Below are 144,179 nucleotides of genomic sequence, written 5' to 3' on the forward strand. Positions count from 1 at the left end.
CATAATGAGATCATATATGGGGACTCTCTCCAAATGGCCCCACCAATGCTGGGTGGTGATGCTCATCTGTCCTCCCAAAGGTGGAGTCACTGCTGCTTACCAGGATGGACAAGATGGCAGAGAACTCAGCGCTGTACAAATGGGGTGATATGATAGCCATGTTCAAATATATAAAAGGATGTCACATAGAGGAGGGAGAAAGCTTGTTTTCTGCTGCTCCAGAGAAGTGGACACGGAGCAATGGATCCAAACTACAAGAAAGGAGATTCCACCTAAACATTAGGAAGAACTTCCTGACAATAAGAGCTGTTTGACAGTGGAATTTGCTGCCAAGGAGTGTGGTGGAGTCTCCTTCTTTGGAGGTCTTTAAGCAGAGGCTTGACAACCATTTGTCAGGAGTGCTCTGATGGTGTTTCCTGCTTGGCAGGGGGTTGGACTCGATGGCCCTTGTGGTCTCTTCCAACTCTATGATTCTATGATACACTAGCAGAAGTGAAGGAATGGGTTTCCCAAACCCAAAACTGACTGTGAAGGCAGTTTGAAACTGCACCAAAATCCCTATTTTTCCTTAGCTAAAATCCATTAACTTGAGCTCTGAGTCAATGTATAAACAAAAACCCGGCTGTGCTCAGAGCCCTCTCCATTATCAGTTTGTGATGGCAGGGATGACCCTGACTGCACCAGCAGAACAGAGAAGACACATCTGTGCCTTATCTTATGTGCTGGCCACAAAAGACACACAGACCTAAGTCCGGAACAACGCCAAAAGCGTGTTCTTGGAGATGGAGATGACGATCTCTTCCTCCAAGGTAAGAGTAGGAAGAGGAAGATGCTTTTTTGGTCAGAAGTACAGGAAGGGTATTGAAATATACCTTCCTGAAGAAACCAGAGGCCTTTCTCCTGGGCATGGTCAGCCAATTGGTGTTAAAGAAGGATAGAGCTTTTTTTATGTATGCCACAACAGCAGCAAGAATACTCATCGCAAAGTATTGGAAGACACAAGATCTACCCACCCTGGAAGAATGGCAGATGAAAGTTATGGACTAAATGGAACTGGCGGAAATGACTGGCAGAATCCGAGACCAGGGAGAAGAGTTGGTGGAAGAAGATTGGAAGAAATTTAAAGACTACTTAGATAAATATTGCAAAATTAAGGAATGTTAGAATGATGTCGGAATGAAGTTAAGTGATTTTGGCAGTAATGTTATAAAGGAGTATGTAAAAATGGATTGTTATTAGGTGAGAAGGTAAAGTTATAATACATTAAGGTAAAGGATTAAGATAAAAACAAGAAGGGAAAGGATTTGCTGAATTAACTAACTGAACTGGAATACAAAAAAGGGAGGTGTGAGGAGGTCAGGGAAACAAGCAAATGAAATATAAGACATGAAAAGATTGATTTGTTTTTAACTGTTTTTTATTTCTTTGTATTTTGTATTTTTTCTTTGTATTTTTGCACTTTTCTCTTTTTTCTTTTTTCCTCTTCCCTACTTTGTAACCTTTTTTTGGGGGGGGGGACTTTAATAAATATCTTTAAAAAAAAAAACAGAACTACAGGAAGGAATTCCCTTTTATGTTTAAGAATACCAGAGCAAGAACATATGTGATGTCAACCTGCGTACATAGGCTGACGTGGTTGGATTTATATGGAAGGAGGGAGAGGGTGCCTGGAGGATATATATACCGCATGAAACTTGTCATTTCTTTGGATTTGCTGTGGACTTGATCACGCAAGTGCCTTCTGCTATCCGGAGAGCAGAATAAGCTCTTTCTTGGAATCAACCTCGGTGTCATTTGACTTCCTTCCTCCTGTCCCGGAGCAACGCAGACCCAATCGGTGAACTCCAATAAGGTTACAGAAGGACTGGCTCTGCCAGTGCACTTGCACAGCGCTGACCTCTCTGCTGTCCTGCTCCTCCCACTCAGCTTGGTTACTGGGAAGCTTCTTGTGTACACAGAATGTCTCTCCCCGTTCTCAAATCCGTAAAGAGCAATACACAACACTGTCTATCGGCATGGAGGGAGAATGGATATAATTTGGATTAAATCGGCAGGAAAGGGCAAACAACCGTCTTCTGAGCATGGAAGCTGTGCAGCAGCTCTTCAGTTAATTGAGGAGAGCTTTGAGTCATTTTATTCTCTCACTAAAACAATTGATTTTCCAGCAAGATCCCCCCCGCCAAGGACTCCCAAATTTGTTCTAATCATATTTTCAAAATGTGATGTATAGCCAAATGCCTGTTATTGTGGTATAGGAGTGCTTTAACAGAGGCAGGAACATTAAATCAATGCTCCTAAAGAAAAGGATTACAAGCTCAAAAATATTAGACCACAGACACTACATACAGAATATTTCAAATCTTTACTGTCACTGACCTTTAAGAGAACTGGCAGTGTCAATCTAAACAACACAGTACTCCTTTTTAAAATGCTACATTTCTTTTTAAAAAATAAAATGAACTTGAGAGATTCCTTTTCATGTTGCTACCTTTATAAAACAGATATTGACTTTTTGGGTGTAAGGAAAAATTCAAGCATCACCAGTTTCAGCTTTGCTGTCACATATTCTAAGGCACAGTTTTGACCCATTTAGACATACTATAGCAAAAGTTCTATCCAAATACTTCTGGGAGTTCCTGAGTAGAGCAGATCCCAGTAGGCAGGTTTGAGGGAATCTCAGGTTTAGCAGAAGCACAATAAATATTTGAGGGCAACACCTGAGTGAGCCCCCCCTCCATAAAAAAACCCCAGTGAGGGCATAGAGTAGATAGACGCTTGGGTGGGGAGGAATTAAATGAAGTGGCTGAACAGAGAGAGAGCTCCATACTGCAACATTTTGTTGGTGTTCTCATTTGTTCCTCACTAATTATCAAAACCTGCATTATTGAATTGTTCAGGGAAGCTAACACTTCTTTCACCCGCTTAATCTTGTTTCACTGCCACTCCTTACCATGTCTTTTCAGAAATAGGCAATTTAATTCTGCCAGATAGCTGCCAGTTAGGTTCCGGGCTAAATTCAAGGTACTGGTTTGGGCGCATAAAGCCCTATACATCTCAGGAGCAGGATGCCTGAAAGATAGTCTCATCTCCTATATACCAAATGAATCACTGAAGGTCTTCTGCAGGTACCATCTTATCAGGAAGCCCAATCCACATAATGAAGGACTCTTCCTTCCTTCCCTTGCCTTGAATATTATTACTGTATATTGAATATTATTGGACAGGCTACATCTCTGTTGTCTTTTTGGCATCTGCTGAAGGCCTTCCTCCATCAACAGGATTTTTAAGCTGAGATCTTTCCCAATCTGCATCTACATTAAAGGTAAAGGGACCCCTGACCATTAGGTCCAGTCGTGACCGACTCTGGGGTTGTGGCGCTCATCTCACTTTATTGGCCGAGGGAGCCGGCGTACAGCTTCCGGGTCATGTGGCCAGCATGACTAAGCCACTTCTGGCGAACCAGAGCAGCGCACGGAAACACCGTTTAGCTTCCCGCCAGAGCGGTACCTATTTATCTACTTGCACTTTGACATACTTTCGAACAGCTAGGTTGGCAGGAGCTGGGACTGAGCTCATCCCATCATGGGGATTCGAACCACCAGCTTTCTGATTGGCAAGTCCTAGGCTCTGTGGCTTAACCCACAGCGCCACCTGCGTCCCACGCATCTACATTGGATTTGTTTTAAAGAAGTTTGTATTGTGTTATCACTTGCTGTTTGCCATCCTTTGCTCCTCCAGGAGGAAGGGCATGATAAATGGAATTAATTAATTCAGTGGGGTTTACTCCCAAGTAAATGGGGTCAGGATTGCAGACTCAATCTATTAGGGAAACGTAACATTTCCAGTTGCCTCCAAGCATGCAAGAACTGAAATGCACTGCAGTGATCTGTGAAGGTACTATACTTAAATAATAAATCTCATTTGAATGCAGAGCAACTAGTGCTTATTCCTCACCTAATAGAAAAACCATCGCTCATGAGGAATGATCTATATAAAAAAAGGTTGCATTTGACATGGAGCCAACAGAAAGGAGGAACTAGTCTGTATCTTTCATTCTGCCCTATTGATCGATCAAGCCTAAATGCTTCCTGGGACTGAGAGACGTCCAACACAGTATAAATAATAAATGGTCCAGAGATTTATACAAAGATTATATTTTTAACGAAAATATTCATGCTGCAGGTGCCGTTGGGAGTAGGAAACTTTCTAAAGGTAGTACAAGAAAAGAACCACTACCCCGTTGTTAAAAAATAAAATTAATTCAAGGGAATTAGTTTTCATTGTTCAAATGAGTAACAGTAATTACCTGATTTAACATATCCACCCATGAGCCCTTTGTCTGTGTCAGAAAGAAAAGCAGCTAACTTAAGCACAAAACTTAGCAACTGCCATAGTCTTTCTATAGAGAGAGAGAGACAGACAGACAGACAGACAGACTTCATTGTATGTTCATTAAGAATTATTCCCCTTCCACATCTGCAAGGCCTTTAGTCTCAAAGAAAAGAAGCATAGAAATCAGATCTGGCCTTGAACAAATATGCTCTAGACATCTCCAGGTTGGTTTAATGCATCGCACTTTGGGTAGAATTTTCCCCCAGAAGACGGACTGCAAACTCCACCTGGTTCAGAATTCTGCCTCTAGAGTTCTCTCAGAGGTCAGCAGGGTAGACCACGTTATGGCAATTTTCTACCAGCTTTGTTGGCTCCTAATCTGCTTCTGCTCAAGTCAATGTGCTGACTATAGCCTTTAAACCCCTAAAATCTGTCCTGAACAGCAAAATAACACGACAAGAGATTGAACAAGCCATTCAGAACATGAAATTGGGCAAATCTCCAGGGCCAGACAGCTTGACCTCCAAGTATTATAAGACATTAAAAGATTATCTGATACAACCATTGATGGAGGTCAGCAACGAAATTATGGAGGGAAAGAAGGCGCCGGAATCGTGGAAGGAAGCTTTCATCACATTGATACCAAAATCGGAAACTGAGAAGACACAACTTAAGAACTACCGTCCCATCTCCCTTTTAAATGTGGATTATAAAATATTTGCAGATATTTTGGCAAGCAGACTTAAAAGAGTCTTAAACGAAGTAATTCACAAAGATCAGGCAGGCTTTCTCCCAGGTAGACATATGTTTGCCAACACAAGGAACATCATTGACATTTTGGAACTTTTGCAAACAAACATAAATACAAAAGCAGTGTTAATTTTTATAGACGCGGAGAAGGCCTTTGACAATATCTCTTGGAAATTTATGAAGGGGAATTTAAAAGAAATGGGAGTGGGACGGGGTTTTGAAAATGGGATTGATGCAATATATTCAGAACAAAAGGCTAAATTGATAGTTAACAATGTGGTTACAGAAGAGTTTAAAATTGAAAAAGGTACACGACAAGGCTGCCCGATTTCCCCTCTGTTATTCATTTCGGTCCTGGAGGTGCTCTTGAATAGGATTAGAGGGGACCAGTTGGTGCAAGGGATTCAGGTCGGAGCAAAACAATATAAACTTAAAGCTTTTGCAGATGACCTAGTCTTGACCTTGCAGGAGCCAGAATCTAGTACAAAAAGAGTATTACAACTGATTCAAGACTTTGGTCGGGTGGCGGGATTTAAACTAAATAAACAGAAAACCAAGGTGTTGGGGAAAAACTTGACAGATACAGAGTCGGAACGGTTTCAGAGAGAAACAGAACTAACTGTGGTTAAAAAAGTAAAGTACCTAGGGGTAAACATAACAGCAAAAAATCTGAGTCTATTTAAGGATAATTATGAAAAATGTTGGTCTGAAATTAAGAGAGACTTGGACAGTTGGTCAAAATTGAAGCTTTCTTTGTTAGGCCGAATTGCTGCCATTAAGATGAATGTATTGCCAAAGATGTTGTTTTTGTTTCAAACATTGCAAATTGTGGACAAGACGGAGTGTTTCCGGAAGTGGCAGAGAGATATTTCTAAATTTGTCTGGCAGGGCAAAAAGCCCAGAATTAAGTTTAAGATATTAACTGATGCGAAAGAAAGAGGGGGCTTCACCCTGCCAGACTTAAAACTGTACTATGAAGCCGCAGCTTTCTGCTGGCTAAAAGACTGGCTACTTCTTGAAGACACTGATGTGTTGGATTTGGAAGGTTTTAACAATGCTTTTGGCTGGCATGCATACTTATGGTATGACAAAGTTAAGATCAATAAGGCCTTTAAGAACCATATTGTCAGGAAAGCAGTATTTAATGTCTGGACAAAATACTGAAAGCAGTATTTAATGTCTGGACTTATTGGAAAACAAAACTCCGAGGTGGCTGTCCCCTCTGGAAGCCAAGGCCCGAAAAAGACCCAATATGGAGGCCAAATGGCCAAAATATTGGGAAATATTAGAAAAAGACGGTGACAATTGGAAATTGCAGAGTTTGGAGAAAATGGAGGGTAAAGTGCGAGACTGGTTACATTACGCCCAGATTAAAGAAGTTTTTAAAAATGACAAAAAACTAGGGTTCCAGGTGGAGAAATCGAAGTTGGAGACAGAACTGTTAGAACCAAAGACTAAGGTATTATCAAGAATGTATAACCTGCTGTTAAAATGGAATACACAAGACGAACTGGTTAAATCTGCTATGATAAAGTGGGCACAGGATATTGGGCATAACATTATGTTTGAGGACTGGGAAAGGTTGTGGACCACTGGGCTGAACTTCACTGCATGTAATGCTTTGAAGGAAAATGTAATGAAAATGATATATAGATGGTACATGACCCCAGTTAAACTTGCCAAAATATACCATTCGTCTGATAATAAATGTTGGAAATGTAAAGAAAATGAAGGAACATTCTTTCACCTCTGGTGGACCTGCCCTAAAGTGAAGGCCTTCTGGGAAATGATATATAATGAGCTGAAAAATGTATTTAAGTATACCTTCACCAAGAAACCAGAGGCCTTCCTCTTGGGTATTGTCGGCCAGGGGGTGTTAAAGAAGGACCGAACATTTTTTATGTATGCAACAACAGCAGCAAGGATACTTATTGCCAAGAACTGGAAGACTCAAGATCTACCCACACTGGAAGAATGGCAGATGCAGCTGATAGACTATATGCAACTGGCAGAGATGACTGGCAGAATCTGAGACCTGGGAGAAGAAAGGATGGAAGAAGATTGGAAGAAATTTAAAACTTATTTATAAAAATATTGTAATTTGATTGAATGTTAAGAAGGATGCTTGATCATAAATAATTGGCCACCACTAAACTAGATTGAAATTAGATGATAAGTGAGATTAAGGAAAAGACAAATCCTTTGGGAGAACTATTAGATCATATTTAAATGAGTGGATATAAGATTGAAAACAAGATGATAATTTGCTTGGAAAAAATTTTTAACAATGTAAGTGGGAGCGGGAGACGTGAGGAAGTCCAAATGAGTTATGGAAATTGGTGTATGACATAAGCATTGTTGTTTGTTATTTATGCTTTTTTCTTATAAAAATCTTTAATAAATATTTATTAAAAAAAAATAAACCCCTAAAATCTGGGATCAGGGTACATCAGGAACGTCTTCCTCCCATATGAAAACTCTGTGGAAACTCTGCTCAGCAAGTGCAACCATTGCAAAAATGCCACAGTTGACAAAAAACGGACCTAGCTAACTCTCTGAGCCACCAGATTCTGGTGAGAGGCAGCTGAGGGTGTCTGCTGGGTTGAGAAACCATGATTTCAACCATGGACCAGAAATCAAGACACAAAGGAACTAGGGACACAATTTTATGTAAACTACAGTGGTACCTCGGGTTAAGTACTTAATTCGTTCCGGAGGTCCATTCTTAACCTGAAACTGTTCTTATCCTGTCTTAACCTGAAGCACCACATTAGGTAATGGGGCCTCCTGCTGCTGATGTGCTGCCGGAGCACGATTTCTGTTCTCACCCTGAAGCAAAGTTCTTAACCCAAGGTACTATTTCTGGGTTAGCGGAGTCTGTAACCTGAAGCGTATGTAACCTGAAGCATATGTAACCTGAGGTACCACTGTATATCCGAAGGGGGAACAAGAAGACCCAGAACCTCACTTAGCATCTCCCTTGGGTGAGCCAAACCTTGCCCTTTCCAAGGGCCATGACAAGACATGTCCCCAAAGCCTGGGCCCCACCTTATGATCTATAAAATCATAGAGAGGCTATCCTGCTCCACCCTCACCAGTGCTTCCCAACTCTGGGCAGATGCCACAGGTGAGCCTCAGGAACGCTCCTTATCCTATCTATTTATATATATATATATAATATTTATTAAAGTTTCAAAAAAGTTACAAAAATGAGAAAGAGAAAATGATAAAAAAATGAAAAGAAAAAGAAATAAAGGATACAAAATACAGAAAAATAAAAGCAGTTAAAAACATTTCCCTCTTTCCATGTCTTATCTTTCATTACCTTATTTCCCTGACCTCCTCACACCTCCCTTTTTTGTATTCTAGTTCAATTAAATATTCCAGCAAATCCTTTCCAACTTGGTTTTTATCCTAATAGTTTATCCTGATATAATATAATATTACATTCTGGTCTTTCAACAGTTAAAAAATCAATTTTCACCTAATCTTTTGTATCATTTCTGCTAATACCACATTACTTCATTCCAACATCCTTCTAACATTCCTGAATTTTACAATGTTTCTGTAGATAAACTTTGAATTTTCTCCAATCTTCTTCTACCAACTCTTCACCTTGGTCTCAGATTCTGCCAATCATCTCCGCCAGTTCCATCACTTTCATCTGCCATTCTTCCCGGGTGGGTAAATCTTGTGTCTTCCAATACTTTGTGATGAGTATTCTTGCTGCTGTTGTTGCATACATAAAAAAAGTTCTATACTTCTTTGGCACCAGTTAGCCGACCATGCCCAGGAGAAAGGCCTCTGGTTTCTTCTGAAAGGTATATTTAAATACCTTTTTCATTTCATTGTAGATCATCTCCCAGAAAGTCTTAATCCTTGGGCATGTCCACCAAAGGTGAAAGAATGCACCTTCAGTCTCCCCACATTTCCAACATTTGTTATCGGGTAAATGATAGATTTTTGCAAGCTTGACTGGTCGCTCCTTATCCTATCTAAGCCCTACAACCCAGAGCAGCTGGTCTCTGGAAATGCTCTTCACTTTCAAATGTGCCTAAGGCTGTTCACCTAGCCTCAGGGCCGGCCCACCCATGAGGCAGACTGAAGCAGTCACCTTAGGCAGCAGAAGTCCGTGGGACTGTGTCCCTGTGGGTGCCACCCAGCTGCAGAGGCTGCAGCTTCTAGCAAGATCTCGTGAGAGTGCCACAAGTTCTTGTGGGATCTCACCAGAAGATCCAGCAAGATCTCGTGAGAGTGCCACAAGTTCTAGTGGGATCTCACCAGAAGATCCAGCAAGATCTCGTGAGAGTGCCACAAGTTCTTGTGGGATCTCACCAGAAGCCACCTTTGTGTGACCCCAGTAAGTGAGGCTTCGTGGGGGGGGGGGGGCTCAGGCAGCGAAACAGGACCAGCCTTAACCTTTCCTGCACTACCTTGACCCTGCAACCAAACTGGCAAGATTAACAGCATCATCTCCTAAACGCAACTCCCCCTGAATCCAGAACATAGTAAGTGTAAAAACCAGCTTGCCAGAATTCCTATTCTGTTCCAAAGCGATGAGCAAACCCAAACTAGAGGGTGTGATTGGTGGGTGTAAGAAATGGCCCCAAGAGGCCCCGAGAGTTTAGCCAAGGCTTATCCCAGCCGGCCACAGCAACACTCCCAGACACAGCAGGAGCCGACTTCTACTCCTGCGTCCTCAGCTCTCTAGAAGCCTATTAGAACACCATTAAAAAGCCAATAGCTTTATAGGTCAGCCAGTGAAAGCTCCTGCTTTCAGCCTGAGAGGTCACTAGTTCATCTCCTAGCATAACCATGGGATTTACCCGCGGATATGAGCTCATTGATTTTCCCAATGGAGCAGCTGTAGAATTACTGGCCATACATGAGTTCTTATTGCAGCCGAAATGACCCAGCTGAAATTTATTAGAATTTGACCACACATACACACCCTGTTAAAAAATATCACTTAGAATGCCTAACACTGAGGGAAGCATGTTTGTGGGAACAGGCCCACACTGGAAATGCCAGTAGGATGGGGGGGGGGAACCAAGTGGTAAATCACCAAGGTGACTAATTAGCTTTAAAGCACTCAAGCTGATTTCCTGCTCTGCGGATGGCTCAATTTCAAGGACGTTCATGAGTCGGCGAAACAAGGACGTGGGCTTTAAGCTTACCCAATTTGCCCTAGATTGTGAGCGGAACATTTTATATGGGACAGCTTCCTTTTTTTTTTTCATCACAAAGTGTTTGCTAAAAACAGGAATTGTCCCCACTGAACAGGGATGGCTGACATCGCTGCATGAAATTGCTTCAGCACTGAAATTTTAAAATAGTAACAGGTTTGTGTGTCGGGCTTTTCCCTAATGCGTAGACATCCATACAAATGAAAACAGCAACCTGCTCTTAGTGCCATTTTGACAATGCTGGCTCGGTTTAGAATCATCGCTCCAAATCGAGAATTGTAGATCTCTTTGGCGATCACTTGTAGCCGAGTAAGATTGTCTTCCATTAACACGGTCTTTATAGATCATCTAGGTCACATCCGCACCATAGATTTAAAGTACCTTTGTTGTTGTTTAGTCGTTTAGTCGTGTCCGACTCTTCGTGACCCCATGGATCAGAGAACGCCAGGCACCTCTGTCTTCCACTGCCTCCCGCAGTTTGGTCAAAGTACCCTTATACCAGTTTAATTGCCATGGTTACCCACCACCACCCAAAAAGAAGAAGAAGAGAGAATCCTGGGAACTGCGGTTTATACTTGTTAGGAGCTACAGTTCCCAGCACCCTTAAGTAAACTATGTTTCTCAGGATCCTTTGACTGTTAAAGAGTGCTTAAAATGTATGGCATGGCTGTGAGTTAGGCCAAGTGATTTTAAGGCACCTTCCCCCCCCCCCCCAGTGATGTTGGTTCACCTTGTGTCCTGACCTAACCATTCGCTTACTGGTACAGCAGCAGTCGAGATCTGGGCCTCAAATATTATTTTGAAACAGGTGAGATATACTGTATATACAGACAGGATGGGAATGAGGGGAGGGAGGAAATGTTGGACACCCCGTGAATAATTATAACCGGGAGTTCAGTTTATCCCATGAAATATTCAGGAGTTACTTTGAGGGAGAAGAAAGAATGGTTATTTATTTAAGGGCTGGTATTAATATTTCAGTATTATCTCTTTTAAAACGCTATGCTGAATTAGTTGTTTAGCGTTAACTCTAAAAGGTGGCAGGCAAAACTTGGACAGTACACCGTTCTGTTCTGATATATTTAAAAAAACATCTAGAGGGTGGGGGTTGCCTCTCCCTTGTCCAAGTTGCACCCCAACACTCCAATTAAGGATGTGAATATCATTGTGGTCACTAACCAAAGGCTTTTACCAAAAAGCATCATGGGCTTTGAAGACGATCGAACTCAGGACAAAAGGGGAAAACGTGCTAAGGGCATATCCTCACTATGATCAACTCCCGCCTGGAAACCTATGTCCCCACTGTGGAAGAACGTGTGGCTCCAGAATTGGCCTCCACAGTCACTTACAGACTCCCTGTTAAAATGGTGATCGCCAAAGGAGGAGGAGGAGGTCACTAACTGTGGTCACTAAAAGCTTTCACATAAAAAAGACACTTCGGATGCAGCCTTACGCCCCCCAGGCAGCCAGTGTGATGCCTTCCATTTGTGGTTGGACCACAATTCCCATCATCCCTGAGTATAGACCATTCTGCTGAGGATGATGGGAGTTTGAATCCGACAAGATATGGCAGGTGCATATAGGATCCCCCTTCTATATCCACTTACATGGAAGCCCCAATACTTCTGAGTGGTCATGTATTTTAACATCAGACTATGCCTGCACCATCCCACACCTGTGTAATGTTTTGCACTTCGCTGATGCACGGCCCACGTGGCAGCCATGCAGCTGTCTCTGTATTGGTCAGAGTGTGGGCTCTGAGCCTTTTAAGCAATCCACAAACTCCATGGAGTGCTTCTGCAAGCGAGTGGCACGTATTATATTTCATTTATCAGAGCAAGTAGGATGCGGGTGATTCCAATGAATCTGTTAGCGCTACAGTTTAAGGCAAGCCCCACCCCATGCAAGACCCTAATAAAAGGGTCATCGGGTGGCGCTGTGGGTTAAACCACAGAGCCTAGGACTTGCCGATCAGAAGGTCGCTGGTTCGAATCCCTACGACAGGGTGAGCTCCTGTTGCTCGGTCCCTGCTCCTGCCAACCTAGCAGTTCGAAAGCATGTCAAAGTGCAAGCAGATAAATAGGTACCGCTCCGGCGGGAAGGTAAATGGCGTTTCTGTGCACTGCTCTGGTTCGCCAGAAGCGGCTTAGTCATGCTGGCCACATGACCCGGAAGCTGTACACCAGCTCCCTCGGCCAATAAAGCGAGATGAGTGCCCCAACCCCAGAGTCGGCCACAACTGGACCTAATGGTAAGGGGTCCCTTTACCTTTACCTAGTCATCCAGTCCAACCCCTGGCAATGCAAGAATCTTTTGCCCAATGTAGGGCTCAAACCCACAGCTCTGAGATTCAAGGTCTCATGCTCTACCAACTGAGCTATCATCCTTCATATAATTTAATGACCTTGCCCAGGGCCGAGCAATCCCATTTTGCCACCTGAGGCGAAACAGGAATTGTCTCCTCCTCTACTTCCCACTCCACCACCACTTCTGACACCGCTGCAGCCCAGCTCTGACCTTCTTATCTTCTTTGGCGATCACTCCTCGTCGAGTAAGATTGTCTTCCATAAACACAGTTTTAACAATGAGTCCGTAAATGACTGTGGAGGCCAATTCTGGATCCACAAGTCCTTCCACAGTGGGGACATTGGTTTCTGGGCGGGAGTTGGTCACGGTGTGGATTTGCCAAGTGTGCCTTCCTCTTAGCACGTTTCTCCCTTGCGTCCTGATATTCCGAACTTAAAAATGGAAAGCGTAATGTTGGTGGTCAACAAAAGAGGTTTAAAGACTGTCTCAAGGTAAATCTAAAAAAAAAATCTAGTATACACACTGACAACTGGGAAGCTCTCACCAAACTCAGCAGCAGCCAGGGCGCTCCTCAGAGTATTGCAACTTGGCTTCTTCGCCCCAGAGGGTGAGGAGTCAAGCAGCAACCTGGCACACAGGAATTCCCTGGCTCTTTCCAAACTCAGTGGGAGCCCAGTGGTGGAGAAGACAAGCAGCAAGGCTGGGTACCAGAATGCCACCAGGATGGCAGCACCGTTGGGGGAGGGCAGAGATCCCCTTGCCTCATGGACAAACTGGTTCTGACCTTCCCTAGGGATCATCTGAACTTAGACCTGGAATCTCCTTTCAGTGCCATGGTTTGGCATTGGAACATACAAGTAGTAATAAAAGAGGGAGCCTCTGAGCATGCACAAAGTGTCTTCCTCTCACCATTCCCCTTCACACATGAGATGAGGCACCTGGGCTTCTGATTCAGACAATGTGAGCTGAAGGCAGGCTTCAACCTTTCCTGTTTGGTCTCTTCCTCTTTTTAAAAACAAAATAAATGCTGACCTTCCTATCTTTATATCTGACTATAGCTTTAAAAATATCAAAAGTAAAGGCAAAGTCATAAGGTATCTGTGAAACTAATACAGGCATGTGTGTTCCACTCACTGCCCGTTGCATTATGAATGTGCTCAAAATCCTATTTCAGATTCTAATTTTAGTTGCAACCAGATACCACTCGAGCTTAATTTGCTATGGCTTTTACTAAGAAATGTTCCGTTTCACTTTAGGCCTCGAAACCTTGTTTTGTGGGTAGCCATAAAACATTTATGTATTCCTAGATTGTTCCTGTTCTCCTCCCTAATGCTCAAAGCACTTTTTGCTCCTAATAAGCCCTGTCTGAACATTTTCTCCGCTCCTTCCCTTCCTTCACTCTTAAGTGAGATGTTCCCTCATTGTAAGTGACCTTCCATGTCTCTCATGGTGACTTACTGCTCACCTTCATCAGAGAGAGGGGGGACTTGCAGGTGATGGGGAGCTTTTAGTTTACCCACCATTAAATGTTGGCCCAAGGTGTTGTATGCAACACTCTGGGCCAAAAGGGAAAAGGGCAGAGTTGAATGGGGTCCTCCTTACAGGTAGGATGGGACCCCTAGAGAGACAACCTTAGGGCTACCATCTTGTAACCATGACTGCACCGCAGATAGCCATGGCACCAGAAGAAAGGACTCAGCTGAAGATCTCAGAGCATCTGCAGGCACAAGCATTTGGGTACCTGCGACCTCTTGCATGCATAGCATGTGGTCTGCCATTTATTTCATATTATGTGTAAACCAACATTTCAAACAAGATCTCAAATAGAGCTTACTCATGAGAATTGGGGTCTCCTAGCCAACAAAGGTCCGTATATTTAAAGCTATGGTTTTTCTAGTAGTGATGTATGGTCCAGTGAGAGCTGGACCATAAAGAAGGCCGATTGCCAAAGAACTGATGCTTTTGAATTATGGTGCTGGAGGAGAGTCCCATGGACTGCAAGAAGATCAAACCTCTCCATTCTGAAGGAAATCAGCCCTGAGTGCTCACTGGAAGGACAGATCCTGAAGCTGAGGCTCCAATACTTTGGCCACCTCGTGAGAAGAGAAGACTCCCTGGAAAAGACCCTGATGTTGGGAAAGATGGAGGGCACAAGGAGAAGGGGACGACAGAGGACGAGATGGTTGGACAGCGTTCTCAAAGCTACCAGCATGAGTTTAACTAAACTGCGGGAGGCAGTGGAAGACAGGAGTGCCTGGCGTGCTCTGGTCCATGGGGTCATGAAGAGTCAGATATGACTAAACGACTAAACAACAACAAACCCAATTCTTTTCCTCCCAGATTCCTTAAGCCAGGGTTTATCACCAGCGGCTCCGCCGTTGTCATCAGACCACAACTCTCACCATCCCTCCGTGTTGCCAATCTTAGCTGGGGCTGGTGGAGTTCCAGTCCAACCACATCAAGAGGGACACAGGTTCCTAACCCTTGCTTTAACCCTTGCATTGTCCCTTCACAGTTTAAACCACGGCACAGTATTATTATTATTATTATTATTATTATTATTATTATTATTATTATCCCACCCATCTGACTAGGTTGCCCCAGCCATTCTGGGCGCCATCCAACAAATTAAAACATCAAGCACGGTAAAACATCCAACACTAAAAAAAATACCTATACAGGCAGCAAGAGTCTTGATAGCACAAGGATGGAAGAATGAGGAAATCCCAACAAAAGAACAGTGGCAAGAAAAAATGATGAGCAATGCAGAACTGGCTAAATTGACATACAAACTGAGGGACAAGGACAACTGTGACTTTAAGGGGAAATGGGAACTTTTTACAAATTATCTAAAAAGACAACAAAATGAACTGGACTCCTTGGCAGGTTTTGAATAAACATACACAAATTTATTGGTTGATAACATGATAGATATACAACGCAAGGATATGTATAATTTTATAACATGCAGAGAAAAATATGTGCAGAGAAATCAGAGACAGGAGCTGAGGGAAGGGCTGGAGGAGGGGGAGGGATGGATGGAAGGGAGAAAATAATGTATGTGATTATATGATTTGTTATGTTGAAATTGCTAATAAAAATATTTTTTTAAAAAAATTCCCTATACAGGGCTGCCTTCAGATGTCTTCTAAAAGGAAATAGTTGTTTATTCCTTAACATCTGATGGGAGGGCGTTCCACAGGGTGGATGCAGGTTAAAACCATGGCTTGCAAATGTTAAAGGATCGTGAAGTGCCAGGAATTGGCTTAGATGGAGGAGCATGTGCTCTAAAACCAATTTCCTTCCTCACCGCAAGGTCTCTTTAAATGACACAAATAATGTCCCTTGCAGTTTAAGGAGCAGTGGTGTGAATCAGTTGCATATCTGCACGCTGGTGCACTTTACCTGCATTACTTTCAGTCAAATGCATGCTTGCAGATGTGCATCTTGGCCCCACGGCTATTCTCCGCATTCTGTTTCCCTTCCTTGTGATTTGGATGACAAGCCGAAGTTGTTTAAGAATGAAAGCATGAACAGTACATTGCATTTTTCCAATCTGAGCATGGGGTCTTATTATGCCCCCACACCCACCCTTCTTTACCGCATTACTATCAAATAAGAGTGGCGGCGGGCAGGAGGGGAAAGAGACATTTTGCGACTTAATGTTTTTAGTCATCTTTTCCGGGATAGCTGTCAAGGAACTGACAATTCAGTCAAAGCTGTCAGATGAGTAATTGGATGAGCAGGGAGAGTGCAGGTGTCAGTACTAATTTGGTGATTTATTTACTTTTCATGAAGCCAGAGAATGGCATGACATAGTCCTTAACACATGCATGACGTGCTTTATTTTCAAGAAAGGAAATTAGGTTGATTTCATAATGTTAAAGCCGTTAACTGTTGAGCAGCCTCTGTGAATGAGTTCAGGGAAGGAACACATTTCTTTTTTTTTTTTTACAAGGAATGCATCCACTCAGAGTTCGAATCACTGTGTTTATCTCTTTGACTGAGTAGATTTCAAAGACTCCTAATAAAACACATTCTCTAAGAGAAAGTAAGCTTAACGATAACACAATGGTGCCATATAAATCCACAGTGAGATTAAAGATCCAGCCAGCATTCATATCATAACCCAGAGGCAAGGAACCTGTGGCTCTACAAGTCTTGTCGTACTCAAAGTCACTGTTAGAATTCCTGCTCCATGATTGCAGTCATGGGATTGTTGTCTATCACATGACTGTGTATGTTTTGACTCCACAGAGTGGGAAATCATGGAGACAGGATGTTTGTGTTATTGTGTTCCGTGAAGTGGGACTATTGTCCTTTGTTGTTTTTTTTCTTTGCTGTCTGATGCTAGAGAGAGAGGGAGCCATATTGCAGTGCTCCATGTATGTTTATATGTAAATAAAGTAGATTAGCCAAAATGCTGAGTTGCTGAGGTCTGTTACACAAGCTGCGAAGACTCTGCTGATCCCTAAGTGTGCCGGTGTCTGTTGGCATCGGTTGCTGTTTTGTTCGGGCTGAAGAAAGCTTTTGAAGCTCCCAAACGATTGACCAGGAGGGAGAGAACATGCCAGTCAGGCATGTGTCTCTGCCAGGGTCCTACTCAAGTATAGGCTGAACTCCTGACAGTCACATCATCCCCAGTCAGCATGACCTCTGGCCAGAGATGATGGGCAGTGTAGTCTAACAATGACAACTAATCTGGAGGATACCACAACCACTGAGCCTCCATCCTGTTTGGCAGAGAAGAAGAGTTTGGCAGTTGTGAAGTAGCCAGAAAGGAGCACATCTGAGTTTTTACTGTCGGTCACAAATGTGCCTTGTGAGTGCCGCTTGCTTTGAAGGAAACCGATGCTATTTTGAACAGTCACTCTGTGCCAGCTCAACTTCTACGTTTTATAAATATGTAGCAATCACACAACACCGTCACACTCTGGGACACAGTTGTGTTGTGTTGCCTGCAGCTGATGGGAGCTGTAGTCCCGGTTAGCAAAGACTGCTGTATCAGCAGTTGTGGTGCTGAGGACTTCGGCGCTGCCACCAGTGGGGAAATCTGGACAGAATTGCTTAAACGAATAGCCGTTATGTGTGACTCTTGTGGGAAAGGCAAATGTTATGTGAGGGATCATTAGGAAAGGAACTGAGAACAAAACTGTCAATATCATCATGCCACTATACAAATTCAGGCTTAGAATACCGCCAGGTACAATTCTGATCACCTCCCTCAAAAAGGGGTGTTGCAGAGCCAAAAGAAGTTCAGAAAAGGACAGGTAAAAATGATCCGAAGGGGTGGGGCAACTCCCCTGTGAGGAAACATTTGGAGCTGTTGGGTTTAGAGAAAATGAGGATAGGAGAGGACTTGATAGAGTTGTGCAAGAGATAGCTTGGTGTGGAGAAAGTGGATAGAGAATAGTTATTCTCCCTCTCTCCTAACACTTGAACTCATGCACTTTTGATTATGACCCCAAGGGTCATCTAGTCCAACCCCCTGCAATGCAGTAATCTCAGCTAAAGTACCTATGACAGATGGCCATTCAACCTCTGCTTCAAAACCTTGAAGGATGGAGAAGAGTTTGGAAGAACAGTTTGGATTTGATATCCCACTTTATCACTACCCTAAAGGTAAAGGTAAAGAGAGCCCTGACCATTAAATCCAGTCGCGGACGACTCTGGGGTTGCGGCGCTCATCTCGCTTTATTGGCCAAGGGAGCCAGCGTATAGCTTCTGGGTCATGTGGCCAGCATGACTAAGCTGCTTCTGGCGAACCAGAGCAGCACACGGAAACGCCGTTTACCTTCCCGCCAGAGCGGTACCTATTTATCTACTTGCACTTTGTGCTTTTGAACTGCTAGGTTGGCAGGAGCAGGGATCGAGCTACAGTAGCTCACCCTGTCACAGGGATTCGAACCGCCGACCTTCTGATTGGCAAGCCCTAGGCTCTGTGGTTTAACCCACAGCACCACCTGCGTCCCTAGGGAGTCTCAAAGCAGCTAACAATCTCCTTTCCCTTCCTCCCCCACAACAAACATTCTGTGAGGTGAGTGAAAAGTGAGAGACTTCAGAGAAGTGTGACTGGCCCAAGGTCACCCAGCAGCTGCATGTGGAGGAGCAGGGAAGCAAACCTAGTTCACCAGATTACAAGTCTACTGCTCTTAACCACTACACCAATTCTGGGATAGTCCACAACCACCCAAAGGAATCCAGTCCACTGTCAAACAGCTCTTACCGTCTGAAAGTTTTTTCCGTATATTTACGGGTAGTTGGGATCTCCTTTCTTTTCACTTGAAGGCATTGGTTCAAATCCTACCCTCCAGAGCAGGAGAAAACAAGCATGTTCCCTCCTCTGTGTGACGGCCCTTGAGATAGTTGAAGGTGACTATTATATCTCCTCTCAGTCTCTACTTTTCCAGGCTAAACATACCCAGCATACAATGTTGGAAGATTAAGGACAGATGGAAGAAACTGCTTCACACAGCAGCACATTGAGTGGTGGGATTTCCTCCCACAAGAGATGGCCACCCATTTGGATGGCTTTAGAAAAGGGTTAGACAAATTCGCAAAAGGATAAATCAGTGCCACTAGTAACTGTGGTTACTCTACCTCCACTTTCAGAGCCTGTATGTCTCCAAATGCCCTTTGCTGGAAATAGCAAATACAAGAGGGCTGTTGCAAATATGAAAGTGTCATTTCTGCTTGCAGGTTTCGCACAGGTGTCAGGTTGGCCACTGGGCAAGATGGACCTTTGGCCTGATCCAGAAGGCTCTTCTGCTCCTATGTAAGGCTATGGCAGCTTGCTGTTTTGCAGTTCTGCCCTACATTTATTGACTGTTAACAGATCTGTTGGGTGCCATATGTATTGTGAATTCTTTCTGCAGCTCTTTGCTTAACAGTGAAAAAGCTTTTTATTTAATTGCCAGATCTGACAATCCAAACAAGAGTTTCAATGTCATGCTGATCCTTTTCCTGCCTTCTGCTTCATATAAATCATCAGTATTATGCAGTTCAGTTTGTGGATGCTTTTTAAACAATGTACATGGCTAAACAAGCTGCATTAATAATGAAGCTGCTGTAGATTAAAAAAAATATGTCAGGATTGGGGAAAAGAATCTCCGTTGTTTGAACTGAGTTTGCAAACCATGGCTTGGAGGTTTGCACTAACTTCAGAAACCTGATTTTGAAGTCACAGGAAACTATGGTCGCAGCAAACAGGAAGTAGAGGGTGGAATTTGAGTGAGAGGAGGGAGGTAAAGGATGAATGCAATTCTCCAAACAATGGTCTGTAAAAGAGCCTCTGAAGTGAACCAGAGAGGGAGAGACAAGAACAGAATAAAGAATGTGTATTAATGCCAGAAGCCTGCATAACAGAGGTCATATGCTTTAGTAAGTCTCCGGAGTGCTAGCATTGTGCATCTTCATCCCCAACCAGGGACAGCAGTAACTGATGATACCTTTTTGCATGCAGTTACTGTTGCCTGCTTCACGCTAAACAGCATCCCTCAGTGCTCATGCACCGTGACATGTGAGGAAATAAGCATCATCCTTTGTCACAGGCTTTGTCTCATCAGTGCTTATTTGTCCCTAGATCCTGCAGCTAGAATAGCACAGCTCACATAAATCATAAATCATTGTAGAGTTGGAAGAGACCCAGAGGGTCATCTAGTCCAAACCCCTACAATGCAGGAATCTCAGCTAAAGCATCCATGACAGATGGCCATCCAATCTTTGCTTAAAAACCTCCAAGGAAGGAGAGTTTGCAACCTCCTGTAGCAGACCGTTCCACTGTCGAACGGTCAGAAAGTACTCCCTGATGTTCAGTCGGAATCTCCTTTCTTGTAACTTGAAGCCAACAAATTCACCTAAACCCTGCTCACACAGCTTTTGTGGCTAGGAAAGTGATGTGAAAATGCACCAAAAAGTGTGTCGTTGAGCTAACGGTTAACAGGAAGACATATAACCACCTAGCAGAACAAAAGTTCAACAGACATTGTCTAACCTCCGCAGAAGCATTGCGCAAGTAAGTCAGGCCGAATGCTTCAAAAGCAGGTCATCTGAGGGAGCCCAGAGTGAAGTTAATAAAGGCTATTGGCCTTCCTCATCCTCATCCGCCTTGCCTTTTTGTCTAGAATGGGTAACTTCATGATTAGCTTTTGCCTACAAATGACAAGACCTGAGTTCAAATCCTTTTTCAGCCATGAAGCTCACAGGGCTGGTGTTGTGTGAATAAAAGGAATGTGAGTCACATTTACATCAGTCTGAGCTCCTTGAAGGGGAAGGATGAGCTATCAGAGCAATAAATGTATTATTTTAAATCATCCCTATTGCACACTTGCTGTTGCCTGATTCTAAACTAATGTACTTTGAAGGAAGTTTAGCTGGCTTAATGGGATGTGCTCCTTGCAGCACATGGCAAGAAGCACAACTGACATGAGTGGGATTTATTTTCTAGTAAACATGAAGAGAACCAGGCTGCACATCCCATAAGTGGTACCTGAGCCTGCCCTTCCGTGGGTTGGACTAGATGACCCTCACAGTCCTATGACCCTAGGCTGAATCAACAGAAGTCAAGGGAAATAACAGACCATTGGTCAGGCCACAACTGGAGTACTGTGTCCAGTTCTGTGCGCCACAATTTAAAAAGGATATTGACAAGCTGGAACGTGTGCAGAGCAGGGCGACCAGGATAATCAAGGGTGTGGAAACCAAGCCTTATGAGGAATGGTTGAGGGAGCTGGGCATGTTTAGCCTGGGAAAAAAGGAGATCCAGAATTGATATGATAGCCATGTCAAATACAGTGGTACCTCGGGTTAAGTACTTAATTCGTTCCGGAGGTCCGTTCTTAACCTGAAACTGTTCTTAACCTGAGGTACCACTTTAGCTAATGGGGCCTCCTGGAACACAATTTCTGTTCCCATCCTGAAGCAAAGTTCTTAACCTGAGGTACTATTTCTGGGTTAGCTGAGTCTGTAACCTGAAGCTTCTGTAACCTGAGGTACCACTGTAGCTAAACAGGGAAGATGGGAGCAAGTTTGTTTTCTCCTGCTCCGGAGGCCAGGACCCCAACCAAGGGATTCAAGTTACAAGTGGGAAGAATTATATATAAATTTAATAAACAACAACAAGAGGGAAGACTCCAAGTCAATCTCGGGAAGAACTTTCTGACAGTAAAGCTCTGAAGGTGATGGATTCTCCTCCGTTGGGGATGTCTAAGCAGAAGTCGGATGGCCACCTGTCGTGTACAATCTGGCTGAGATGCCAGCCTCGCAGGGGGTTGGACTAGATGACCCTCGGGACCCCTCTACAAGTCTGTGACAGCAAGAAAAGCGTGATGCAAACTGGAGAAAGACAAGCGTAATCCAGAATGCAGAAAGACAAGCGTGATCCAGAATGCAGAAAGACGAGCTTGATCCAGAATGTGATCCACAGCGGCGGAGGCCGCAGCAGCCGTGGGCTCCAGTGGCGTAGGTGGGGGGTGCAGGGGTGCCGGCCGCACCGGGCGCAACATCTGGGGGTTAGGGTTAGGGGGCGCAAATCCACGGGCTAGGGGGTGCAAATTACTTGCCTTGCCCCGGGCAGTGGCGTAGCGTGGGTTGTCAGCACCCAGGGCAAGGCAAGTAATTTGCACCCCCTAACCCGTGGATTTGCGCCCCGTAACCCTAACCCCCAGATGTTGCGCCAGGTGCGGCGGGCCCCCCCTGCACCCCCCACGCTACGCCACTGGCCCCGGGTGCTGACAACCCACGCTACGCCACTGGTGGGCTCGTGCTCCCGCCCTCCGCTTTGGCGGGGGCTCCTCCGGCAGCGCGGCGTGGCCATTTCCACTACTACGGCGGCACATGCTTCTTCCGCGCCAGGCGCCCGGGCTCCTCCTCCTCCCCCCCGCTCCTTCGGCGGCTCCACGCGTTACGCGCCGGCTCACTCTCCGCTCGGCACGCCTCGCCCGGCGGACGCGGGGCAGTTTCCCCGCCCGTAGAGAGAGCTATCCCTAACTTGCAGCGGGGCGTGTGTGTGTGTGTGTGTGTGTGTGGAGGAGAAGACGAGGAGGAGGGCAGAGGAGGAGGAGGAGGAAGGCGCGGGAGGCGGGCAGCCTTTTGGGGGGAGGCGGCGAGGAGCTCCCCCACTTGCGAATAAGATCCGCACCGCGCCGCCGGAGGAGACTTCCTTCGCCGGGCAGGAATGGCCAAGCCGGAGCACGTGAAATAAACAAGCGGCTCCCGGAGCTCTCGCCGCCTCCCCAGACGGAGGCTTTTCCGTCCGAGAGGCCAACATGATTCCGCCCAGCGACGCGACACAAGTCAGCCCGGAGGACGTGGAGAAGGACCGCGACCCGGAGAGCCCCGAGCAGCCGCCTTCGCCCGCCGCCTCCACCACCAGCCAGGAATCCAAGGTCGGTCCCGCTCGCTCCATCCGTGGATCCCTATTCCGAGAGGGGATCGATCTCTCTCCCTGGCCAGGCGCGCTTACGTGCCCGTCCTCCTTTTGCGGCTGCAAAAATGTCTTTGAGGTGGGATCTCGCCATTCACCTGGCGGAGCTGGGAAAGAACGGGGGGCGGGGGGGGGACACCTGGCTGGGTTTAGGAATTAGTTTGTTTATTGCATTTCTTTTCTGGAGGGGGAGGTTTCAAAGCACTCTGGCAGACCATTCCTCTGTTTGGCACTCCGGTTGCTCTGGCATCACGTGTTGATCCTCATGAAATAGACTGTGACAGATTTATTATAGGAAAGTTGCTTGTGTGTGTGTATGTTAAAAAATGTCTTTCCAGGAACTTTGCCATTCAGCTGATAAATAGGTCAGGAGCTGAAGTCTAGCTGAAGAGCTGCTATTGTAGGGGAAGAACTGCCATCCATAATAATAATAATTTTATTATCTGGTACCCAGCCCATCTTGAGTGGGTTGCCCCAGCCACTCTGGGTGGCTTCCAACATATATAAAGAGCATGATAAACAGGATCACCCCCTTCTTGTCTCCCCCAAAATCATATTTTATTGGCCTGGTTTGGCTTACCTGATTCAGGAAAATGATGCTTCTGTTCGGCATTCCGTCCCTCAAAATTAAGTGATATAATAGGTGAGAAGTTTCTGAGTGGATTACCTGAATTAGAAACAAAGATTTGTAAGTGACCAGAAGGAAGAGCAGATGAGCAGAACAACGGTGCTCTTCTGTTTAACGGGAGCATGACGTAAGGGGCAGGAGTTACCTAAAACAACTTGTTAGCTATTAGTGTAGCTGCTGATAAACTCAATTTCTCATACACCTTGTGCCCTGGTATTCAACTGAAGACCGACCCACACATTTGCCACAGCGGATTTTAGTGATGTGACATGCCACAATTCTCTGGCACGCCCTTTGAAAAGGATTGCAGCATCTTCCGAAATGAGCACCTTGCCATTTTACAGTCATCCCCTCCTGTTGAAAGTGGAAGAGATTTGGAACGCTCCTCCAGAATAGTATTACTATTAGTAGGGTAAAATGGATAATAGTCACTGTAGCTGCCTTGACATGCCTTGGGCATCCTCGTGGAAGTTGATATGATCCTAACTGGCACTTCAAAGGTGGTACTCAGCAGGATGGAAGTTTGTGCTTTGAATGAGGAGGTCATGTGGACAAATGGACTTGCCACCATGCTGTCAAAGAGGAATTGTGCATTGCTGTGGCTACAGCACCATACAGTCTTGATTATAGCTATTGATGTGTTACTTCCTTCCAAATCTATGGGAGATATATATGAGTCAGTGGCAATTGATGACGGGATTGCAGCCTAAACTCAGGAAATATAAATAGGGTTTAATTTTCTCCTTACCTTTTATAGTAACTAACTATGACAGGCATGTCCAAAGTCCGTTTCAGGGACCTAATTCAGCTCGCTGGTCAGTTTAATCTGGCCCCTGTGGCAGTTTTTTTCCCTGGGGTAAAATCCTTAAAAAACCTCAACAACTTCAATCCTAAAAGAAGCTCAACAGCTTTGGGTAAAATAATTAAAAAGCTCAAGAACTTCAAGAACTTCAATCCTAAAAAAAGGTCAGCAACTTGATCCACCTTGATCGGCCCCCACGGCCCTTCACTTCATCAAATCTGGCCCTCTTTGAAAAAAGTTTGGACACCACTGAACTATGATTTGATGTGGAGGGGTGTTCTGGAGTTTGTTTCTTATCAGGTGGGAAACCATGGCCTTTCTGAAATATCCATACTAGTTTTGCTTTTGGTAATTGCTCAAGCAAGCACACGTTGGGGTTGTACTATTAGTACACATCTGCAGCCATTGATGGCGAAGTTTTATATATGTTCATTTTATTAGAAATATTAAAGGGTGGCAGCCAGTATATCAATCAATCAATTTATTACGGTCATAGACCAGGTAGCTGGTACGCATGCCCCTTTTCGCAGGAGAAGGCAAGCATGTTGCAAACGCTTGCACTCCACTCTGGCTCCCTGCGCCTTCGGGCGGCCCCCTTGCTCCTCACCTGCAGACCCTAGCACAGTAGGGGAAGGTTTCAGGAGAAGAGGAAAGGGAAAATGTGTCCTTTTTCTTCATCCATCCTGAAACTTTATCCACTCCATTGTGAACCCCAGAATGCTCTCCAAAGGCCCCTGTTCTTCTATCTTGGCCAGGGGCATTTGTGTTAGAGGGTTGGAGAACAGAAACATGCCCCCCCCAAAAAAAAAAACTGTTTCAGATCCCTGCTGGTTACTGCTTAATCTGAAATTGCTTTATACTCCCGCTTTGTAGATAAATAATTAGGGGAGGGAAGAACAGTACACTGCTTTCCCTCTTCCCTACCCACAAATGTAACAGGCAGATATCATAACTGGATGTTTTGTTTCCATGGGTGCAACACTCAAGTGGCAGCTTTCGTTTCTGGAGTACAGATCCCAGGTTTAAGGGCAAAGTCAGGCAGTTTTTATAGTGGTACACTTTGTAAACACAGCACTAAGGGGGCGGCTTTTGCAATTCCGTGGCTGCCTTTTGGCCTTAACTCTGAGACCTGTGCTCCAGGGTGGCTGCTCTACAGGTCCTTTACATGTGTGGTCCTAGCACTGTTTCATGGAAACAAGCGAAAGCAACTGTTCTTGCAGATCTTCTTACTTCCTTCTGGCCTTAGAAAGAAGGCCAGGAGAGAGCCAAGAACACAGTGGGCACTTTTTCACTTTCTGAGAAAAGTTCTTTGAAATAAATGAGGCTTATTGCCAAGTACCTGTCATTTGAGAAGGGATTGCAAGTGATCCTTGGTGCAATTATTTTCAAATTACTGTTTAATGGATAGTTGCAATCGGACACTTTTTCATAACTCTTCCCTCACTCCTGCCCCATTCAGCCTACATCATTTATAATTAGATTTTCTGGATGTCTCTTGCGGGATCTAATCCCTTGCGAAGTCTGTGGGCTTTCACTGTTGCAGAGATTTGAACCTGGCCTAGTCAAGTATTCTAACCACTATACCATGCATAGCTAATGTGTGGCCCTCCAGAAACGGTAGGACTACAACTATCAAACCTGACCATTGGTCACGCTGACTGGGGCTGATGGGAATTGAAGACCAACACATCTGCACGGCTTCAGGTTTCCCATCCCTCCACTAAAAGGTAAAGGGTAAAGGACCCCTGGACAGTTAAGTCCAGCCAAAGGCAACTACGGGGTACAGCGGTCATCTCGCTTTCAGGCCAAGGGAGCCAGCGTTTGTCCATAGACAGCTTTCTGGGTCATGTGGCCAGCATGATTAAACCGCTTCTGGCGCAACAGAACACCATGACGGAAACCAAAGCATACGGAAACGCCGTTTACCTTCCCGCCGCAGTGGTACCTATTTATCTACTTGCACTTGCGTGCTTTCAAACTGCTAGGTTGGCAGAAGCTGGGACAGAGCAACAGGAGCTCATCCCATCACGCAGATTAGAACCACCGCCCTTTCAATCGGCAAGCCCAAAAGACTCAGTGGTTTAGACCTCTATCCCTGCACTAAACCATAACAGAATGCCAATCAGCAGAATCACTGTATCGTAGAATTGTAGAGTTGGAAGGGACCGCGCGGGTCATTTAGTCCAACCCTCTGCAATGCAGGAATCTTTTGCCCAACATGGGGTTTGAACCCATGAGCCTGAGATTAAGACTCTCAGGCTCTACCAACTTAGCTACCAAGTTTTTCACCAGTTGAATCACGTCTAGCTGCAGGTAGATGGTTTTAAGGTGGGTTAATACATCGATGCATTCAAACTCAAAGAGCATGCTGGCAAGAAACGTAAACTGGCCTCTCCTTTGCATTCCAGTTTTATTTTGTATAGTAAGATTTCCCCACCCCCTTCCGAACATGCCCTCTCCAACTGTCAGGCTGCAGTCGAGATGAAGTGTTACCGTGTGATGCTGCTGGTTGTGAGAAATGGCTGTGAGTTACAGATCAGCTTGAACTGGGGTGGGAGGTGGGACTGAGTTGTGCTAATTGCACCAATCTGTTTAAAACTCGTTTTGATACTGTATTTTTAAATTGCTGTAACTCACCCTAGTAAGTTTGGCCACTGCACTCCAGAAGTTTGCAAAGCTGAAGAGCCCAAGGCAAGGGCTGGTGGGAAACAAAGAAAGCTGGGGAGAATCGATGTGGCTTGCTTGCTCATCTGCAAGTTGTCTAAAACAAACCGTGGCTTAGGGTTACTTGCAAATGAAACCTATTGACGTTTGTTTTAAAACACTTGCAGCCTGCCTAGTTAAACTTGATCCTTTAAGGAAGCAATCCTAACCACACACATTTGGTCATTCTCCATCACCCTAAGCAAATGTGTCTTGGATTTAGGTATGAGTCTCCCAAAAATTACAGGCCAGATTCTACTACCCTTATTCAAATTACTGGTACTGTGTCAACATCTGATTAGCATTTCACACAACACGCCACCTGCTTCATTCTGAGTGCATTTATTAGTATTGACTCCAGCCCATAAAACTGCCAAGGGTCACACAACTTGATCTGCCTTAATTGGTTGAATGAAGTCTAACTTGCACTTCAGTGGAACAAGCAGTAACAGACACCCCTGAGGTTGCATGGTTGTACTCTGTTTAGTATCACATCGTACCTTACTGCTGTATGTGATATATACCTGGCACACAAAACCTAAAACTAAAAAGCTATGGTTTGCAGAAGCTAGGGAGGTGTTTGCCAATGGGCACTTACTATATTAGGACTTGGTCAGCAGCCTTTCACCACTGCACCTGTTGCATCGTAGCATAAAACCTGATCCTATGGAGACAGCATATTGGGCCATTAATATATCTGATCCCATTGCTAGCAACAATCCTGAATTATTTCTTTTAATTACTTTTATCTATTTGTTTGTCTGCCTGTCTGCTTCAGCTTATTATATAGGTGGTGGACTGGTCTTATCTATGTTCTATTGTATATAGGCATTTCTGCTATTTGACACGAATTCTTAACCTTTATAATATACAGTACTTGGGATATTTTTGTTGAGTTACTATTTGAAGCGCAGTGTTGATCTTGGATAACATTTGCTTGCTGCTTGCTCGTTTCCTTTTTTAGTTTTCGCATGATAGTTTATTACATGATAGATTATAGATTTTTACGGCTTGGTTTTGTGATTCTTCTATATATTCTTCTATACATACAGTCCATGCTTTGGTAGAGTTTGATGGGTCCAGTTTGTATGTTTACCAATATTCTTAGGGATGGAGCAAATCCTGACTTCTGGAAGAGTTTTCAACTTTCCTCTTTCAGGAGAGATTGGCCAGTTAATGCTTTCTCCTATAACATCTCATTCAAATCTTTCTACTTGTCTCTTCTGACTCCTGTCTCTTAAGCTTCAATTTAAAAATTATAACCCAAGGAATCATAGAAATGAATTTATCTTGGCATTGTAATTATTGGAATGTAATGATCTGTTCACAATTGCATTTTTAGAGTTTTAGAGCGGTTTCTGTAGAATCCTACCACATTCATGTTAAATTTATCAGTGCTTTACTATGATTCAGTCATCCTTTACTATGAGAAAGGAAAGTGGTATTTTATTCTAGGTGAAGTCATACTAGGCTCCCTGTCTGTTGTGGTATCTGTCTGTCTTGAGAGACAATGGACCTCCAGGGTGAAGTCAAACCGCTGCTTTAGCAGCACAGAAGTGATCTCCCCGGGGCACAATCCTGGGCAGAGTGCATGGAAGTCCTGGCCTGCCCAGACAACAAGGCTCCACTCTCGGCCTCACTGATGTCGTCCAAAGGAAAGCAGAGCAATACGTTTAGCACCAACTACAGGAGTTGCCAGAAGGAGGTGTACAAAGCACCATCCAACCGTCTTAGGGACTGCACTCTCTAGCCTTTTCTTCTCTCAAAGATGACACACAAGGCAGGACCTGAATTTTCCTTCTCCTTGATGAGCTACCTTCTCGGGTTGATGAGCCCCATTTGCCCTCACTTCCCTCTTTAACACATTCAGAAACCACCTTCTTGACCACTGAACCCACTCTTGGTCTTGTCTACTCCATCTGCCAGAGCCTGTCTTCACATGCAGGGGAAGTCTCTAACTCATGGAGGGTTTGAGACCCATCAGCCACCTTCACATGGTTTAGCTGGCCAGTCAAAGCTGTTCCCGAGGTGTGGCCGCTCTCACATGCTGACAAGAAAGGGGCCTTCTCGGTTGTGGCGCCCGCCCTGTGGAACACCCTCCCGTCAGATGTCAAGGAAATAAACAACTATCTGACTTTTAGAAGAAGACATCTGAAGGCAGCCCCATTTAGGGAAGTTTTTTAATGTCTGATGTTTTATTGTATTTTTAATATTTTGTTGGAAGCCATCAAGAGTGGCTGGGGAAACCCAGCCAGATGGGCAGGGTATACATAATAAATTATTATTACAGTGGTACCTCGGGTTACATACACTTCAGATTACATACGCTTCAGGTTACAGACTCCGCTAACCCAGAAATAGTACCTCAGGTTAAGAACTTTGCTTTAGGATGAGAACAGAAATCGTGCTCCGGCAGCAGCGGGAGGCCCCATTAGCTAAAGTGGTCCTTCAGGGTAAGAAGAGTTTCAGGTTAAGAACGGACCTCCAAAACAAATTAAGTACTTAACCCGAGGTACCACTGTATTATTGACAGCTTCTGGGAGCTACAGGTGAGAGTTGAGTGCAGAGTCTTTAGAAAAATTCTAATCAAACTCTAACCAAGTGTTCTGTTCTGAGCTTCTAATATGGTGATGGGGAGCCTCCAGTGACCCTCAGGATATTGCTGGACTCCAGCTCCCATCAGCCCCAGTCATTGTGGCTAAAGACCAGAGATTATGGGAGTTGGAGTCCAGCAACATCTGGAAAGTTGCAGATTCCCTGCTTACATTTTAATGCTTCTCCTATTGCATAATATCAGGGTCTCCTTTCACAGCATTTGCCTCTTCCTACCCCCTTGTGCAAAATCCTAAAGCTGGCTGCTGTGAACATTTGTGCACTACAGCATGTTCTGGTTTTTGTTATTTGCAAAGCAATAAAAGTGTCTGAGTTCCTCACTTGACTAGGTCCAATTCAAAAAAAAAGAGCATTGGAATGCCCTATGACTTCACTGCACCCTATATAACACCCACATAGCTCCCTCGGCAGGACACTTTCAGAGAGCAACTCCTGGAACGAGGGTTCAAGAATCATGCACTGACAGCAGCTCACTGCATCCAGCCCTTTGGGAAGGACCACAGCTCAGTTGTATTTTATTTTATTTTAATAATATTTATTAAAGTTTCTAAAAAAGTTACAAAAATGAAAAAGAAAAAGAAAACAAAAAATACAAAGTACAGAAAAATAAAAACAATTAAAAACATTTCAATCTTTCAATGTCTTGTCTTTCATTTACTTGTTTCCCTGACCTCCGCACACCTCCCTTTTTTGTATTCTAGTTCAATTAGCAATTTCAGCAAATCCTTTCCATTTTTGCTTTTATCTTACTAATTTATCTTAATATATTGTAACTTTACTTTCTCGCCTATTAACAATCCATTTTCACCTACTTCTTTGTAGTGTTACTGCTAAGAACCACTTAACTTCATTCCGACATCATTCTGACATTCATTAATTTTACAATATTTCTGTAAGTAGTCTTTAAATTTCTTCCAGTCTTCTTCCACCGACTCTTCTCCCTGGTCTCAGATTCTGCCAGTCATTTCCACCAATTCCATATAGTCCATCACCTTCATCTGCCATTCTTCCAGGGTGGGTAGATCTTGGACCACAGCTCAGTTGTAGAGCATCACTTTCCACACAGAATGTCCCATGTTCAGTCCCTGGAATCTCCAGGTAGACCCTGGGTGAGACCCGTGGGTGACTACCCCTGGGTCAATCACCTGATGTCATACTGATGCCAGGTGATTGGCAAAGCTTCCTAAAGGCCTATGCTCAGCACTTCCCAAGTGCAGCACTTCTGAAGGGCCTGGGCGTCAGCTGCTTGTCGAGCTCTTGGAAAGCAGAGCACAAGAGGTTCTGCAGGCACCACCAACCAGCAGGACCTGCAAACCTGCTTTCAGTTGAGCCCCAGCCTTTCCTACCCCACAGGTGGGTGTGTAGAGCAGGTGGGTGGAGCTTGGCTGAAACAACCTTGCAGGCCAAAATTTGGTCCACGGCCTGGAAGTTGCCCATCATTGTGTTGGAGTAATTTAATTCAGACAAGGTGCAGTATTCACATACAGTGGTACCTCGGGTTACAGATGCTTCGGGTTACAGACGCTTCAGATTACAGACTCCGCTAACCCAGGAATAGTACCTCAGGTTAAGAACTTTGCCCCAGGATGAGAACAGAAATCGTGCAGCAGAAGCGGGAGGCCCCATTAGCTAAAGTGGTAAGTAAAGGTAAAGGGACCCCTGACCATTGAGTCCAGTTGTGACCCACTCTGGGGTTGCGGTGCTCATCTCGCTTTGGGAGGGAGCTGGCGTACAGCTTCCGGGTCATGTGGCCAGCATGACTAAGCCGCTTTTGGCGAACCAGAGCAACGCACGGAAACGCCATTTACCTTCCCGCCAGAGTGGTACCTATTTATCTACTTGCACTGGCGTGCTTTAGAACTGCTAGGTTGGCAGGAGCAGGGACCGAGCAACGGGAGCTCGCTCCATCGCGGGGATTCGAACCGCCGACCTTCTGATCGGCAAGTCCTAGGCTCTGTGGTTTAAGCCACAGCGCCACCCGCATCCCATCAGCTAAAGTGATACCTCAGGTTAAGAACAGTTCCAGGTTAAGTGCGGGCCTCCAGAACAAATTAAGTTCTTAATCTGAGGTACCACTGTATAAGCAAAGGGTGTTGAGGAGATATGGGAGAGAATCACAGCCATTACCCTTCGTAGCATTACCCTTCATAGCCCTTGCACTGACCCATTACGAAGGGAGGGTGACTATTGTCTGTTCAGTTTCCTTAAACCTCAGAGGAAGTGCCAGGTCAACACAATCCTGTCCCTGCCAGCAAGCATGCGGATTTCTAAAGGATGAGCTGTTCCTGAGCCAAAGGGGATTCCATGAAAAAGCAGCTATAACTTAGCAGCTCAGCACACTTCTAATGAAAGTATGAGAAAGGTTCATTTACAGCCTATTGTAAACACTGACTTTCCCTAGACTGCTATGCATTTGTAAGCACACCCACCCACAAACTCATCCCCCCATACGCTTAATGGATAGTAAATACAGCCTAATAAAATTAAGTTTCCAATATGCAGAGAAGACCCAGCTCTTGAGCTAGATTATCCAGCTTGCAATCCTATTGAAGCTAATTGGTTTTAAGTCATGGAGTGTTTGACCGATAGAGTTGCATGGAGATTTCCCCTGCATAATAGAATTAATACCTTTAGAGTCTCTATTGGTGACGGATAGGTTACTAGCTACTGAATATTTTAAAAGGGCAAGGAAATGGCATGCAGACTATGTTCATCTATCCTTCAGTCTGCTGAGTAAACATTCAGCATGCAAACTTCAGTTTCAAGGAGGGAAACTCTTTTAAAAATATTCCCAAAGAGGATTTGAAAACAGCCAGCTCTTCCAAAGCTGTTTTCCATACGTCTGCATAAAATGGTGAGTACACATTGTGCATAAATGAGACTTCTTATGCAGAGGAGGGGGTGAATTAGATACTAAACTGGACATACACACTGTGAACTTTTCAAGGTGTATCCATTCACCGAGCAAGAAAGAGCTGGTGTTTATCTATGAATAACTGATTTTAAACTTCTGTCTTGTTTGAGGTACCAGGGCCTCCCCCTCTTTACTTGTACATACTGCCTAGATTCAAATATTGTCTCACTAGCGAATGTTTCCATTTTATTTTATTTAAATATATTTTCATTGATTACCAATATATAACAATTACAAGAAAAAGATGCAAAATCCCAACTAACCCTCCTCCAGGACAGATAAATCTTGTTAAGTTTGCCAAAGTTCAATCTGTGGTTATACATCTTCGCATTAATCAGTTCTTAGTGCATTTCCCCATTCCTTTCGTCACCTGACAAAGTCTGGTTGTTTTTTTAAAGAGAGAGAGAGTAGAAGTGTTGCACCAAAATACTTTAATCTACTTTAATGCACAAAGCCGAATTTTCAATATGCAATTGAATCCTGCCGACAAAATGCTGTAGTGAACCCATGTTTATAGGCTTCACACCTCTAGCAGATCTTGGTAGCAGCAAAGCAAAGCTGTTGCGTTCATGGCTTTTTTGTCAGCTTCCTAGAGGCTGACGGCTGTTTGCAGCAAAATGTTGGATTAGATGAATGGGTACTCACAGGAGGGGGAGCAAGAGGAGGCAACCAGTGAACCATTATCACCAGAGTCCCAGGTTTCTTACAAAATAAAAGTTTCTAGCATTTGTAGAACCTGAGATATGATGGAGGGGGGGATGTACAGATACTATTCTTCTCAATTTTTGTGAGAAATCAGCCTGCTCCCCCTAGCTTCCCTATCCTTGAAATTAGAAACTCTAGTGCAGTAAAGCAAGTACAGTGGTACCTCAGGTTAAGAACTTAATTCGTTCTGGAGGTCCGTTCTTAACCTGGAATTGTTCTTAACCTGAAGCACCACATTAGCTAATGGGGCCTCCCTTTGCTGCCGCACGATTTCTGTTCTCATCCTGAAGCAAAGTTCTTAACCCGAGGTGCTATTTCTGGGTTAGCGGAGTCTGTAACCTGAAGCGTCTGTGACCTGAAGCGTCTCTAACCTGAGGTACAACTGTACCTATTTTCACACAGGTGAACGTCCATTGGCAAGCCAAGCATTAATACATTGTGAGGGCACCAGATGTGCCGTGATACAAAATTTGTATCAATTATTCTCAAAGGGTTACTGTGGATCAGATATTAGGATGCCCTTCAGTGGTGCAGATACATAATTTTAAACTCTGGACTACATGGTCTTATGCTCCTCCACTCTTGCACGCCCAAACACTCAGACACACACAGTGTGCTTGGGGTTGCATTTGAACCCAGGCTCCTAGATAGCAATTTGAGGACAATTTTTCATGACTGAACACCCCTATATATTGTGTTATCCTCTGCAGCAGAAACCTATGCTGGATCCTCCACCATGAGACAGCAGAACCCCAAAGCTCTTGGTGCCCGTTTTAATTTCTTTGGCATCACCACTGCTGCCAAATTCTCAAGGATCTTGAGGGCGATAGGAAATTCCTTGAGTTGAATCAGGCCCCCAGTCGAGGGTTTAGTCACCTCCCGTACTGCTTTTCAAAACTGTTTCTAAGTTCAAAGCCATTGGGTTCCAATGCAGTTGTCCCACTTGCCATCTTAAAGCAGAGCTATGCCAGAATTTCTCAGAATAAAATTTTGGGTAGGGGTAGGATTAAGTTATTCAGACTATTGAAGTCCATTTTTGCTCACCCTTAGGATAGGTTGTGAATTTTAGCTATGACAGGTTAAACCAGGGGTGTGGGGAGCATGCATGTGAGCTGTTGGTGATGTTCTGCACACTCTTTTGAATGTGCTTAGAAACAGCCCTAATGTTAGGAAATCCTGCTAAACAAAGATTCTCTCTCATGGGGGGGGGGGGTTCAAGATGTTTCCACTTCCAAAGTGTCACTATTTTGTGGGTGGGGTTCAATCGCATATCGGCTAATTCTGGTTGTGCAAGTGGTTCTGATGCTCTTGTGCAGTAAAGCCACCCCCCCCCCAAAAAATGATATTTTGTGGCAAAGGAAATGATAGAGAAAGAGACTGGATGGTGTGGGATTGCAGCTCCTTGATATTGCATAGCCTCCCCACAAACAAATCAGAATGAAAGCTGAATAAACGGCAGACACTGGATAATGCCCCTCAAACATTGTGCAAACGGATCTGAATGAATGCTCAATAAACAGTGGGTATTCTATAGCATCTCTGCAAACTCTGTGGTTGAATGCCCAATACACAGGTTGTAAGTGCATTCAGTTGAATGCACATTAAAATCCCCTTCTGGTTACGCCTGTTACGTTAATTGCCCAAACATCTGAAGAGGAGCAGCTGGTGCAACCTAGGGATGTTGGGGGCAGGGCTTGGGTGCCCCCCCCCCCGTTTAACCCTCCGTGTGTTCATGTGAACACGTGCGCACAACTTTTGTCTTAAAGAACCACATCCTAGGCTTGTTTTCTCTTCACAAGGCTGAAAGCGCTTTGCATCTTGCTACTTTGAGTTCCTTGCACGTGCAATAAACAAACTTGACATTGCAGGCTTTCATAGAAAACTAGGGGTTTTCCACCTCTCCTCTCTTGCCATAAACCTGGTCTGTATGCTTGATAAGGTTGACTTCAATGAAATTCAACTGGGTAAGGATTTGAATAGTTACCCAAGGAACAGGTAGCGATTTGAAAAAGACTAGGGATCGGTGGAGCAGGAGGCGTTCTTCCTGCAGTCTGGAATTCCCATGGCATTTAAACAAACCTAATGTGAGGTTGTTGATGCAAATTAGCAATCTTTCATGCAACCTTGTTATCCCTCGTCATGTAAACAAGCTCTAAAGTAGCTGTTTTATTAACTACTGCCATCAGGTTATTCCACCATCCTCAGGAGCTTTTGAGACACAGTTTGAATTCCTGAGTCAATCCATATATATATATATATATAAAGGTGTGTCAGCGGCAGCTCAGGAGATATCCTTTGCTTGATGTAGATAAGCTTTTAAATGGCATTGGGAAATGGAGCATTATTCATACCTAACATGCACACTGCTTTATTAATGAGGCCCGTTTCAGTAAAGTCAACCATTCCGAATGGAAAGCAAAATACTGCTGACCTGGCGCACATGCCAATTAGGCACAGACTTCACGGGAGTAAAATGCTCGACTCTGGCTGACCTATGCTTTAGGGCTATTTTTAAAAATAAAAATAGGAGAATAATCCTTTTATGCATTGAGGGGTGAGGTGGGTTTGTTATGAGAAAGCAAGCCATAACCTCGGTCACAGCAAAATGATGGGGATGCTGTTGAAAATGGTTATGAATCTTATATGTTTGACTTTCACAGTTCTCCCCCTCCTCAATTAATCCACACAACAACCATCAGTGGGGATTTGAACCCTGGTCTCCCAGCTCCTAGTCCATGGGCCTGGGGGCCATATCCGGCCCAATCGCCTTCTGAATCCAGCCCGTGGACAGTCCAAGACTCAGCATGTTTTTACATGCATAGAATGCGTCCTTTTATTTAAAATGCATCTCTGGGTTGTTTGTGGGGCCTGCCTGGTGTTTTTACATGAGTAGAATGTGTCCTTTTATTTAAAATGCATCTCTGGGTTGTTTGTGGGGCCTGCCTGGTGTTTTTACATGAGTAGAATGTGTCCTTTTATTTAAAATGCATCTCTGGGTTATTTGTGAGGCCTGCCTGGTGTTTTTACATGAGTAGAATGTGTGCTTTTATTTAAAATTCATCTCGGGGTTATTCATGGGGCATAGGAATTCATTCATTATTTTTTTCCAAAATATAGTCCGGCCCCCCACAAGGTCTGAGGGACAGTGGACCGGCCCCCTGCTGAAAAAGTTTGCTGACCCCTGTACTAGTCTCACACTCTAACACTGCACCATGCTGGTCCAACAATCTGACTCCATATAAAGCTGCTTTATGTCCTATGTTCTTAATTAAAAGAGAGCAAAGCAATGAAGATTTAGACACTGTTCTAAACACCTTCCTATGAAGATGGAGACCTAATTCATACATTACCAAAATGGCTTTCTTATGGGCCGGATCATAGCTGTAAATGTTTCCCTTTTTTTAAGGGAAATTCCCTTATTCCGAATAGGATTCCTCGCAAGAAAAGGGAAAAGTTGACAGCTATGGGCCGGATCCTGTATCATCCAGGTAGTATTTGCACTATTGTAAAGGTAAAGGGACCCCTGACCATTAGGTCCAGTCGTGACCGACTCTGGGGTTGCGGCGCTCATCTCGCTTTACTGGCCGAGGAAGCCGGCATACAGCTTCCAGGTCATGTGGCCAGCATGACTAAGCCGCTTCTGGCGAACCAGAGCAGCGCACGGAAACACCATTTATCTTCCTGCCGGAGCGGTGCCTATTTATCTACTTGCACTTTGACGTGCTTTCGAACTGCTAGGTGGGCAGGAGCTGGGACCAAGCAACGGGCGCTCACCCCGTTGCGGGGATTTGAACCGCCGACCTTCTGATCGGCAAGCCCTAGGCTCAGTGGTTAAACCCACAGCGCCACCCGTCCCTGTTTGCACTATTAGTTGCCACTTAAAGCTGATGCTTAAAGCTGATACCATGAAGAAGTGGTAAGTCATCGCTCACATGCATGTGACAGATACACCCAAACACAACGCAGCTTTCATTTTAAACTGGGTTAGCATTACATGGTCCTCATAGACAAAACAGTGACTCTAAAGTTCATTTGTTTATATCAATTAAATTTGTATACCATCCTTCCTCTGAAGATCCCAGGGCGATTCACAACACTAAAATACAAAATGAGAATACAAAATATATAACAAAACAGAAACAAACTGATAACCACACACACATTTTAAAAAGCCATAGAATGTTAATCAGGAGAATGCTTGACCAAAAAAAAAAAAAAAGAGAGAGAATGCTTGACCGAATATAAATGTTTTCCCCTAATGAAGGCACCAGGCAAGCCTCCCTGGGAAGAGCATTCCACAAATGGGGAGCCACCACCGAAAAAGCCTTGTTCTTGTGTTGCCACCCTCCAGATCTCTTGTGGAGGAGGTACACAAAGAAGTGTTTACATAGGGTAACATAGTACTCACTGTTATGTGATCCCATTTATCAGTTGCCATGTATCGTATTTTTTGCTCTATAAGACTCACTTTTTCACTCCTAAAAAGTAAGGGGGAATGTGTGTGCGTCTTATGGAGTGAATGCAGGCTGCACAGCTATCCTAGAAGCCAGAACAGCAAGCGGGATCGCTGCTTTCACTGCGCAGCGATCCCTCTTGCTGTTCTGGCTTCTGGGATTCAGAATATTTTTTTTCTTGTTTTCCTTCTCCAAAAACTATGTGCGTCTTATGGTGTGGTGCGTCTTATAGAGCAAAAAATACGGTATCTCATTAACCTCTGTTTGTTTGGGCAGTGGTGATCTCGGGTTTTTCTACAGAGCTTTATAGAAAACAGGGATGGGTTTGCTTTTACGTTTCCCTTCAGCCTTGTAGAAAAGTTTGAAAACGTGGGCAGGAGGGGAGCTTTGAAATTAGCCAGACTGCCGGGTACTCTTGTGGGTTTTATGCTAAATCACAAAATAGTTTCACAGGACTTGACTGCTGTGCATGTTTTCACCAGCTCACTGCAATTAAGCTCAATTTTCAGTGAGGTGTTTTGTTTTTGTTTTTCCAAATGACAAGCATACCTAATTCCCTGGGACCCATGTAGCCAAGTTCTAATCCAGGCATTGGCAAACTCAACCCTCCAGATGTTTTGGGACTACAACTCCCATCATCCCTGACCACTGCTCCTGTTAGCTAGGGATGGGAGTTGTAGTCCCAAAACATCTGGAGGGCCGAGTTTTCCTGTGCCTGTTCTAATTTGTCTCTCTTGCCTCCTCACTCTGTAGTCTTTATTCTTGTCTTTTTCTCACGCAGTGGGCATGGATGGATCCCTTGCAGAAAACAAAATTCCAAGTTCATGTCTTGTCAAGTGTCACGGAGCCTATAAAGAAGATGGATAGCCCTTTTTTAAATAGGAGAGGGATGTTTTATATGTGATTCTAGGCCTGCAGAGAACTGCCAGGCGGAGTAGATGCCAAAGACTTGGCTGTTCTTTCTTACTTTTTTAAAAACTGAGTCACGTATTCAAGAAAAACAAATTGATGCTTCTGCCTTGCTATGAGCAAGGGGAAATCTATCTCTGCTAGATGTTTGTTGCCCAGTACTTAATGTTTGACAAAGAAGCAGCTTTTCCTTCTTCAGTTGTAACCTTTCTTTATTTCCCAGACATTCATACTAACAAACCCTGAAACAATTATTCCTATTGTTTTTGTTGGTTGTTGCTTAGTACCAAATACTGAATAGATTAAGCAAGGTACAGGCACTAAAGCAGTATATACCATTCCCATGGAAATTGGATACGGGCAGAGAGAGTTTTAAGCAACCAGCATATAGCAAGGCATGCAAGTTCTTTCCAGGAGGTTGGTGGCAGATCCAAGTCCAATTAATGAATGCTGAGCAAGAGAGCTTATATTTCTTTAACTTGGTATAAAGTAATATATGCTAAGGGACGCAGGTGGCGCTGTGGGTTAAACCACAGAGCCTAGGACTTGCCAATCAGAAGGTCGGTGGTTCGAATCCCTGCGACGGGGTGAGCTCCCATTGCTCAGTCCCTGCTCCTGCCCACCTAGCAGTTCGAAAGCACGTCAAAGTGCAAGTAGAGAAATAGGTACCGCTGTGGCAGGAAGGTAAACGGCGTTTCCGTGCGCTGCTCTGGTTTGCCAGAAGCAGCTTAGTCATGCTGGCCACATGACCCGGAAGCTGTACGCCGGCTCCCTCGGCCAATAAAGCGAGATGAGCGCTGCAACCCCAGAGTCGGTCACGACTGGACCTAATGGTCAGGGCTCCTCTTTACCTTAGTATATGCTACATCTATTTTTTCCTATACTTTGTTCCTACCAGCTTCTAAGAGACAATTCATTTAGCATTCATTGCTGCTCCAAATCCTACAAAAAGTGAGATTCGTAGATCAGCAAATTTGTTGTTTGAGATGATGGCCTACATTGTCTCTCTGAAGACTGAATGTTTCTTTCCTAACTACTTGACCCAAAGAACAGAACGCAGCCCCAAAAGAAGGATAAGCATGTGGACAAGAGATGCAATAATAGCAGTGGAGGGATATTCTGAATCAAACCAAAATGTGAAATGCTGCCGCCACAGATACAGAAAGTGTGTCCCTCCCTAAAGGAGAAGGGTTAGACCAGATTGTGAAAATTCATCTCCCACCCACCATGATTTTAGTTTTGCGATTGTAAACATTTCAGATTCAGATCTATAACTTTTTGCCGTTAGGCTTGGATGTAGGATTTGGAGAAACCCGACTGTGCTGTGAGCATGTTATCTTTAGCAGTTTCCAGACATGGGCTTAATACTGGAAATGGGTCATGCAAATATCACAAACAGGTCATTTGCAACAGGGTTTTGCTTTTAACTTAGCAGCTTTCCCCCAGAAAGAGTACCGTAAATCTGGATGGGTAAATGGGTGTACAGGAATACAGACTGGCATTTTTTTATGCCAACAGCCATCATGTGGATGCTACAAAAAATTGTATGCATGAGGAGCACCCAGCACACAACACATGCCCATCTGGAAGCAGCCTTCATTGTTAGAGATATTTCCCACCCCTCTTCTTCCTCTTTTAATACAGTTGTTACTTTGCTTCACTTGCCCCTATTCCCTGTGTTTGGTGGAACTCATCTCAATCCAAGAAGAAGAAGAAGAAAACCAAGATGCTAGCAAAGACGGAATCGATATAAACAATTCTATGTTGGTGTGCCATAGTACACATTAACTATACAAAGTGGCTCAGGAACCTGAATTAAGTATCTCAGTCAGTTACAGTGACTCTTAGCACTAAACTCAGATTTCTGATAACACAAGAGCAGCTGTGATCTCCCGGAGACTGAGTGACATTGCCAGACAAGAGGACATATCCCAGGTAAAACCAGGGATGTTCCTAGGGCACCAGATTTATCAGACCATACCAGCCCCCTACCTTGCAGAAATCCACTATGTGGAATACCGCAGACTTCTTACAGCGGCTAGATTAAATGTCCTTGACTCTGCGATATTGTGGGGAAGGTACAGGGGAGTACCATACGCCCAGAGAACCTGTCATTGTGCCATGGGTGTGGTTGAGTCCACCGAACATATTCTCTTGACTTGCCCTTCTTATGCAGAGCTTAGACAAAATTTTATAGATCCACTCCTATGTCAATTTAGCTTCCTACCCGGAGAAAACCAGGTTTTACACTTGCTGAATAATGTCACTAGAGCTATACCTTCCTTGGTGGCCAAATTTCTTTTTTTAGCTTTTAATCGTCGCAAGACTATAATTGACTGTATTGATATGGGGCTATCTGTTTAGCCCATTTTAGTGTTGGCTAAGCTCTAAAATCTTCCTGGATGTTTAACTGTGTATTGACAAATGTACTTTTTTCTGACTGACGGTCGGAAAAAAGTTGATGATGATGATGATGATGATAACACAAGAGCAAAACGTGCTACCAGGGGCATAAAATTACAGACATATATAAATTAAACCCTGTTCTCCATCCTACTTTACTCCTCCCCTGAAAACCTTACTTTGAGAGAATTTCCATCAGTGTCCTTAAAAGTTCTGCCTCTCTTTTTAAGCAACGGGCCCCTTTATAGTAATGACTGTTCTGCTGCTCTGTGTTTTCAAATGATAGTCCCTTTGGCTTCAGCTCCTGACCTCCATGGGATTGGCAGCAGTGCCAAATAAGCAATCTTGCTCTGTGTAGTTGTATGAGGATAGGCTCAGCCTCACCGCCAGAAACACCAGTTGCAGGATGTACCTGCTCAGACTCGGCTCCTTGTTCAGATCTGATTCAGAACTCAGTCTCTTAGCAACTTCACGACAAAAATGCTTGGATTCTAGCCCTCTGCCCAAGTTGCAAGAAAAGGTAAACGAACTAGAAATGAGTAAACACAAATCAACACCTTCGGAACTATACAAAGAAAGGGCAAATAAATAAATGGGTGGTAGGGAAGAAATTTAATTTGGTTGCATTTAATGGTGAATCAATCTAATTTGCATTTTATGAATCAATACGCGAACTGAAACAAAATCATCCTTTGACATTTGCACTTCTCCAAATTCTTCAGTGCTGTTCTCCAGACAAGTAATGTGTATAAAAAGGCATATATTAGGAGTAATGCCCCAAATGCATATATTTGTGAGAATAAAAATAAGTTATACAGTGGTACCTCGCGTTAAGAACTTAATTAGTTCTGGAGGTCTGTTCTTAACCTGAAACTGTTCTTAACCTGAAGCACCACTTTAGCTAATGGGGCCTCCTGCTGCCGCCGCGCCGCCACTGCACAATTTCTGTTCTCATCCTGAAGCAAAGTTATTAACCCGAGGTAATATTTCTGGGTTAGCGGAGTCTGTAACCTGAAGCGTATGTAACCTGATGTGTATGTAACCCGAGGTACCACTGTATTAGAGAGAACTGATTTGGAAAAAAATGAGTATGTTAGGCAAAATTGCATACAAAACTGTGTATATTAGGAAAGAGTCACGCTTAATTGCTGGTGAATTTTCATTAGATTAAAAACAATAATGATTCAGAAACTGATCTGAAAAGTGGAGAAATGAACTTAAGACTGGGAGAATAAGAAACTGAGAGAAACCAAAATTGCCTTCAGATATAATGGTAGTATTCAGCTTGACTGCATTAGACTACGTTCTTAATCTCACACACTACTGTTGTGTTAATATTAGGGCTTCCCCGTCTTTTAGGATATACTGTGGACACATAGGTAGTTAAAACAACACACAGCCCATAGACCAATTCAAATTGTTTTCTTTAGTGTAGTTTTGTGAACTACACCAGTGTACTTGGAATGCTTGAGGGCTAAGCATGCAGTTCCAATGGCTGGCTGTTCACATTAGAAATATATAAATGACCTGTTAACTGCAGTTGAATTGCTTCAGTGAGTTAGATGAAGTCTGTTTTGCTCTTAGAAAGCCTAGGCCACTCTTCCCCCAGCTGGTGCCTCCCAGATGTTCTAGACTACAAATCTCTTCAGCACATGCTTGATCTTACCAAATTTATCTTATGGATGGACATAAGAGCAAGACATGTGTAGATAACAGGGGAGCCAACTTGGGCCCCAGGTTATGGGTCCCCAGTGTGCACAATGTCATGACCTCATGTTGCAATGTGACGTCACGACGTCACATGCCCCCAAGCCTCGGAACCTATCTTCCAATGGCACTCGCAAGACCTCAGAAAGCATCCCCAAGGTCTTGCGATGCCTTAGAGATGCTTTCTGTGATCTTGCAATACCTCAGAGGTGACTCCTGGTGCTTCACAAGGCACCAGAAGTTGCATTGGGGCCCCTGTGATGTGGGTCTGAGCACCCACAACAAAAATTTTGTGGGTGACTCAAAACACCCAGACTTCCCTATAGTTGGCACCCCTGATAGTTAAGGAAGCCCTTTAGATAACTTGGTCCAGAATAATTTTGAGCTCCTTTTATCTTAGCTACCTTAGATGAAACACAAAATGTTATAAAGCACAAACATGAGCCTCAGAAGCTGGGCCATAATAATAATAATAATAATAATAATAATTAATAATAATAATAATTTATACCCCACCCATCTGGCTGATTTTCCACAGCCACTCTGGGCGGCTTCCAACTCTGGTGCCAGCAGTCCTGCTTCATCCCACCCAACTGGCAAGACTCCTCACTTTCTAGAGTGGAACTGCCACCTCTAAACAGTGGCGTAGTGTGGGGGGCGCAGGGGGGGGGCCGGCCGCACCAGGCGCAACATCTGGGGGTTAGGGAAATCCACGGGTTAGGGGGCGCAAATCCATGGGTTAGGGGGCGCAAATCCATGGGTTAGGGGGCGCAAATTACTTGCCTTGCCCCGGGTGCTGATAACCCACGCTACGCCACTGCCTCTAAAGCAGACACAAAAGCAAATTGTAAAGGAGGCATAATTTATACTACAAGTAATCATTAATTTAGGGTTTGTGTTGTTTTGTTTAATGCAAGCAACAGCAAAAACAAGCACCTTACGGTTCTCTCTGGTCATGGCATTTGCTCTCATTTCACATCCTCGAAAAAGCACACAGAGAATGCGAGCTGACCTAAGACAAGGAGTAAAAATGACTCATAAAGGGGATTGTGTACAGAGTATCTTTTATGCAAACAGTTAGAAAGGAAGTGCTACAGAGTGGAGAATTAACACTCTCCCACTTTAATCTCGAGGTAGCAGCCCTTTTCCCTTCAAAGTGCAAGTAAAGGGCAAATGGTAAATAGCCTCATAAGCCCTCCTGGAAACAACAATAGCCACATGCTACAGGGTTATGTACATCCTTGTTGTTTGGCTTAGACTGCAATATCCTCTGACTTACGCACAAGGCCACAAAGGAAAAGGAGCCTTCAGGTTTCAGGGTAGGAAACACTACTGGCTGTCAGATTTGTAATCTAGATTTCACGTTTGGGTTGGATGCCAAAAGACCTTTTTAATTTATGTATCTATATCAGGAGGATTCTAAGGTTTTTCAGAAAGAAGACATTTTGAAGATTGGATTGGATTTGCATGCAGCTCCCAGGAGGAACTTTCGTTTAGGCATTAAGCAAAATAAGATTGTTTTACCTGAAAGGGTATCACACATAGAAAAGAGCCACACAGATGCCCATGCCTCTGGGGACATGTGGTTCTTGGCCCAGCCCCTACATCCATGTACTGGGGTTCGAGGCAAGTGCGAGAACCAAGGAGCTACATGGCCTGGGGCTGAGCCAACGATGTGTCTGTGCAACCACGTTGAAGCTTAGCAACTGATAGCTCAGTTGTTTAGAGCGCGGTGCTGAAAATGCCAAGTTTGCAGGTTCAGTCTCCATATGGGACAGCTGCATATTCCTGCATTGCAGGGGGTCGGAATAGATCAGAGCTTTCCAAACTTTTTATGTTGGTGACACACTTTTTAGACATGCATCATTTTGCAACACCTGGCCATTAGGTCCAGTCGTGGCCGACTCTGGGGTTGCGGCGCTCATCTCATTTTATTGGCCGAGGGAGCCGGCGTACAGCTTCCAGGTCATGTGGCCAGCATGCCTAAGCTGGGCCCAATAGCAGTACAACTGCAACTGAAGGGAATGGCAGAAAAAGTGGTTGGGGGGGGGGGAAGAAATATAGGCTTCTGAGGGTGCACACTTCCTTCTGCTGTTGCTTGTGTTTTCCAGCACTCATCGTTGAAGCTGGGCCTGTTCTGGGTCCTTAAGAGCCAGTGTGGTGTAGTGGTTAAGAGCGGTAGACTTGTAATCTGGTGAACCGGGTTCGCATCTCCGCTCCTCCACATGCAGCTGCTGGGTGACCTTGGGCTAGTCACACTTCTCTGAAGTCTCTCAGTCCCACTCACATCACAGAGTGTTTGTTGTGGGGGAAGAAGGGAAAGGAGAATGTTAGCCGCTTTGAGACTCCTTTGGGTAGTGATAAAGCAGGATATCAAATCCAAGCTCCTCCTCCTCTTCCACCACCACTACTACTACTACTTCTACTTCTTCTTCTTCTTCTTCTTCTTTTATTTAAATTTATTTTTGCCCATTACTCCTGTCAGTGTCACTGCTGCACGCAGTAAGCCTACTGGGAAAGGCCCACTGAGGCAGGTTGACCCATTAGGATAGGCCAGTGGGGGCCCATCTTTCAAACCTGTCTCTCGCCCCCCATGCTCCAAACCCGCTAACTGCTGCAATGAGGTTGGACCTCCCAGTGATACTGAACTGCAACTCCCATCATCCTTGACACTTGCCCAGTGTCACCTAGAAGGGCAGTGGGTCCTTATCCTTGTTTTGCAGGTGGGTGGGTGTGCTGCAGAGAGTGGGGAAGGGAGAAAGGTTTCCATTAGGTCCTGCAAAGATTAAAAAAAAAGGTAAAAGATCCCTGGACGGTTAAGTCAAAGGCGACTATGGACTTGCGGCACTCATCTCACTTTTCAGGCCAAGGGAGCCGGCGTTGGTCCACAGACAGCTTTCCAGGTCTTGTGGCCAGCATGACTAAACCGCTTCTGGCACAAGGGAACACTGTGACAGAAGCAAGAGTGCACAGAAACGCCATTTACCTTCCTGCCGCAGCAGTACCTATTTATCTACTTGCGCTGGTGTGCTTTCGAACTGCTAGGTTGGCAGAAGCTGGGACAGAGCAACAGGAGCTCACCCCGCCGTGCAGATTAGAACCGCTGACCTTCCAATCGGCAAGCCCAAGAGGCTTAATGGTTTAGACCACAGCGCCACCCGCGTCCCTTAAGGTCCTGCAATGACCTTTCTGGAAGACCTCCCCGCCTCCCTCACTCATGCCTGCCCACTGTCAAGTAGCATGGCTCAGTAGAAGTATTGGTTACAGCTGCAGTGGCCAGCCACAGTGCCTGAGAGTGAACTACCCATCGGAAAAGAACCTGCACCCCCAGAGTAACCCCGCTCTTCCCCTTAGCTGCCCAGCTGCAGCAATTTTGGGAGCTCTGGCTGCTAGTACTGCTGGATCACTTGAGTTCAATCAGCTGTGAGAATGGGATGGAGCTCATCTATCAACCTCTATTTTCAATCTCGGCAGGAAAAAGATCTAGGTTACAAATCACTGCTCTACCTTTCAGGCAAGACCAGAGGTAATAGTAGTTTATATGTCAGTTCTGGAATGCTCTTTCATTTCTTTCCCCCGTATAAAGGAGATTTAGTCCTTGGTGGTGATGACCTGGCATTTTCAATCAGTCCCGATAGCTTAAAATGTGCCCTTCGTATGTATTTCCAGTTCCTGGTCCTTTTTCAGATCAGGAGTTGAGGTCTCCAAATTCTTAAGAAGTGCCCGTTTTTGGAAATTTCCAGAAAGTGAAATTTCTAATCTGGTTATGTTGTATAGTGTAAGCACAAAATTTTAAGGAGTACATTGGATACATGCCCTCTTCTTCTGTCAAGAGCCCCTTTCAGTTGTTCAAAATCCACACGTAACAGACATTTATGATGGGAGATGGCAGGCTCCAGCCCTCACCATTGCACACTGAGTAGAACTTTGCACATGGATTAGAGTGGAGCCTCAGTTTCCTCCCCCAGCCTCTCTCTCACACACATGCATCATTATTCACAGATATCGAAGTCAGTGCGATGAACTCAGCGGGATGACTGGGTCTTGGGAGGAACGTGAAATCCATAGTTTCCAATTTTATTTCTTTTATTTTTTAAAAAAAAACATAGCAGATTTTCAGAGCCAGTGCCAACACATTGCTGTTTGCTTGAGCAAAAATGTCAAAGGAGACGCTGCAGTGTTGTGTGTACAAACTAAGGGTACATTTCTGAGCCTTAATGGTCCCTTGGCCTGTGTCTCAGAACAAGCCACCTGGCTAAACATGATCACTTTATGGGCTTTATGCCATCATTTCCCCATTAAATTACTACGACACCAGAGCAAACATGTTTATATGACTTCCTGTTATAACAATTAAAATGTTTTTTTTCTACTTGTGTTCCATGATCCTATATTTGGTCTTAAACATAAAAAATGCTATTATTATTATTATTATTATTATTATTATTATTATTATTATTATTATTATTTACTTATAACATCTGGCCAGGCCTCCCCAGCCACTCTGGGCAGCTCCTAACAGAATATTAAAAACACGATAAAACATCAAACATTAAAAACTTCCCTAAAAGGGCTGCCTTCAGATGTTTTCTAAAAGTCAGGTAGTTGTTTATTTCCTTGACATCTGATGGGAGGGCGTTTCACAGGACGGGTGCCATTACCAAGGTTAAACTTATAGATACCCCCCCCCCTTAAACTGACAATTCAGATCATCAGCTTTCCATATGCAAGCTGTAGATGGTTTCAGGATGCCAACCAGGTGCGGGTATCTAACCGTGTCACTCAAGTGATTGCAACAGCAGAAGGATGAATTACACAAAATGAGAAGGTGGCCTTCTGAGCTACACTAGCAAACTGCAGCTAATCAGAGCACAGTGGGACATCAGCTCTCTTGAGGTTTCCTGAGCTTCATCCTTCTTAAAAAAAAATATTCAACTTCAAGCCAAGGAATCCAGCTCTTTCTCAGATTTCTATTTGGGTTTTTTGCTGAATGGAAGCCAGTGGCATTTAAATGTATTTTGATGTGAGGAAAGTTCTGCTCTGGAATACCCCTACCCAATACAGTGGTACCTCAGGTTAAGTACTTAATTCATTCCAGAGGTCCGTACTTAACCTGAAACTGTTCTTAACCTGAAGCACCACTTTAGCTAATGGGGACTCCCGCTGCTGCTGCGCCGCCGGAGCACGATTTCTGTTCTCATCCTGAAGCAAAGTTCTTAACCTGAGGTAATATTTCTGGGTTAGCAGAGTCTGTAACCTGAAGCGTATGTAACCTGAAGCGTATGTAACCCGAGGTACCACTGTACTGGTCCACGTCACATGTAATACTAGGTCAAAGCAGGACTTAGTGCAAATAAGCAAACATGAGGAAAAACCATAGTCACTCCATGGATTCTGCTAATGCCATTCTTCTGTGAGGTAAGCCATGATTTGGCTTAGCATTACATCCAGATCCAAGCTTCTCCACACAAACCATGAGCAGTGAGCCATAAAACAAACCTTGGTTCTTCTGAAGCAAAATCAATTGTAAGCCCAGATTCAGATATGAAACCACAGAGCACATCAGCTGTAAGACAGGACAGAGAACAAAAGAAGCTGCAGTCTTCTCTCCAGGAACCACATGTTTTCTCATTCCCACTAAACCATGGTTTGACTTAGCACTGGGACACTACAGTGTTTTCCTTATAGTTTTGCTGGCAGATTGGTGGAAGCTACCTCTTTGATTAACAGGTGAACCATAGGTGAGAATGGAATGAGTTTGCTGCTTTCCTATTAAAGTAGAGGTGGAGAACATTTGCCCTCCCCAAATGTTGTTGAACTTCCAACTTGAATCAGCCCAGCCTGCAAGGCCAATAGCTCCTGTTACAAAACAGCTGTGTGCTTTATTTGATCAACTTCTGCTCCTTGGTTGTTTTGGAAAAACCACTGCTGTGATCTGCTTTTTGCTCTGGTGTGTGAGTCTGGGGGCAGGGAATGTTTGAATCTTCCTTATAGCATCTGGCTTCCTCCTGTAGCGTGGCTTGCATCTTTGTACCTGTTTTCCTAAGTGTACTCATTGTCTGATAAGTTGGTTCAGCTTTTGCCTGAACTTGGTCTGCACAGTATCAACTGCGTCAAATGAGCTAATATCAGTTAGCAGGTCTAAAGCAGAGGCCTCACAGTGAACTGATCTAGAATGCTATTCAGGCCCATTCTATGGTTACCTTTAAATCTTACCCGTTTTTTCTTCTTTAAAAAAATATCTTACATTTACTTTTAGTTTTACACGAAGCTAATTCTGCTGTCTCCTGTGCGTTACTCTCAGGTAGGCAGCACTCAGGAAACCCACACAAATGGGCGGGGTATAAATAATAAATTATTTTTATTTTATATTATTATTATTATAGACTGGGGAAAGCAACCTTAAAGTAACTCACAGGCTGGCTGGAGCTGATGGGAGTTAGATTAGATTTAGATTAGATTTATTTATTGCGGCCGTTGGCCCATATCGAAAACAATACGTCAAAATTTATCCATAAACAATACAATTTAAACAGTTCCAAGTTAAAACACCCATATAAAACCAATTTTACTTCAGTTAAGTAAACACTATACACAATAAGCTCCCTCTATGTAAACCACAATTCAAATCCATCAGATTATTGGGGGGTATGCGTCTTAGTTCTGGCACTTATTGATGGTTCTTAAGTTTAGCTAAGCTGTCAGAGTCATACAGTGATCCATTTCTCCTCTTTTGAAATAAAACATTAATCAGGTATCTAGCGACTGCAAGGGATCTACTTGTATCTTCGTCGTTTAATAAGTATATTATTTGGGCTTCCTGAGGTCCGTCAGCAGTTCTCGATAAATATGGGGCCAGAAACTTGGACCGTGAAGCCGAATGTAATGGACAACAGAAGTGATGGGAGTTATAGTTCAAAACTTCTGGGGGGGGGGGGCACCAGATTGGCTTACATGTATCATACTTTCCATCCATATTTTCATGCAGTGCTGTGCTAGACACATTTTGCCCAACTGAGTGCAGTGTGACTTACAGCTTGTAAAGTGTGCTTAGGACTGCAGCCTAAGATTCTGTTTGAATAAGCCTTGACCTCAAATTGAAGTGCTTCAGAGTCCCATGTGTGCATTGGAATTCACGCAGAACTTGGGTACAAATAGGTTTTGCCATTCACTTTGCTGGAGTGAGCAGTTCTGTGTATGCATGACTTTGTGCATGTAGAACTGCACAAAGAAAAGGCCTGGGGCAGGAGAGCTTGGAATGTACCACAGAACCACTGGCTAATTTTGAATGAGCCAGAATGAGCAGCACTGAACCTTGGGTTTGCATGCTGTCCACTCCCCTCACTTTCTCTAGCGTAGCCAAGAAGAGGCATTTGGAATCTCACACTTCCACTTTTGTTACTTTTGTCTGAACCAGCAAACTATTGTTAACTACAGTTTGGTTGAAACAGACAACTTCAAACCATGGTTTATGCATCTGGCTTGGTTAACCAGACCATAGTTAGCATTAACCACAGTTTCTTGGTTCAAAAGTCACAACCAGCAATGATTAAGGAGAAGCAGAAACACGACCCCATACCTTGCTGCAGCTCTTTTCCTAGTCATTCACATCACACTAAACTTCCAGATACAGCCCCCATCTGTCCTGGTCAGCATGGTCAAGAATGATGGAGTTGAGCCCAAAACATATGGAGTGTGCCAGGATGAGGAATCCTGATTTAGAGTGGTGGCCAAACAGGACCTCTGTGTCTCTAAAAGGGATAGGTGAGTTAGAGTAGCACTGGTGTATTAACAATTACTTTAAATTGGAAATGCTTTAGTTTCCATAGTAATAAACTGTTTACCTGACACATTTCAAGCTTGCAGATAAATGTTGGTGTGGATTTTTATTATTATTATTATTGCAATGCAAGATTCAGATTATTTTGCATGCATCTCAGAAAAGCTTAAAGAAAATAATGTCCTATCACTCAGAGGAGGGTGGACATTTAGCTGGCAATGGCTATAGAAATTTTTCAATGCTGCGTTTTTACTCTAAAAATCCAGTAAACAAAGCTGGCTTCTGTGTGGGGGGAAAGAAGGAAAAGAAATGAGTGGGTGATTGAATCCAATTTTCTTAATACCTTTCATTATTTATAATGCGTGAAATGTTATATCAATTTCATCGGAACAAACAAAATGAATAAAATGAGGGGGTTTGACTTTAAATGTATTTGTTTTGAGGATGCAGTGGGTGAGAAATTTAGACTGAGTTTGTTTCCTAATGGTTTGATATTTGGACATTTTAAAATCATAACAAGCGGTGGTTCCTGTGAAGATTTATGGAAAAATCTGTTCTGGTTATTTGATTCCAGATGACGGCTTACAACGTTAGTGGCTGCTTAAACATGAACACTGTGGCCACTGCGCTTTCCCCCAAATAAGTGCTTTCCTCTTATGATTATTATTACTGACACTCTACCCACTAGACCACACTGACTATATCACACACACACACACACACACACAGAGAGAGAGAGAGAGAGAGAGAGAGAGAGAGAGTTATCTATAATGACTTGGATATCTCCACTAGTGTTTTCTTTTAGAGTTCTTTCGCAGTATGAAAATTCCTTCCTCTGTGGGATCTGTACTTTGTCACAAATGTGAGTCAAAACTAAGGTAGGGAGCGGGTGGCACTGTGGCCGAAACCACTGAGCCCCTTGGGCTTGCCGATCAGAAGGTCGGCAGATTGAATCCGCGTGATGGGGTGAGCTCCCGTTGCTCTGTCCAGCTCCTGCCAACCTGACAGTTTGAAAGCATACCAACATGAGTAGATAAATAGGTACCACTACAGCGGGAAGGTAAATGGTGTTTCCATGCACCAGAAGCAGTTTAGCCATTCTGTCCCTCAGACCCAGAAAAATGTACTGCAGCAAATGTTGGCTCCCTCTGTCTGAAGCGAGATGATCACCACACCCCATACTCAGGTTTGACCGGACTTAACTGTCCAGGGGTCCTTTGCCTTTACCTTCTTTACCAAGGTAGGGGAAGTTGATGGCAGGCTAGTGTGATGGCTTGGTGTAAGCATGGTGTTCTGCTGTCTGAATTCAGTCCTCTGCAAAGTTGGAAATAGAGTCCTCCCTTGTTTTCTGAAGCATAGGTTGCCTTGCTTACTTGCACATTGTTGAAACAGCACAGCAGGAGGAACCAAAGCGACATCTTTATTCATTGCCTGACAATAATTCTGCTTGATCGCAGCTTTATCATTCCAAGATTGGTAAGCGACTCACTAGAACCCCACATTTTATTTTGTTAATAATTTTAAAAGGGAAATTTCCGCCTGCGGCACGTAAGTTCAAAGTGTGACTGATGTGCGTCGCAGAGGAAAGCAAACCAGAAGAAAAATGGACAGGAAATATTATGAGCTTTCAAAACTTGATGATTTTTCTAGGATGGCGAGTCACGGGATTTATTTATCTATTTTTAATAGCAACCTTGGTAATAACACTTATTTATTTATTTAAAGCCTACCCAGCCCATCTCATTCCATGCTGCAGACAGCTTAACAACCAAAACTGAAATCAAAACATTCCCTATTATGGAGAGCAAGTTAGAAAAGGAGAACGGGAACCAGAAGCAAATGTAATTCCCATCTTCTCCGATCTTAGCTTCTGTGTGACCAAAGATCACGCATCCCCTGCTGAATGCATGATCAGAAATGTGTTTTGCAAAAATCTCCCCTACAAAGCCATTCTGCAGCCCCAGAGCCTCTATCAATAAAGGCCTGCTCCTTGCTGGAGCTCAGTTCATACAGCTCTCAAAGTGATGGAACAGAGAGCCAAGACACCCAATGCGGAATCTTAATTGGTGTGGGAGAATGTATGAGAAGAGGCTGCCCTGAAGTGAATCAGGTACAGTGGTACCTCGGGTTACATACGCTTCAGTATACATACGCTTCCGGTTACAGACTCGGCTAACCCAGAAATAGTGCTTCAGGTTAAGAACTTTGCTTCAGGATGAGAACAGAAATTGTGCTCCGGCGACACAGCAGCAGCAGGAGACCCGATTAGCTAAAGTGGTGCTTCAGGTTAAGAACAGTTTCAGGTTAAGTACGGACCACCGAAATGAATTAAGTACTTAACCTGAGGTACCACTGTACTAGGCTGTGGAGGCTTAAAGGTTATACCAAGGACCTCATTGCAATCCTTCCCCACTCCAGTAAGCTGCAGTAATGCAGGTGTCGAGAGAATGGCTCCACTGATCTGCCCCACCTTAATCATCATCATCATCATCACTTTTAATTTGTGTAAAGGTAAAGAGACCCCTGGCCATTAGGTCCAGTCGTGGCCGACTCTGGGGTTGCGGCGCTCATCTCACTTTATTGGCCGAGGGAGCCGGCGTACAGCTTCCGGGTCATGTGGCCAGCATGACTAAGCCGCTTCTGGCGAACCACAGCAGCGCACAGAAACGATGTTTACATTCCCGCCGGAGTGGTACCTATTTATCTACTTGCACTTTGACGTGCTTTTGAACTGCTAGGTTGGCAGGAGTAGGGACCGAGCAACGGGAGCTCACCCCGTAGCGGGGATTCGAACCGCCGACCTTCTGATCGGTAAGTCCTAGACTCTGTGGTTTAACCCACAGCGCCACCCGCGTCCCTTTAATTTGCATACCGCCTTTCTATCTTACAATACTCAAGGCGGTTTACAAGCTGAAGAAACAAAGAATGTACACCTTATCTAATACAATACAGAAATGTGATAATACAAATTGAGAAGCAGAGACTGGAGGGTGGGGCAGGGCAGGTGGAAGAAGACCTTAACAGCAATTAGTGGAGATGAAAGTACCTCATCCAGATATGCTTGAAGTTACTCTGACAGTGCAGTCTTTGAAACTTCACCGTGTACTATGTTAGGATTAACAGTTCGCCATTTTAAAAAATTGGCGGATGCTCTTAGCATTCTGCCAGGGGATCGAGGGCCAGGGTGGATCACTGCAGCCAGTTTGCTAGGATCATCTAATGCTTTCAAGTAGGATTTCTCTGTGTTCAATCCCCCCCCCCGATTATTCCTTTCAAATCAAACCCATGAACGGGAATGCCCCCAAATGTGTATAACCCTGCTCTGTCACTACAAACAAAATCATTGCTTACACCTGATCCCAGAAGCTTTGCTTGCCTCAAATCAAGCTTGACATTTCATCAGATTTCAAGGAAAGAAACAAGGATCTGACTTTTAGAAGACACTCGAAGGCAGCCCTGTTTAGGATAGTTTTTAATGTTCAATGTTTTATTCTATTTTTAATATTTTGTTGGGAGCCACCAATAACAACAACAACAACAACAACAACAACAACAACAACAACAACAATAATAATAATAACAACAACAACAACAACAACAACAACAACAACAACAACAACTTATTATTTATACCCCACCCATCTGGCTGGGCTTCCCCAGCCACTCTGGGCAGTTTCCAAAAAAATATTAAAATACTGTAATACATTTCAAACATTAAAAGCTTCCCTAAACAGGGCTGCCTTCAGATGTCTTCTAAAAGTCTGGTAGTTGTTGTTCTCTTTGACATCTGGTGGGAGGGCGTTCCACAGGGAGGGCGCCACTACCGAGAAGGCCCTCTGCCTGGTTCCCTGTAACTTGGCTTCTCGCAGTGAGGGAACCGCCAGAAGGCCCTCGGCGCTGGACCTCAGTGTCCGAGTAGAACAATGGGGGTGGAGACGCTCCTTCACGTATACTGGACTGAGGCCGTTTAGGGCTTTAAAGGTCAGCACCAACACTTTGAATTGTGCTCGGAAACGTACTGGGAGCCAATGTAGGTCTTTCAAGACCGGTGTTATATGGTCTCGGCCGCCGCTCCCAATCACCAGTCCGGCTGCCGCGTTCTGGATTAGTTGTAGTTTCCGGGTCACTTTCAAAGGTAGCCCCACGTAGAGTGCATTGCAGTAGTCCAAGCGGGAGATAACCAGAGCATGCACCACTCTGGCGAGGCAGTCCGCAGGCAGATAGGGTCTCAGCCTGCGTACCAGATGGTACCCAGGATGGCAAAGTGGAAATAATAAAGTATTATTATAATTATGATTATTATGATTATTATTGCAAGGAATTTTTTTAAAGCCACTAGAGGATCTGCTGTACTCCAATAAACCAATACAGTGGTGCCTTGCAAGAATACAAGAATCCGTTCCGCGATTCTCTTCGTCTAGCGGTTTTTTCGTCTTGCGAAGCAAGCCCATTGACAGCTTAGCAGATTAGCGCTATTAGGGTCTAGCGGCTTTTAGCGATCAGCTGAGAAGCGGCTTATCAGCGGATCAGCTGATAAGCGGCTTAGCGCTTAGGAAAAGGGCGAAAAAAGCGGGGGAAACCCGCGGGAACTCGCAAGACTTTTTCGTCTTGCGAAGCAAGCCCATAGGGAAATTCGTTTAGCGAAGCGCCTCCAAAATGGAAAACCCTTTCGTCTAGCGGGTTTTCTGTCTTGCAAGGCGTTCGTCTTGCGGGGCACCACTGTATAGTGGTACTTCTTTGGATACTATTCATCGTAGGTTTCAGGCAAACGAAACTGTATCAAAAGTAACATCCAGCTGATGTCCTAATACTTTGAAGAAACTACCTTTTCTGCGTGTAAGAAAAGGAGTTAATTCATTAAACCACCGCACCCTTCAGTTGAATTCCTTTTCAGTAACCATTTACTTAAGTGTCAGAAACTACTCACTTGGGGAGAGACCCAAAGTAGTTAGTGGAAGCTGTCTTATATCCAGTCAAACCAATGGTTCATCTAGCTCAATATCGACTGACAGCAACTTTCCAGATAGAGAGCTTTGAGGCAGAGCCCATGGTTTGCATGCTCAACATCCCAGGTTAACAGTCCCTGGCATATGCAGATTAAAGGGATCCTGGGCTGCTAGAGATGTGTGGAAGACCCAGGGAAAGACTCTACCATTAGGCAGACTGTGGCAGCCGATTTAGGAAGAGGCAGCACAATATTTACTTTACTGTTGTAATTTCACTCCCATGGAGAGGCAGTTGTGGGGTTTTACGGTCTTTTTTTTATATAAAAAAAGATATTTATTAAGGTTTCAAAGGTTACAAAAAAAAGTAAAAACATCATATCAAACAACATCAAAAACAACACATCATAATAAAAAAAGGAAAGGAAAAAGAAAATACGAAAACAGAAAAATAAAATCCATTAAAAAAAATAACACATCGAATTTTCCCATAACTTTTCTTTTGTTAGCTTGTTTCCTTGACCTCCTCACACCTCCCTTTTTTGTATTCTAGTTCGGTTAACTATTTCAGCAAATCCTTTCCATCTTTTCCAATTTTTGTCCTGTAATTTATCTTAATATAATATAACTTTACTTTCCCTCGTTTCACCAATTAACAGTCTATTTTTTCCGAATCCTTTATAACATTTCTGCTAAAACCACATAAGTTTATTCCAACATCTTTCTAACATTCATTAATTTTACAATGTTTCTGTAAGTAGTCTTTAAATTTCTTCCAATCTTCTTCCACCGACTCTTCTCCCTGGTTTCAGGATCCGAAACCGGGGTTTTACTGTCTTAGCCTTTCTTCTTCTTTCATTCAAGACTTGCTTCTCTACCTTGATATGGGAACTGCCTTAAGCAGCAAAATGTTTTGCGCTGCCCCTGGCGGTCACTTTCTGCCAGACTCCCCAGAGAGCCCATGCCAGCTAGAGTAGATAATATTGGACTAGGAGGACAATCAGCCTGACCCACTGTAAGGGAGCTTCCTAGGTCCCTCCCTGACTAGGTGTTCGCCTTGGATCCAGCTGTTCGGTTATCTCTGCACAGTGGAAATATTTGCACATTTCTCCCTTTCAGACAAACCCAAGGCTGGCATACGGAAATGCATGTACCCCAAGGTTTTCAGTTGCACCATGGGTAGATTGATGTACTCTTGAGTCAAGAGACAGCTTTCGCTGATCAGGCGATTGCCAGAGCAGGCGGAGGCAAAGGAGGACTTCTACGCTAGGCATGTGCTTCCTGCTGGAAGAGTGCTCTAAGCACATCACTTCTTGAAGAAAAAGAGAAAGAGGGGGAAACCCAACACTAATTAGCAATGGGTCAGTTTTTGAAGTGCAGTGGTTTGGTGTGTCCTGCAGACGGGCTTTCTTGGCCAAGGGTCATTGCTACATAAAAGGGCATTGAGTGGCGACAGGGTCCTTGTTCTCAGGAACAAACTTCTCTGAAGAAGTTCTCTAAGGAAAACCTAGTGGTAAATGGGTTCCCCCACCAGTGAGGTCAACCTGGGGCATCGTAATGTTACAGAAGGAAGAAGAAGTGCAAGGGCCTCTGTCTACTGTTTCTCCACATTTCTATCTTGCTTTCACATCTCTCCACCCAGGAGATGTGCAAACTGTCCCTGTATTGGCGGCTTTTGCGTCCTTCAGATTAGTTTCTGATGGGGGGAGTAACAGGAAGACTGGGTCCTTATTCTTCCCATCCGGTCCAAGTCTACAACCTGCTTGCAACTGAAGCAATAACTGACATGGTTGCCTAAAGCAGCCTCAACTGACCTGATGTCCATCAGATGTTTTGGACTATAAGCCATGACAGATGGAGCTGATGAGAATTGTAGTCCAAAATAGCTGAAGAGCACCGGTTGGCAAAGGCTGGCCTAAAGTAATGGGAAGGATTGCTCTGATAGAAGCTATTGCCAATATTAATCCATAGTCCATTTGCCCTGGTCCTCCTTTTGTGCCCAGACACAACCTAGCCTTTTTGTACATTCGGGCAAATGGCTTCTGTGGAATTAATTAGCAAATCATGTTATGTCTGAAACTGAGCTTATAGCATTAAATTAGTTTCTCGGGGCCTATTGCTGAGCCAGCAAGAGGGTTGTTATTTAGAAAAACAAGCACTTAGTTGTACTGCTTAGTTTCGCTCCCTGGTAGAAGAAGAAGAATGTTTACCATTTAATTAACCTCATGTGGCATGGTGGGAATGGATGGCAAATCAATAATGAATGTCATTACAGTCACCTTGTGCAACTGCAATTCTGGTTTTCAAACGAGGGGGAATGATAATGAGTCTTGATTTCTGCAGGAGCACTTTCAGTGGTAGGCAGGTGATTAGTTATGAAGCTCAGCGCTCCCACTGGAGGAATGAAGAAAGCTGGCTGCAAAACTCTCTGAGAAGACGAGCCAAGGGACTGGAAACACAAGATGGAGGACACTGTTTATTGCCTTGTCCTGTTATTTATTTTCATCTCAAAAATCCTTAAATTAAGAACTCAGTGGTGCTTGTGTGTTTAGGAAGGGAGTTAATGGGGGGGTGATGCAGTAAACAGCAATTTTGCATGTGACCAAAATTCCCTAGGAATGTGTCTCTTCCCGTACTTGTGAACACATGTGACACAGGAAGTTGTATTAACTCAGTAAGACCATTGGTCCTTCTCTTACTCAGGATTGTCCACACTGCCTGGCAGCAGATCTCCAAGGTTTCAGTCAAGAGTCTCTCCTAGGAATCAAACCTGGGACCTTCTGAATGCACATCAGTGCTCTACTACTGAACTATGGCCTTTCCCCTGTGACTTCAGAGGTGGCCATCATTACCCGCTTGATGTCATCTTGTCATGGAGAAGCATGACAAAATGGTGCAGGTTCTATTTCTGGCTATGTGTGGCCTCTCCCACAATAGACAAAAAACCCAAATAATATAAAGAGCAAAATTCAACAGGAAAATCATCCCATTGAAAAGAATGGGAACTGCACAAGAGGTGACGACTCCCATGGATTTCACTAAAACTTGCACAGGGAACTTTCCATTGGAGTGTGTCACAGTAACCATTTCTAAATTGGCACATATGCAATGCATTGTTGGGGCAATGCAAAGCTGCTCATCAGTCTGGATTGTATTCAAATTCCAGTAACTGGAATTACGTTCTTTGTATGCAACTAAGGTCGCAAGAATTGCATGTCATTAGGAATCTGATCATACTATGAGCTTCTATTTGAACAATGTTTTGTCGCATTGCAGCTCCAGAAACTGAAACGATCGCTGTCTTTCAAGACCAAAAGTTTACGGAGTAAAAGTGCAGACAACTTTTTCCAGCGGACAAACAGTGACATGAAGTTGCAAGTAGATTTGCTATCAGAAATCAGCCCCAGAACTGGCCAGCTCTCAACCTCTGAAAGTCAGACATCTACTCCCACCATAGTCCAACACCAACAGGAAAGCAACAAGACTCATGTTTTCCAGGAGCACATATTCAAAAAACCTACGTTCTGTGACATCTGCAACCACATGATTGTAGGTAAGAATGGTTTTGCTTCTTCCCAAGCACCTAATGTACAATGGTATTTTCCAGCATGTGATAAAGAAAACTTGGGCTGATTATTTGAATCTTTTAAAATGTGCATGCAAGACCTCTAGGCTAAATTTTGTCCAAAGGATCCATTTCCTTTTATGTATTTATCATGATAGAAGGGTTTGCTGTCCCTTGAGAATTCTAGAGCTCTGAGTCTTATAAGTGTGCAGAATAATATAAATAGGAATCTAATAACTATGTAAGCTTTTCATTATAATATCACATCTGAGGCTTAAGCAGCAAATGCTATCGGTCTGAAATTATTGCAAGCCTTTGGACCCAATCAAGCAGTTTGCACCAATTAAGATGTCACTTGAAAGCTTAGGCCTGTAGACAATATTTATGCAGTTTAATTTTCAGAAACATTCATGAAATTTAGAAATGAAATTTCTCAGATGCCTGGCTAGCCCACCCTTCTGTGACATCAGAGCATTCTAGTCTAATAAGAGGTGTATTATTTATTTATTATGTATTTTACTTGCTAGACATCTCATAAACAAGTTCTTGAGCCATAGGCATGGTGGTTATGATATCTTTGCTGTACAGATCAGCTGTTCGCCACTGGACGATTCTAATAGTTTCATACCCTAGTGGTTAAGATTTTGCGACAAGATGCCATAAAATATATTGTATTAATCTCCCCCTCACTGACATGGGAGTCCATTGGACTAGTTAATGCATCTGATCACTCAAAACCTCATTGGCCAACTCATCACTCATTGGCCAACTGTGACAAAGTAGAACCACTGTGGTCTTGCAAGGTGAATGAGGAGCTGCATGAGACGTTGCGTGGAGGTCATAATTGTATAGAGAAGGGGAATTATATAGGAATCATTATGTCATCTGTGCACTATGGTGTTTCTGCATGTTAGCCAGAGCTAACCAAACATTTCTCCTGATAAACCTAATGATCTACAAATTCTGAAAATGTATTTCTATGGTCCTAGGGACGCAGGTGGCACTGTGGGTTAAAGCCTCAGCACCTAGGACTTGCCGATCGAAAGGTCAGCGGTTCGAATCCCCGCGGCGGGGTGCGCTCCCGCTGCTCGGTCCCAGCGCCTGCCAACCTAGCAGTTCGAAAGCACCTCCGGGTGCAAGTAGATAAATAGGGACCGCTTACCAGCGGGAAGGTAAACGGCGTTTCCGTGTGCGGCTCTGGCTCGCCAGAGCAGCGATGTCACGCTGGCCACGTGACCCGGAAGTGTCTCCAGACAGCGCTGGCCCCTGGCCTCTTGAGTGAGATGGGCGCACAACCCCAGAGTCTGGCAAGACTGGCCCATACGGGCAGGGGTACCTTTACCTTTACCTTTTTATTTCTACGGTCCTAGAACCTAAAGATTGTTAGAAGCCATGCTTCTATAGGAAAAGAATAGTATATCATATGGGAAAGATTCATAGAGTTGTAATGATGTTGAAAGAGAGATGGAATCCACGAAGTGGTATCTGGCAGGAAGCTGGAAGAGGAACGATAAATATACTCTTGAAGATAACTGATACAAGGTTTCATAAGCAGATACTTCCTTCAGCGTATTTTGGAAGTTCTCACACTGATAGGATTCATGTAAACAAATAAGTCTGTTTTCGGTACCGGTTAGGCAAAGATTGTTCTGCGATATGGTCTCACTGAATGGTCTTTTACCCTAACTAGGGAGGCAAAACTTTGCCCACTTATGATTGGTCTGCCAGCAGTAATGTGGAAATCCCAAAGTGCCAACCATCTTATGCAGCACTTATTTCACCAAGCTGTTCGTCAGGTGCTTTTCAAGTTGAGCAAATTAATATCAAGGGAATTCCGATCTTGGAGAGCATTTTGTAGACTTTCAAGAGACAAGAGCTACATGTCCCCCCACAACCCCCCACCCCCAAATATATATTGGGAAATTTGTACTTTTAACATATTTTCTGTATATTTAAGTTAATTTCAGCAACAGTGGAAGCGCATTTGAGAGGAGAGTTTGAAATTTACACAGATAAGAGGGCATACTTTTTCCCTATCCAAGTTTGAATAAAACATGTATAAAACATATTCTGAATTGAAGTGTGCAGTTTAAAAACTTGCAAGAGCTTTGCAAGACAAGGATATTTTTCTTAGTATTCTTTTCAACCAAGATTCAGTGAATATCCAAAATATCCTTCTTACTCTTACCAATGTATAAATTTAGTTGGTGTCTTTCTGACTGCCGTTGGATCATTACAACAGTTGTTGGATAAACTGAATGGCAACCATGAGGCCTGGGGACAGAGGAGAGGGCGCAACAAAATGCAGTGCTTTGATTAGTGCACTCTAAAAACCTTCAACCCCCCGGACCTTTACATACATGTGTCTGGAGGCATATTCAGCCCTTTCAAAATAAAACGCATGCACAAATATTATGGAAACTGGGGAAGATGTGGTGGAACAATAATGTTTTTGCAGAACCACCCCAAGCAAGCAGACAAACAGTAAAGTTGCACCAGTGGAGGCGAATGCTGGATATTTAACAATAAAGCACTTAAAAGGCTGCAAGTTAACTTCAATACGAAGATATAGGGCTGGATCTGGAGGCTACAGAAAGCGATGTTTGTGTAATTGTGTTTGTGCATGCCAACAAAACATTCTAGATCCCTGAATCAATTCCACAAGTGCTTATCTTTCAAAAAGAGTGAAAGCTTTTTGTTCTGGATTCTGCACAAGCTGTGTTTATTTAGGAATAAATTCTGGGTCTTCGTGCTATTAAATTCTCCATGCAAAATAGGGTATCAACATATCACCTGACCCTGCAGATGTTTTTGGATTCCAACTTTTACAATCCCCACCCAGCATGGCTAACGGCCAGAGATGATGAGAATTCCCCTTGAACATCTGGAGGGCCCTCCATACGTCATGTACTGACAAATATAATTGTGTGAAAAATGCAGTAGTGTAAACCTACCCTTTGTTTCAGAAAAAAACTAAGGGTTTTCTTGGTTTTTCACCAGATATGTCCTTGCTGTCTAACCTACCCTAATAAGAGGCAGATACAATGAGAATGCTGTATTTAATATTTCCTGTACAAGATGGTGAGACCCTTGTTATGTACGGATTCAGGATACCACTGAGGCCTACAGATTATGCATGATGGTAACATTCCATGAAGCCGAGAAATATTCTAATTCCTCAGGCGGTTAGAATAGCTCGGTTAACAATAAGTATTCAGATTCTGGTAGTCAGCTGTGTTGGTCCAGTAGCACCTTAGAGATCAACTAAGTTTGTTCTTGGTATAAACTTTTGTGTGCATGCACACTTCTTCAGATACACATATATTTTGAATAAGTACAGTGGTACCTCAGGTTAAATACTTAATTCGTTCCGGAGGTCCGTTCTTAACCTGAAACTGTTCTTAACCTGAAGCACCACTTTAGCTAATGGGGCCTCCTGCTGCCGCCGCGCCGCTGGAGCACGATTTCTGTTCTCATCCTGAAGCAAAGTTCTTAACCTGAAGCACTATTTCTGGGTTAGCGGAGTCTGTAACCTGAAGCGTATGTAACCTGAGGTACCACTGTATTCAGTTTTTGCAAAGGAAAAAATTGAGAATCAGAGTATTTGCCGATGCAAGGCAGGTTCCAAAGCCCTGAATTTTTATGACCACTTGAGTCTTTTTCTCTTTTTTTCGCTGAAACTAGTTCTGATTTATTATGTGATTCATTTGTCGGCTAATAATATAGAACTTGCAAGGAATGTAAAAGAGCAATGCTAATGATCATTCCCAACCACCCAGCCTGCCCTGTCCAACATTAGATCCAGTCTGGTTTGGTTTAGTTTAGTCATATTTTTCCATTCACCCTTGAGATAACATGTTAATGTATTTTCGGGGTGGTGAGGTAGGCAGGAGTCGATATTCTGCAGGAAGATACAATTTAAGAGCCAGTCTGGGCTGAAACTGCAATGCCAGCACATCAGAACATCAGGCTGTTACTTTGATGTGCTTCAGCCCCTTTTCTTTCCTTCTTTTTCTGCAGTGTTTTCATGTACAGACAGTTTTCCGCTGAAGAAAACAAGTGCTGAAAAAAATATATCCTTTTTTTAAAAACACAAAAAAAACCCATGCTATTCCTGAAGTCCATTTCCTGTAGTGACTCGAATGGAAAAAATCTTCACTTTCCACACATTCTTTGCATACTGCGCCTCATCATTTGTGTCAAATCCCTAAAAACATTCCCTCCAATTTATTGTTAGGTTTTGGTGCACATCCGTCTACTCAAAACTGGTTAGAGAGCAGAAGGAACTCAAAAGCGAGATTGCATAATATATCTTGTTGCTTCGGTGAATGTTCTCTTGACGCCCCTTAGCTGGAAGAGCAATCATTCACTTTACGTTTTGCAATGTAATCAATTGCAATTTCATTTCACTTTTATGCAATATAAATTAGATCTCCCTCCCCTCAAAATACAACCATCATTGAAAACTATCAGAGATGCATAAACCATTTTTCTCATGAAGACTGCAGGAGCCCTTAAGTATGAATATTTATCTGTGTTTTGAACTTGAACTCTATTCCTAATCCTTCTTCCCCTGCATTAACTGTTTCATGGGTGACCACATAGGCATCCTTGCACACAATCACAGGGCGCCACTGAAGTTTGAGAGCCCAGACTTGCTGTGTGTGGGAATGTAGCACCCTGCTTGTGGTTAACGCTTAGCTGGAATGAAATATTCAACGCAGTAATAGAGAAATTAAAATAATAATTTATTTGTCAGACAAATAAATGATAGGCACAGTGGTATATGGTTACCAAAGCTCTGCCCACTCCAGCCCTGATGGCCAGCACTTATATTTCCTCAGCCCAGCCCCCTTGCTCCTCCTTTGGCTGCCTCTGTCCAATCAGCCTGGTTGAAATTCCTATTGGCTGTTTGCTAGAACCAATCATAAAAGATACACCCATTTCCTATTACCTTTTATGGGAGACAAAGAGCTATATTTCCTTCTATCTATAAATGGCAAACAAGTAGCCATATATCTTACATTTGCCTCAACAAGGCACCTTAATTACCAGATCACCTTTTGCCCTTGTTGCCCCTCCATTCCAAAATAGATGGCTAAAACAGATGCTCATTCTGTCTTACATTTTGTCTTAAAACAGAGATCTTGGGTTCACATTCTCACACACCATCAATGAAATAAGAATCTAACATAAGAATCTAACATTTCTTACTTTCTAAATCCTTTGCATAATTATATTTAAGCCAACAAATCTTATACATTAACATAGATCCTTTTCAAAGTAAAACTTCTTCAATTTACACCCCCCTTTCCTGGCCAGCTGCTTTTCCCATTAGCTCTTGCCCTTTAACCTTAGGAAAATGTGGCTAAAGCCTCTAATGGGAGGCACATGGTATTATATTTTGTTAAACAATAAATCCTACTATTTACCAACATTTGATTAGTGCTTTTGCAGCTTGATTGTATTCTGTAATATGTGGGGTCACTGTAACCTTTGCTCCCATCCTATAATTCCCTTTTACAACTTTGAGAATTTTGGCTCCTGCTATAAATCAGGGGGACCCTTGTCCAGGAGGATAAACATCTGCCAAAGTCCTTAGCCAGCTGGTTTTCTGCCTGGCATAAAAACATTTGCAAATATATCTTTAAGCTCATTTTAAAATACAGGCGTTGATCAGATGCCTCAGGAATAAATCTCCAGCCCACCTTTGTAATCAGTGAAAAGGACTTTAATCAGTTAACTTAACTTAGCACAGTCATACCTCGGGTTGAAGTAGATTTGGGATAAGTATTTTCGGGTTGCGAACCGCAGCAACCTGGAAGTAACGGAGCGTGTTAATCCCGAACTTTGAACAGAATAGGTGCTAACTCTACCTCAATGCAGGTATTCTACTTTTGTCATAGAGTTGTAGAGTTGGAAGGGACCGCAGGGGTCATCTAGTGCAGGGGTCAGCAAACATTTTCAGCAGGGGGCCGGTCAACTGTCCCTCAGACCTTGTGGGGGGCCGGACTATATTGGGGGGGTGAACAAATTCCTATGCCCCACAAATAACCCAGAGATGCATTTTAAATTATAAAATAATAATAATTTATTATTTATTCCCCGCCCATCTGGCTGGGTTTCACCAGGCACTCTGGGTGGCTTCCTACCAAGTATTAAAATACAGTGGTCTGTTAAACGTTAAAAGCTTCCCTAAACAGGGCTGCCTTCAGATGTCTTCTAAAAGTCTGGTAGTTGTTATTCTCTTTGACATCTGATAGGAGGGCATTCCACAGGATGGGGCCCGCTACTGAGAAGGCCCTCTGCCTGGTTCCCTGTAACTTGGTTTCTTGCAGTGAGGGAACTGCCAGAAGGCCCTTGGCGCTGGAGCTCAGTGTCTGGGCAAAACGATGGGGGTGGAGACACTCCTTCAGGTATACTGGACCGAGGCCGTTTAGGGATTTAAAGGTCAGCACCAACACTTTGAATTGTGATCGGAAACGTACTGGAAGCCAATGTAGATCTTTCAAGACCGGTGTTATGTGGTCTCGGCGGCCGCTCCCAGTCACCAGTCCGGCTGCCGCATTCTGGATTAGTTGTACTCATTCTATTCATTGTACATTTTACTCATGTAAAAACACACTGATTCCCGGACCATCCACTGGCCGGATTTAGAAGGTGATTGGGCCGGATCTGGCCCCCGGGCCTTAGGTTGCCTACCCATGATCTAGTGTAACCCCCCTGCAACGCTAAAAATGTGCAAATGCTACTCTGAGTCTCTCTCCCTGTTTGCTGTCCTAACCCTTTTAGTTCCACATACATTGATACAGTTCATGCCACCTTTGGCACTTTTTCTGCACTCTCATATTGTGTTTGTGTACGTGTGTGTGGGCAGACGCTCACAGGAGCCATCTTCTTGCCATCTTTAGTTACATGCAAGATAACAGTACACCTACAGTTTCAGAAGTGGGGCAACTCTTGTGGGCCGGCTAAAAAGTCTTCTACAGCTGAAACAAGTGAGCTAAGCTACGCTGAAACTGATGGAGAACAGCATAGGTTAATTGTGAGAAACTATTAGCGTTTGTTGTTGCTGCTGCTTTTTTCTTTTTTTTTTTAAGTCTCCAGAGAAGATAGCTCACTCCTAATGCTTCCTTTTTTAATGCTGTTTCCAAAGAAAGTTATGTCCCTGGGAAATAAGTTCTAATTTTAAGCTTGTTTTTAGCATGCCTACATGCAAGAACACATTGAGTTGTTTCGACTGGGGATTTTATTTTTTTTAATCCATCAGGACCTAGAAGACACATTCTGGATGATAACTAATGATCACAGAATGGGAGAAAAAACACACAAATATGTTAGTTTTGAGAAATTTAATTTATGGGGTCAACTCCTTAGCTCTCCCAAAATGCCATGTCCCAGAAATTCCACCATTCAGGGGGACTATGAGTTTAAAAAGACATGGCGATCATCCTGGGTGGGTTTTTTTAAAAACCCATGGTGTTATTGACTGTAGGCTCTGGCAGGCACCGCCATTTTCAGTAGACCCCAACTGACATCACCATTAGCCATGAACCCAAGAATCCACCTGGAAAAGTCAAGTGGGGACACCAGACCTATCATTACATTTTGCAATTCAGTGAAATGTGTTGTGTCACTGTAGACCTGCCTATAATTCTTTATACTTGTTGCAATTGTTTAAATTGTTGAGAGGACTCCAAATCCAATTCTGTGTGTGAATACAAACATTTACCTACTCCCTCCCTACAATAAATTTCTCTTAGGCTTGCTGTAAAAGCTTATGCTGCAATGAATCTGTTAGTCTTTTAGTTTGCTAAATTGCTCTTGCTGTTTTTGCTACAGCAGCCTAGCCCGCAACTTCTCCTGTGACATGTCAGACTTCTGAGGCACTTGTATACTTTCTTATTGTTAAAAGAATGTGGCTGCACATTTAGAACTAGCTCAAATGATATTATTGAAAGAGCACGAGCTTTCCTGATTTTTCTCCATACAATTTTCTCCATTCCTTGGGCGATTTCGTTCTTCGCTGCCTTAGTGGCACAATAGACTTTCCGTTCCTTGTAAATTTTTACAGCTTGCTTTAAAATCTCCTGCTATAGATGCCTCAGGAGTCTTCCTCTCTTCCTTCCCTGCTGGATTAACAAAACTGCAGCATGGAATTTGTGCTTCCTGCAACATCACCAGCTAACTTATCTGAAGCCTGCTGTCTGAATCATACTGCTCTTCCCTACTCTCTAAAAATCCCAAAAGATTCACCTTCAACTGTTGCGTCCAATTTAATGGCTATGGAACTCCACTTGAAATTCTGGCACTGAAAATTTCTACTGCTAGTCTCACAGAGCAAGCAGATTTTCTGCCTTTTATGTCTTTTAAGCGAAGTAGCCACAAATAGATGAAGCTCAAGGATGGCAGAAACAGGCCATATGTAGTCTCATACAACAGCAATTAATTAACTGACCAATTATTAACTGATTATTATTATTACCCCCAGTGCTTTGTGGGGTAAAAAAATGAGGTGACAGTATTCCTCTGTTGGTAAAAGATTCATAGGTTGTCAACACAGTGGTTGCCATAGACAGCAAAAAAGAAGAGGTGAAGTGGTCTGAATGAGTGATTGCTGTCACACACAAAAACCTTTCTCCTATTGTTAGTTTGATTCAAGGAATCAGAAGCAAAGGAAAATAATCATTAGTGATGCTTCATAAGCTATACACACAGCTAGATTGGTAACTGGGAGCAGCCACCGAGACCATAGAACACCAGTCTTGAAAGACCTACACTGGCTCCCAGTACGTTTCTGAGCACAATTCAAAGTGTTGTTGCTGACCTTTAAAGCCCTAAATGACCTCAGTCCAGTATACCTGAAGGAGCGTCTCCACCCCCATCATTCTGCCCGGACACTGAGGTCCAGCACCGAGGGCCTTCTGGCAGTTCCCTCGCTGCGAGAAGCCAAGTTACTGGGAACCAGGCAGAGGGCCTTCTCGGTAGTGGCCCCCGCCCTGTGGAATGCCCTCCCATCAGATGTCAAAGAGAACGAAAACTACCAGAGTTTTAGAAGACATCTGAAGGCAGCCCTGTTTAGAGAAGCTTTTAATGTTTAAATAGGTTATTGTATTTTAATATTCCGTTGGAAGCCGCCCAGAGTGGCTGGGGAGACTCAGCCAGATGGGTGGGGGTATAAATAAATAAATTTATTATTATTATTATTATTATTATTATTATTATTATTATTATTATTATAGCACATACTCAGTTTGTGGAATTCATTGCCGTAAGAGGCAGCGATGGCCGCAAGCTTAGAGAGAGAGAGAGAGAGAGAGAGAGAGAGAGGACTGCTAGTCATAATGGCTGCTTACTTCATGCAGGCATTGAGGAACAGCCGTGGGAGAAGACTGCTGCCTTCATGTCCCGCGCAAAGTTGGCTCAGCTTTTTAGGCAGGGTGAGGCCACTGCCTCAGGTGGGAGGAGCCACCCAAACGGCATGCCTGCAGGCGCCCTGCCTGCCACACTGTCTCTGCCAGCAGCCAAGAAGCGATGCCACCAGCAGCACCATTTTGGGGCAACTCAGCCCTCCTGTCTTATACTCTGCTAGCAGCAACTTATGGAAATATATGAGAAGGCACTCGCTGAATGCTGCAATCTGTCTTGAATCCGAAGGCTGGCAAGGAGTGAAACTATATATATAGCGGCTAGCGTTGGTGCTCTGCTTTCCCTCAGGGGAAATGGCACTAAATTGTGGGCGTGTTTTGAACAATGAAAGCCAGTTTGACCCTCTTATTAGCAAGGCCCTTCTCTACTTATGTGTGCATCGTGTATAGTATTTAAAATACATTAATACTAAATGATCATGATCACACAGAGGTAATACTTGGGTATAGGTGGACCAAACATAAAAGTTTGGTTTAGTTTTCTCTAGCACTCAAAAGAGGAAGCCAGAGCAGCAATTCAAATGCTGGAATTCCATACTGTATAGCTTAGCCTTTAGGTCTAAGGACACTGTCTTGTGTTTGCAGATGGCTGAACTGATATGACTTCTGCTTTGGGTTGTAAGGGCATTGCATGCTTGAGTCGCTGGACTGGCCCTTCCAGCTGTGCTTTATGTTTGCCTTAGAGGGAATTCCACTGGCAGGGATTGCAGGCTGCAAACCATCTGACTCTATCTCTAGAGGCTAGAGAAGAAGGTAGCTGACAGAGGGCTACCAGCTGGTGGGAGCTGTAGTTCAAAACACCTGGAAGGTCTCAGTTTGGGGGGGAACTGCCCTAAGTCATTACAAATAAAAGGTGTGTCAGAACTGTTTGCTAGGCATAACTTCATGAATATTATAGCTGAATTTGTGTGCTGTGTCTTGGCCTTCTTGTTACATACATTTTGACTTTCTAAAATTTCACCCCTTGTGGAAATTCAGGGACAATTACAAAGCAGACACAAATATCAGCTTCTTGATGAGTCTCTTTTAAGTTTTTACTCTCAGGGTTGAGATATATAATTGGTCCTAAATGCCTGTTAACAAGCACACAAGCACAGCTGCATGACCACACAGACATACAGAAGCAAGTGCAGACCACTAATTTTTAACCTAAAAACATTTTAATTTGAAATTGGATCGGACGTATGATATGCAGGCTGGAAGAAGTTTATTTATTAAATCAAATAAATAAAAAGTACTCCATGATATAGCCAGTAAAACTTCATTATCCAAATTTCAATTAACCTAAATGTTATGCTAATTTTTTTTTGCAAAGAGCATTTCAGAAAGTCTCCAAATTGGATTAGAAAGGATCTGAGAGTTAAGGCTTGGGGCACATTGAGATCCATGCTTTGCCTGCTCTCCTTTGACATCATAAGAGACGATCTTGCCAAGAGCTGGATGTCAGTGTGAAGAGAATCATCTCCAGGACCAAAACAAGTTGTCACATTTATTAATGAGTCACTGTTTGCTGTGGCCTCTCACAGAATTTTAGGAACACCTCCAAAACATCCAGCCTCATGCTGAATTTTTAAGCCTTCCATTACAGTATTGGGGGGGGGGGGTTTCACAGCAAACTCACACACACACAAAATACCCATCCCTGTCTAACTATGTGCATTGAACCATTATTTGGCTGGCGAACTACACTGCAAAATTCAGAAGAGTGTGAATTTTGAAGGATGGCTTTGATTTGGTTCAGTGTATTATTTTGAAAGGTGCAAATTATTTTGAAAGCTGCAAATTCGCCTTTAAATGTGAACTGAGTTGAATTTCTCCCTGACTCTACTTGTGATCCTTCTATTCACATTTATTCCGAAAGAAGCCTCACTGAGTAGTATCTGAGTAAGGTCTCGGAGTGGACCCATTATAATTAGTAGACCTAAGCTAATGATGTCCATTAATGTCAATCAATCTGCTGTGAGTATCATTAACATTGAATACAACCCACTGTGTTCACTGGGGTTGACACTTGAGCAACTGTGCATTAGAAAGTTCCTAGATGTAGATCTTTAGAAGTCTCATAGTCTTCAAAACATGCACCACTTACATTCTTGTGGTGCTTCAATTTGACAAAAGACATTCCATAAATTAAGTCAGGTCACATTTGTACTTATGTAAAATACAAAATAATTGCTTAAAGGTAAAGGTAAAGGGACCCCTGACCGTTAGGTTCAGTCGCGGACAACTCTGGGGTTGTGGCGCTCATCTCGCTTTACTGGCCAAGGGAGCCGGCGTACGGCTTCCGGGTCATGTGGCCAGCATGACTAAGCCACTTCTGGAGAACCAGAGCAGCACACGGAAATGGCGTTTACTTACATCTAACCAAAACAAAAGTGCCATTGCTAAGTACCTTGAAAAAATAGGTTGCTTCTCTGGATTCCTTAGTGTAGATCAGAATGCCTGTCTTCAGGTCTATACTGGCCTCTGATTGTAGAACAAGCTGTAGGTGGAATGGCAAAGATCAGAAAACAGAACATAAACTGTAATCTGTACTACAATACATGAGACAGAATTTTTAGACATGAAGAAATGACAGTGAAATGTAGTATTTGAAACTATAGTATTCAAGGGGATTATCCCCCCCCCCCCCCGTTTGGGGGAGCCAGGCAGACACATGGCAAAGGCTGATCTCAGGCTACGTGGCTCGTGCTTCAGCCTGCACAGTTGGATAGGACAAAACCTCAATGGTTAAAGGAAACTCCATTTTAATGTACAAAGCCTGCCTTTGCGCCCCACGGTGCATGTGTGATGACAAGCCTCTCTCTGAAGCTGTTTCGAACATATCCTCAGGTAACAAACGGCAATAAGTAACAGAAATATAAAAAGGTCTGTGCATTTAGAATTCAGCCTGCTGAGGTCCTTGCAGCTTACTTCTTAAACGGATCTCTTTTCCCAAAAGGAAAAGGATGGTTCTGGTTTCAGAAGAAAGATGAGTGCACAGTCTGTAGTGCTGCAGACACAGAGAGTGCAGATGGGTGTTCCTCCTTGAAAGCAATAAACACACAGCATTCTTTTGTTCCGTGATAAATTGCTGCTGCATTTGTGGTTATACGTGTTTCAGTTAGGAGAATAAAAAAGGATTGGCTTCTTCCTGTGATATCATGAACCTGTCATCTCACCCCCAATCTCCAAAAGAGTTGGCTATTCCCGCCCCCGCCCTCCAGGGCATGAGTCATAAACACACTTACAAACATAGATGTGCCATTTAAAAACAATACTAAAATAAATGGTGGATAGGCTGCATGACTCACAAGGGGAAGACATGGGGCTGATTCAGCATTTGATTACCTACTGTGCTCATTACAAGTTGAAACTCCGGGGTTGGGGAGCACATACAGCAATCAATGAACCCTCAGAAAACTTTTTTCTGACCTTCGTCCACTCAATGGTTGTGGGAGGATAAGGGTTGCAGCAGGCCCAGCTTCGACACGCATGCATTCCTTTGAATGTGTAACTGTACACGTAGAGTGCTCTCTCCATTCAGAAAAAACAGAGATTTGATCATGCAGGGGAAAGCCTGGTCTCCTAGCAGGCCTGCAAATGAATCCGCAGAGGTCAGAAGTGAAGACAGCATTTGCCATCCTGTTTTCACCTCTTCTGTGCTTCAGTGAAGGTCTAAATGGGGGTGGAGAAAGCTCTTGAAACTATGCCTCAGCCGTCATCCAGAGTTCCTTTCGTTACCTATCCCTTCCTTTACGACAGTTGTTCTCAACCTGTGGGTCCCCAGATGTTGTTGGACTACAACTCCCATCATCCCTGAGCTCTGGCCTTGCTAGCTAAGGGTGATGGGAGTTGTAGTTCAACATCTGGGGACCTACAGGTTGAGAAAGGCTGCTTTACAATATGGGTAGCAAACTAAGGCCTGGAGCCCAGATCCAGCCCAATCGCCTTCTAAATCCGGCCTGCGGACGGTCCAGGAATCAGCATGTTTTTACATGAGTAGAATGTGTCCTTTTATTTAAAGTGCATCTCTGGGTTATTTGTGGGGCCTGCCTGGTGTTTTTACATGAGTAGAATGTGTGCTTTTATTTAAAACGCATCTGTCAGGTCTGCCTCTAGATCCCAGCTCACAGAGGACCAACGCCCGGTGGATATAATGTACAAAAGTCTTTATTGAAGTTTAGTTTCCATTTCAAAGCTCTGGGCGCGCAGACCCACGTCTTGACGCTAGACTGGCTAAGTCCCCTCTGACTCACTGCTCCACCCACACCAGTTTAAGATTCTAGCCCGGCTCCACCTCTTACGCTGTTCTTTCCTTCGCTGGGTCCTTCTGCCCTCTGGGGTTTCCTCCTTCCTGGACTCCTCTGACGCTGAGCCCCCTGAGTCTTGTCCCTCCCTCCGGCGGGCTTTAGGACCCGGCTCCCTTCCCGGGCTCCCCGCTGTGCCGCGCTCCTGTACATTTGAACTTGGCGCGCGCGCCCAGCCGGTGACTTTCCTTCTGACCGTTTCCCCGCTTCCTGATGTGGGCGTTGCCAAACCTGACTCCTCTCCTCCCTCTGGTGGTGAGGACACTGGTCCCGACTCCTGAGACTCCCCCTCCCCACTGCGCTCTGGTGGAGACGCTGGTCCTGATCTCCAACTGCTGCTCAGGGACTCCCCGCTGGCCCCTTCCTCCTGGGGCTTCCCCCCTGGAACGCCCCTCGCTCTGGCCACCGGCGCTCCCTTCTGTGAGTCCTCCGATTCGCTAGAGAGGCTTGTGGAATAACTCTGGCCACTGTCACTGCCTGCGCCCCCCTCGTACTCCTCCTCCTCACTCTCCATTTGCTCCCCCTCCTGTGTCTCTCCTTCTGAACCCCTGACAGCATCTCTGGGTTATTTGTGGGGCATAGGAATTCGTTCATTTTTTCCCCTTCAAAATATAGTCTGGCCCCCCACAAGGTCTGACGGTAGTGGACCGGCCCCCCGCTGAAAAAGTTTGCTGACCCCTGCTTTACGCTCACGTACTCACAGCTCTGGTGACCAGCACGCAGCGAACATACCAGAAGCACTTCTCATGTACACACATCAGAGTTAGTGGCACTGAATTCCACAAAGCATGGAGGGGAGATTTGGGTTTCCAACTGTTAGGGGACAGGCAGGGGGCACAAGGGAATCATGACTGCCCACAGTTCGCTCACACCAGCTTGCTGTGCCTCTTATCAGTTTGGAGGATACCTCTCTCCTTCCTACTGGACAGCAAGCCTGTCCAGCTGGTGAGCCACCAGTCTGAATTCAATCTGTCAGGCATGGATTGCCATTCCTCCTTTCCCCCCATCTCCAAGGAGGTAAGAGATTTGTCAGAGCCTCGACTGCGCTGCATTAGTCAGCCCCAACTGTGCAGGCCCCACTCCCTGGTGTTTGAGCACAATGCACATCAGTACATCAGAATCAGCACATGACCACAAAGCATGCTTGCTGCATGAAGTATACAGTGGTACTTCGCAAGACGAATGGCTTGCTAGACGAAAAACGCGCAAGACGAAAGGGTTTCTGGAGTTGCTTCGCAAGACGATTTGCCCTATGGGCTTGCTTCGCAAGACGAAAATGTCTTGCGGGTTTGCTTCCTTTTTCTTAAAGCCGTTAATACCCAGGGAATCCGTGCTCCGCAAAACGAAAAAATCGCAAGACGAAGCAACTCGCGGAACGAATTAATTTCGTCTTGCGAGGCACCACTGTACCTTGATTCTAAGACAAACTTCCTATGGAAACATTTGATGAACAGGATTGGTTTAGATTTCATTTTTGACTTTAGTTCTATTCATTCAAAGCAATTATCAAGAGGTGGCTTTCAAGTAAAAAAGATACACTATTTTAAAAACACAGTTTAATAACAACTACTCTAATTGTCTCTAGCATGAGCCCATTCCATCTGCTTGAAAGGCATTGTCTAATTGTCTCTAGCATGAGCCCATTCCATCTACTTGAAAGGCAACCTCATCCCTGAAAACCATCCTATTAGTGAGGCTACCATTTCTTTAGTTATTTTCTGCTTGATAACCTCCCTCCCTGAAACCCTTAATTAGGTCTCTTATCTAGCTCTCTGACATCCAGTACAGGTTAACAGCTGGTTTTACAGCTGGTCAAATTAAAAAAAAATACACCAGCATGGTTGAATTTCAGAGGGAGCTTTAATAATCTCGTACAAATCCCTTCCTCCAATCTTGCTCTGTTCATTCAAGCGGGCTCCTTGCATTTCTGCAAGTAAGCGAGGCTGATAGATTGCCTAAAGTAGCTAAGAGTAAAACCACATCCAAACAACCTCAGTAATAGGACGCCCATCAAAAAGCAAAGGGGTTTGTATTCTTATGTCCAGTCTTTTGATTTCATTACACGTATAGAGTGGTTAGGGTGCTAAACCTGTTCCTGGAATATATTGCAAGGGTATAAAGGTAAAGGGACCCCTGACCATGAGGTCCAGTCGTGACCGACTCTGGGGTTGCGGCGCTCATCTCGCTTTATTGGCCGAGGGCGCCAGCATAGTGCTTCCGGGTCATGTGGCCAGCATGACTAAGCTGCTTCTGGTGAACCAGAGCAGTGCACGGAAACGCCGTTTACCTTCCCGCTGGAGCGATACCTATTTATCTACTTGCACTTTGATGTGCTTTCTAACTGCTAGGTTGGCAGCAGCAGGGACCGAGTAATGGGAGCTCACCCCATCGCGGGGATTTGAACCGCTGATCTTCTGATCAGCAAGTCCTAGGCTCTGTGGTTTAACTCACAGCGCCACCCGCGTCCCTGTATTGCAAGGGTATAGTGCATTTCAAATCAAACCTTTATTGTTACAGTCAGTGACCAGCATAAAAAAGCAAAACAAAAACACATAATCCAGATGTGTAATTTAGAGGAAAAGAAAGTAAAGAAAAGAAGCATAGACTAAAGTAACTAATCACCTATTCTTCCCTAAGTAACCTCTCCTTGTCACATGATCTCTGTCACATGATATCAACAGCTGGCTGCTCTGAGCTATAATGAACTCTTCGACTGCTCAGACATGTGTGGGAAGGAGGAGGGTATTTTGTGTGGTGTTAAGAGCACAACACAGATCTGGAGGCAAGTGCCAGAAGAGCCAAAATACTGCTTGCTCCTTCGTGGAAAGGGGCTTCAGAAAATATATTTTCATTGCAGAATTCTGCTTTATTACAGGAAGATTTATATACATAAAAGGATGCCACGCCGCATGTTGCCAGGGCAGCTGTGCCTGAGGGCAGTTCAACAGATGAAGCATCATGATAAAGTTGAGGGAGCACCACCCAATGGATTTCTGACTTGGCATGCAAACGCTTATTTAGGCAGATCAGTGGGAACAGGGTAGACCAGAGCTTCCCACCAACTTTTCATGTTGGTGACACACTTTTTAGACCTGCATCATTTCGCGACACACTAATTCAGTGTTACTGAACAGGAGGGGGACAGGAGGCGGGCAGGTGTGGAGGATTCCCTGGTCCTGAATGGGGTAACTGTGCCCCTGAAGGACCAGGTGCGCAGGGCAGCTGTTTACCAGCTCCATCTGGTACGTAGGCTGAGACCCTACCTGCCTGCAGACTGTCTCGCCAGAGTGGTGCATGCCAGAGTGGTGCATGCTCCGGTTATCTCCCGCTTGGACTACTGCAATGCACTCTACGTGGGGCTACCTTTGAAGGTGACCCGGAAACTACAACTAATCCAGAATATGGCAGCTAGACTGGGAGCGGCTGCCGAGACCATATAACACCGGTCTTGAAAGACCTACATTGGCTCCCAGTATGTTTCCGAGCACAATTCAAAGTGTTGGTGCTGACCTTTAAAGCCCTAAACGGCCTCGGTCCAGTATACCTGAAGGAGCGTCTCCACCCCCATCATTCTGCCCGGACGCTGAGGTCCAGTGCCGAGGGCCTTCTGGCGGTTCCCTCATTGCGAGAAGCAAAGCTACAGGGAAACAGGCAGAGGGACTTCTCGATAGTGGCGCCCGCCCTGTGGAACGCCTTCCCATCAGATGTCAAAGCGATAAACAACTACCTGACATTCAGAAGACATCTTAAGGCAGCCCTGTTCAGGGAAGTTTTTAGCATGTGATATTTTACTGTATTTTTGGTTTCTATGGAAGCCGCCCAGAGTGGCTGGGGAGGCCCAGCCAGATGGGCGGGGTATAAATAATAACTTATTATTATTATTATTATTATTATTATTATTATTATTATTACTAGTAAACCAGAGGTTAAATGAACCCCTTTGCAGCCCCTGGAGGAGCGTGGAGAGTGTTTGCATGACACAACTAACTACACACTGCAGCCAACACACAGTTTGGAAAGTTCTGGGGTACACCTTTGAATACATAAGAAGGGCTCTGCTGGAGCAGACCAATTGCCCACATTGCCAAGCATCCTGTAGCCCACTACAGCCAACCAGACTGTCGGGATCTCCGCTCGGCCAAGCTGATAAAGCTCGTTTTCCTCCGGCCGAGTCTTTTGGAATCGCCTCCAACGTGATTAACGACCTGAGCCTTTGATGAGGCCTCAGGCACGTTCCCACCCAGCAGAGAATCAAAGCAGCACGCGGAAGTGATGAGATTTATGGCTACATTGCAAAGAGTTTTATTTTCCTAACTATGCAGACGAAAAACACATCCTCTCTCTGTGAGAGCAGAGAGCAACTGAACAACAAAGGAACAAAGGAACAGGAAACCACTAACGTCACATCCGTCTCCTGTCTCCAGTGAGACTTCCAACAGTATGGAATGTGTGGAATGTAAACAGAGTCTTGTGACTCCAAAGCACTGCTCAGTGGCAAACAAAAACTACCGGTAACACAGACGCCCGTCAGAAGCCCACAAACAGGGCGTGAAAGGCAATAGTCCTGTCGTGCTGTTAATCCCCGGCACCTGGCACCGACAAAGGCATACTGTCTCAGAAATCTGGTGGGTGCATATAGCCATAATGATTCGTAGCCATTGGTGGCTTTTTGCCCACATGAAATTGTCTGACCCCCTCTTAAAAAGCATCTTTTGCCTGCCCTGGCTCTCTAATAACTGACTATAATGCACTCTCCCCATTAGTGCAGATGAAAGGTCCCACTTCCATCCATCAGATGCATATTCTCATATGGCAGCAGCTTCTTATGTGGATCCCAGTGGATTACTAATCAAGGGGCATGGCTGTCTTTGGAAAAGGAAAAATGGGAGAGGGAAGCTGCTAGTTGCCAAAGCTTCTTTATTCCATAAATTAAATGTTGGGGAGAACAGCAGTTCAATGGTAGGGCATGTGATTTGCCTGTAGATGATCCTCAGCTTAATCCCTGGCATCTGCAGTTTGAAGGATCTAGCAGCTGCTGCTGGGAAGTACCTCTGCCTGAGACCCTGGCAAACACAGCCGGCCCTACCATTAGGCAAAGTGAGATTATCATCCCAGGCAGCAAACACCAGGGAGGGGGAGACAGAAGCAGCCCTCAGCTGTTGCTTCTAAGCCCCCCCCCCCAGGTATTTCCTTATTGCCACATGGCCCTGCCCCAGGCTGGCCTGCTGTCTCAGGTGCAGCAAAAGGATGCTATACTTTCAAAAGTGTACAGTGCAGTCATCTTCTGTATGTGGAATGAGGAGATGCCACCTTTATATCTTTTGCCTCAGCCAGCAAAATGTGTTGGGCTGGCCCTGCTGGAGAACCACTGGCAATCAAAGCATACAGTTCTGGGTTACATGGAGAAATAATCTGGAACCAGTGTGCCAGGCCTCACCCCCTAAGCAAGACAGAGGGTTTTTAAGCTGTCCAGCATGTTTACAGAGATCTGGGAGGCTCTTAGAAGGCTCCTCTGGAGTCCAGTAAGCAAGGCAGAGAGCTTAAAAGCTCTTTCCACGCTGGGAAAACCCTGCACAAAAAGAGCTTTTAATCTCTCCACCTCCCATGCATTTAATGTGTGCGATTTCAACTAGCCAGTCCTCAGCTGCAGAAAAGTTGAAACTGCACATGTTAAACGTGTGTACATTGTGAGTTATCCGCACTCTTTGGTCGTGCTGCTAAGAGATACTTAACAAACCTGGCTTGAGGCGTTCCTGGCTGGAAGCATTAAGTTAATGGCATTAACTTTAGGAATTTCTTTCTCTACAGAACCCCAGCTTAGAGATGTGAAACCACAGGCTTGGGAGGGGGACACCCCAAGATGGCATCCAGACTGATAGATGTACACCCCAAATCCTGTAGCAAAGCAACCATTCTTCTTCAGGGGCAACAATTGCACGAAGCCACACAAAAGCAAAAGTTTGCCTGGCTGAATTAGTGTATTGACATTGGCCCTGAGGAAGACGATAGCTCAAATCTAAAAGTGCACTGGATTATAGGATCAATAACTTACAGCGCCCAGTGGCTCCCTCCCTGCCCCTCACACCCTCCCCGTCCTTCCTGATCCAGAGACAGTCACACAGGACAAAAAAATGTGCAAAGAACAATCCTTTGCCATGGCCCCAGAGATAGTATACAGATGTGCCTTTGATGGATGAGAGTCTTTCTTCTGTACTGTGCAGGAGTGATGAGGATTAGCCATAGGTACACCCTGTTCCAACTGAAAGATGTAACTCAAGAAGCACAGTGCATGGGATTTACAGAATCAATACCTGATCATGACCAGATGCTTCTTGTCTCTTTTGTGTCAGTAGACTCTACTGTTAAGAAGCCTTCCCTCTTTTTTCTTCTATTTCTGGATCAGGACCATGATATTTTAGACCGCAGTTCCACACACACTTATCTGGAGGTAAGCCCCATTGAACTCAGGTGGGCTTACCTCTGAATATTTTTATTTTATTTTATTTATTATCATCATTATTATTCATTTCATTTTTATACTGCTTTATATCTTAAGAACGCGGGTGGCGCTGTGGGTAAAACCTCAGTGCCTAGGACTTGCCGATCGTATGGTCGGCGGTTCGAATCCCCGCAGCGGGGTGAGCTCCCGTCTTTCAGTCCCAGCTCCTGCCCACCTAGCAGTTCGAAAGCACCCCTAAGTGCAAGTAGATAAATAGGTACCACTTTATAGCGGGAAGGTAAACGACGTTTCCATGTGCTGTGCTGGTGCTGGCTCGCCAGAGCAGCTTCGTCACGCTGGCCACGTGACCTGGAAGTGTCTGCGGACAACGCTGGCTCCCGGCCTCTTAAGTGAGATGAGCGCACAACCCTAGAGACGGACACGACTGGCCCATACGGGCAGGGGTACCTTTACCTTTTATATCTTAAGAAAAAGCCTCAGAGTGGTTTATCATTAAAACATCAAATAAATCAACCCAGAACAAACATTACTGAACAAAGTCAAATATAAGGTATACATTCAAAACAACATAATTAACGGGAAACTAAAATATTACCTTAAGGATTTCAAAATAAAACATTACAAAGGAGGGCAACCAAAGTAGGCACGTTTAATGCAGCAAAATCAACAACAGAAAATTATCTTAAAGATTTCAAAAGAAATCATGACCAAAAGAAGTTAAATAGAAAATGCACATTTAAAACAGCATAATTAGCAAGAGAATAAAATATTATCATAGGCATATAATATATCTGCTGCCAATCCTGCCAGTGGTGGTTCATGGCAGGCAACAGCTGTAGAAGCTCAGGCTCAATGACCTGGGTCTGCACTAAGAGACAGCCAAGCTGCTCTCTGACCTTTTCAGCAGCCTGCGCTTTTGTAGTTGGAGTCAGTCTGGGCCCCACCCACCCAGGCCAGGTAGAAAAAGGCCTGCAGAGCAGGGAGCTTATTAACGTTTATTTTTTAAAGTTGCTATCCATTCCTGCCCTTTAAGATACTCTGAATGCAGATATGATAAACTAAGGTATGCTGCCCAAGTATGCTGTTCTTAACATCACATCTGCAGCGACTAGATGTTCTAGGATTGAAGAAAGAGGGACGAAGTTAAAAACTGGATCACTTGGGCTATATTTTTTATTGTAAAATCTAATATTGTATTCATTTATTACAACTATGTACAACTATGAAGCCAATTGCAAATCAAATCATGGTTACAGCAATGCATAACTTTTCCCATAAGACACAGAGTTGTGTTTTGAGAGGCAATATGATTTGCAGACAAGGAGCTCTTTTTCTCAGCTGAGCTGTAGTGTATTCTTTTAGAAAATAAAGAGAAAGTAAACCATCCCTTTGTGGGGTGGGGACCAGGCGTAGGCCTGTGGATTCTGCACAGTTGTATTAAGACTGGAGGTTTGTGAAGTACTGTAAGGCTGAGACCTATTTGAGCTTTGTAGGAGGTCACTTGGATGCATGGAAACTATTGATATTCTGTAATTAAATTATTTCTGTTCCTCTGACAGGGACAAACGCTAAACATGGACTGCGCTGCAAGGCATGCAAGCTGAGCATTCACCACAGATGTGCAGAGAGCATTGGACAGCAACGCTGCATGGGCAAACTGGTAAGGCAGTAATTGGATAATTATATGGATATATAGAAGGCAGTAATTGGATCAAACACAGCCACAAACAAGACTGGGCAAGAGATATGGCCCAGCAGGTCCCACCTAATGTCTTGGCTGAATTGAAGAAGCACACAGTGCTTAGAAAAAGATAATCTATCAAGAAACTTATTCTAGGCACAGATTCAAAAATCATACTCTGAACATGCCAACTCTGAGAATTATAGACTCTTACAGGCTCAGTTGCTGCTTTTCAGACAGGGCTACAGCAGAGATGGCTTCAGGACTGGGCATTGTTGGACATTTGCCAAGGCCCATATTTCTACAGTGGGCTCACTGCTTATCCCATAGTCTCCAATTGCCCCCCAAATGCCGGGACCCATGCTGAAAACCCTTAAGCCATCATAGCTTCTCACTTTGTCATGCAGAGTCCCAGAAATGCAAGCCCTTCCTACCGCCAACAGCCAAAAAAAACCCTCAAATCTTTCTCCACCTTTTCATTCGTTGCTCCTTCCATCTCTTGGCCAGGGAAAGAGCAAAGCAGCAACCTACTTTGGGTTCTCGTTTGCACAGTCTTGCAAAGCTGCGCAGCATGGTCTGCTCTGTGTCCAAACCTCTTAGATCCCTGTCCCTATTTTCTTGCATTGTTCCCTTGCCTTCCACTGCCAGTTTCATTTGGGAACCTGAAGCGTCACTGAGCCACCACCCACCTCTGTGTGTAGCGAGCATCCTCTTTGGCTTCTTGGTTGACAGAGATGCAGAGAGATTTGATTCTGCAGCTTGGCTCTCTCTGTGGCTTAAAATGAACCAGACTAGATTCCTAGAGAGGAAGGGGGTTTGACGAGATGGGGAGGGGTCCTCCAGAGTAAAAAATGCCTCCCTTCAAAACTCCTTCCTGCTTGGCTAGTCCTGTGGATGGGGAAAATGGCATTTATCTCCCCCATGAGCTAAATTGATGGCGCCTTCTGAAATCCCATTTTGTCTCCCCATTTTGTGCATTTGGGTGCAGCTGATCCATCCAGGATTCACCACACCAGAGAGTGGTTTTTGCTGGCAGAAAAGAAACACTTACTGCTTATACAGGGGATCTGCTTTGCATAATTAGCACCTAGTTAGTCAGATCTAATTTATTTGCTTTATAGCCTTAGACACCAAGTGAAGCATTTTTATACACTAGGCTTTTAAATCTTCTAATTCTGGCTGGTCTTTTTTTTATTAGCTGCTTTGTATTTCTGGGTTATAAATGATGTTTCATTGGCACGATTGAGCATAGAAGCTTGCCATCCCACCCCCACAAAAGAGGACATCTACCAGGAAGGGGAAGCCTTCAAAATATTTCCAATTAAAAATGAAACATGCTTCCCCTAAGTATGAATGCTAAAGTCCAAAAAATAATTTATATGTTCTTATGATCTGGATCTTATGCAGATCCAGCAACAGGAAGGAATTTATGCTGTTCAGTTTCAGCTTTGCAGTAAAAAATAAGGTTGCCCCAGTAAAGCAAGAATAGGGAACATGTCACTGCTGTTGAACTCCAACTCCCATCATCACGATTGACTCTGTTGGTTGGGGCTGATGGGAATTTGAGTCCAACAACCTTGGGAGGGCCACAGGCTCCTGACTTCTGCACTGAAGAATTAGCGGATACAGTGGTACCTCACATTACAGACGCTTCAGGTTACAACAAAAAAAATTCCTTCCAGTAGCACCTTAAAGACCAACTAAGTCAGTTCTTGGTATGAGCTTTCGTGTGCATGCACACTTCTTCAGATACCATGAAGAAGTGTATGAGCTTTCGCATGCACACGAAAGCTCATACCAAGAACTGACTTAGTTGGTCTTTAAGGTGCTACTGGAAGGAATTTTTTTTGTTTTGACTATGGCAGACCAACACGGCTACCTATCTGCTTCAGGTTACAGGCTCAGCTAACCCAAAAATAGTACCTCGGGTTAAGAACTTTGCTTCAGGATGAGAACAGAAATCGTGCAGTGGCAGCAGGAGGCCCCATTAGCTAAAGTGGTACCTCAGGTTAAGAACAGTTTCAGGTTAAGAACGGACCTCCAGAACGAATTAAGTTCTTAACCCAAGGTACCACTGTATACCATATTACTGTAGCTTCATTGTACCCCCGCTGAACCTAGCAACCCCATTGAACTGAATGGGTCGTGATTGGCTTATATTCATTCTCTCTCTCGCTCTCTCGTTTGCTCACTCTCTAGCCCAAAGGCTTTCGCCGCTACTACAGCTCTCCGCTACTCATTCACGAGCAATTTGGCTGCATCAAAGAAGTAATGCCTATTGGTAAGTTCAGATAGAGTCTTTATTCGTTAATGGTCCCCGCCCCACAATTCTGCAAGTTCATTGATATCGCAAAGGCTTCTGTGCCCTTTTGTGAGTGATGCTTAATCACAGCAAGACTTTGACTGAATCCCTGCCCAGGTAATTCCCTCTGGGAGAAGAAAAACTTCACAAGGTTAGCAAACATCATTTCATTCCACAGAGCAAGAGTGGGGAATAATCATTTTCAGTCTCTCCAAGACAACCTTCATTGGAGGCCACAGGCCAATGGTGGCTGGAGCCAAGGGCCAAAATAGGCAGAGCAACAAATGTCAGTTTCACCTTTGTGCAGTAGGCTAGTTTCTACAGACACTCCTCTCTAACCTCCACCCAGAGGCATTACCAGAGTTCCCAGGTACATTCCAACCAGGCAAAAAGACACAGAGTCCAAAGCAGATCCAGTGAGAGGCATGTAGGGAGAGGAAGCATGGCCTGGGAGAGTTCTAATATAGCGTGCTGCAGAGCTACCGTATTTTTTGCTCTATAGGACGCACTTTTTCCCCTCCAAAAATTAAGGGGAAATGTGTGTGCGTCCTATGGAACGAATGCAGGCTCCTTGGCTTCAGAAATAGCAACGCGAAGCCTCCAAAGCGCAGAGGGAGCGCTCCCTCCGCGCTCCGGAGGCTTCGCGTTGCTTTCACTGAAGCCTGGAGAGTCTGGTCTTTGAGGCCTTCGCGCTGCTCCCCGACCTGGTCTTTGAGGCTGGCAGTGGGGAAAAGCAGTGCTTCCCCCCACCGCCAGCCCCACAAGCTCCGGGGGCAGTGGAAAGGCGGCGTGCCCCCTTTGCGCTGCTCCCTAACCAGGTCTTTGAGCCTTTTCCCCGAGGAGGGAGAAGGGACTGACTGGCCGCATCAGTCCCTTCTCCTTCCTCATAGAAAAGCCCGCAGGAGCCGTGCGCTCCTTAAAGGGTGTGCGGCTCCTATGGGCTTTTGCGGGAGATGGGGGAATTCCTGTCCACTGCTCCCAGAACTGGGGGGGGGGGTCATATTTTTTTCCTTCTGAAAAGGAAAAAATATTTCCCCCTCTGAAAATTAGGTGCAACCGATGGTGCGCCCTATGGAGCGAAAAATACGGTATATTTGGCTCCAGGGTCTGACCTTCCCCATCCCTGATGCAGAGGTTGCAAGGCGGGCAAATAAACTTAATCAAAGTTTATGAGTAAGAAGCTCTAAGGCGTGGATTTCAAATGAATGCAGAGGTCACAAACCAAGGTGAGGTCTCAGGTGACAAATCTGGGGTGCCATTCCGAGTAAGAAACAGAACTGACCCTGGAGCACACACAAAATTAGTAGCATTTCTGTTTTCTGCAAGCCACATTGAAACGAATAAGAGTTTACCAAGTGCACTAGCACTGTGAGCGTCCCAGTGGATTTGGGCCATATTGATCAGTGGGAGCAGTTGGCATTTAGATTTCTCCATCGCAGGCACCAGAATGTCTTGAGTCATCCTTCAATGAACTGAAAGTCAAAGATGAGTAGCAAGATATGGGTTGCCCATATCTTGGCAAAATTAAAAGTAGTCACTGCACAAGCCTGGGACCCCCAAGTCATCCAGTAAGTGCCCCTTTGGACATTAGCATCCCTGATCCTATACTGACATTCTGAACGCATACAACACATTATGGGTTTGTTGTTATGTTTCTTATTCCCTCCCCCTCCCCCTCTTTCTTTTTTCTTTTCCTTTCTCCTCCTGCGATGAGGCTACATGTTAATATTTTAATGTTTCAATATTTTTAATTTTGTTTTTAAGTTGTATTCATTCAACTTGTTTTTATTATTGCTTGTTAACCTCCCTAAGCCCAGCCTTAGCTGGGGAGGGCGGGGTATAAATAAATTGTTGTTGTTGTTGTTTATTTGAGCTACTTTGAGCACAGTTTTGCAGAAAACTGGCATACAAATAAACAGGTGGTGCTGATAATGATCACATTGGCTCTCTTTTCAGTTGTTCGGCAGAGATCTGTTTCCTGGACTTGGACCCTCTGCTGAACATCTGTTTTGGTCCATGGCCCAGGTGGATTACTTAGTTTCCATCTTGAAAGGATAAGCGATGTTTTTCAAGGAGGAAGAAGAACACTGTAACGTCCTATCTTTTCTCCCTGCTTATCTGTGTTTCAATTCTTTTGCAGCTTGTGGCAACAAGGTTGACCCCGTCTATGAAACACTTCGCTTTGGAACTTCCTTAGCCCAGAAAATGAAGAAAGGCAGTTCTGGGAGCAGCTCAGATTCACCAAAAAGGAACTCAGTAAGTGTGCTGTTTTGTGTTGTTGCCAATTTTTTCCATCCACCTACTTTCCCCAGAAAGGACTTTGGTGCCTGGTTACATGCCACTTCTTACTATTAGTTACTAAACCTCTTCTGCAGGCGCCTGATTTATTTGGGAATGATATATACTGCTGCACTGCCTGTACCTTGGTTGGTAATTTAACATTCTCTAATAAAAAAAAATAACGATCTGAGCATTCCCATTCATAATCACTCTGCCTGACACAGTGCTGATGGTGGTTTTTCAAACAGTGCCACCAATTTATAAGGGGTTCATAGTAGGCAAAAAAAGGAGACAAACCCTTGCCCCAATTTTAAAATATTGGAAAAGATGGACAGCAGAAGAAAGGTGCAGGCAATGACAGTAAATAACAGGAAGCCAGCAAGAATGGGAGAGGCAATGGTGAGGAGGCGTTGATGTGAACAAATGCAGCTATTTGCACTGAGGGTTTTGGACTAAAAGGTTTGTGGAAATGAGGAGGCAAATGATAATGACCGCTCCCCACTTAAAACGGGGGGCGCCCTTTGCGTGGATGCGTGCAGCCCTGGATCTGGAGCGGCCCCATCAGCATAGGCTTGGCTTTGCCTTCCCTCAGGTGGGATACCTGGAGGTCTCCGCCTACCTGAGTCATTTGCCCAATCCCACCTGGGGGAAGCGTTGCCAGGGAAACCAGGCCAGGTAAGGGGAGGGATTACCTGCCCACACAATAGAGGGAGGATCTTACCTGATAATCCTCACTTGGCTCCAGAGCTTCTCCCACCCTACCCACCCTCAGTTAATGTCTTCTTTTGCAGGTTAACTTTTCTTCATAGGTTTTGCAGGTTAACCTTTCTCCGCAGGTATGCGGGCGCTGCTACGATAAGGTCGCTGTTAAAGGGCCGGAAAGGAATTTCCCTGCATTGGCAGGTTTCGCCTTTCCCGTAGCAAAATGTCACAACTTTGGCGGTATCAGGCCTTGGGCGGAATCCTTTTGTCCATCTTCCTCTTTGCGGCGGCGATACCAGGGTTCCCCGTTAAAGGGGTTTCTGAAGGGAGGCTTTGACCGTACGCCAAAAGGTCGTCATTGCTCTCCCCTGCGGCGGTGGCGTTATGGGGGCGGCTATCTCTGCTTGAACATATGTTCTCCAGAGCCGGCCCATCCCCCCACACACACACTGGATAACCCTGATGCTCCCTAGGTCCCTGGCTGGGGACTGGGGAGGGAGAACGCCCAATGCCTGAGCCAAGGTCTACCCACATTTGAAATTTAATAAAGTTGTGGCCAATTTAATCCCATAGCACATTGTCTAGAGTCGTTATTCCACATGACGGGGGGACCGTGCGGGATCTGGGGACTCCGCCTGTCCACGCAAAGAGAATGAGAGGCATCACCATATAGTTGCTCCATGCATAAGGGGCAGCAATTGAGAAAGGACAGAATAATTTAAGATGTGAGATCTTCAAGTGGGTGAGGATGGTAGAGTTGATGGAACAGCACTCTCATCAGAAACCCCACACTGGTGGGCTTTGACGCAAATTCCACAGAATAAAATTCCACCCTCAATAGAATCTGGCTGGCATAACCAGCAGAATGAAACAAAAGAACAGTCTTTAAATGACTCTGTAAAAGAGAGAGAGAGACAGAAAAAGAACAGATGGGAAATCCCATTTTATGGGTTTGATTTAGAACACTGATAGGAAAACAAGGCCAGAACTATTTTTGATAGTTATGGGGAAGCCAACAGTCTCAAAACACTTGAAATGCTTACTTCTGCAAAAGGGATTCACTGTGCCCTGCCCAGGTAGGATTGTGGATGATCACCAGCATTTCTATTTAAAAAACCCAAAAAACAAAAGCTTGAACCTACTGTCGGATCACGATGCTGTACACAGTGCTGGGGTCATGCAAAGCACATGACTGCTTTAAAAATATTATTTCAGCAAACCTACCTTTACATGTAATTTTGTTATGTACACTTATTTTTTAATTCTGTTGATTTTATGTCATTTTAGTAATTTTTATGTGTATACTTATTTTTAGACCTTGCTAATTTCATTGTGTTTTTTAATAAATATTTTATTGAACATTTTGTTAAATAAATGAAATAAAAGTGGCTTGTCTAATAATCACCTGGCAGAGGACTGAGAGGGTCTCTCAGTTGTCATCCCACTCTCCTGCCTGTGTTGAACTTCTCTTCTGCTCTTGAAATTTGGTATTATAAAACATGCATAGACTCCGCAGGGCTGGTACAGCATTAGCCCCTGAAAGCCCCTGAGGAACCAAAACCCTGAGCCAGCCCTTCCGTGGGTACCCCACTCCCTCTACCACCAGTGGAGAAGTGGCTCCAGCACTGGCACCTATTTTGGGCCAGATATTGCAGAGCACACAAGAGCTGACCCAAAATCTGCAAGATCTGACCCAAAATCGGCACCAGTGCTGGGAGCAGAGGCAACGGTGCAGGTGGCACAGGTGGCAGCGGCAGGTAGGGTGGCACCTCATTTCATCTTAAGCAGCAAAATGGGACCCACCACTCCTCACACACAAACACACTTCTTATTCTCCAGTAAAAAAAAGTAGTGTTTTTAGAAGTGAATAGCTGGCCTGTGCATTCTTTAGCATTTCAACATGGCAGCAGTGGCAAGGCTGGATTCACCTTCAAACTAAATACGCTCTAGAGCAGGGTCTCTTTTAAGCAGGGTCTCTGTTAAACTGGAAGCCCTAAATCCTCTGAAATTGCCTCTGTGTCAAAAAAAAGTGTGTTGTGCTCCATGAACTTGGCTACTTTGAAATTCCCTACAACTTTCCATAAGATGGGTAGATTTCACGTATACACTGCACAGGGCAAATATTTTAAACTCTATATTCCTAAGAACTAATCCGTTTCTATCTACTTTCACCGCAAGCTTTAATACTTCAAAATAGTAGAGATAAGCAGAAGAATAACACGTATACAACTGTGGAAAACAGACAGGAATTCCTAACTTTCAAGTTCCTCCAAATGCAAACCGGTTGTACACTTAGGTTCATTCCTTGGCCCGGCCTCCGCCGGAGTTCACTGCTGTTAAGGCATTGAGAATGAACCTCTCTAGTGACCAGTGAATGTTGAAATAGAGGCTCAAATGGTGTCTCTGGGCAGACTCCATTCTCACCAGCCACCCAGTTTACAATTCCTCAGGAATAAGCATGTACTTGTGTCTTCCATTGGGAAGAGCTTCTGTTCTTCAGGAATTCCACAGCTGCTAACGTTGCTGCTATTCCACTAAACTCATCTACCTGGAGACCTTTGCGTATTCCTAGAGAAATGGCCCTATTATAAACCCTCACAACTTATGAATGTTGTATTTCCCCAAAGCAAATGCTAGCTTTGTTCAAACGTTGTGATCTTTCCTCTTTGTTTCTTTAGCTTGTCCACAGACCAGAATTTCCACAAATGTAATTGTTTCTTGTCAAATCAGTAAAGCTTTCTGTTAAGTAATAAATGATTACTCAAGCATGCAAAACATGAACATATTGCCAGCTTGCCTTGAAATTTTGATCAGATGGGGAGTGGGTGTAAGTACAGAATGCAATACGTCGTGGGATTTACTCCTTGGCAAGTCAGGCTGTCAAGTAGTGGATTACGCATAAGTGTGTAGTACTTAAAACCACAGTCTTATTTGGAAGAAAACACATGAACTTCAGATGACTAGAGCGTGGGATTTCAGGATCCATGAAGGTATAGAACAGGCATGGCCAAACTTGGCCCTCCAGATGTTTTGGGACTACAACTCCCATCATCCCTAGCTAACAGGACCAGTGGTCAGGGATGATGGGAATTGTAGTCCTAAAACATCTGGAGGGCCAAGTTTGGCCATGCCTGGTATAGAGGGACCTTTTAAGCCACCACTTGTTATTTTAAATCACTGTGATAAGACACACATTGATGGTGACGATTTTAATTTCTATGCTACCTTTCCGCTTTGATGTGTCCAGAGCTGCCTACAACACAGCAGTGATGCAAAATCAAGACAATGTATCATCATTGCAATAAACAGCTCTGGCGACCAACCCATTTCAAATATAGCAATCCAAGCAATGATTTCATTTTGGTAATATTAACAGTTTTTGGTAATATTAACAGTCCCTGGGACTGTTCCTAAGACCTGTCAGTTCAATCAGTCACAATGGAGAGGCAGCTTACAAGTAAACAGACATGGGATAGAACTGTTCAACATCTACTGTGTATGCATCTATCAACCTCTACCTCTGTCCAAAAGCCAGTTCCCGATAATTTGTCAAGTTCTGATGTGACCACAAAAAAGAACGAGACTGTGCAGGCAAAGGGGTAGAGCTATGCAAATGAAGTGCTGTGCAGGTGAGCAGGTGGACTTGATTCTCAACAGATGCAATCAGTGCAATATAGACTCCAGAGAACACCTTTTAGATCCCAGAGCATACCCTTTTAGGGAAAGGATAGAAATAAGGCACATGGTTGCAGTAGTGCAAAACCTGTCCGCTTCTCCAGGCACCAGATGGCTATACCAGACACTATACTCTCCAGAGGTCTTGCAGCATCTCCCTTCATGTGTGCTTCCGGTCATAAATACATTCTGTTGCATGATAATTTATGTTGTGCTCCTTGCTAGTTGTTGCTGAGATGATGGAATTATAATCTACTGCATATGTAAACTCCAAAAACCACATGTCCTTTTCCCTTAACTCCATTTTCCTCTCCTGTGTAAACAAAGAGCCCTGTTTGAATTAGATTCAGCATCTAGGTCTACAGCTCATCTAAATGTCCTGCTATTCTCCCATCAAATATTTGAACTCCACCTCTCAATAACATTTTGTCATCAGTGTTGACACTTCCTGATTCCTTCCACACCCACCACCAAGCTGTTGCTATGTGCTTCAATCTCTTGCGTGTCTATTTCTCATTTTTGCTCATTTTCACGCTTTCATTTTTTTTATATATAATATATTTATTAGCAATTTTTTAATTTAGTTACAATTCCAATAAACAATACCATATAACATATCTTTTAACATAATCTTCTTAACTTCTTTGGACTCCCTCACATCTCCCGCTCCTGCGTTCCTAGCCAAGAAAATTATTCCAGCAAATTTATCCCCTTATTTCGATTCTTATTATCTAATTTTCCAATATTATATCTCTAATTTTTAGTATCCTTTATTCAAATCTTAAGGAATTAAATATAACTTAAAAATTTTCCAAAAATTTGTCTTTTCTTAAATTTAACTTATCTTCATATATCACTTCCTCTATCTCAATGGTGCCCAATTGTTTACATTCTAGCATCCTCCTTAACATTCATATAATTTACAATATTTTTGTAGATAGATCTTAAATTTCTTCCAGTCTTCTTCCAACGTCTCTTCTCCCAGGTCTCGGATTCTGCCCGTCATTTCAGCCAGTTCCATATAGTCTGTCAGTTGCATTTGCCATTCTTCCAGCGTGGGTAGATCTTGGGTTTTCCAATGCTTAGCGACGAGTATCCTTGCTGCTGTTGTTGCGTACATAAAAAATGTTCGGTCCTTCTTTAACACCTTCTGGCCGACAATACCCAAAAGGAAGGCCTCTGGTTTCTTAGGGAAGGTATACTTAAATACCTTTTTCAGCTCATTATATATCATTTCCCAGAAAGCCTTCACTCTAGGGCAGGTCCACCAGAGGTGAAAGAATGCTCCTTCATCATTTTCATGCTTTCAAACCCCTTCTCCTCCTTTCTTACAGACATCAGATTTGGCAGAAGTTCCCGAGGAAAGTGATGGTCCTGGAAGCGTATTGGACGTAAACAGGAAACGCAGCAATAGTGGTACGTGCACAGCTCAGGTGTTCTGTGGCCCCCAAACAATCTTCAAACCAAGGAAAAATAATTACCATATTTTTCGCACCATAGGGCGCACCGGACCATAGGGCGCACCTAGTTTTTAGACGGGGAAATCAATTTTAAAAATGGATCCCGCTGGCTGCCTTGGCTTCCTCTTTAGCCCCGCGCAATCTCTCCCTGCCAGGAGAGGCTTCGCAGGGCTAAAGAAGCCATAGCCGGGACAAGCCTGCATGCGCTCCATAGGACGCACACACATTTCCCCTCAATTTTTGGAGGGGAAAAACTACATCCAATGGAGCGAAAATTACGGTATAATCCCCATTAAATGTTTTCAGATTCCTGTTTATCATTCACCTGTTCTACCTTTAAAAGACACTGTTGCCTGTGGGATCTACCTGACTTGGCCTTGTGTGAGTGAGTTGTTGACAGATCTGACTGTGTGTGCCCCAACACACACCAGCGGGACATTAACCATTCCTTTGAACAGCATTGGATTTCTTTACAGTCAGAAGCTCAGCACATAAATTATACACCAGGTACTCCAACATGTCCCTCTTAGAATATTTACTGAATTGCCCATGCTCTCTGCACAGACCTTTTGTCATGTTCCTGAAGTTCCCATGTCCCCAAGGCTTCTGGCATGCGGGCATATGAAAAGGAATATACTTCAGGGCCAATGTTCTAGTTCAGTGGGATTATTAACCATACTTACTTTTCCTCCACATTTTCCAGGCGCTTTAAAGCTCTGTGTCAAAGGGCTCTCTCTCTGTGCAGCTTTCCCTGAGAAAACCCGCTCTTTAAAGTTCAATTGGAGCAAACAACAATCTGCTGAAAACCCGAATTGCCGTTCGTTGCCATTCAGCTTTAAAAGGCAGGTCTTTGCAGGGAAACCTCTGAAGCAAAAAAAAAAAAAGTGCTTAGACATGGAGCTTTAAAGTGCAGAGCTGTGGCTTGAAAGCAGGGCAAAAGTGCAGATAAGCCCAGTACAAGGGCATATCCTATGTCATATATCTTAGGTGATCTTGGGATTTGGTTTGTGTGAAGCAGTCACCCCTGCTGTCTGGTGCACCCATCTTCACCCACTTCATTTCATATTTCTATAGACTGCACAGTTTGTGCATGAGTGCAGACACATGTAGACACCTATGCAAACATGAAATCCACTCCACAAGTGATAAATAGGGCTAGGGACAGAATGGGCATTCCATGGCAGGTCTCTTAGGAAAATTGGTCCATCTAGTTGAGCGTATTCTACACTGACTTTTCTCAACTGTTCCTGGAGACAACAGGAATGGAACTAGGGACCATCAAGGCAAATGCTCCAACACTTGAGCCACAGTCCTTCTCTTGTTTCTTATGTCTAACGCTTTTGCAAGACACATCATGTGGCCCGATGGAGTTCAATATTCAGTGCAGGGGAAGGTAGCCTACAAATGCTGATTTCTGGTCTTTTTGGCTACGTGAGAAAATACAATCTTCCTTAGCTCAAAGCCATACTATAGTGGATCAGATACTAAAATAAATTTAGTTTGTGTAATTTTCAAGATCCTCTTGCATGTGAGCATCATTTCCATTTTGTTTGTTTTTTATAATCTCCCAGCAAGAGTTGTTACATGAGCCAGCTACTGGGGGGTATTCAATAATGAGGCTGGTCAGGCAGGTGTTCATGGCCGCAGAAAAGCTGTATTTGCCGCCACATGTGGCAAGAAGTCATCCAGCATTACAAAGAGCTAATGGAAACATTTCACACCAGAGACCCAGTATGCAACTGCCTTTGATTATGGAACTGTTCTTTGAGATGACAGGTTGATGCTATTAATAGTGTGGGTGCTATTCATAGACGCTATTAATAGCTGCTGCAGTACTTTGCATATAAAACCCCAAGCAGGGTTTAGCACTACCAAGGATTCACCAGTGGTGGAGATGTAGAGTAGAGATGGCTAAGAGCAACGTGATGATAACTGACGATCACATGTGGATGTGGGCAATCCCACATACCCATTAAAGGCTTACAGAAATATCAGTAGGAGCACATCAGAGTCAACTGCTTTGCTATTTCATTTGCAGAAGGTGCTGCGTATTATGAGCGAAGTTTCAAAATGACAAAATGAAAGCAGAAAGATAATAGCATTGGAATAAAAGAAACATGTGAAACAAATGGCTGACTTGTTTGGCAGCTAGGATTTTGGTCCTAATATTTGTTGTCCCCTTAATTACAGTGTTCACCTACTCAGTAAATGGTACCGCGGACTTTGGAGATGAACCGAAGAAAATAAACTCCATGCTACAGGTGATTTGTTTTAATGTGACAATAAAGCTGCAATTTTGTACCTACTTTCCTGGGAGTAAGCCCCATGGGATTCAATGGGACCTACATTTAAGTAGGCATTGATATAGACTGTGCTGTAACAAATCTGAAATTAAATTTCACATTCCTATGAAGAAGGTGGTTTTTACATATAGGGCAGTTTGGGATCACATAGTAGCAATGTGACTCCTATGAGCATCTATGAATGAGGCCTTAGTTATGCCCATGACAAAGTGATTAACAGATTCTAAAGCATGGAGCCCACTGCCAAAATCCAGAAATCTGGCAGCTCCGTTAATCCTGTTTCAAAATTAGTCTAGAGACCGCGAAATAATAGATTTTCCTCATTTGGGTTCTCCATCCAGAAGCCGAGTTACGATAAACACGGCAGTATATTTGGCTCAAACTTGACTATTACTCCCAATTGCTGTATCAACAAAACCACCCTACATCAAATCAGTACCTCATTTTCAGAGTGCATGTGGTTGAATTTGTCTACAGCTTTGTTCTATACATAACGCTACTGTTAAAGAACAGATTCCAATATCTCCTCTTCTTTCTTTCTTTTTCCACGCCGAAGGGATCTCTCAGTAAAGATGCAGTACAGACAAATGCCTATGTTGCCTTGTACAAATTTGTACCACAAGAGAATGAAGACTTGGAAATGAGGTAGACTTGTGTATTTTATTAATGGGAATTGGGAAGAATGCAGATCTGACCTGCTGTGTAGATGTGTTTGTGTAACAGCAGGGCCAAGCCAGCCCAAAGGCCACAATTCCTCGAGGGGAACGCCAATAATGAGCAGAACGCCAAAGGAAAAAGTAGGTAGGGACAGAAGCCAAAGTGGACAGAGCGAGAGTAAATTCATGCAGTAGGCTGTATTCCAGCCACGCTTTCTACAGACATGTCTCTCTCCATCTTCCAGACAAGGAAACAAAGTTCAAGGACCCATCCCTGCCAGGAAAAGCACTTAAGGAGCGCTGGTGTGAGTTGTGGCCTTCAAGGAGGTTAGTGAAGGCTGAATTGAGAGGCTAGATGGCATCCCTCTCTACCTCTGCAGCTATTCAGGCTCCACCCACCACAACATCCCCGGACAATTTATTCACAGCATGTAAAAACAGAACCTCCAGGACAATACATGACTGTGTGGCAAAAAGGGATTGGTTAGATAAAAATAAAAGGTTTTTTTTTAAAAAAAAAAGAAGTCTATTTTGTGAAGTTACAGGCTGTCACTCAGGGCATCCTTCTTCACCAAAAATGACAAGACAAATGAATCCAAGAGAGCCACATTTTGTGACGATGGTTTCATATACAAATGACCTAACGAAATGCAGAAGTAGATAAACAGCCCCCTTTAAAACTGCCAAAGACTTTCAGGAGGAGACACTTAGGAACAGAAAAGCGGATTGCTTCCCTCTTTCTCTAGCTTCTCCCAACAACTTTTCATTTGGGGGTTTTGTGTTTGGCCTCCGGCTCACGCATCCTGTCACTCTCACAATCCCCATTTCCTGTGCCCAAAGAGCCATTTATCTGCCATCAGAGATGCTTGGATGTAATGTAAATCCCAGCCCCAAGTTAGATAAAATCTTTGTCTTCAGAGCTAGAGTCATCAGGTGAATCACTCTGGCAACTACTCAGCATTAGACTCCAGTCACATTTGCCACCACCCACCTTGTCCTGCCGCTTTATCACCCTAGCCATTGCAGCTGCCACCTCCTGACCAGCTGTAGAAGGAAAATTGGGGCTGAGGAACAAGTCTTGTGGTTGCCTAGTCACCCCCTCCATGCTTCCACCTCCCTTCTTAAATGCTCTCCCATCAAACAGGCCCCAACTCAGACCTCAGACTTTTACTCTTAGCTAGAAATGAGCAGCAGGTAGGAGGAAATATCCTAGAGTGTTTTCCTGAATCAAGAAGGTGAAGCAGATGTTTAGCGTTTCAAAAATCTTGATATCGAGGCAGTTCCCCTTGATGAAGAATTCCTCCCCTCCCCCTCCCCCCCAGCAACCAGTAGTATCCATTTTGGCAACCATCTAGGAGAAAGAATTCACCTTTCTTTCCAGTGAGGAGCACTGGCCCAGATAGATGTTGTTGTGATCCTCGCATGAACAGTCCCCACCATGACATTTCAACATGTATATTTTTTAATTTCCAAGTGCCCAGCTGTGCTCCTCCCTGACTATAAACAGATTACATGGGGCGTACGTGATAAGAGTTTCCCCAACATTTCTTTAACTGAGATTTGATGGTGATGACCATGTCAAGAACAAGGTGCTAACCCAAAAACTAGACATGTATGAAGAATGGCGTTTTGGAATTGACACAGGGTCATCTTTTATTTGTCACTGCTGCTCTAAGTTTGGCTAAACCAACAGGCATATTGGAGGGACTTGGATTTTACTAAAGCTTCCTCACGAGGTGCTTAGGAACCTTGCAATAGGGATGCACGTAGATGTGAAAAGGACAGGAAAAATGGAGATAAGTGTTCACTGGATCTAGAGAGGACATCAAAGGACTCAATGATTCCCGTCCTGCTAGAGTTAGCTTCTTAACTACGTCCCATCAAAAGCTGTAGGCAAGAGCTGGAGGACCTTTCTCAGCCTGAGGGGTTCTGGGTCACCTCCCACAGGCCAGTGGTGGGCAGGACCAAAAGTAGGAAGAGAAGATGTAGTCTGGGGAGAGTTCTGAGCCCCAGGGGGAGAGACGTGGTGGGTCACATTTGGTCCCAGGCCTGAGGTTCCCCATCCCTGCTATAGGGCCTAAGTTAATCATGACCAGCTTATTCCATTGGCTTCACAGTGGGAACTTCAGCTGGTTCAATTAGACCAATAAGTTTGAATCCCAGAATTTGGATAAAACGGACAAATCATCATTAAAGTCACTTTGGGGGACTGAAGAAATTGTGGAATTCATGGGTGACATTATACATGAACAAGCATAACTTTCTATTTTTCTTCAAATTATCCTTGGGCTGCTTGCATAAGCTTTACAAAGCATCTGACAATTTATCGCCATTTAAAACTCAATAAAGCCAGCTAATAGTAATGTAAATTAACACAGAAAATATTGACAAACTGTGCCTTTTAAGATGAAAAGAAAGCTTTTAATGTTTGATGCAGGATTTCCCCCCCTTTGTATTTTGTTGGAAGCTGCCCAGAGTGGCTGGAGGAACCCAGTCAGAAGGGCAGCATTTAATTTATTTTGTTGTTGTTGTCGTTTGGGTTATTGGTGTGTTTTTGTTTTTGTTTTATTATGCATTTTATGTTCTCATTTTGTATTTTCCCTGTTGTGAAGCGCCCTGGGATGTTTGGATGAAAAGCAGTGTACAAATTAAATGAATGAATAAATAAAATTTTGCTGAACTGAACTCAAACAAAATGCCCAACGTAATACATATTCATTTATCTAAACAACATGCTCCCAATGCTTCTGTCTTCTGACTGTAGGCCAGGAGATAGGATCACACTTCTGGAGGACTCAAATGAAGACTGGTGGAAGGTACGATCGCAGTTACCCAAGTAATGTGGAAAGAAAGAAAATGAACATTGCATGTGTGTGTTGGCCATTAGTGCTGATGCACCGACAGCACGTTCCTTTGCTTCAGTGCAACATTCTGTGTGCTTAACTCTGGTCTAAGGGAACACTTTTGTTCCTTGGTAGCTGCTCAGTAGCTGATGTAAAGTAGTACTTTACTGGCAGTGTGGACAGTTCCCCTGCACAGAGCACCGAGTCGAGAGGGCACATAATGAATAAATAGTAATACCACCTATATTTATATGGGTATCTACTGAGAAGATCCACAAAAAGCAACTGTACCCAAAGGAATTATTGTGAAAATTAGAAATATTGGGGTGGGATTTGGTCCTTGCTCAGGGTCCAATATTACCAAAATCTGGCCCTGTTATTGGCATTCTAAGGAAGCCCTTGCAGAGCACAGCAGCAGCAAGGAAGGGACATTGGTTGATGGGAGGATAGAAGGAAATCAAGCTTGCCAGCAGTAACCCCAGAGGCAACTTGAACTGCAACCACATGCCCCCACCTCCCAAACATCAGCACTGCCTTTTTGGCAAATTACTGCAACAATTTAAGGACTCTTCCCTTCTTTCTTAATCTGGGGTGCTGATTCAGAGCAGTAGCTGAAACAGAAGGATGCAATCAACCCCTCCGCCTATTTGGTGGGGGCATTATCATAACGTGAGAGACAGTGTGGTGCACCAGTTAGAGTCCCTGGAGAAATTGAGGTTCATCTCCCCACTAAGCCACATAGGTGACTGGTCACTGTCTCTCAGATGTAGCTGCCTCACAGGGTGGTTTTGAGGATAAAATGGGAGGAAGGAGAACTACGTACACAGCTTTGAACACCTTAAATGACCCCTGAAAGTTAAGTCCAGTTGCAGACATCTCTGGGGTTGCGTCGTTCATCTTGCTTTACTGGCCAACTGAGCCAGCGTTTGTCCGCAGACAGTTTTTTCGGGTCATGTGGCCAGCATGACTAAGCTGCTTCTGGCGCAACAGAGCATGGAAACCATAGCAGTGCATAGAAATGCCATTTACCTTCCCGCCAGAGCGGTACCTATTTCTCTACTTGCACTTTTTGGCGTGCTTTCAAGCTGCTAGGTTGGCAGGAGCTGGGACTGAGCAATGGGAGCTCACCTCGTTGCAGGGATTTGAACCACCGACCTTCTGATCGGCAAGCCCAAGAGGCTCAGTGGTTTATACCTTGGAGGCTAAAAATGTACAATATATACAAAACAAAATGCAGTGCTGCAGCCATGCAGTCCCAGGGCAGTTATGTACCACTCAATGCAATGTACTTTGTAAATATTAAATGGAAGGGACACCCCCAAAGGCCCATGCAAATGGACCAGATGTCGTAAGGTATACAGTGTGCCCAAACCTCAGAACAGAAGTCATTTCGCCATCTGGGGGCCACTACAGAAAGACCCTATCACCCCACGAACTTCATAGGATGGCAGAACTGCCAAGAAGGCTCTCTCCATATCTATATAGGAGTAGTAACTCCTTCAGATATTTGGGCTGCATGTCATTTAGTGCTTTCTGCAACAGCATAAATAACTTGAATTTGGCTCAGAAGCCCCACAACCGGTGTAAGTATTTTAAGATCAGGCCTCTGCCTTCTGTACCAGTAGCAGCAGCTTCCAAACCATCTTCATGAGCATTACAGCGGCCAATAACTCTTCTTCTGTCATTTCACCTTCTTCACAGGGGAAAATAGAAGACCGAGTTGGCTTTTTTCCAGCAAATTTCGTTCAAAGAGTACAACAAGATGAACATGTCTTCAGGTGTATCAGAACGTTTATTGGATGCAAGGAGCAGGGCCAGATAACCCTGAAAGAGAACCAAGTGAGTAAACCTGGAATTCCTTCCTAGAATCATAGAGTTGGAAGAGACCACAAGGGCCATTGAGTCCAACCCCCTGCCAAGCAGGAAACACCATCAGAGCACTCCTGACATATGGTTGTCAAGCCTCTGCTTAAAGACCTCCAAAGAAGGAGACTCCACCACACTCCTTGGCAGCAAATTCCACTGTCGAACAGCTCTTACTGTCAGGAAGTTCTTCCTAATGTTTAGGTGGAATCTTCTTTCTTGTAGTTTGGATCCATTGCTCCGTGTCCGCTTCTCTGGAGCAGCAGAAAACAACCTTTCTCCCTCCTCTATGTGACATCCTTTTATATATTTGAACATGGCTATCATATCACCCCTTAACCTCCTCTTCTCCTGTGCATTAAAACATTGCAATCACACCTCTACTTTTCTCATGCTCCATCAAATCCCATGGTACGTACTTCCAAGAGAATGTATTATGATTGGAGATTCGAGATCGTGATACATATCTATGAAATAAATAGGCAAGCTCACACAGTCATGTTCTCCCCTTGATGTTTACAGCACCCATGATAAATTGCAAAATGGATGTTGCAGATTAAGCACCACAAGGGGAGCACTGTTACTGGACACAATACTTTCCACTAGAGACAGTTTTCTGATCTGTGGCATGTGCAAATCAGCTGTTCGTTCCAAGGAAGTGGGCTTACATTGAGTCGTAATTGAGCTGGAAGTGACTACCATGGCAAATTATATGGACCTGGGTTTTTTTAATTACTGTTGCTTCCTACTAGCCCATGGCAGTCCAGCCTATGCCAGGCAGTTAAGCAGATTAATAGAAAACTAGTCTATAATAGGACAAGAGTCGTTCACGGTCTCCGTTAATTAAAAGCAATGATTAAAAAGCCAGTCCATCTTGCTAGCACCTCCACTGCCTCTCAGTCACAGCAAGTGAAAGTAATTTTTCTTCCTTTTTTTAATATTCATGCAAAAAAAAGTCAGTTAAGTCAAAATAATGCTATTGGTTGATGCTATTAATGGATTTTGGGGAGGCACTGAGTGAAATGACAAGTACTCTTCCACTACCGTGGGAAGGAGGAGTACACAGGACATCAGGTCAGACCATTGGTGAATCTTCTAGCCCTTTTGGGAGGATACCAAAGTGCAGGGATTGCTGATGAAAAAAACACAATGCAGAATACTGCTGCGCACCAAATCAAGCCTTTGGTCCATTTAGCTCAGCATCTGCACTGACTGGTCGTAACCCTCCAGGCTTTCAAACAGAAGACTTTTCCAGCCACACCTGGACACTGGACCTGGGATGTTCTGTGTACAAAGGAGGCCTTAAAGAGGAACTTGTGTGATTTGTGCTCAGAATTTAGGGTTGCCATGTTTCAAAAAGTGAAAATCCAGACACAAAAATTGTTGAGCTTCTTTTGACAAAGTTGTTGTTTTTCTCTTTTTTTGGCCAAAAATAATAATAATGAAGTTTTTGAGCTGTTTTAAAGGAAATTCACCAAAATCTACACCTCCGGCATGGATTGCCATACGTCCGGATTATCCTAGACATTTCGGCGATTTCCTCCCAGGCACTGTTTCCAACTGCCAAATCCCAGCTATACCTGGGAGATTCTGGACGTATGGCAACCATAGCTGTCAACCGTCCCTTACTTGGCAGGAAAGTCCCTTATCCCAGCACCGTATCCCTTATTGATGATGTCCCTTAAATTTCCCGGGTTTCAAAGGAAGCAGCTCCTCTCCCTCCCTCCCTGCCGGCCAACACTCCAACTGTGTTGCTAGGCTGCATTGCTCACCCAATAAGGAGTTTAAGAATGACTGGGGGGTGGAGCTTGCATGCCTTGTGCCGATCAAATCGGCCGCGTTGCCTGGGGACTCGCCTTTGCTCAGTGCTTCCCAGCGGAGAGGTGACGGTGATTTTCCTTGCTGCATCCCCTTTGCTGGGTTGCTGCGCTATGGGAACCACCGCTCGAGGCTTTGTTTGGCTGCTGGCTGGGCTTTCTGCCTTTGGCTTGAAGGGGCTCAGAGGTTGAACATACCTGTACTTGGAAAATCCCTTATTTTGGCTGCTGATCCTTTATTTTTCGAGGCTGCTGGTCCCTTATTTTCAAATCTGTAAGTTGACAGCTATGATGGCAACCCTATCAGAATTTGGCGCATTCATTTCATGCACCAAACATACTGCATAGTGCTGACCAGCTTGCACAGTAAGACCCTGTGCACGGGCGGATCATTGCCTGTGTCAGCTGCAGTTTCAAGTATCCTCCACGTGGTGGATCTCAGCTGGCTCATATATACATGTGACAAACCCATCTGACCACGTTGCGCACATATGAATTTACAGTACGGAGCTGCTTTCTCTTTCTTTGAAACAGATATTAGACAACAAAATCACTGAACCAAACTGACTGCTAGGAACACTCATTTGCTAAGCCTGAGGTGGAGTTCCTTCATATTTTAAAATGGCCCTGAACGTCACAAACAGGAATGTATCCTTGCTCCTTCTTACACAAACTCGCCAGCACATTAATGAGGGTTATATATGTATGGCAAGACGTGCACATACAAACCATAAAATGCCCATTGCAGGAAATGAGGAAGTTTTTATGCACAATGTTATATCAACAGCAGCAATACAAAACATCATTCAGACAGGCAGAGATATTTTTAGTGCCCTCCTAATGCATGCTGGGTCGCTTTGCCCAGACAGCAAAGCACTTTGTGTTTATATAGCTTTGTACCCTTCTGCTTTCAAGTAGATAATATAAACCCTTGGAACAAAGCTGGAGCCTGAGAGGGGTGGGAAAGAGCATGGCTTGCCCGTCGACTTTAGGAGGGCCTAGGGGAGAAATGGCACAGAGAACTCCTTCAAAACGAGTGAGCGATGCTCTGAGCTGCCCAAACGCTGCAGCCACAAATAGGGACCAGTTCTGCACTAGATCCCCCTGATGTTGTGCTGGGAGTTAAATGCATGGCAGATGTGGGAAGAAAGGAAGTGCTGAGCCCAAAGCATGGGGAGATCCAGGGAGGTGGTGCAGAGAAATCTTGATTGGCTAGGGAAGATTTGGACTCTTTTAGACTGAGGCCCACATTTCCAAGGGCCACAGGCCAGTGGTAGATGAGGCCAGAGACAAAACTGAGCAGAGCAACTGGTGTGGATTACCACTGCACAGCAGGCAACATTCCAGTCAAGGAAAAGCCAGAGGTTTCAACATACCCAGGAAATTCAGACAAGGAGGGCTTTGAAGATTGCAAGAGATTTCAGACCAACTCATTTAGGCCTGTTTTGGATTCAGGTGTCCACACACACACACACACACACAATGCAAGGAGCCTCATGAAACTTGCTTTTCTCTAATCTCTACTTAAGGCACACAGCAGTGTTAGAATGGGTGGGAGGAAGGAGAAAATCTTGCATCATGAGGCTGAATTGGAAAGCACACATTACAAATTTCGCCTGATGGACAGCTGATAACTAAAGTGGTATTATGCAGGCCCCACTGTTTCTTGTGTGGTTGCCATCCCATTGTCATGGGCTTTGAAATTTGGTGGTCTGTTTCAGCTCAGACCTTACAGCCACAAAGCATCGCCTATACCTATTTGGGTTCCTGAATAGAAGTGGTTATTGAGTGTGGGGTGTTTAAACTTTTCTCTCCATTCTTTGTCTACAGATCTGTATTACTTCAGAAAAGGAACACGACGGCTTTATCAAAGTATGCAGTGGAAAGAAAAAGGGCTTTGTCCCCGTAGATGCCCTAGAAAACATCTGAGTTTTCCCTGTTCAACCACTGCAGTTGTGATGCTTTGCTGGCAAGACCTGCCTGCCTCATCTTGCACTGTGTAACCCCCAACGAAGCTGTCTTGCAGATGACCAAGGAAATCATAGGACAACCACAATGATCAGTTGATATCAGACATTTAAGCAACGAGAGATGGTTGGTCAACAACAATCAGGAATGGAGCCAGACAAGAGTAGTACAAGGCTTGGGAAAGGAATAGCTTGTTTACTTTTTAAAATAAGTGAAAAGTTAAACTGGATAATTTTTTTGAGCAAGGCTGCTATTATACTGATGGGAACAGACAACTAAACTTAGATTTGCACCCTGTTCACGTGTCTTAAGAAAACTGTTTAGGACTTCTTTCTCATTTGAAGTGTGATTGAATGAGTAAGGGTTCAGACCTTTTCCTTGTATTACTACAGCTTGAAGTATATAGTGTGAGTCTGGTCCTAAAATGTTGTCCATGGTTTTAGCGAATCGGCATACTGTTTGGTTCTGACTTTTTTCAGTTTCAGTAACAAGGCAGTTTGGATGAATTGTGGAGCTGTTGGTTTAGGAAACAGTTTGTGGTCTGGACTTCTCTGTGATTTTTGATATATGTTGCTGTGGCGATCTTGTACGTCCTTTGGGTTTCTTGTATACAAGCAAAGATTTTAGCACATGTTGGATGTAAATGTTTAAGCAGCTGATGAACAAACACTGTTTCCCCAAAGCAGGCCTACTCCAAAATAGTCTTTCCTTTTCCTTCTGTAGGAAAGAGTCAGCTCTCAGAAACAAGAAACTGGGTTGCAGAATTTTTCTATTTTTCTGATATTGTTTGAGCATATTTTTTAATATATATGTGTATATAGCATGTTCCTGTTTATATGGTTAACCAATTTCATTTCACAACAGGGGGAAACAGATTCTAGCTGACAAAAAACAATGAGTGGAATAAAAACGTACTGAGCTAATACATTTGTGAACAAAAACAATGAAATTCAAAAGACCAAAGGTGTTAGCAATTCACCTTGAAGCACATGCCAGAAACAAGCCAACATAAAGTTAGGCATATTTCAGCTTATTGACTTACAAGACTTAAGCACGCCTAGTTTTGGAATCTGGCCACAGATGGAAACTGCAGCTATAAAACCAGAATTTCACCCACTGTTTCAGATTGTGGTTCCACGAGCAATCTAGTCAGACATTCTGTCTGCATCAAGGAATCATCCTTGAGGCTGTGCAGAATGTATGGGCCTGTGCAGAATTTACAAGGTAGACAAGAATTCAGAGACTTAAGTAACAAGGAATCTATTGTTGCCCAACATTTACTGTTTTAAGAGTTCCAAGCCCCTCTCGTTCTTCTTTTTATAAATCAACTATCTAGAAATTCCCCTTTGAACAAGTTTTACCAGCATGTTTAAAACTTGCACACAATCTCAAAGGCAATATAAACATAAGGGAAGGAAGAGAAGGTGGTGAGAGTTACACTTGTAAAGGATGGAAGGTTTGCAGACAATGGCGGTTTCCCCTTAGCCAACTGACCTTGGTATCGCGTGTGACAGCTCCACAGAAAATCATGTGCCGCCCTTAAAACACTTCAGCTCTTTGGCTGAAGAACAGGGCTGGCTAACCTGAGGCCCAGGAGATATTGCTGGACTGCGACTCCCATGATCTCAGACCACCAACTCTGCTGGCTGGGGCTGATGGGAGTTGGAGTCCAAGAACTTCTGGCAGTTAGCCACAGGTTAGCCACCCCTGCTGAAGAAAAACAACAACTCCACAGTTGTACACTTTTGAAAACTGCTTAGCTGGCAGCTCTTAGGCAAGAAGCACGTAGCTGTATTCCAGTACCTCTAAGTACATCTGTTCAACCTTCACCTCTTGCCTTGCACTCCAATCTGTGGCTGAAACCCAGTGCGTATTTGCTACCAGAGATGGTGCAACTGGGAAGTTCATGGCCACTTTTTTGTACTTAGCAAAGGGCTCCTGTGTCTAGCATATACTCAACTCTGCATCCCGATCCTGCAGTTACATTTGCCGACATGGAAATGCTGAATGTGTGCATGGCTCATCCGTACAACAGGAGCCATATGTGGGCTTATAGGTCCGTGTATATATTTGAGTAGCTTGAAGAAGTTTGCCTGTCACTGTATGGAGTAGAATTGGACACTGATGACAACCATTCCATCCATTTTCCAGCTCTTGAACATGTAAATAGTAAAGCCATCCCCAAAAAGAGAAGGGTGATTCAGCTTCATATCTTTTAATATATATACTATATATATATATATTTGCAATTCCTTTTTTTTTTTTTTTGCATAGGAAAACCAGGCAAATTAAAATGAATCCTATGCATGTCTGCTCAGAAGTTAAGTCTCACTGAGTTCAATGAGGTTTACTCCCAGGTAAGTGGCTATGGGATTGCAGCCTTAGTGTTAGGAAACAAAAGTCCCTTATAATAAAGGGGAAGAACAGCAGACGCATTATCGACACAGCCTCTTTTATGTCATGGCTTTATTTGACATTTACTGATCTGAGCAAAGTGGGGTCCTGCAATGCCTGCCGAAAAATCAAACTCAGTGCTATAGTTAGTGTCTTCTGATCTGCAAAGACTAGGTCAAATTATACATTCATCCATACATGCTACTGTTTACTTGAATGCAACATACTGTGATTCTGTCCTGTTTCAGTGGCTTCTGTTAATTTCAAGTTCCTCCTTCAATCCTGCTTCATAGGATAAAGATGAATATTAATTTCAGTTCACAATGGCCTTTAATCAACGTCTCATTTCTTTTGATACTAAGCAATAAAATAAAGATTTTTTTTTAAGAAAAAAGTTCCTGAATTAACCATACTGTTATAAACTGATGCATATCACTGTTCTCATGTTCCTTTGGTTCATCAAAGAGGCTTGTATTAGGTAAAGGGACCCCTGACCATTAGGTCCAGTCGTAACCAACTCTGGGGTTGCGGCGCTCATCTCGCTCTATAGGCTGAGGGAGCCGGAGTACAGCTTCCGGGTCATGTGGCCAGCATGACTAAGCCACTTCTGGTGAACCAGGGCAGCGCACGGAAACGCCATTTACCTTCCTGCCGGAGCGGTGCCTATTTATCTACTTGCACTTTGACGTGCTTTCAAACTGCTAGGTTGGCAGGAGCAGGGACCGAGCAACGGGAGCTCACCCCGTTGCAGGGATTCGAACCGCTGACCTTCTGATCAGCAAGCCCTAGGCTCAGTGGTTTAACCCACAGCGCCACCCGTTCTCATGTTCCTTTGGTTCATCAAAGAGGCTTGTATTAGTGCTCAGCTATTTAATGTTAAGCAGGTGCCTGAGGCAGTCACCTCGCCTTGCCTCATGGGTGGGCTGGGCCTACAATTGCAGATAACGCAGTAAGGAGAAAAAATCCAATGTGCATGTTACGTGCTAATACATTCCCGCCAAGCACCACCCACTGATCTGAAAGAGAAAAACAGAGTTCGCCTGAATGCTCATGTGTGGATGAAGGTGCACATCAACGTACACAGGAAAAATGGATCTGTGTGACGCACATGCACATTAACATACTGGTGTGTGCCCAGCCCTCGTGTGTCCCCAAGGCAAATGCATATAGAGCACCAGGATGTACACATTGGTCCTTGGTAACATTGTAAATTAGTGCCTCACAGAGGGTTTTATTCTCTTCCCTTTGCCCTGCATGTGTGCGGTTACAACAGATATAGCACTAACAAACTGATTAGTTTTGGATAGACGAGCTTTCGTGTGACACTGGATCACAAGAAAAATTAATTTCAGAGGCTAGATGTTGGCATCTAATTTAATATGCTGTTTAATAAAGAACCCACAGTCACTGGAAAGAGAACATGCACTTTGTCCTCTTCATTAGATAGGAGAGTTCTCTTACAGTGCACACTGCCGCCTCCTTCCCTGAAGAACACAGAATAAATCGTCCAGCTCTAAATGCCGCTGAACCTGTTTTCTCTCTCACTGGGTTTTGTCATAGTGTGGGTCTTTGGTACATGCAACCGAACATGTTTCGACTGAGCTGCTCAATTTATATCAGCACATTTTGCTTAAGCAGCCACAAAGGACCTCCTTTTACAATGAACTTTGCAATGCACAATTAAGATGGGGACATGTGTTGCTGCTGTCACTATGTCACCCCAAAAGGCTGAATTCTTTGTCCTTATCTAGTGACATAAGCTAAGGTCCACTTTGTAACATACTGTCTACATCATCAATTAGCATAGCAATGATATAATGGATGCTCGTGTGATCAAACATGTATACATCTCTCTTTTAGGTTCTGCTCGTTTTCAATTTACAGGGTTTGATGATAAACAAAATACATTAGCTTTTTCTTAGGCATAGTGTTTGGCATACCCTATCACTTGATAATCTCCACAATCTAACCAGGGCCCGTGTCAGAGAATGAGCCACCTGAATCACATCTGTCCTCTTCATGATGATGGTGGCTGATCTCCCCGTCTCCCCCTCACAGCTTACTTTCCCTAGACTCACTCCATGACATTTCTTCTCACTTATATCATACTCTCCAATGAAAATAAAGGTAAAGGACCCCTGACAGTTAAGTCCAGTCACTAACGACTCTGGGGTTGTGGTGCTCATCTCGCTTTACTGGCGGAGGGAGCCGACGTTTGTCTGCAGACAGGTTTTCCAGGTCATGTGGCCAGCATGACTAAGCCACTTCTGGCGAAACCAGAGCAGCACATGGAAACGCCGTTTACCTTCCTTCCAGAGTGGTACCTATTTATCTACTTGCCCTTTGACATGCTTTCGAATTGCTAGGTTGGTAGGAGCTGGGACTGAGCAACAGGATCTCACCCCATCGCGAGGATTTGAACCGCCGACCTTCTGATTGGCAAGCCCAAGCAGCTCAGTGGTTTAGACCACAGCGCCACCTGTGTCCAATGAAAATAGGGACGTCCTATTCCCTTTTATTTTTATTATTGTTATTATTGTTATTCTAAAGCAGCAATGCTGCAGCAAGCAAAGGCTCTAGCAGCTCAGTCTGCTGCTTGTGGCTGGAAAGCCAAACAGGAAGTATGTGACTGTTGCCATGAAAACGAAGGGGCAGTCCATTCTCCTTATTGAGCACAGGATGTGAGCTCAGTGTGTGTCATATGACCTGTACAGGATGTACATGGGTGGAGTTTTGAGTTTCTCTCTGTTTGTTGAAGAGAGCAGACATCTTTTACTGTATGACTGCTAAAGACAGGAATAAAAGCATGTAGTTACATTTCTGTCTGTGTCTGATTCCCCTCCCTGGGGATATGCAGGGAGCAGGGAGGAGGAGAAGCAGTTGGTGTGTTTTCCTCACAGCCTGAGGAAAATCGCCGGAACGGACCTCGTATGTTTTTCCTGCCGGGAGTCGCCGGAGGGAGGTCAAAGGAATTCAGCCGGTGCCTGAACAGATAGGCACATACCTCTGAACGGGCGAGAATTCCAACAATTATTACCCCACTCATCTAACTGGGTTGCCCCAGCTTCCAGCATATATAAAAACATAATACAACATTCCGGTATCAAATCAGAAACCAGGATGGCTTCTGTAAATCAAGGACTGTCCCTGGAAAATAGGAACATTTGGAGGGTCTGTTATATGATAGCAGCAGCGGTGAGGCCCTCCATCATCTCACTCTAGGAAGGGCCAAAAGGCCCCCCTTTTTGGAGCCACCAGCCTCCGCTTCTGCCTCTTATTCTGGACTGCTCTCTGCCACAGCCTCTTCCCGCTCACTAAACCCTGTTACCTCTTCAGCTTCTGACCCTTCCTCCTCCCTGTCTGCTTCCCTCTTCTCCCTCTGAGCACTCTCCTGGCTCTGAGCCTTCTTCCCCTGCAGCTCAGGCCTCCCACCACTCCTTTGCATCCAGCCAGACCATGACACATACAGCAGCAAAGTTGTGAACAGACAGAGTGATTTTTAAGGGGGAAATCAGTGAGAGGAGAGGTGGTAGTTTTCTTCAAAGGCTCTCCCTCTAACTGTGATTCCAGAAAATGTGGTTGCTCTTCCAAGGAGCCCCCAGCTGCTTCCACTGATGTTTAGAAATCTCACAGGCTAAATTAAAATATTTTGTACATCTAACAAAAAGGCTACGAAACCTTCCCAAAACCAAACTTTTCTGTTTCAACTGTGGTATGTTAATTTAAATGAAGATCCCCTTTACATCTTCATGGTGTCTCAGTACTAAAATGTTAGGTTGTTGGCACAAACCCGTTAGCACATTTTAACACCTACTCCATTTGCCGTATTTCAGCAAAGTATAAAATGCTGGAGGAATAATCATTTTCCTAAGTGGAATGTACTGTCAGCACATCCTCCATGGTTAACTACAAAAATAAATCATCCAGCAAGACACCAGCCCTTTGTTATTTTAAATCCATTTATAAACACTGATAAATAGCAGCTCCTAAAGTCTGCAGTTGAGCCAATGTTGTTCAACAGTCCTCTAAATGTGGGATGTGATTGGGTCAATTAGGGCTAAAAGCCAGAAAGAAAGCCAGAAGAGCAGGGATGGAAAAGGATACACTTAAGAAAAAAGGATACACACAACTAAAACAAAAACGTCTAATTCTGTGTATTCAATTGCATGCCCAAATCAAAGAATCCCCATTTCCCACCCACTAGCTGCAAAAGACTATCCTTATGGTGAGTGTCTATCTGGGTCACCATACAAAGAATAACTTAGTGAATTCCACCCCCCCCCCCCCATGATTAGGGATTTGCATGTGATTGGAATGAGCACTCACACTTTACATTGTGGGTGTCCTTTGCGGGATCACATGTGGTGCTACAGTTCCCAGGGAGCTTACTGGCAAACGGGCTGGCTTCCCTCTCAGTGTTAATTTTTGGCGCCCAGCCTCAGAAATCAAGTTTCTTGCTGGGAGGTGGGGCCAGCCCCATTTATAAATAGGGAGTGGGGCCGACAATAGCCAGGCAGTCGGCTCTGGAGATTCACCCTCCCTACCCTCCCTTTGTTTAATGTTTCTTTTTTGCAGGTTAACTTTTTCTTCCTTTTTAGAGGGCACTGCTGTGGTCTTTGACTGGTTGCTGCTGAAGGACCAGGAAGAAATTTTCCTGCATTGGCAGGTTTTTGTCTTCCCCATAGCAATTCATCACAACTTTGGTGGTTTATGGCCTTGGGTGGAATCCTTTAGTCTTTTCTTCCCTATATTGGGGGGGGGGCATGAAGTGGTGACTCACCCCCGCTGCAGCAGCGATTCCAGGGTCCCCCTCTTAAAGGGATTATCCCCCTCTTTTTTCCTGGATGTCACTGGCCATACACTGAAAGGTCATCAGTGAACTACCCTGCGTGCAGAAATATGGGCTTGGCTGCCTGCTCCACTTACGTCTCGCAGAGCACCCCCATATCCCATTTACCCTGATGAGCCCAGTAACCCCCAGCTGGAGGGCTGGGAGGGATACACACCCAAGGCCTAAACCAAGGTCTTCCTACATTTGGAAGTTTAATTAGTTGTGGCCTAATTTTAATTCCATATAACATTGTCAGAGTCTTTATTCCTTCCTTATGATCCCTGGGGGCTGGGGCCGCCTGGTCACGCAATGTCCCTGCTAAACAGGGACATCCCCTGAATGTTCCTTCGGATACAAGCCTTGATTGCTCAGATGGTGTACAGCATGAGACTTTTAATCTCAGGGCTGTGGGTTGGAGCTTCACATTGGGCAAAAAGTTTCCTGCATTTCAGGATCTGGACTAGATCACCCTTGTGGTCCCTTCCAACTCTTAACAGTTCTCTGATTCTAGGTATTCTTTCAAAGCAGCTTGAGTAGACATAAAACATCTGCAGGAAAACAAAAGGCAGATGAAAATGGGCTTCCTGCAGTATAGAGTAAAACCTAGATAGCTTGTAATAAGGACAAAATAGGACCTGCAACTAAATCTATCCATTAGGGATGCTTCCTTCCAGGATTCTGGCCAGCCAGTCGTTGCTTTTTTCAGGACAGTCCATTTCCCATCCCTGGCTTTCGGGAGTTTCTTCTCCTCTCCAACAGCATCTCACAGATGCTTGGGACAGTGAAGTCAGTGGGTTCCATTCACACAGCAGATTTCCATTTGGATTTGGATTTGATATCCCGCTTTATCACTACCCAAAGAAGTCTCAAAGCGGCTAACAATCTCCTTTCCCTTCCTCCCCCACAACAAACACTCTGTGAGGTGAGTGAGGCTGAGAGACTTCAGAGAAGTGTGACTGGCCCAAGGTCACCCAGCAGCTGCATGTGGAGGAGCAGGGAAGCGAACCCGGTTCACCAGATTATGAGTCCATTGCTCTTAACCACTACACCACGCTGGCTCTCTGCAGCCCTGGAGCAGATTTTGAGGGTACGTGGGGAAAGGAGAGGAGGAGGAGGCCCAGTTGCACGAGCAGCATTTTCATGCAGCATTGGGTATAGCTCTATACAGGGGTGCCAAGTTGAATAAAATATTGTGGGGGGGGGGCTAGGTAAGCACCACCCTGCATAAGTGATCACATGATGCTGTGCACACACATCATATGAATGGCAGTGCCCATCATCTTTGGAAGAGCCCGACCCCCTGAAATATTTTATGGGGGGGTGAAGCCCCACAGGCCCTAGGAGTTGGCTCCTATGGCTCTATATTTGAAACAGGGGGCGTGTTGCCCTCCTGTCCTTTGCTTCTGACCTTATAGCTCTATGTTTTCCTATATCTTTGTGCTACTCTAGGTCCATAGCCTTTGCAGGGAGTGAGACTGCTCAAAATATTAATAACGTGACAGCAAAGAGCTCTGGGCTGCTTTCTCTGTTTAGAAAAGCCCTATTTTGCTGTGCTATAGGTTAAAAGCTTCGCTTAAGGTTTGTTTGTTTCAATCCTACATTGTTCTGCCTTGATATTAAAAAAGCCGAGCTCTTCAGAACCCTGCAGGCATTGAGGCTGAGAAAGGCTCATGGGGCTTGAAGGTAGCAAAGACTGCCCTAGACCTCTGGAGAGAAATGCTGGGTTCTCCAGAAGAACAACACATCCAAAATTGATTGGCAAGCAGAAGGGCAATTAATGGCTCTATATGCCTAGGGGGGCTTAAGACAGGGGTCAGCAAACATTTTCAGCAGGGGGCCAATCCACTGTCCCTCAGACCTTGTGGGGGGCTGGACTATATTTGGGGGGGGGCGGGAAATGAACAAATTCCTATGCCCCACAAATAACCCAGAGATGCATTTTAAATAAAAGCATACATTCTACTCGTGTAAAAACACCAGACAGGCCCCACAAATAACTCAGAGACGCATTTTAAATAAAAGGACACTTTCTATTCATGTAAAAACATGCTGATTCCTGGACCGTCCGCGGGCCAGATTTAGAAGGCAATTGACTGGATCCAGCCCCCGGGCCTTAGTTTGCCTACCCATGGGCCTTAAGCAAACCAATAAGAGGGTTGTTTTGTGTTGTTTGAGTTGCATGGTGGACAGGGGGAGGGTGGGGGGGGGAGAGAGCTGAGCTCATGTACTGACAGAAACTTCAAGAACTTATCTCCGGGATTTAAAAGTCTGTAAACTGCTGGCATCTATTCTCCAACTACCTGGGGGATATTTGAACTTCACACAGAGCAGTGGAGCCAGCTGCCTCCCTGCACCACTGGCAGGGTGCAAATTTAATTAATAGACCTCTAAGCTTGGAAGATGTAACAAGGAAGGAAGTTTGGCATTTCCCTGATCAAACAGATATGAGCATCTGTGATGAATGGCTGGGGCTCCAATTGTGGTGGAAAATGTACAAGGCAACCTGGGACACATAAAAGGCAAAGTGATGTGTCAATTTGTAGTCAAGTGTGAGCAATAAAGTCTGACAGACCATTACTCAGCTTAGATGGTACCGGAGAGTGGAGAATCCTGATTTTTGCCTCAAGGGGGGGACAGGGAAGAGGAGATAGAGAAAGGGCATGTAAATCAGTCAAATTCCATTTGTAAAGAGGAAGATCATAATTACTATGGTCCTTTTGGCTGCTCTTTGCAGCTGGCAGAGAGCGCTGCCGACAATCGGCCAGGGGCAATAAAACTCATCAGTACTAAATCGATTAGAACCACTAATGCAGCGGACTGAGAGCGAGCATGAGGCACCAGGGAAACAGGGTCTAACATCCGCATCAGAGCTCATGCACCACCATGACAGGCAGCCAGTAATATACGACAGGGCTCAGGCGATGCTCAGGGAATGCTGTAACTCTGTTCAGGGCTACCGGGACTTCATGAGCAAGGTGGCTTTGAGACCATATACACAGATTTTTAAAATTAGATTTACACTCCAGCTTTTCCTGCAAAGGGACACGGGTGGCACTGTGGGTTAAACCACAGAGCCTAGGACTTGCTGATCAGAAGGTCGTGGTTCGAATCCCCACGACTGGGTGAGCTCCCATTGCTCGGTCCCTGCTCCTGCCAACCTAGCAGTTCAAAAGCATGTCAAAGTGCAAGTAGATAATTAGGTACCGCTCCGGCGGGAAGGTAAACGGCGTTTCCATGTGCTGCTCTGGTTCGCCAGAAGCGGATTAGTCATGCTGGCCACATGACCCGGAAGCTGTATGCTGGCTCCCTCGGCCAATAAAGCGAGAAGAGCGCCGCAACCCCAGAGTCGGTCACGATTGGACCTAATGGTCAGGGGTCCCTTTACCTTCACCTTTCCTGCAAAGAGCTGAAGGAATGGTACATTGGTTTCTTCCATCCGCATTCCTCACTATCCTCAAAACAACCCTAGGAGGTAGGCTAAGGCTGAGAAGGAGCAACTGGTCCAAGTTCAACCAATTCGCTCCTTCTTTGCTGTTCTATGGCTTTTTGCCATCACATCTTTAAACTTATCCTGCCAAGCGCAAGCACAAGAAACTTTGCTGGTACTTTGCCTCTCAGGATTTGAGCCAGTATGTGATGTGGCTTAGTGGTTGGAATAGGACCATGGTTTGAATTTCTACTTGGCCAGGAAGCTCCCTGGGTGATCTTGAGCCAGTCACTGTGTTCAACCCACCTCACAAAGCTGTTGTGCAGTTAAACAGAGGAAAATCACATACGCTAGCTTGAGCGCTCCTTTTGAGAAAAGGTACTATATAGGTAAGGATTCTGTTGTAATATTTATAGAGAAGCAGTAAACCTGAACTATGCTGGAATTTCTAGCAAAGAAAAGTAGGCTTGTTTTTAATGAAATCTAGTTTTGCCCTGTAGCCCCATTCTGAACGAAGAATAAAGTCTTTTCAGTTATTCATTTAATTTGAAGCAACCCATTTAATTAACATTTGCTACCAACACATCTGAGTTTTCTTGAAGAACTCAGAAACATTCATTACTCTTTCCTTTCTTCCTGGAATGATTGAGGTATATGGAAGGCTAGATGAAAGATCTTTGTTGGGGCAACTTATTACTTTCCTGTCTGTCACGGTGGTCAAGGGAATGAAAAGTCATTAATCACCTATCAAGGAAGCGGATTAGAGTTGCCAAGGATTTTAAAAGGGATCATCAAACCATGGCAATTAACTAAAACGAATAAGACAACGTCAGGCTGGTTTTTGAAAACCAAAGAACAAGTGATAGGTAGCAGATCTTGGCTGATAAGAAGAAAATTGATGCAAGACATTTCTTTGCCAAATAAAATGAGGAAAGGTGAAATAAGATGGGGTGAAAGAAAAATGAATAGTACTTCTGCTTGTCAACCTGGGCTTTTTGGTGTCTTAAAACAATCAGCAAGGGAGTGCTTATTCTCCAAAGTGGCTGGGGAAACCCAGCCAGATGGGATGGGGATGATGATGATAATAATAATAATAATAATAATAATAATAATAATAATAATAATAATAATAATAATAATAATATATTATTTATACCCCGCCCATCTGGCTGAGTTTCCCCAGCCACTCTGGGCAGCTCCCAATCAACTGTTAAAAACAGTACAGCATTAAATATTAAAAACTTCCCTGAACAGGGCTGCCTTAAGATGTCTTCTGAATGTCAGGTAGTTGTTTATCTCTTTGACATCTGATGGGAGGGCGTTCCACAGGGCGGACGCCATTACTGAGAAGACCCTCTGTCTGGTTCCCTGTAGCCTCACTTCTCGCAATGAGGGAACTGCCAGAAGGCCCTCGGCGCTGGATCTCAGTGTCCGGGCTGAACGATGGGGGTGGAGACGCTTCTTCAGGTATACTGGGCCGAGGCCGTTTAGGGCTTTAAAGGTCAGCACCAACACTTTGAATTGTGCTCAGAAACGTACTGGGAGCCAATGCAGATCTCTCAGAACCGGTGTTATGTGGTCCCGGCGGCCACTCCCAGTCACCAGTCTAGCTGCAGCATTCTGGATTAATTGCAGTTTCCGGGTCACCTTCAAAGATAGCCCAACGTAGAGCATGTTGCAATATTATTACTAAATTATTAAAGTTACCCCATGAATGTTATCTATTTATTAAATGTATACCCACCCATCCTCCAAAGAGCCAAAGGCAACAAAACACTCTGCCCTTTGTTTATACTCAACAACAATCTTGTGAGGTAGGTTAGGCTGAGATGTCATGACTGACCAAGCTCCCTCAGCACCCTTCATGGCTTAATGGGGATTTGAACCTGGGTCTTCCTAGCCCTAAACTATCACTCTAACCACAACCATCTGTGAGCAGCCACGAAGAACCACGTCAGCCATCACCAGGGAGTACAGCATTTGCCCCAGCCCTTGAAAAAGCAAGACAGAAATTCACATGCGCTTGTTGATTTTAGAAATCAATTGCCCTATTTGTATATGATGGCACATTTACATTATGATTCATATTCAAATGCAAAAGAAAAGATGGAAGTGACGTGTGGTACCTTGTCTGACTTGCAAGGTGGATACAAATGCACTGTAGATGGATGCAGAGTCCCGGTCTCTAAATCTTAGTTGTATGCAGAGGCTATTTGTTGCCCATCTGCATCAAGCTTATAGGACTATCTGTCCAGGGTTAGTTCAAGACATTTCAGTACTCTGGACAGAGGCCTAACACTACTAGCCTGACTTTAACCCTTTCTCCATTACCATCCTCACCCTCAAAAGAGCAACAAGATTTAATGAGCTTTGAGGTACTTTCCGTTACTCAGCAATTCCACCCAGATACTCCAGTGTTCATAGCAAATCCATGTTCCTTAGGTGAAATCATTCCATTCAAGAAGTATTGACTTAACCCTTGATATTCAAATGCAGCTCTTCCCACACACAAATGCCAGAAACACTTTATTGCACAAATTAAATTCACAAATTAAACTACTTATGAGACCAATTTTGTAACTATGGGGGTGGCAGATGCATGCATCAAGAGCTACAACAGGCAGATTAATTCCCATTCATTGCCATAAAAAGCATCCACTCAAGTGAGTTTTGTTCAGTGATAAGTTCTGCCTTTTAGTACATATTTGGCTGAGATTGTTAAGTCTTAGGCAACTGGGTTCCAGCTCCAAACCCAGCCAATATCTGCATTATAGATTGGAAAATGATTGAGCAGCCTAAGAACCAAATCCTGGACCATGAGCATGGAATATTCAGCTACACTTTTCCTTACCACCTGATGGCTGTGAAATAACAGGGTCATTTGGAATAAATCTCATCCTCTAATCAAAGTTCAATATTTGGCACAAGGAAGTTAGTGAAAAATTATCCTGCTTCTGTTATCTGGAGCACACAGACCCAGGATGTGCATAGCATCAATCTTAAAGAACTGGGGAAGTTATAAGCAAGGACTGTGTCACATTTCTACTAGGAAATTAAGTAATGACATTTCTGCATGACTTGGCTTAGTCCAAACTCTGAAAGGCCAATAACAAGCAGGGCTACTGTGATTAGGGATCAGACATTGTCATTCCAGGGACATTAAGCTAATTACAATCCTGCTAGCTCCTGATTGTTCTGTTAGTGTTTGAGGCAGACAGCCTGTTGCTGCAACAGATTTTAAAAGTAACCCTTTGAAGTTTCTTTCAACCCCAATGTAACTGGGATTTTTTTAAAAAAAAAAATCTGTATTCATTTATGCACCACATAGTAGTGTTTCGAGAAGGTAGTGTTGTCATCTGCTGCAGCCGAAGCAGTGAGTCTTGTGGGTTTTTAAGACTTATCATATGCATGGGTGCAAAAAAGGTATGTGCGTGTAAAGTTTGAGGTTAAATGGCATGCAGAAAGTACAGACTGTGGCAATTCAATAAGTGCTCACCTGTATGCAAAATGACCTTCACAGCAACAGTAACTGGTGATGATGCAAACATCTTATCATTGCTGAGTAAATTTAACACCTTCAGTGGGAAAGCAAACCATTGTCTCTATTCAGACTCCAGTGGATAAAACTGAATGTTTTCATAAATTGCTATTCAGCAGCTTCTGACACCTCTTGCATTATTTGACAATGCATTATTTTACTTTCTTTAAAAAACAACTCATCTCTGTATTCTATATTTAACCACTTCCTTGACTGCCATGCAACAAAGTGGGCATTCTGAAAGCTTATACAAGAACCTTTAAGATGTCACAAGACTCTGGAGTTAGCAGTATTTGTTGTCCAAACATCACTGGAGAATGAACAAACCACCTCTATACTGTGATGTAACATAGATTTAAAATAGCAACTGCATGTTGTTATCAACCATGAAGCTTAGCTTTATGAGGTCAAAAAGAAGTTATTGAGCCACACATGAATAATATGTGAAGACTTTCAAGTCCAGGGCAAAGTCAATTCATCATACTGGTGCATATTTTCCGAGCATCTATTACTCACATCTTTCATATCATGTCCCTGCTTCAAAAGATTCAAGAACAGCCAGAACAGAGATTTCCCCTCCCCCTCTCTAGATAGCAACATCACATCCCTCCTAAAAGACATTATTTCTAAAAAAAGAAAAAGGATGAATGAGCGCTGCTGATTCTCAAGGAATCTCCCATTAAAAGAAATACCCCTCTATTGAGTTTCTCAATATATCTCAATGAAAAGCCAAGAACAAGCCATTTTATTATCTGGGAGAGAAAAATTGAAATGCTTTCTATTGACGCTTTTAACAAGACAAATGCTGGCAGAAGGTTTGAACCACAAGATATTTCACTTGTCTAAACAAAGTCAATTTTATTCTTAAAAGCTATTGTTCACCTGGAAGAATAAATCCAGGAAAAGAGAAAAGGTGTATATACATACATATATATTAGCTTTCGTAGATTTTCACGGGTACAGGAATGCAGGTTTTTGTCAGCTGGAAGGTTTCCTCCCCGTAGAGGTAAGATCAAAACCTGCATCAAGACCAAAACCTGCATACATATATATTAGTTTACATTTAGGCTGGGTTTTTTATTTTTAAAAGCCCATGATACATAAAGGACTACATTACTGAATCCATAGTATATGTCTATACCTTCAAACTTTTCTGACACAGAACCCACTTTTAACCCAAACATGCATTTGAGAACCCACCAGTTGAAGACCTATGCTCTAGGTGAAATTCTCATGCAAAAGAAAATTTTGTTGTTGTTTAGCCATTTAGTCGTTTAGTCGTGTCCGACTCTTCGTGACCCCATGGCCCAGAGCACGCCAGGCACTCCTGTCTTCCACTGCCTCCCGCAGGTTGGTCAAACTCATGCTGGTGGCTTCGAGAACACTATCCAACCATCTCGTCCTCTGTCGTCCCCTTCTCCTTGTGCCCTCAATCTTTCCCAACATCAGGGTCTTTTCCAGGGAGTCTTCTCTTCTCATGCGGTGGCCAAAGTATTGGAGCCTCAGCTTTAGGATCATTAGTTTTGTTAATTAATTAAGTAGTTAGTTAGATGATTCAGCAGCTCAGTGATGGAATAGGTCATATGTTTTGGACATAAATCCTTGGTAATTTATTAAAGGATTACATGATAGCTCAACTGGTTAGAGCGTGGTGCTGATAATACCAAGGTTGCAACTTTGATTGGCATATTCCTGCATCGCAGGAAGTTGAACTAGATGATCCTTCCAACTCTACAATTCTATTATTCTATGCAGCAACCCTGAAGACAACCTCAGAGAGCAGCTTACAGGCAGTGTAAACACCTTTAGGCTAGAACAGAGGTGAGGAATCTGGAGTGCGGAATGCTGGAAGCAACATCTAAACTATTTGTGAGAGTCCTAACTCCTAGTATAGAGGAGGAACAAGTGGTCAAACTCAGCATAAAGTAGCTCATTATGTGCTCTCCCTGTTGCAACTGCCATACATATGCCACATGGAATGTCCAAAAATGGGTCTAAATTCTCTAGACTCCATAAGGCAAGAACTGCCTTACTCCTTTTCAAAGATTCCACTGTCGAGATTATCATTACATTTACTATACACAGTGAGAGATCAGAGATACAAGAAGATCACCACATTCAGAAGTAGCTTAGGTTCAACCAAAGGCCAGCCAATGTGTTTTATGCTTGAATCTGAAACCCATGTCATCCTGTCCACTACATAAAACTTGCAATTATCTCCTAGAACAAGAACTCTTCCCGCTGTCTGACTAGTGGCACATGTAGATGGCTCAAATTTCAGGCAATAGATATACTATCCCAACACCGTGCATGTGCACACACACACACACACACACACACCTGATGGCCATCTCACAACATAATCCTACAGTTTCTGGGTGTGCACCTCATGGGGGGAAATTTAACTTAGATACTTTTTCCCCTCCTAAGAGTGCTCAGCAAACAAATGTGCCCTACGTTTCAAGTATTAGTTGGTGTCAATGGTTTGCAGCTTACGTCTATAAAGCAACTCGTAGCTGCATAGAATAGTCATTTGGAAGTAGCAAACAACCACAACACTGTACATGACAGAGAAAGGGCAGCCTCTACTTGCTTTACAAAGACTTCCTGCCCTGGAAATGGGTAAGGTCACATAAAGTGCAAGCTGCTTCTCTATGTAAAGAGTGGATTTTCATCTGTCAGCAGTGCACAATGTACAATAAGGGATAAGTTTGCTTGCAACATGAACCCTCCAATATTACTGTTCACACAAGACATGACAACCACAAAGGCAGAACAAGAGCCTCTCATAGCGACTCAGGTGTGTCAGGCTACAAAGGAAGAGGCCTCTTGTTCTCTTTTTTAATTTTCGCCGTGTCCCCAGAGAAACCATCAATTAGTAAAAATGCCTTTATTATTTTGTCAGCACTCTAGTCCTTCGGGGAAAAATATGAGACAGGCTTCCTCAATTACGTTTTATTTCAAGGCTCTAGAAAAGCAGACTGGAGAGAAAATGAAATTGGGCAACGCAAAAAGAGTTCTGTATGACGAGCAATGCACAAGGTTCGAAGCTAATCACTCAACCTGAAAGCCATGTCTGGTTCACTGGACTGCTTTAAAATGCCAGACAATTATTGCTTGGATGTTGGGCTCTGCTCCTGAGTCCCCTTTTGTTGGTCTCCTGCCAGCCAAGGTGCCAAGGGTGGAGGGAAGAAAAGGAATAATTTTCTGACTGTGGTACCTCAAGTATGAAACAGTCTCCAGCAAGGGAGGTTCATCTGACTGTTCTTTGCTCTTAAGACTCTTTTGGTGTGCATTTTTTTCAATTTGAGACCCTAGTTCAGGTGTTTTTATCTGGTATTATTAGTGTGCTTCCTTGCACTGGTTCATTCCTGTCATGGATTTCTTGCTGTTGTAATTTTATACTTTTAAGTACGTCTTTGGCCTAGAAAGGTGGGGTATAAATACTGAAATAAATAAACAAACCTGCCATTCCACTCTTATCAAAATCAGCTGAGTTTACTTCTAGGTGTGCTTAGCATTTGGGGTGCAAGATTTATACATAATAAATAAATGCCAACAAAGGTCCGTATAGTTAAAGCCATGGTTTTCCCAGTAGTGATGTATGGAAGTGAGAGCTGGACCTTAAAGAAGGCTGATCGCCAAAGAATTGATGCTTTTGAATTATGGTGCTGGAGGAGACTCTTGAGAGTCCCATGGACTGCAAGAAGATCAAACGCATCCATTCTTAAGGAAATTAGCCCTGAGTGCTCATTGGAAGGACAGATCGTGAAGCTGAGGCTCCAATACTTTGGCCACCTCATGAGAAGAGAAGACTCCCTGGAAAAGACCCTGATGTTGGGAAAGATGGAGGGCACAAGGAGAAGGGGACGACAGAGGATGAGGTGGTTGGACAGTGTTCTCGAAGCTGCCACCATGAGTTTGACCAAACTGCGGGAGGCAGTGGAAGACAGGAGTGCATGGCGTGCTCTGGTTCAGGGGGTAACGAAGAGTTGGACACGACTAAATGACTAAACAACAACAACAATAAATACCAGTCCTAGACCAAATTTTTATGTATGACAGTGGTAGCCAAAGTGGTGACCCTAGCCAGAATCAGCCCTAGCCAAAATGGCCAGTGATCAGGGATGAGGCTACCCCAATGTACAAGCTTTTGGGGGGGGTATCTATTAGGCATGTGCACTGAGTGCAAGATTTGGTTCACACACTAATTCAACACGAAAAGTAGCCCAATCCAATTGTTTGATTCAGTTCAAGCTCTGAAGCAAAGGCTTCTTTAGAAAAAGAAGCAAGGCTTCATTTCCATCCTATTCACTCTAGGAAAATAAAAAACCAGATCACAAATTCATAAAAACCTTGTTGGGTGGTTTCATTAAACACAATGAGATCTCTGAGCTAGCTTCCTGGACAAGAGGGCAGCTTTTTGAATAGCTTTGTGGCCAGTAGTTGGCATTTGATGAATTCCATTAACCTGCACTCACCTCGATACAGCCCTCTAATTAATGTTTTTAGCTCTTCAGAAAACTTGCAGTTGGAATTATGTGCCTTTTAACTTTCACAATTTTGCAAACCTTTAAATATTAATAAACTCTTCTTTTGCAGCTGAACCCTACTATACACGTCTACTGAAATGCGAGTCCCACTGGATTTAACTGGGCTTACTCTCAGGAACAAGTACCATTGGATTCAGTGCATCTTACTTCTAAATGGACATGAATAGCACTGCAGCAAGAGTCTCAAAAAAAGACCTCTCTCTCTCGTAACTTGATTGGAAAAACTGTGACCCAAAGCAATAGAACAGACATGTGTAGATCACAGCAAGGAAAGTTCAGATCCAAGCATGTGACTTAGTCTTGAATATTTGAGACATATCCCACCATCAGATCTATCATCAAAATTCCTTCTCATGACAAATTTATTGCTTTCTAAAAATACAGGGAATGTCTTAGTTTATTTAAGAAAGGTACAGGAACTCAATCCTCTTTTGTGTTTGGCCACCCGAACCAACACTTTAAGGAAATTTACAAAGTATTTGGGATGCAGGTGGCGCTATGGGTTAAACCACTGTGCCTCTTGGGCTTGCCGATCAAAAGGTCAGCAGTTCAAATCCCCGCGACGAGGTGAGCTCCCATTGCTCAGTTCCAGCTCCTGCCAACCTAGCAGTTCGAAAGCACGTCAAAGTACAAGTAGATAAATAGGTACCGCTCTGGCAGGAAGGTAAACGGCATTTCCGTGTGCTGCTCTGGTTCGCCAGAAGCGGCTTAGTCATGCTGGCCACATGACCCGGAAAAACTGTCTGCAGAAGAGGACAAATGCTGGCTCCCTCAGCCTTTAAAGTGAGATGAGCACCGCAACCCCAGAGTCGTTTGCGACTGGACTTAATTGTCCTTTACCTTTTTACAAAGTATTTAGAGTAGCTTTAACTATAGAACCTCTATAGAACTATACCTTTAACTACAGAGCCATTCAAATACATTAAAACTAACAGCCAATGACTGAATGGCTACAGTCCCTTTGGACCACATCAGTGAGGCTGGGGGTGGTGCTTTCATCTGGGCAGCCTAGGCCTCCATACATACCACCCAGGCTTGCACCCCAGACAGGTCACTTTGGTGCTGCTATATATAGTGCTGCTATATATACATATATAGAGATCAAGATAGAAAGTAGACGCATGACCAGGAGCCAACACAGACTGGATCTACATTGATCTGTAAAGACGCTTTGCAGTATAACATTATATAACTCTCAAGGCAGAGTTCCATTGTCAAAGGTGCTCTTGCTCTACAGCGCCCTCTAGTGCCACATTTTTATAACGCATTTCTAACATTATAACCAACGAGTGTAGATGAGCCCATAGCCTTAAATGATATACCTGCAGTGATCCTATAGCACTGCTTGGGGAACAGTCCAGGTTTTTATGGCAGGATTTGCTAAGTTGCCTGTCATGCAGTACTCCCTGGCAAAGGACCTAAGAAAAAATATTTCAGAAGATGTGATTCAGTTCCCTGAACCCCACCAAATTATGGGCCCCATAGATTTCCAGAACACTGGAAAGCTAAGGGAGGGAGGGTTAGGCCTCCTGCCCCCTCTACTTCATGCATAGCCTACTATTCTTGACATATATTTCTTCTCATAACCTCTGAAACAATCAAGTGTTAGTAACTCTGTAATCTCTTTAGTACTTCATGCTACCAGCATCAATCTTTTTGTTCAGCTCAAAGGATTTCCCCAACATTTAATCTAAATCTAACTTTTTGCTATCTAAATCCTTTCTATGTTGAGCCCCTCTGCACAGAGTGATTTCTGCTAATCTTAAAATAATGCTGACAAAACAAGTAGGCCCAGTTTAATGACATCCCTCCCCCCCCCCCCCGCCTCCCTTTCTCATCAGTATGCAAATCCAAGGTAAAACATAGTAGGTTTTAGTTTCCCCATCAAATGCTTCAGTGATTTTTCTCTCAAAGAATAATATCTGATTACAACTCCAGGCCACCCAAGCAACCCCGCAATAAGAGATCCTCATGCAGGCAATAAGGGGAAAGTAATTGTCAAGAGAACAAGAAAAGCCGTCTTTAGGGTTCAGCAGAGTTATTATAGCCATGTGATGGCTCTCCAACAAATATCTCTAAACTTCTCAAAAACACTTAAACTCTGTAGTGCAAGTGCAGGTGGACTGAGCAGAACCCAAATAACTTATGCATTCATTTAGAAAACTAAAGATGTCACTAAAACTTCATCAAAAGTATGAGAGCTTTTATCCAATGTTAGTCATCCTCAGAGTAGACCCATTTAAACTTATGGGTATGACTAACTTTCAGATAGGATTGTTATAATGTGTCTCTGTGGGGACTCATACCTAATGAGTCAGCATTTTCACTTAACACAGAGCATTAACTCCTTGATACCCACAACATGCCAACATCATCATCAGAGATGGCACTTTCCATTTCACCTCAGCACTAAAACATACTGGGCTGGCCCTGGTTGGAATTCCATAATGCAGGCAAGATTAATGAAAACACATCTTAAGGGGAACTCTTCTGCTCATCAGAAAGCAAGCCAAAGTCAGAAGCTCATCCATACTGTTAAGTTGTGGGTGAACATATCAGACGACACAGCGATTCTTCAAACAGCTCTTGTTTATTCACAGGCCAGAACAGAACAGAACTGAAGGGTTCAGCCTGCCTGAACCCTTATATAGAGTTCCACTAGAATGCAACAGTAACCATTTTCTGTAACTATCCAATCACTGAACGTCACTTTCGATCCCTTATTTGCATATGTGGACCTGAACTATCTACAGCAGTGTTCCCCAACCTTGGGCCTCCAGCTGTTTTTGGACTACAACTCCCATCATCCCTCGCTAGCAAGACCAGTGGTCGAGGATGATGGGAGTTGTAGTCCAAAAACAGCTGGAGGCCCAAGGTTGGGGAACACTGATCTACAGAATCCCCCTGCTGGCCCAGGGTGAGAACTTCAGTACATAACACATACCACTGCAGGTGGGCTGGTAAAAGCCACTCCAGAACCCCAAACGTCACTACTTTGTTTTGCTATCTTGCTTTGCTCAATTAACCAAAGAAAACAAGAAAATAGTGACCCAGGGAGCAGATTTTGACGGGAAGCAATTTCAAAACGGCCGGTTCAAAGATGCTACCTGTAACCCAGGTGAAAACCTTTACAATATTCCCTGATGAATCCCGAACCAATTTATTTAACAGAAGCAGACCCTGATCACACAAGCTTCTCGTCTTTTCTGGAATGCAAATGCCTTTCAACTCACATCTCCTTATTTTACCGATCCGTTTTCCAATTACAGAGGGGGGTAAAAGAAATGTAATACTTATTATAATTGAGTTAAGATTATCTCCTTTCCCTGGTGAGAAATGAAATCATAAGAGGTATGGAAATTTTAGGCAAATAATGTGAGATTGGAAAATATATTGTATGCAGGGAAATGACTTGGCACCCACTGCCCCACCCCTCAGTGTAAGTAATAAGTCAAAATCTTACTATTGGAAGATCCAGCATACTAAGAGAACCTAGCTTCTTAAAAACATTTAAGGCTTATTTTTAAAAACACCTAGGAAAAAACAGTCATTTATAGAAAGGTGTGCATCTGCACACAGTGCATTTTTGGAGGAATAAATTAGGTTTTTAAAACTGGAGTAGCTTTGCCTGTTAGCTAATGTTTTCCTAAAAGTATATAACAAAAACCCTTTGACAGAGTCTTCCTTCTAGTCACTGCTTAGAAGATCTGCAGCTGCTTCAAGGCGTAAACACAGAACATATTTCTTGACACAGCGAGCAACCAAAGGGGTAAACCCATCTGCACACAAGCCTTCAGTGATCTGCTGGAGGAGCCATTGACAGAACCAGCCCCTCTGTCTCCCTGGAAGCCACAGCTCACAACCTGGAAGGCCCCATATCTGCCAGGCTCATGACCCGGTGGCAATTTCATCAGATGCACTGCACAGCTGTGAGCCTGCTCAGCAGGGAAAGGGAACCAAAATGATGAATGAGACAGGGGGACAACAGGACAGCTCAACAGGTGGCTCCATTGGAAAGGCGAGCCAAAGAAAATGCAGATTTTTCTTACGTGTTTTCCATAAACACACACACAGTGACACATCATAGGGGTGTCAGCAGTTTTTTAAACTTTTCCAGGAATGCTGGCAAAGTCCCTGAAGCCATCAAGAGCTGTACTCTCCCAATGTCTTTGTAAATCAAGTTACAGATAGGTAGCCGTGTTGGTCTGCCATAGTCAAAACAAAAAAAAAATTCCTTCCAGTAGCACCTTAAAGACCAACTAAGTTAGTTCTTGGTATGAGCTTTCGTGTGCATGCACACTTCTTCAGATACACTGAAACAGAAGTTTCCAGACACATCCAATAACAGATCCTCACTAACACACCAACAGAACCTTGACCAGGAACTTTCTATCTTCTACCTAAAATACACAAACCAGGAAATCCAGGACGCCCCATCATTTCAGGTATTGGCACTATTACAGTGGGTGTCTCCGGTTATATGGACTCTGTTCTGAAACCATATGCCATCAGTGCTCCCAGCTATGTACGTGACACCACAGATTTTCTGAGGAAAATACAATCTTTAAATAATCTTCCCAACAATACTATACTAGCTACTATGGATGTGGAATCTCTGTATACCAACATCCCACACAACGATGGTTTACAAGCTATAAGGAACACCATTTCAGATAAAACCACAGCAGACTTTGCCACAAAACTCTGCCAATTTGTCCTTACCCACAACAACTTCAAATTCGGTGATGACCTGTTCCTTCAGATCAGCGGCACAGCAATGGGCACCCGCATGGCCCCACAGTATGCCAACATCTTCATGGCAGATTTAGAACAACGTTTCCTAAACTCCTACCCACTCAAACCTCTCTTGTACCTGCAATACATTGATGATATTTTTATCATCTGGACACATGGTCAGACCCTGGACACCTTCCACCAGAAATTCAATGATTTTCACCCCACAATCAACCTAACAATGAATCAATCTATGCAAGAAATACATTTTTTGGACACTACTATAAAAATACAGGATGGGCGCATAGACACCACCTTATACCGTAAACCAACTGACCGACAAACATATCTACATGCCTTTAGCTACCATCCCAAACATACCAAACAGTCCATTGTATATAGCCAGGCACTACGTTACAGCCGCATCTGTTCCAATTCTACAGACAGAGACTCTCACCTAAGAGATCTACAGCAAACCTTTTTAGAACTAAAATACCCAGCAGATGAAGTTAGACAACAGATCAACAGAGCCAGACTGATACCCAGAGAGAACTTGCTGCAAGACAGACCCAAAAAAGAAAATAACAGAACACCTCTAGTCATCACATACAGCTCCCAAGTTAAAACAGTACAACGCATCATCAGAGATCTACAACCTCTCCTGGACAATGACAGTTCTCTTTCTCAAGCTCTGGGAGGAAGACCTTTCATTGCCTACAGACAGCCACCCAATCTTAAACAACTCCTAACCCGTAATAATACTACAACCAGACCTAACACGGACACTGGCACCAGAGCCTGCAATAAACCCAGATGCCAACTTTGCTGCCACATACACCCGGACAACACCATTACTGGCCCCAACAACATCACACATACCATCTCGGGACTATTTAATTGCTCATCGTCTAACATTGTGTATGCCATCAAATGCCAACAGTGTCCTTCAGCTCTCTATATTGGACAAACAGGCCAGACCTTACGCCAAAGAATAAACGGACATAAATCAGACATCAGGAATCACAAGACAGAGAAACCAGTAGGAGAACACTTCAATCTCCCAGGACATTCTATACAGGATCTCAAAGTAGCTGTTTTACTACAAAGGAATTTCAGAAATAGACTGGAAAGAGAAGCTGCTGAATTGCAACTTATCACCAAACTTAAAACCATGGAGACACCTGGTCTGAACAAAGACCTTGGATTCTTATCTCATTATACATGACAAAGCCATTTTTCACCTTCTCACCCCTTGCTTTTTCCTGTAAGACCTATTGCAGTCGTTAAGAGTCGTCAACAGGCTCATCACAGCTATCTGCCAATCACCCATTCCCACCACCCTTCTGAGTAATACCCCTCCCCACCTTCTCACTATATAGAAGGGTCTGGAAACTTCTGTTTCAGTGTATCTGAAGAAGTGTGCATGCACACGAAAGCTCATACCAAGAACTAACTTAGTTGGTCTTTAAGGTGCTACTGGAAGGAAAAAAAATTTGTTTTGTAAATCAAGACACCCCTTATTGAAGTACATAGCCCTAGGGACATCAGCCTTCATTAAAATGGGCATCAAACAGAGATGGCCAACTATGGCCACCAAAGCAACTTTATCTGGTACTCACCCAATTTTAATCAAGATATAGGAGCAGGGGGAAAGGCCACTCATTTCCACTCAAAGCACAGGTAGGCAAACTAAGGCCTGGGGGCCGGATCTGGACCAATCGCCTTCTAAATCAGGCCTCCAGACGGTCCAGGAATCAGCGTGTTTTTACATGAGTAGATATGCTTTTATTTAAAATGCATCTCTGAGTTATTTGTGGAGCCTGCCTAGTGTTTTTACATGAATAGAATGTGTGCTTTTATTTAAAATGCATCTCTGGGTTATTTGTGGGACATAGGAATTCATTCATTTTTTTCCCCCTCCAAAATATAGTCTGGCCCCCCACAACGTCTGAGGGACAGTGGACTGGCCACCTGCTGAAAAAGTTTGCAGACCCCTGACTTAAAGGAAGGATCATAGTTTAGTAAACGGATCATCAGTTCGATTCGGTGAAAGGCTTCCTATCTTCTCTCTCGGGTAAAGAACGAAGAAACGAATCTGTAGCTGCATTCAGGTATCTGCCTAAGCACAGTGTCTGTGTGATAGCTATGAAGGTCTGAAGAAGACTTTCAGACTTTCATATTTACTATGCTAAGAGGAGTCTGGAAATTTGGGGGTGTAAGGCTTGCATGTGGACCCCTGCCCCTGGTTTTAACTTATCATCTGCTTTGTATGTACATGTTTTCACTTTACTGTTTCATGTGCATTCTGGAAAGACAACAACACTTTACCCATCTGACTCCTGAGGGGATACTTCTGGCACAGGCAGGCTGTGTACATGCCAGACATTTAAATCATATCTTCCCATAAAGAATCCCGGAAATGCTAGTTTACCCCTCACATATCCGCAATTCCCATCATATTCAACAATCTCATAGGATTATTGCCAAGGTCAACATGGAGAAGAGACCCATACTGTGATATGGAAATATGTTGGCAATTGAGTAATTAATACATATTAGGCAATTAATAATGGAAATACATTCGTTTCTCAGCTTCCTGTCCCCCGTCCCCCCGCCAAAAAAGGAGACATTCAACAACTTTTTCTCTATTCATATGATGGCCTTATTTTACAACCTGAGCATCCACTGAGCAAGGACATATTGTTCTGGCTTCCAAATTAGCATCTGGGGAACAGTTGCAACTGAAAATAAAAATACCATCTATCCTTGCCATAGTTAACATTTAAAATCCCAACAGTCTTTATAAACAAAGATTGGTTCTCCCTTATCCATAATTCTACATTTCTTGTTCACTAATAAAAAATATTATCTCTTCAATCAAAGCAAAAAGTCCTTTGATAATAGCAGGACACAAATAAAGGGAACACTCAAGAAATTAGAGCTCTTCACTATCACCTGAGCCACTCAGAATCTCTATCTCACTGCCAGAAACCACCAAGCCACCGTCTAATAGCCCTGTGCTAGAGCTGAAAACAACACCTGCCAGAGTTTCTGATATCACCATTCAAATTCTGAATGTAAAATCTCAGATTTGAAGTTCTCATTTTGAATGTGAAAGTTTACCTAAAAATTTGACCCATCTTTATTGTTTTCATTTAGCTGGTATAAAATCTGAAATAACATTGCATGTCAGTTATCAATTAATTTAAAATACTAAATGCCATTAAATATTACTAGATGTCATATACTGGTTTGCTGATTGGAAGGTCAGCGGTTCGAATCAGTGCAATGGGGTGAGCTCCTGTTGCTCTGTCCCAGCTTCTGCTAACCTAGCAGTTCAAAAGCACACCAGAGCAAATAGAGAAATGGGTAGCACTGTAGCAGGAAGGAAAATGGTGTTTCCGTGCGCTCAGGTTTCCGTCACTGTGTTCTGTTGCACCAGAAGCAGTTTAGTCATGCTGGCCACATGACCTGGAAAGCTGTCTGTGGAAAAACGCTGGCTCCCTCAGCCTGAAAAGCGAGATGAGCACCTCATAGTCACCTTTGACTGGACTTAACTGTCCAGGGGTCCTTTACCTTTAGCTTTTATCTTTATTCTGTGAATACTGAGCAATATTTTAATATCCACAGATTATCCAATCAACGACAAAGTTAATCACTCAGAAAATTTTGAAATGAATTTTGAAGAGTCAATTAATTTTATTCCTATGTAATTTTACCTTTACTCCTCTGGTAGGTTTACAGAAGTATCAAACACGGTTCAGAGTTATTTCAACACTGGTACTCTTTGACCAACCGCACCCCGTTATATTAATTTTGCACCCAGTTTAAAGAACAGAAAATTAATTAATTAACATTAATTTTAGAGAAGTCTTAAGAGACAGAAAGGGGGAATGTTTTATGTGAGACAACAAATTAAATTGAGTGCTAAAACACACACACACACACTCTCTCTCTCTCTCTCTTCCAAAGAACACTGCAGCTTCTAAATTTAGTAACTGTCAGTCCATTGTCCAAAGCAACATTGTGGTGATGGATTATATGCTCATGACTGAACAAACTTTGTCGCTTGTCCTCTTTGTAAACTAGCAAATGCCATCCACATCAATGCTGCCTTTGCCTTCTGTGGCAGATTCTATGCAAGAATGATACTCTGCTTTCCATGTTACCGGGCCAAGTCTTTGGCGGGTTTCAACAACAGTGACAATGTGGGGCTTCCACAGAGGGGAAATTTTTTCAACTCTACCTAAGGAGGGCTGTCCTGTCTTGGTATTCCTCACATTCTGATGTGAGAACTGTTAACCGAGACCTGCTAATGGCTTTACTAGCCTGGTTCACATAACACAATAAGCCAAATTATGACTCACTGGGACTACACAAATATATAGACCTCCAGAGAGCAGTTCATGCTGCTTTGCTCCTCCCCAGTGCTTTTTATTTGGATTTTTGTGATTGTAAGACACGGGTGGCGCCGTGGTCTAAACCACTGAGCCTAGGGCTTGCCAATCGGAAGATCGGCAGTTCAAATCCCCGTGACGGGGTGAGCTCCAATCACTTGGTCCCTGCTCCTGCTAACCTAGCAGTTCAAAAGCACGGCAAAGTACAAGTAGATAAATAGGTACCACTCCAGCAGGAAGGTAAACGGCATTTCCATGCACTGCTCCGGTTTCAGTGTTCCTTTGCACCAGAAGCGGCTCAGTCATGTGGGCCACATGACCTGGAAAAACTGTCTGCGGACAAACGCCGGCTTCCTTGGCCTGTAAAGCAAGATGAGCACCGCAACCCCAGAGTCGTTCGCGACAGGACTTAACTGTCAGGGGTTCTTTACCTTTACTTTTTAATGTTGTATTAATAAATAAATAATAAATAATAATAATAATAATAATAATAATAATAATAATAATAATAATGGCATCTTATTGGTCAATGTGAGAAAGTGGATGCTAGGCTAGATGAATCATTGGTCTTGTGCAGAAGGACTTTTCTGGTATCACATCACACACTTACCACGCTTCTTATCTGGCGAAGCATGAGGAAAGCCCTACATGTCAGCCTCCCTAACCATTGTTATCATTTTGCACAACAGACCTAGCCAAGGCCCTGTCTGAAGTAAGCGTACCCTAAACTGTTACTCCTGAGTAAGTTGCTCAGGCACCATTAGGGCAAAGACAGTCATAACATCTTAAGTACAGTGGAAGTGGTTTTAATACACATTCACCGACTGGTTTTCAGGACAGCGAGTGCACCTTCAACTCATGTCTGCCACACTTAAAACTTTACATCTGATTTCATTCTTAGCTACTTCAAGCATGAACTTAGTTTTGTTCAACAAATACCGTCATCTAGTTAGCACCTTTCTATTCCTCCTCTTTCAACACAATAGTGTCTCTCTGCAATTACGGTAGCTATTTATTTATTTCCCATCACATAAGGCAGCTCACAATTTAATTAAAAAATAAATATATAAAATGGAAAATATGTCTTTCTCTTTTTTTTTTTAGCCCACTGTTGCTTTTTAAAAAGAAGAAGATTTACATTTCAGAGTAAAAACAACATTCTGTAAAAGCCTGTCTAGAGCCAGGCAGTTATGGGGGTGCTCCCAAAGTCATGCACCCCACACTAGCTCTATACACTAGGTTAGGACCCCCAGACCTCTGTGCAATAAAGGGGGTTCTATGGCCAACAAGGAAGGGTTCTTTAGTAGATGTCTTGGAAAGTTCAGAAGGCACACAAGTTGGAAAGCTAGACAAGAACTTTATTGTCTTTCTCAAACAAGAACAGAGCAAACAAAAAACTCTTGACTCCACCCAGCTACAACCAAGCCCACTGCCATTTAGGAACTCATCTATGCAACTACAGTGGTACCTCGGGTTACATACGCTTCAGGTTACAGACTCCGCTAACCCAGAAATAGTACCTCAGGTTAAGAACTTTGCTTCAGGATGAGAACAGAAATCGCACGGCAGCGGCGCGGCAGCAGCAGGAGGCCCCATTAGCTAAAGTGGTGCTTCAGGTTAAGAACAGTTTCAAGTTAAGAACAGACCTCCAGAACGAATTAAGTACTTAACCCGAGGTACCACTGTATATATCCTACATCAATGAGAAAATGATTTCTAATTTCTCAAGGTGGGAAGTTTGAACTGCTTAAACTGCTTTTTGATTATTAAGTGGAATATAAATCATGTTAAATAAATAAAATATTGTTGCAAACAAAATAATTGATTGTGTTGTAGTCTGATAAATTGCTTGAGAGGCAAGCAGGTGAGTATCTATTTTTGAGGGTTGTGATGCATCATGAAATAAATCACTTCAGGATTAGAGCTGGACTGCAAAAGCAAAAGAAAAAGAAAAATCCTAGTAGCTGGTGACCTAAATAAGATCAGTTCATAATCTAAATATTTCCTGGAGCATCATAGAATGAATGCTAACAATTTGGCATAACACGGTATTCAAGGAATGGGGTTTGCAAGACCTGTGAAATGAGCGAGGCCCATTTCTTAGCGTCGGTTCTGTCATGCAGAGTCCGGAGTCATCCACATCTGTCCCTTCAAGCAAGACTGGGAGTAATACTTTTCAGAAAACATTAGTCACGCTATCACTCCAAAAGGTTAAGAGAAGGATTTGCTTATCTGTAATGATTTATGGAACTGACAATCTGGTGTACAAATGTGGCAGACAAATGCATATCAGCAGGCAGAACAGCTTAGAAGCAAATCATTTTGTTGGGGGCAAACAGCAGATAGATTTCTTTCTATAATGAAACAAGTGTTCTCATTTATAAATCAAGTTTTCCGGAATAAATAAAAGGGAGAAAGAGAATCAAACTTTGAGCCGTCGGTCTTTATTATGCTCTAGGCAAGATTTTGGCCCTTTACCTGTGTATCCGAGGAAGAGATGGTTTGCCATTACTCCTTCATTTTACGTCAGTAGCTAAGTAATGCTTCTCTGCCCATAATACATAATATCTGTCATGAATCATTGCTATTTCCTGATCATGTCTGGATTGCCATTGTTGGCTAAGTGCTCTTCTGCTACAGAGGCTTTAAGCAAGGAATGGGCAGCGTGCGTTGAGGAGATGGACATCGCCGTAAAAGCTGTCGCTCACTTTAACTGCCCAGACATTTCAGAGGCTGTTTCGGGCAAAGCTGATGAAAGCTGTCCATTGATGTGAGAAATGTGATGGGCTTCTCCAAGTGGTATTGCTATGTTTATCCAGCCAGAAAAGCTACCTGCATAAATTTGCCGAAGCAGTTTCCCAAAGGGTAATAAACAAACATTGAACTTTTGCTGACATTCATAGCCAGTCTTTATACATTCTGTTTCATCTGCAAAAGTTGGCGATGGAGTTCATGTGCAATACTGTTGTCCCTTGTCTAGGGCCTTGTAAGTGCTTTACCCACAAACAGAAATTGGTGCAGTAGCCATAATATCCACGTACCGTGCATAGCAGATGATATTCGTAAATCACTGCTGTCAACGAGGACTATCTTCTACCTTTAGGACATAAATTACCCTTCACAGGGAGAGTCTGCTCAGTAAAGGAGGCTGTGGAATTTTAAAAAGTTTTAGTAGAATAGTACATGCAGAGCAGAGGTGCAGGTGGCGCTGTGGGTTAAACCACAGAGCCTAGGACTTGCCGATCAGAAGGTCGGCGGTTCGAATCCCCACCACGGGTTGAGCTCCCATTGCTCGGTCCCTGCTCCTGCCAACCTAGCAGTTTAAAAGCACGTCAAAGTGCAAGTAGATAAATAGGTACCGCTCCAGCGGGAAGGTAAACGGCATTTCCATGTGCTGCTCTGGTTCACCAGAAGCGGCTTAGTCATGCTGGCCACATGACCCAGAAGCTGTCTGCGGATAAACTCCGGCTCCCTTGGCCTATAGGGTGAGATGAGCACACAACCCCAGAGTCGGTCACGACTGGACCTAATGGTCAGGGGTCCCTTTACCTTTACCTTACATGCAGAGCACGTAGCCAGCTTGTAGCATGGGTGCAACAGGTATTGCAGCATAGACAGTTGCCACCGAACTCAAATATGGAAGCGAGTAGCTTAGGTCTGACTCAGTGGCGTAGCGTGGGTTGTCAGCACCCGGGGCAAGGCAAGTAATTTGTGCCCCCTAACCCGTGGATTTGCGCCCCCTAACCCTAACCCCCAGATGTTGCACCCGGTGTGGCCGGCCACCCCTGCACCCCCCCACGCTACGCCACTGGTCTGACTACCTCCATCCCCAGAGCTGCTGGTCAAAAGAGATATCATGTCTGCAGAGCAATGTTCTTACCCCTTTCCTAGAGTTCGCATCTACCTAATTTGCATTTTCTGAAACCATACAAGAACTGAAGCATGACTATCCTTCCTAATTTGCACGTTTCAGGATTTTGCAATGTAGTTCTCCAGCAAGTAAAATGTACAATAATACAAACACTGAGGTTGAGTGTAAGCAGTTGGGCAAGTTTTGCATACCAACATGCATATATTGGGAGAAATTCACACTAAAAGGCTAATGAATTTTTATGAGACTTTTTAAAATTATTTTTTTTAAATCGCACTGTTGTAACAATCTGGAAAACTGGACTTAAGACTGGGAAAATGAGATATCAGAATTGATGGATTAGCCCATCCCTATCAACCAATGAGCCGCATCTGTTCCCCTAAGGCAGCCTATCTCAACCTGTGGGTCCCCAGATGTTGTTGGACTCCAACTCCCATCACCCCTAGCTAGCAAGGCTAGAGCTCAGAGATGATGGGAGTTGTAGTCCAACAACACCTGGGGACCCACAGGTTGAGAACCGCTGCCCGAAGGGTATCAAGACATATAGTGACAAAGCCACATCAAGGTACAAGGTGCTGCATAGGTCACACTCTAGGCCAGTGAAATGCCTCACATTCCTTGCTTCCAATTGCTTAGCAACTGTGATTAAGTGATAAGCAACCTTAGCAATAGCAGTGCCTCGTTATTTGCATAAAAAGCTTTGGAACGTTGCCTCGACATTTTGCTTTCTAACTTACTTTTTAAAAATAAAGTCTGGACCTCTTGCTGGTGGGGAGGGGGGAGAACATTAAGATGAACTAGAAATCAAAAGATCTACCCCAAAATAAACTTAATTCATCCAGCAATTACAGTAACTACTTTCAGAATTTTTTTAGCTCTTTCAGGGAGCTTGCTTCAAATTAACTAGTTCATTCCAAGTACTGTTCATGACATCTTGTAAATGAAATGCAACATTTGAAGTGCAAATAAGATATCTATATATATATATATTGCACCTCCTCATGGCTGAAATCTGCCTTTGCCAAATTTAAATATTCAGCAATTCATTATTATTGTTGTTGTTGTTGTTGTTGTTGTTGTTGTTGTTATTGTTGTTGTTCAGAGTGTGGTACATAATGGAGGGTTGCATTACAGGAAATAGTGATGGCAAATGTACTGCATTTAGATTTTTCCACAAGGCATTCAATGTTCCCCAAAATATAAAGCAGAAAAAGGACTAAATATAAAACACTATAGCACTGTCTAATATGACAGCTTGAGCTCATCACAGGTCTGAATATAGATTTTTCCCCCTATATTTTTAGGCATGGCCATAGCCACTATATCACTACTTATTTTTCAACACTACATTCGCACATTTCAAAAGCCCTTTGGTTTCAAACAGTTATTTCTTTCCCTCCTCCACTTCACCAGTTAGCTGTTTCAACACCCACAAAATTTGTAAATGGCCCTGAATAAACACTTAATAAAATTAGCACTGAGCCTGGTGGGAAGTTACATACATATATCTCTCACAACAAACAGAGAGACATTAAAGGAGGGGGAAAGTAATGAAAAAGAAGAAGGTATTCACATGAAGCGTGGCCCAAGACATTTTGCTGCCTGAGGCAGAGGAACAAATGCCGTTCCTGTTAGGATATTTCCGTTCCACCTTAAAAGGGAGCAGGATGTTTGTGTCACAGCCTGCGTATTTCCTGTTCACAGGATGTTTGTGTTGTGTCTTTGCTTTCGTTTCTGTGTGTGTGTGTGTGTGTGTGTGTGTGTGTGTGTGTGTGTGTGCCTGAGCATACCGAAGCAGGCAGTCATGTTTTTTCTTTGTTCTGTCCAACGCTAAATAAACTTCTAAATGATACTCTCCTGCGTGCAACTTTCACTGTGCGAATTCTGTTGATAGAGCGTGCATCAGTTCTGGAATGTGGCAAGCTATTTTCTGGAGCTGGTGTCGCTAATTGCTGATACTGTATCAACGGGAGATCGATGGACGTTCGGAGACGACGTGGGGGCCATGATGGGCCATACCTCCCTGGCAATATCCCAACAGTTCCACCCCCATTAGGTGCCTAGTACCCAAAGCCACTAAAGCTATTCTGGCACTGGAGACAGAAAATCCCATTTCCCGTCAGTAAAAATTCAGTAACAAAAAATAAACCATTTGCTGCCCTTTTGTGACATCCAGGAGCAGCTGCCCCACAGCACCAAAAGTTGCCTAATTGTTGTGGAAAACCTGTGGAGATGCTCCTTTTTACCTCATATTGAGGAGGAACTGCTGCTAAATCCTTTGCATCTATTTTGCAAAGCATCTATTTTGGAGCCATTTCTCAAATGGATATTGTCAGAGCTGCCTCTAGATCCCAGCTCACAGAGGACCAACGCTAGGCTGTGGTAATGTACAAAAGTCTTTATTAAAGTCCAATTTCCATTTCAAAGCCACAGCGTGCAGCACTACGTCTTGAACTCTAGATCGGCGAAGTCCCGTCTGAGTCTCCTCCCCTCTGACACCAGTTTAAGATCCTAGCCCTGCTCCACCTTTTCCGCTGCTCTCTCCTCCTCTGGGTCCTTCTGCCCGCTGGGGCATTGCCCTTTCTGGACTCTTCCGACGCTGAGTCGCTTAGCTCCTCCCCCTGCCTCCGGCGGGCTTTAGGACCCGGTTCCCAATCCTCATTCTCTGCTGTCCCGCGCTCCTGTACATTTGAACTTGCCTCTCGCGCCAACCCAGTGACCTTTCTCCTAACCGTCACACTACTCGTGTCACTGCTTCCCCCTTCCGGGACGCTGGCCGGATCTGACCTCCCCCCCGTTGTCTGACTCTCCGATGGAGGCGTGGTCAGCCCTGTCTCGTCTTCTCTTCCTGGTGGGGAATGCACTGGCCCCGATGCTTGGGACTCTTCCCCCCCCCCCACTCCGCTCTGGTGGGGAAGCTGGTCCTGATTTCCAACTACTGCTCTGGGAGTCCCTGCTGCTGCCTTGCTCCTGGGGCGTTCCCCTTGGGAACCCCCTACCCCTGGCCACCGGCGCCCCCTTCTGTGAATCTTCCGATTCGCTGGAGAGGCTCATGGAATCCCTCGGACCACTGTCATCTCCTACGCTCCCCTCGGATTCCTCCCCCTCGCTCTCCATCTCCTCTCTCCCCTGTGCCTCTGCTCCTGAACCCCTGACAGATATTATTCTCCCTTGTGTAAATGATTTTGTATAGTCAAATCCAAGTGGATACACATGTACTGATGAGATGAGTAGAAGAGTTTGGATTAGATATCCCGCTTTATCACTACCCTAAGGAGTCTCAAAGCGGGTAACATTCTCCTTTCCCTTCCTCCCCCACAACAAACACTCTGTGAGGTGAGTGGGACTGAGAGACTTCAGAGAAGTGTGACTGGCCCAAGGTCACCCAGCAGCTGCATGTGGAGGAGCGGAGACGCGAACCCGGTTCACCAGATTACGAGACTACTGCTCTTAACCACAACACCACGCTGGATATCATTGTGTGAAGAAGACCCTTTTTGCATGTTTATGTTTTAAAGGTTGCTGAAGCAGGAGATGTGTCAGTTGCTGCGGGAGGGGGCCCTCTAGGAAATATCTCACCGCCCCAAGCCCCTTTTCACAGAGGGAGGTTTTCGCCTTTGAAAATTCATCGCAGCTCTAGCCATCTGTTCTCACAGTACTCAGAGGTACCTCAACTCAGGCCCGGTCCCAGTCCAAAATTCAGTGTGCCTGCAACAGCAGCAGCAAGGACAATTCACAGGTGAGCAAGTTGGTGTTTTTAAAATGCGTGTTGTGGCCATCAAGCAAGCAAAACTCCGACCTGGCATTGCATGTTGGGTAATTTGATGGTGGCCAACCCCACATATAGGAGCAGCGAAGCTCCCATCGAAAAGTGCAGTTACTACTTTAAGTGCCTTATAGGGAAGAATGCAGCTGGGTGAGTGAATGGTGGTGGTGGGGAATTAGAGTCAGGCATGGCTTTCGTTTTTACACTGCCTTTGAATCACTGGGCACCTAGGACCTGCTTGGACAGATGCACTCACTGTTAGAATTGCTGCTCCATGATTGCAGTCATAGGATTGTTGCCTTTCACATGACGGTATACGTTTTGACTCCACAGAGTGGGAAGTGACGGAGACAGGATGTATGTGTTACCATGTTCTGTGAAGTGAGACTATTGTCCTTTGCTCTTTTTCTCTTTGCTGTCTGATGCTAGAGAGAGAGAGAGATGGAGCCATGTTGCAGGGCTCCGTTTGTGTTTATATGTAAATAAAGTAGATTAGCCAAAATGCTGAGTTCTGTCATACATGATGTGCAAACTCTGTGGATCCCCGAGTGTCCCGGTGTTGGTTGGCATCTGTTGCTGTGCTGTTTGGGCTGAAGAAAGCTTTTGAAGCTCCCAAATGAAAGACCAGGAGGGAGAGAACCTGCCAGTCAGGCATGTGTCTCTACCAGGGTCCTACTCAAGTGTAGGCTGACCTCCTGACACTCACCACATAGAATCATAAGATTGTAGTGTTGGAAGGGCTCATGAGAGCCATTTAGTCCAGTCCCCTGAAATATAGGACTCTTTTGCTCAATGTGTGACTCAAGCCCACAACCCTTAGATTAAGAGCCTTATATTCTACTTACTGAGCTATCCAACATGGGTAGTGTTATGTACTGAAGTTCTCACCCTGGGCCAGCAGGGGGATACTGTCGATAGTTATGCAAATAAGGGATCGAAAGTGACATTCAGTGATTGGATAGTTTTAGAAAATTGTTACAGTTATGTTGTACTGGAGCTCTATATAAGCAGGCTGGCTGAACCCTTCAGTTCAGTTCAGTTCTGACCTATGAAATAACAAGAGCTGTTTGAAGAATCGCTGTGTCGTCTGATATGTTCACCCACAACTTAACAGGTAGCAAGGTCTGGCATGCCAGTAGTGCCCACCTGCCCAATACATCCTGCTGTGGTCCTGGATGGGGGACAGCCAGTAGTCCCTTGGTCTCTGCCGCATCTGCCCCATCTTAGCACCAGGCCTGATGCCACTGAAATGATTAGATTCAACAGGGAGATGCAAGAACATCACACACAAAAGGGGGTGGGAGGGAGAGAAGCCATTATTTCCTCCAGCTCTTTTCCTTTTGAAAACCCTTCAGAAATCATCTACTTTGCAAAGTTGTGCGAAAACTGACAACGGCTAATGCTCAAAAAGCTAAAGCAAGTTAGAGCGGCAGTTCACAGGGACTCCGAGCTGAGCCTGTCATAAACATATCACTTCCTCAGCTCTCCTTGTTGAAAGCTAATGAGCTCATAAAGCTTTCTACCATTCTAACAAACTTCTCATTTCTGCCTTTGACTGTGTCGACCACAGCAAACTATGGCAAGTTCTTAAAGAAATGGGAGTGCCTGATCACCTCATCTGTCTCCTGAGAAATCTCTATGTGGGACAAGAAGCTACAGTTAGAACTGGATATGGAACAACTGATTGGTTCAAAATTGGGAAAGGAGTACGACAAGGCTGTATTTTGTCTCCCTGCTTATTTAACTTATATGCAGAATTCATCATGCGAAAGGCTGGGCTGGATGAATCCCAAGCCGGAATTAAGATTGCCGGAAGAAATATCAACAACCTCAGATATGTAGATGACACAACCTTGATGGCAGAAAGTGAGGAGGAATTAAAGAACCTTTTATTGAGGGTGAAAGAGGAGAATGCAAAATATGGTCTGAAGCTCAACATCAAAAAAATGAAGATCATGACCACTGGGCCCATCACTTCCTGGCAAATTGAAGGGGAAGAAATAGAGGCAGTGAGAGATTTTACTTTCTTGGGCTCCATGATCACTGCAGATGGTGACAGCAGCCACAAAATTAAAAGACACCTGCTTCTTGGGAGAAAAGCAATGACAAACCTTGACAGCATCTTAAAAAGCAGAGACATCACCTTGCCGACAAAGGTCTGTATAGTTAAAGCTATGTTTTTCCCTGTAGTGATGTATGGAAGTGAGAGCTGGACCATAAAGAAGGCTGATCGCCGAAGAATTGATGCTTTTGAATTCTGGTGTTGGAGGAGACTCCTGAGAATCCCATGGACTGCAAGAAGATCAAACCTATCCATTCTTAAGAAAATCAGCCCTGAGTGCTCACTGGAAGGACAGATCGTGAAGCTGAGGCTCCAATACTTTGGCCACCTCATGAGAAGAGAAGACTCCCTGGAAAAGGCCCTGATGTTGGGAAAGATGGAGGGCACAAGGAGAAGGGGACGACAGAGGACGAAATGTTTGGACAGTGTTCTCGAAGCTACTAGCTTGAGTTTGACCAAACTGCAGGAGACAGTGGAAGACAGAAGCACCTGGCGTGCTCTGATCCATGGGGTCACGAAGAGTCGGACACGACTAAACAACAACAAGCCTAGATCTACTCGATGCAAAGTTTGTCAGCCTTTCACTAGTCTTTGTCCTATTACTGAGGCTGAACAGCCCAGTGAGTGTTTGGCTCCAGAGTATACCTATTGGTAATGATGTCTGAACACTCAAATCCCTTTATTTTACAGTGAGTTTACCCTAGAGTGGCAGGGCAGAAATTATCACAGAGATAAGCAACTGGAGGTCCCACAACCACTTGAAGATTTGTCCTCCCAATTTCCAAACCCAGAGGCAAGAGACATGTGTTTATTAGCAATGACGCCTTTGCAATCAGACTTGCTGGGAGTCTGTGGAAGAGAGACCCTGCTCTATTGCTTTCCATCTCCTTCTGACAAAACTGAGAATCAAGGGTAGGGAACATACCCTCTGACATTTATCCAATGAAAATAGGGATGTCCTAAGGAAAAGCGGGGCATTCCAGGATCACATCAGAAACCAGGATGGCTTCTGTAAATCCTGGACTGTCCCTGGAAAATAGGGACACTATTCTTATTCTTATTATTAATAATATTATTATTATTCAGGGAAGAATTCATATAAATTTTCCATCAGCTCTTTTTACTGGCCCATTTGGACCAGCATGGATAGTTGGCCCCAGTGAATATTTTACATTTTCTCCCCTTATGGCTTTGATCTATAGGCTACCACTAAAACGAGGCTGCATTTTAAGCTGTATTCTAACACTGGTGCGTGTTTTGGTTTTTTTTGTTTTTTGGGGTTTTTTTTGTTTTGAATGTTTTTACTGTATTTATATCCAGCGTTAGCCGCCCTGAGCCCGGTCTTGGCCAGGGAGGGCAGGGTATAAATAAAAAATTATTTATATTTTTATTATTAAATGGCACCCCAGCATCACCTATAGTTTGAACAATTGATTCCCTTTTAATCTTTAAATAGGGGGTAGTCGGTCATAGGCCAAATATTGGGGAAAGGTGAGGCAAGTATCAGAATAGTGCCAGAGCCAAACTGAGTGGAGCCGAAGTCAGTGGTTGGTGGAGATATCTCTTCTCTCTCTGCCTCACTCTCTTTCTGCTGCCTTATTCTGTCTAGCTCTCTTTCTTCTCCCCAGTCCATCTGCCACCCTGAAGAACATCCCTTCCCTGCCAAGCAATTAGCTAATCCCACCTAGTTCCCACACAGGGAATGATGATGCCAACGAAGAGAGACCATGGTCTGGATCCATTTTGATACAATTTCCAAATCCCGCCTGCTTCCTCTGTGCCACAAGTACAATCTTTATTCATCAAGATTCTTGTGTCCAGTCCAGTTTGCCATGGAAGAGATGGCTCAGAAGAAAACAAAAGCTGTTTCCCCTCAAAGGGATTCTGCCTCTGTGAGCAGGAAAGGAGTTCCTTGCGTAAGCACTTCAGAGCCACTGAAGCTGAAGTGCTTTCCAGGCCAGGGGGCTAAATCTGTCCATTTTTGACAAGACATCTGTTTGACTAAGAAGCCATATCACCTTCTTCTACTTAAGGAGGCAGGCTGAACGATAAAGCAGCTATTGAGTGTAGAGTTTTCCTCATCCTCCAACCCAAGCCAAACTAAAAATAAAACAAGTTCACTGAGTGGTTAGCAAACAAACTATTGATTCCCCAGAGAACTTAGTGCGAGTGCAAAAACCACTAACAGCTATGTTTTACTCAGACATGTGAGGGTGGGTGGGTGGATAGTGTCATTATATAGTTTGGTCACTAGGTGGCACTGGACTGAGGAGTGTCTGGGTGGAGTCAGGAGTTTCCTGTGCTTGTTCTGCTCTTTTTGGAGAGAGACAATAAAGTTCTCATCTAGCTTCTTGGTTAGTGTGTCCTCTAAGTGTTTCATGACATAGGGATTGAACCTGGAAGATACAAAATAATCTGCCCTTCTAGCGAGCAATGTCCCTTCCCATGTGAACTGTGTGCAAGAGAAGCAATGGAGACAAATTCCCAGGATTTATTCATATAGACTGTAGAATAATAGAGTATGGTATATTTATACATAACTCAGATGGTTGCGGTGAATTAGCAGGAGGGTCTTGTGGAGCATAAGAAACCCACAAGGCAGACTCTAGTCCAGCAAAGTTTAGGTCATAATAAATGTAAGGAGCTTCAAAACTTCTAGTTGCTTTCATTGGCTAGAATTCTAGGATTGGTGGTGCTGGAGAAAACTGACCATCCTCTGCCAAAACTGTAATTCAAGATGAGGAGAACTGCTCTTTTGGATTATGAACAATCTCAGTTTCTAATATACCTCTTAACCTTTGCTGTGTAGATACTTCCATGCAAAGGTCTGTGAAACTCATTACAACTTTTTTTGTTGAGACGTCACAGCAAGCTTCTTTGACTTGACTTGATCCCACCTGTTCGAGAAAGGAAGGCTTTCCAGACCTTATCTTTAAAGTAGCTTCTTGTGCACAACACTATTTGTCTTCACAAATCCCCAGCTAATGCCTTAAAATACAACAACAAGAGTGGTGAACAATGTGTGTCTTAGCCATTGCAGAGAAAAGCCTTATGAGAAAACACAGTTAAGAGCATTATATACTGCTTGTGGGTGTGGGGGGAAAACCTCTTCAGAATCTGTCAGTAGAAAGAAAAGGTTCTGGTCTTATAGGAAAGCAATCAAAAACACCATTTACAGGTGACACTCATGTGAACTTCTGTATAATTCCTACCCTGAACTTCTTATAAAGATGCCCACGAGATGACCAATACTCCACATTGGTGAACATTGGCTTGGATCTTAAGGTAAGCTAACTCAAGGAGGTTCATGAAAGAAATGTTAACATGTTGAAGATTGTTTTGTTATTTATGTCCAATGCATAGGGTCAGTCTGAGGAGTTTGAGGCAATGCATGTTTTAGCACGAAGCACCTAGAACAGAGATATCTCGTAATCAAAAAGATTATTTCGCTGTTGCTTCATGTGTGAAGGGCGGTATAGGAATTTTTATCCAACTGGCAAATTGGCACCGGCCACTTGGTTTTTCGCCTACCTCGTAGCAAATCTTCACAACTTTTGGGTATTGGCGGTTAGGCAATGGTTGTGTGTTGGAGGGCAGGGTGTGGCCATCGCCTACCCCTCCACTTTATGGGTATTCCGGTAAAGGAATCCAACAGTCGTGGATCCTGTCTGACGCCCTTGCTGGTGGCTAGGGCCTTGGCACGACCCCCGGTGACATCAGGGGAAGCTTCCAGTTGTATTTGCATCAACAAGCTT

General features: G+C 44.0%; 1 protein-coding gene across 1 annotated transcript; it reads left to right on the top strand.

The window, feature by feature from the left end:
- The first annotated feature begins 22,527 nt into the window (after window positions 1-22,527).
- On the top strand, window positions 22,528-105,639 carry STAC (SH3 and cysteine rich domain). Its single transcript, XM_083706378.1, has 11 exons — window positions 22,528-22,960; window positions 58,836-59,112; window positions 80,861-80,961; window positions 83,182-83,263; window positions 85,425-85,540; window positions 91,276-91,357; window positions 93,592-93,662; window positions 94,261-94,349; window positions 97,125-97,176; window positions 98,905-99,042; window positions 102,714-105,639. Exons 1-11 carry the CDS (start codon window positions 22,841-22,843, stop codon window positions 102,810-102,812), a joined length of 1,227 nt encoding a protein of 408 aa, XP_083562504.1. The 5' UTR covers window positions 22,528-22,840; the 3' UTR covers window positions 102,813-105,639.
- The last annotated feature ends 38,540 nt before the right edge of the window (window positions 105,640-144,179 follow it).

This window comes from Podarcis gaigeae, assembly GCF_964106915.1.
Source record: "Podarcis gaigeae genome assembly, chromosome: 12".
NCBI lineage: Eukaryota > Metazoa > Chordata > Lepidosauria > Squamata > Lacertidae > Podarcis > Podarcis gaigeae.

What these genes read in the sequence shown, in the direction of transcription:
- STAC (XM_083706378.1), top strand. Translation starts at nt 22,841, where the DNA reads ATGATTCCGCCCAGCGACGCGACACAAGTCAGCCCGGAGGACGTGGAG. An exon ending in CAGGAAACGCAGCAATAGTG is followed by an intron (nt 91,358 to 93,591) that starts GTACGTGCACAG and finishes CCTTAATTACAG; the next exon opens with TGTTCACCTACTCAGTAAAT. An exon ending in AATGAAGACTTGGAAATGAG is followed by an intron (nt 94,350 to 97,124) that starts GTAGACTTGTGT and finishes TTCTGACTGTAG; the next exon opens with GCCAGGAGATAGGATCACAC.